This window comes from Embiotoca jacksoni, unplaced genomic scaffold (genome assembly GCF_022577435.1).
Source record: "Embiotoca jacksoni isolate LCO1_2020_lvr unplaced genomic scaffold, fEmbJac1.0.p SCAF_12, whole genome shotgun sequence".
NCBI classification, from domain to species: Eukaryota; Metazoa; Chordata; class Actinopteri; family Embiotocidae; genus Embiotoca; species Embiotoca jacksoni.
Genome location: NW_027185252.1, coordinates 18,170,025 through 18,314,203, shown reverse-complemented (window position 1 = coordinate 18,314,203; position 144,179 = coordinate 18,170,025). Strand labels below are relative to the sequence as shown.

The 144,179-nt window shown below is 40.4% G+C and overlaps 2 protein-coding genes across 2 annotated transcripts in view; one reads left to right on the top strand and one right to left on the bottom strand.

Moving 5' to 3' along the window:
* valopa (vertebrate ancient long opsin a) overlaps positions 1 to 15,612 on the top strand; it is a 20,085-nt gene extending 4,473 nt beyond the window's left edge. The window contains exons 3-5 of the mRNA XM_069145255.1: positions 3,411 to 3,528; positions 4,830 to 5,063; positions 10,725 to 15,612. Coding sequence (XP_069001356.1) covers positions 3,411 to 3,528; positions 4,830 to 5,063; positions 10,725 to 10,961 — 589 coding nt within the window. The 3' untranslated portion in view covers positions 10,962 to 15,612. The remainder of the gene's footprint in view (positions 1 to 3,410; positions 3,529 to 4,829; positions 5,064 to 10,724) is intronic.
* A 32,882-nt stretch (positions 15,613 to 48,494) lies between these two features.
* LOC138195637 (cilia- and flagella-associated protein 46) lies at positions 48,495 to 104,277 on the bottom strand. Its single transcript, XM_069145253.1, has 59 exons — positions 103,963 to 104,277; positions 103,779 to 103,879; positions 102,082 to 102,213; positions 101,607 to 101,671; positions 100,551 to 100,715; positions 99,914 to 100,037; positions 99,235 to 99,329; positions 98,212 to 98,367; positions 97,925 to 98,024; positions 97,454 to 97,552; positions 96,791 to 96,981; positions 95,956 to 96,181; positions 95,541 to 95,658; positions 93,792 to 93,921; positions 93,131 to 93,255; positions 92,781 to 92,848; positions 89,788 to 89,900; positions 88,113 to 88,325; positions 86,545 to 86,746; positions 83,628 to 83,780; positions 81,036 to 81,146; positions 80,052 to 80,233; positions 79,574 to 79,705; positions 79,276 to 79,438; positions 77,874 to 77,946; positions 77,626 to 77,761; positions 77,336 to 77,519; positions 76,743 to 76,896; positions 75,881 to 76,104; positions 75,654 to 75,776; positions 75,174 to 75,335; positions 74,670 to 74,818; positions 73,701 to 73,799; positions 73,564 to 73,624; positions 72,702 to 72,854; positions 72,242 to 72,442; positions 72,051 to 72,157; positions 71,378 to 71,560; positions 71,097 to 71,235; positions 68,967 to 69,164; positions 67,109 to 67,297; positions 66,582 to 66,692; positions 64,802 to 64,981; positions 64,391 to 64,564; positions 63,504 to 63,601; positions 63,116 to 63,186; positions 62,292 to 62,458; positions 61,910 to 62,016; positions 61,266 to 61,336; positions 60,683 to 60,847; positions 54,467 to 54,546; positions 54,017 to 54,077; positions 53,839 to 53,871; positions 53,312 to 53,414; positions 53,053 to 53,183; positions 49,790 to 49,871; positions 49,428 to 49,564; positions 49,175 to 49,273; positions 48,495 to 48,910 (listed from the first exon to the last, which is right to left on the bottom strand). Exons 1-59 carry the CDS (start codon positions 104,009 to 104,011, stop codon positions 48,798 to 48,800), a joined length of 7,731 nt encoding a protein of 2,576 aa, XP_069001354.1. The 5' UTR covers positions 104,012 to 104,277; the 3' UTR covers positions 48,495 to 48,797.
* Positions 104,278 to 144,179: the final 39,902 nt, after the last annotated feature.

The window sequence follows — 144,179 nt, the reverse complement described above, 5'->3', positions numbered from 1 at the left end:
AGATGAAGTGGGGAGAACGAATGGTTCAGACAATACAATTAAGAGATCACCTTACACAGATGACCCGATCCACCTCTGGCTGAACGCAGCATGAGTTCGAGCACAAAACATTTGGTTAACAGCAGGAATTGGAACAGAGCAGGTGTGTGAGGTCCAGACTGTTGCCACATGCAGAGCCTGATGCATTTTAAAAGCCTGATTTATGTGCATCTTTGTATGCCTGTAAACATGCAGATATTCGGCACTGGCAGGCCTCTGAATGTTAAAAAGCACAAATGCACGGTTTTGAAGGATTGTGCAGGAAAGGTTGGTGTCAGTGAATTGACAGTAGGTGTCTGTGCCCTTGGTGAGAGGTCTGGATACGGTCTACTTGCTTGCATGCTACTGACTTTTAAATCTTTCTAGTGCTGTCGTGTTGTGTTATGTTATTACGAAGACACAGGTGGAGGTTTGCAGCTCAAACCCTTGAACTTACTGGGAAAATCTGCACGTGTACAACATATGAGTAACCCTCTAATTTGTGCTTATTGTATTATCATTATCATATTTTGGTAGGTTGGCCCGCTACTCAGTTTCCCTGTTAAGTGAAGACACCACCATAAATTACATAACTTTCTTTGTCTTCAAGCAAAAAAAAGGCCTTTTTTTTTTCTTTTTTGATTTCTTTTTTGTTGTTATGTTGCTTTTATTAGATAGACGCAGAAACGTGGGATATAAAGCAGGGGAATGACATATAGTGAAGGTCCGCCTGGCCGGTAATCGTATAGCGGACTCACTGCTGACATTTCTGCCCATGTGGTATGCACCCTAACCATTCTGCTATCAGGCCACCTAAGATGCCACAATCACTCTGATTACACTGAAAAGACATTCTTCATCTGCTTATACTTGATAGACGTATCGTCCTTCATAAAACTCTCCGTTACTCCTAAACTCTGAGCTGCTCCGTCATTCCTGGGTGTCACAACAGACTGGAGATGTAAAATAGAGGCTGTTCACAGGAAGGGACAGAGTAGACTCTACTTCTTGAGGGCGCTTAAGTCCTTCACTTCAATGCGTGCAGCCAGATGTTGCATATCTTCTACCAATCTGTTGTTGCAAGTACAGTGTTATTTGCATCCGTATGTAGACACAGCAGCATTAGAGCACCAGACCCAGTGAGCTAGCATTTAAAAAGAACCGGCAGGGACTCCTGAAGCCTGTGGAGTTTCGTCTACATCACAAGAGTTAAGGTCACTGCAATTTGAACCTCAGCAAATAAACTGGAGGAACCTGGAAAAAAGACAATCAGATTAGTTGATTTTCTTCAGACCAGTCAGTCAAACCCTAAGCAGGCCAAAGCGGTTTCATTTTGGACAGCGGCGTTTATTGTGGTGTCGCACTGTGATAGTATTTAGACAGAGCAAAGGAGATTTACAGACAGAACACGTCACCTTCTTAACCTGCTTGTTTTTAATGGTTGTAAATAGAACTTTAATTGTTGTAATCCACAGACAGAAGGGAAATGACAGGGAAATAAAGGGCCAAAATGAGAGGATTAGTAGCAGTAAACAGATGTTTCTACCTTATTATTGTGAAAGCTTTGACTCACTATTAAATGTAAATCAATAATGCTTCGTTTGTGTTTTAACAGCGAGCACCTGGGCATTGTCCCATGTCCTTTACACACTGTAGAATTTTTCACGATCCGCTATCTGTCTGTCTGTCTGTCTGTCTGTCTGTCTGTCTGTCTGTCTGTCCCCCAATGGTTGTATTAAAACTGACCTCCACAAGAAAAATAAAACTCTCCGTGTTTCCATCTGTGGAGCAGCAATGTGCCCTCCTGTTTAAATGAGGAGATTCACTGTGACAGTCGGGCAGGCTGGTGAGAGAAAGTAGAGCACCAGCTGGTGGTGAAAAGCCATTCTTTTAGCTGATTTGATTTTTGGGTTTGTTTGACAGAACTCTCTGCCTAGAATTCACCTCCTAGAAAAGTGATAGTTTGTCTTGGAGATTATTTAAATGATGTACGGCTGATGTGCAGAAAGTGGCTCATTAAGTTCCTGAATCTCAAATCTCTTTGGCCTCCTTACCAATAGACGGAGAGACCGGGGAAACTGACTTCTTCAGTTGGTCCAGTGTATCAACTGAGTGAATGATTCAACATTTCATTTCAATGAATAATTAATGTCATTTTATAGACCTAAAAGCTGGTGAAGTAGAAATGCAACCGGCAACCCATAGACCAGAAACTGAACAAACTAAGCTGTGTCTTTTGGCTCTACGAGGCAAACAGATCAGCCAGTTCTGACAGCTGCTGTTGCAGCACCGACACTGCTCCGTGCACGTCAAGCTATATCATTCCTGAGTAAGTCCCAAGTTTCTTTACAACATCAAGACCTGAGTTGTACATGAGTTTTTGTGACCACTGGTCTGGCACAGTTGAAACTTGAGCAGAGAGCGCACATTAAAGTTTGCATCAAATTTTTGGGGAACAGAAAGTTCTCTGGTTCTGCAACGACTTGTTCAGACCAAAAAAGTCCTGGGATTGACACAGGAGTGTACGTTATATTCATATCCTGGCTTCAGGGGCATTGAATGTAGAGGGAAAGTCTGAATGATTCAGGGGCCCACAGCTGCACCATTGAACATTAGAGATCTTTACATATTAAGGGCCTCAAATGAGCTTCTGTCACAGGGCTGATAATTTCTAGTTGCACCCCACAACTCTCCTGATTCCAAACCAGAGTAAGACTTTTGTCTCTATAATTTTATTAGCACCATTCTGCAAATTCAACAATCTGAGTAAATGTTGTATTCTTCATGAACTCGCATTCTGCACGTGTCACGTGGCAACAAATTACCAATAAATTATTTGTGAATCAACACCACAAATGTAACCTGAGCCACATTTCCCTTGTTCAGGAAGAATTAAAATGCACGCAAACACATACACACTCACACACACACACACTGCTCTGTCTGCCAGGTAGATCCCTCGACAGTAATATAGAGCTGGTTTCATTTGAAGATGGTGGCTGTTCTTATGGAAATTACATAATTAGAATAAATTAGTGGCCTCCGGGCCTCTAATTGAGTCAGAGATTTGTCTCAGCTGTGAAATTTCCCTTTTAACTGAAGCTCAAATGAGGTGCAAAACTGTTGTCTTTCTCTCAAGTTAGATAAAAGCCTCTGAATGTCAAAATGACATTTCACAGACAGCTCATTACTGTGAAATGATAGGATTGTTAGCCATTTTGTTCTTAAAGGGACCTTCAGGTAGGTTCAAAAGGTTCGTCTGGCTTGATCTTACGATGTATCGATCCAGATCCTGCTTAACATCGATACAACTCTATTAATATCAGTTTTGTAATGCTGGACTGCTTGTTTCAAAAGTGAATGTCAAAATGTTCTTGTCGCTCTATAAACAGGTATTCAACCAACATGAGAGATCACAGCTACATCATCACTTTCTTCTCCACCTGTTTCATTTTGCCTCTCGGACTGATATTCTTCTGCTATGGGAAGCTACTACGGAAGCTTAGGAAGGTCAGTTCTTATACTAATCTACTTTTAAGACATTTTGTATTTGGTGTGCTGTCATCTTTCTGTCATGACGGGAAAAATGCTGCTTAAATGAGCTCCACTGTGTGCGATAAATGAAAGGTATGTTGTTATACTGCTTTTTTCCAAAATTTTTCAGGGATAGAAACTTTGAAGTCAGCAGCAGAGGCCAGAAGGAAAGAGTCTGACTCCAGAAGTGCACAGATGGGAGGATTATAATCAGAGTGATGCAAATCCACTAAGTCAGATCAGTTTTCTGAAAATATTACCCTGATTTCAGGGAATATTAGGAATGTCTGTTCATTGCAGCTGACCTTTAATACGAGGGAGGATCAGAAAGTTCCAAGAATGCTCCTGTTGCACGCAAACGGGAGTGCTGCACTGTAATAAACCCTGCGAGTTAATGAGAACTGAAGTACGTCGCTTGATCAACATCAGCACCTGAAAAACACACATTTTTGTGACTACTGGACTGTGCATTTGCAATGTCACTATAGATATGAGCACAGAGCTCACATCAAATTTTGGAGACCCTGGAAATAATTCAGAAAGCCTAAATCAATGAAACAATGAGCTGTGCGAGGTGTTATGAGGGGCATTTACAATTTAACAGGGGCAGAACATGACTGTGACGGAAGAAGGCCCATCAGGCAAGGAGCGCAACCAGTGAGGGTGTCTTTCACGCTCGCAGGGTTGTTCACCATGAATTTGTCCCACAGAGTCAGATTGTCAATTCAGAGTTCTACCGTGATGTTCTGAGGCGTCTGAGCGAAAACATTTGGTGCAAACAACCCGAACTGTGGCGCGATGGCACTTGGTTTCTCCAACATGACCACATACTCCCTCATGGCACATTGAAATGACAGAAGTTTCTTGCGGTGGTCACAACAACATGTGTAACTCGGGTGCTGATGTTGATCAAGCGATGTAACTTGGAATACCTTCTCACAAAGGTTATAGCTTCCTTCTGGTCCGTGCACGTTACAGTGCTGCGCTTTGTTTGTGTGCAACAGGAGGAGTCTCGTCTGTCTGCATGAATGTGACTGGACGTTACTCTTCAGCTGATAGCCAAGCAGCTGGTAAATGATTAGGAAGTATTAATAAAACAGGTGTAACTATGCAGACGACTTGCCAAATAAAATATATTCATCTAGCTTATCTAGCTGAAGTGAAGCAGTGAAACTGAACATGTTTATAATGTCTACAATTTTGCTATTGGCAACATGAATTAGTAAAATCCTAATAGATTAACTCTTGAATAATTTAAGATTTTCTGCTTCCACCAGGTATCTCATGGTCGTCTGGCCACTGCCAGGAAGCCCGAGCGGCAGGTGACCCGAATGGTGGTGGTGATGATTGTGGCCTTCATGGTGGGCTGGACGCCGTACGCGGCCTTCTCCATCCTGGTCACAGCTCATCCGACCATCGAACTGGACCCCAGGCTGGCGTCCATCCCCGCCTTCTTTTCCAAGACAGCTACTGTCTACAATCCAATCATCTACGTCTTCATGAACAAACAGGTAACTTCTCATTCTCCAGCCAGTGGATCACATCTTTTACTTTAGTCAGCAGGGTGAACACTTATTGATTCGGCGCCGTCAATCAGCTGCTGAGTTCCTTCCTGGAGACACATCACTGCTTTATGAGCGGCGGATGAAAGCTGCTGTAGAATACTGAGATGGTTTTTTTTCAGTTGTTGTTGGGTGTTAGCCTGTCTCTCAATAATGCATGGCGAATGAAGAAATGAAACGTGAAATCCTCGGAGTACAATTGTCCATGCGTGGCTTTGCTAAAAAATACATGACACATACTATGGCATTCTCAAGCAGCTTACAGTGGTGAGATGGCTGATATTTTTTCATGGCATTTACTTTGTTTAATTTTACATTAATTACATTACATCTAGTTCTTTTTCTCAGTGTATGTCAGACACACTCTTCGGGTAATCGTTATTGATTGTGCAAATATTGACTGGGCCCATCAAGGAAGAGGGATTTAGTTCACCTTTTTAACACATAGGCTACATTTTTCAGCTAAAGTCTCTGCATGTTTCCTTCTTAGTTACGTGTGATGGTATGAACCACAGTTAATTTGTTTTTGCCAGTATTTTTTCTGCAAGACGATCATTCTTTAATCGGAGTAACAGTTTTAATGTTGTGAGCTGACACTTGTCTCACACAGTGAATCCACAATTTAAATAACTGGATGTAGAGACTATTAATTGGCACTTTCTAATAGGACTCTTTATTAGTGTTTACTTAAGGTATTGGCTGGAGCTGAAAAGGTTTGGCATTGATAACACAGACTAAACATCGCTTGTAGAGCCACTCAGAAAACAGATGCACCTTATGATCTGCAGTATGTATTGCCGAACGTAACCTTCCTTTTTCTGCACTTTAATGGACATGAATTGATTTATGAGTAATGCAAATGTAAACACAGGTGACATATAGTATAAAGAAGCATGGATGTATGCTGTCCACTTTACATTATATCTCCCCTTGTAGAATTTGTTTTCACGTGAACAGCCTGCAGATAAAGTGGGATGTCAAAGACTAGTTGTTGATGGTTTAATCGGCTTTCACACACAACACACAGACAGGATTCTTTTCAATGGTGAATATAAGCTTCGCAGGAAGATTTCAATGCAAAGTTGATGTGTAAATTTTATTTTGAAAAAAACTTCATGGATAATAATTTTCTTTGTGATATCTCAGTCTTTATTGCCGTTTTATGATGCAAGTGTCTGACTGCAGTTGTTCTCAACTAAATAGTTCCTCTATGCAGAAACAGAGGTCATCAGAAAAACACTGACATGAGTACATTCAGGTCTGATCCTCGAATGATGGACTCACTACCTTTAGTTCTTCTGTATCTCTGGTGAACATGAGCAAGCTGTGTCCAATTTACTGGTCACATCTGCGTTCTTTAACTCCCACTGTCACCTCTGTACAAAACTGGACTGTGAATGACTAATTACACTTACTGTACATAATATGATACTGAGGTCTCCTAGGGGTCTTTAACAACCTTTTCATGTTAACAGCACGTTGTACTATCGTCTCTCAGTGGTTCGGATTGTACATGACAGGTTTTCTTTTTCAGTGGGATTCTTTATGGTGCCGCCAGTTCAGTGAAGATTACAACTGTCAAGGCCAGTTACGGCAAACAGGATTAAATATGAGACTCGCCAACAGTAAAATTGAAAGATATCTATTTTCAGAAAGTTATTCTTTATAAACTGTATACTTGTTTGGCACAGCACCTATCAGTCTTCTGGAGGAGCTGCCTGTACTCTGCTGTTAATCTGATCGCGTCAATTCTGAGCAATTCTCACTCTTTGAATTGGTCAGCTAGTGTCTCCACTTAAACTTTGTCTGGATATAAATAGTTGCAAGCAGGCAGATTCAGGTTTGGCCGGAGCTCTGAGTGCTTATAACAGTCGGCTGATCGTGATCTCTCTCTGGGTTACATAACAAGGTGTGTTGAAACAGTGGGAAATCATGGGATTTTCATGATGCGTGACGACTGTTACTGGTTGTTTTGAGTCAAACTGCCTCCAGTGATCTGAAAGGTCGAAAGGCCAAAGGTGGAAGAACCTTCTATGGATCGCTGCAAATAGTGTTATTTAGAAATTAATTTCACAAGAGACTTTAAAAAGGCTTTTATCTCTCAGTTTCCAAATAATCATTAGAAAAGCAAAGCAGACATCTAAAAATAAAGCAGGTAAGAATATAAAGTCTGGGCTGTCTTGACAAGATATACTTAGAATATGAATTTATGTTTTGTTCATTGTTTTTAGCAGGATGAAAAATCTTGATCCATAATTAGAAAATAAGCTGCTTTTCTTCTTAGTCTTGGTGCCACAGAGCAGCCCGGTATCATGACAAAGTTTGCAATACACCTTTCACTCCACTAAAGGAGATTGTGTAAGTGTTATATGTTGCGTCGCCTAGCAGTGAAAAATCATGTGTCAAGGTTCGGGTTGGTTGGATAAAACAAACACAGGACTTTCACCCAGGAGAAAAGGAGAAATGATAGTGTCTGTGAGAAAGCAAAAGTAAGCATGGATTTTCTTTCGGTAATTTAAGTATGTTACTTACATTAAGCAGTGTTTAACTTATGTTGCGAACGTTCAATAATTTATGCGACATACACAATGCTTTAGATTTCCTTAAACCTGACCAAGTGCTTTTTGGTGAGTGAACCTTCTCACGCTTAATGCCTGAAACACACTGCCTGTGTGGCGTGTGCGTTACCTGTTGCTGCGCGGCGTGATGTCATTTCGGCACCCATATTAACAGCTGAAAGAAGCCACTCTTTTTGCATGAGACCCGCATCTCACTTGTGTCTCACGCCTCGCGTGTGTGGTCCATCGTTTATAAAATAGAACCGAGGCCTAGTTTTTTAAGTGTGCCACACGCAGCTCCCAGCTAAAATATACAGGGAAACATTCTGTAATCACATTTATCCTGTATAATCATAGCGAAAACCCAGTGTAGGCTCCAATTATGTCATGATAACACTTCACCAGGTAAAGGGCAGGGTTTTCTTAGCTGGTCTCTGTCTCCCTCCCTCTCTGTATCACTCCTCTGTCTGAGTGTGCGTGCCTTTGTGTGTCTGTGTGTCTCGCTCTGAACGAAGGTAAACACAAACCACGTGTCTGCTTTTTGGTTCCAACTCATCACTTGTCAGACCTAAAAAATACTATAATTATGGCCATTATGAAAGAGAAACTCAATGATTCAATGGTAGGACCTACAGCCGCAGTACCACAGCTGAAACGCAGCTGGTGCAGATAAATACACACAACCAAGCCGCAGCTGAGCAGCGCATGACAGGTAACGCACACGCCATGCAGGCGGTGTGTCCCAAGCTTAGCAAGAAAAAACGCCACAGCTTTAGCCTTAAACTGCAACAACACAGATGGCTGCAAGAGGTTGGCTCCAAAAAGCCTCTGTTTCCATAGACTGCCCTCTTATGAAATATGAAGTCAATCATTTTTTCCCACAAATTATGTTGGTGTTGTTAGCTAAAGTTACCCCTTGTTATTAGTTTTCTGTTGGTACATCTGAAAATCATCCGGTCATTAATCAGAAAATAAGCCTCAAAAAGCCGTAGTTTGTTTGATTGACAGGCCTGAGGTGCAGTCAAGTTTCTGCTATCGGTGGTATCTTCCGGTTTCCAATTAGATCGAGTCAGATCCACTGCTTGCTCTCCCCCACCTTGTCCAAAGCACGTCTTGCTCCAAATGCTCTGAACCAGCAAGATAGCGACAGACAATGTCCGAACTTGAGGCTTTAAAACATCAGTTCACAAACCAATGGGTGACGTCACTTGATTGCCGCTTGGTTTCAACATTAATTTAATCCAAAACAAACCTGAAAAGCTGCACTACTCAATATTTTTTATATTAACAGTAGAAAAGATGACACATCCTCTCATGTAATAGTTTTGCTTTTACATCCCACAACTTTACTATATTCGTTGACATGCAATGACCTCATCTCAGCCACAAGCAGCTTTTTTTCACAGAAAAATTCTGATAAACCAACAACAGTCTACCTGTCCAGCAACTATTCTAGTTTGTGAGCTCTTTATATGCTACTCTATTCACATAGTGTTCTCTTTACAAACCTTAGGGATTTATTCTTAAACTGTTTTAAAGAAGCAGATGGAAGAAGCTGCTGTCGCTGTAGAGAACTAATGTGTGTCAGGCTATTCATTTTTCCATTAAGATGACATTTTATGACCTTATTCTCTGTGCAGCAGTGTTTTAAAAGCTATTGTTTTGTTGGAGAGAAGTATTATACAACTGTAAGATGTAAGGGGTTTTCCAGCATATTATAGGTCCCAGAGTGCACAGCCATAGACTGCAACACCGCAGCCTTCTGCTTTTTCATGAGATCCGAGGTAAGCGGAGGTGTTATTGCCACACTTTGAACAGCATTACTGGTTTGAAGTTAGGAGGCTTGCATGTCAGATTAGACGGGTCATTAAGGGTCAGGAATCATTCTTTCTCCCCAGGACTTCACAAAGTGAGAATTTAAACACTGAAAAAGGTCAATTAGTGCTTTTAGATTTAAAGTAATGTGGAAACCAATGATTGTGGGGCTGTTAGCGAAGACGTGTTGAAAATGGCTGTGTTCTTCCAAGAATAACCGTTGACAGGGCGTCATTGTCACTGCCATTGTGTGTGTCTGACAGACAGGGCAATACAGACACAATTTTACACTGTGGAATACAGGGGGGTGGATCTGAACCAGGAGACATTATGCCCGCCCACCTGTCGGAAACCTGACTCCATGCTTGGCCTGTCAATCAAACCAGGCATGCCCTCAAATAAACTGCTCTTTGAGGCCAAAAACCTAATTAATCACTAGTCATTATTTTCAGCAGGACACCCAGAACAATCATCAGAGGAAGTGGATTTAGCGAATGACACCATAATAAATTGTGGAATAATGTATTGGCTAGCGGCCCTCTGTGGTACATTGCACTTTAAGCCACTTATGCACTGGCTTCACTTTTCAGACCCTGAGACTGCATCCATTTTTATATACAGTCTATGGTCGTGGTCTTAAGGGTTGTGTTTTCAGTGAGTCACATTTGAATCCATTAAAGGAATACCTGAGTTTGTGTTGCTGAAAGGTAGATGAGCCGGGAGGCAATTACCGTAGTTTATCATAAAGATTAGAAACGGAGGGAAAAACTAGTCTGGCTCTGTTCAAAGTCGAAATAAATGTATACCTTTTTGCACCTTTACTAATTGTGCTGTACTTTGTTTTTCACTGATTTGTCTGTGTACAGATGAACCTAACGTAAAATTAAGAGTTGATAGTCAACACTTCATTTACAAAAGGCCGCTGATTGTGCAGCAGTGAAGCACAAGATAAAAACACAAATGCATATGAATATATCATAAAAAAACAAGAGAACAGATGATAAGTTAAAACACTGAAAATAAGTAAAAGAGGATTTTATGTAAGGTTGGATTTAGCATCCTGACTTGACTGTGGTCACCTATTCCTCACACAGTGGTATTTTCTCTTTCATTTTGCATTTCCCTACATGTTGCACTATTCCTTTAGGTAAAATGTATTATAATATCTGATTGCCCTAAAATGGAAATTCAAACCATTTTAAGCAAACTGCTTTTTATTCTCTTGCTTTCTGTCCAGTTCAGGAAGTGCCTACTCCAGCATTTTGCCGGAATGGGGTCCATCCCAGAGAGCAACATGAATCAGACATCAGATCGACCCGGAATTACTGCCGAAAGTCAAACGGGAGAAATGTCAGCCATCGCGGCCCGCATCCCCGTGGGTGGCACCATGTCGCCCAGATCCGACGACTCTCCAACTGACTGCGGCTCGTTTGTTCAGCTTCCCATCCCGGAAAACAAAGTGTGTCCAATGTAACAGTAACCCCATCCCGATAGGTGTTCTCTTTCCCTGAGAGTGCATATTGACCTTCTGTAATCTAGCTCCAATGTGTTTCAGAAACTCTTTCAATGTCAACGGAGGTTGAAAAGTTTTGTCAGTTTCTTGGGGAGATGGAGGGTTTGGTGTGAACTTTTGAAGAGTTTCAGAGTTGTTGTTTTTCAACTTTTGTTTAACATTTCACTTGCAAGAGGACAGACACAAAACATAAAAAACAAGTTTTGTGGTTCAGCATGTTTGAGTAGTTTGTTCACATTTTGATTGAAAAGCTCATCAGAGGGGACAAAAAGACCTGCGGAGACATGTACGCTCAGAGCTTTATCCGGTATATCCTGTAAATATTTGCTTGCCGGACACTCCTTTGTCCCCGAGAATGCCTTGGATGTTCTCTTGACCATCATTGCACGCCTGCTCTTGTGTCAAATTAGAGGACACTTGATTCAACTAGACAGCGTCTGCCTTCATATCCCAATGAAAAAAGGGACTGCAAAAAAACGCAAGCTTTGACATCAGTTAGTTGAGGGCCAGCCAGTTTTTTTTAAAAATACCACAATGCATCCAGCCTTTCATCTCGTCCTTTGAAGTCCCGCGATGGCGCCTGCAGAGAAAGCGTTGTTTTTCTATGCTGTTTCAGTATTTGGTTTGGCAGCGAGCTTCAGTCATCTCTTCTCGTCAAAAGGACGGAGCTGTTTTCTGAATTTGGATATTTTTTACTTTAGTGTATCCCGCGTAGATTAGATTGGGTCAAAGCTTTCATCTGTAGTGAAGATGGTCAACGGGACTTAGAGATGCCAGTCTCCTGTTGCCTCTTGCAGATGTAGGAGGACAACATATTTATGAAGATTCGGTTGGGGAACAACAAACTCACACATTAACACAACTACAAGGAGTACATATACATGCAACACACATATAGATATACACACAGTTTGCAGTTCACTGCCTGTTTTACATTAAGCTCTTTATAGGCACTGTGACGATGATACAATGCACCAATAAATATCACTAGCACAAGAGTGCCGTTGCTAATTAGTCATGTACAGAAGCAATGAGTATTCCCATCACAAGCACAGGTCAACAGCAATATCAAAGCTAAATACTGTCACATTTGAGCACTTCAGCGTTCGCTACAGAAGGTGTAGCAGTGAGTGTTAAAATGTCTTCTTGACTTCGTTCTGCATGTTTATTCACTATTACTGGGTATTTGTCAAAGTACCGTCACAGTGATTCACTACGTTAAAAAGAAAACCAAAAAAAAGTAAAACACTACGGTGTGTGTGTTTGCAGTTTACTGAGTGTGTGTCCCAGTCATGTTTGGCCAGTCTGGTAGGATTAACATCCAGCAGTTTTTTAAGCAACAGTGCTTCTGTGCCAAATTAATCGTGACGCCTTGATATAATCAGCATAACAGCGTGAGACCGTGGTGAAGAGGACGGGTGAATTAACCCTCTATCTTATAACAGTATTCCCGAGCATTAAGAACTTTCATGAGCCTCGCTGCTTGTTGTCAACTACGAAAACTTTTCGGGGTTCTTAAACCTGTTTTAATCAATATGTGTTGTAGCAGCAGTTTATAGATCGCCTCTGTGTTGTGAAAGGGTCACTCAGTCCTAAAATCACAGAACACCTTCACCTAAAACATCACACCCATGCTTTTTTTTTAGCTAGTACTTTTAGTTTCAAGCTGTACGTACCTTCAATCAACCACCTGTATGCTACAACACCCAGCAGAAAATGGTGGAAAAAGTTAGCAACCAGTTAGGACCTGGATATTTTGACGGAAAACAAAACAGACCGAAAAGAAACTGTGATAAGCTGCTGATAACGTTGTCGTCTGTGCATCTGCAGTGGACAAAATTGATTCATACAACTCCAAGTCATTTTTTTTTTAACATTAGCCTTTCATCTGCAACAAGCAGAAACGTCCTGTTTTGTGGCACGAGGCAATCCGGAGGTCAACTCAGAGAGCGACGTGATGTAAATTGAGGCTCCTGTAGAGATTCCCTTTTCCCAGAGTTGGCCTCGTTTTTATGGCGATTATAGTAGTTTTCTCAGCATTGCTTTTATTTATTAATGTTAAAATGTTCAAGCCATATCTCAGGTCTGTCAGAATTTACTGTTTGTGTCGTTGCGCTTAATTGCTAAATTATAGTCTGTTCATGTTGAATGATGTTTCTGTCTTTGTGTGTGTGCATCCCACATTAACTATACATTCAACCACTTCCAAATTTGGAAGCCTCAAGGGGATGAAAATCAATAGATCACTTGTTCATTGATTAATGAGTGCACAGCTATTCCTCTGAATAAAATATTTCAATCATCTTCAAATATGTCTCCAGAGAAGTGAAAGCCAGATACAGAAACTGACAATGAAATATGGCTTGAAGGTTTGTACACTGCAACTGGGGGGTTATATAGCAAGTGTCATGTCATAAATGTACCACATTACACTGCACAGGGATGGTTCAGATTCTTTGACTTGAAGGTGGTGTAAGGTTTTGACAACAAAGGTACGTTAATGTGTGGACATGAACTCAGGCAGGAAGCCATGTGGCTGCAGATCTCCCGGTGAGCCAAGAGCTTTATGCGAAAATGAATGTGGCAGTAGCACACAGCCAGACAACCAAAAAAATGTGAATGCTCCGAACACACCATCATTACGTCATGGTCCAGCTTTCAGAGTGGGCAATGATCCAGGCCAAAGCGTGAAGTTTACTTCAGCAAACAAAACAGCTCCAAGATACTGAGTCTGTTCGGAGAATCCAGCAGCAGCAATTTCTCTCAACAATGTTTATGTGTGTTTGGACTTGAAATGTTTGTTGATAGCTTATAGCTGGATCACACCATATCCATGTATCAATATCGCAACTGAGGCCTTTACTGTGAAGCAGGTTCAACACATCCAGGATATCTTTCCACTATCTGACTTCAGTATTACATTTAAAAAAAAATGTTTTGCCAAACAAACGTGATCACACTAAGTGTATACACACAGGTTGTTATCAGTTCGCTAAATCAACCAGAGTTTTCTAGTTCAGTTACGAGAGCGTTCACACAAAAGTGGTGGAGTTTGCAGCATCCAACCAATCACAAACAGACAAGTCTACTGACAACAGAGCAGCATATTTTACAAGGAAGAGCAAACTATAATATCAGACAAATATGGAGAAGTTAAACAGATAATCCAGGCTACAAGCAGCACAGTTGCAGCTGCCAAATGAAGGAAGGACAGCTGACAAAAAACAAAAAACAAACCACTGACTGTGTAAACATGTGAGTTAAAAGGCTTTTAATATCACTGCCTATCTCTGGCAAATCTGACTTTAATTACAAATAAATGATTGTGTTGTTTAAGTGTATTCTTCAGGCACCATACACTATTCACCAAAAGCCAAACAGTAAGAAAAAACTGCTCAGTGAGAGAAATACAACTTACACAAGGCAAATGTCCACAGAGTGAACAATAACCCTTGATGTATAGTGTAACTTTTAAATACAAAAAAATAATAATAAACGCGTTAATATAACATGTTAGATGTGAAGTGTTCACAAATGTGCAAAATAGGATTATGGATTTTAATGTGATCTGTGGTCTTATGGTGTGTATGACTATTTTTGTCTTATGCTTTCAGCTGCAACAACAGTAGTGTCAAACAGACTGGAGAGTAACTAAGAAATAAAAATGAAATTCAAAGTGGTAGGTAGGCTTACTGTCATATTTTAAGCTAAAAGTACAAAAGGCAGGACTTTTGTGCTTCGGTCAGTCACTGTTGAAGGATGATAGCTGTATACAAAAACACTATGAAATGGAATCTGTATCTCTTAAAAAAAATGAATCAGTGAAAGCCAAAGAGGTTGTCAGACTCTGAACACTCGGCTCTCCACAGAGACCCTCACTCTCTGCACACCGAGCTCCACCCGATCTTCTACGATTGATGATACCATTTTACAAGACAAGTGAACAGTCAATAAGCGCTCCTTTTGTATGTTTTGATCTGTTATCTCAGACATAACCTGCTCACCAGTTATCATGGTGATGACCATCTTTGTAGTCCTGAAAATCCAAACTTAAACCTGAAGTTTTCCCAATAACCACAAATCCTGCTTCGTAGTACGGGCCTCCGGTCAGTGATTCAAACTATCTATGCCTGTCTCAAAAATAATCCAAGCTTTCTGTTTAAGTGTTAATACTCACTGTTACCCATCAGTACCAAATAGTTATTCTTTTAATGTCTCCCAAGCCTCCCCACCACTGACACACACACACACACACACACACACACACACACTTACAGACCCATCAGCAGTAGATACAGCATCGGAGGTTTTGTATGTGGTGACTTCGCCTTGAAGACCAGACGGGATATAAATCAAATAAACCTGCCAGTGCATGCTGATGCGGTGAGGGAACACTTTGAACATATATGGATGGGTTAAAGCTCCCATTTATCACCTTGAATATTAACCCACCTGTTTGTTGTGTTGTGCTTACAAAGGCATGTTGAGACTTGTTCTGCTGTATGTTTTTCGTGTCATGAGTACTATTGTCTTGAGTTGGATTTACATGGGTTTACTGGTCATAGATGCACGCTGGTTATAAAAATGTCTGTATTAAAGTATATTTTTGAAAAAGCAACTGCACTGTGTGGATCTCTTGACCGTTTTAAACAAAAATAACAATGGAAATGGAAGCTACTTTGACTGATGGAGTGATTGAAGGCTAGTATTTACTCACTCTGCTCCATTGAACAATGAAGCTGAGGTGCAGTCCAAATATCCATCCCCACAGATGATGAATCAGATTTTCCTGTAAAATCGGCAAGTGCTTGTAGCCTCACCAGATTTCTGAGGCCTTCATGAACACTTGTCAAAAGTCATCAATCCATGCCGGGTAAGAGGAGGAAGTCCAGAAGTATCAGCTGCAAAAAAAAAAGATAAACATGAAGGAATACTTTCCAGCAAGCCCTGTGTGTAAAGTATCAAAGAGAGACTGCACAAGAACAGGGCAGTCCTCTGTTGATCATGTAGCTTTTTAAAGCCATAAATTTAATGATGCTTCTTTATGTTTTGAACTTTGTTGCTGAATTGCAAGTAAAATAAAATGAGGCAGGAGATGGAAATTTGAATGCATGAAATACTCGGAGGAAATTAATCAATAAACCAATTGTGCAGATCATACACGTGTTATAATTTTAATGAACAGTGTCATAAGTGGTGAGTGAGCTTTACCTTTAGACTTTTCTATCCGTATTCTGAGAAGACAAGACAGATCTGAAGTCATCATGGTGTGTCATCAGTATATTTTACTTTGACCAACAGTAAGTAAATTAACTGAGTCTGACAAGCAAAGGATCGCACCGAAACATACAAAAATCTTCTCACAGCCCAATGCTGTATTGGGGTTCTTACATATTACACACTGAAAAAGTCAATATTACTTTACTAATTACTCAACATAATTAGATAATATAAATGAAGCTTAGATTTCCATGGTTAAGTAAAAAAGATAACATGTAAATTACACTGTGGCATGACCAGGAGCTGTATTTTTCTTATTTTGTTGGATGTATGATGTCTTCCTGGTCCATTGTATGCATTGAACATACAAAACTAATATCAATCCTCCATCCAACTCTTCATATGACAGCAAAGTAAGTAATTACACTGTAATTGCCTTACTGATGCTCAACACTTGTAATAACGTGGTACAAAGTAGGAAGTAGCTTTTGGGTGTTAGCTTAGCACAGGGGTTTGTTTACAGGTTTGTCACAGCAAAACAAGACCACATATTTTATCATGAGTCTGAGCACACAAATCTGTCCTGTGAGCCACATTTTATCCACCGGTTTTCAGGCACAGTGCACTTCCCAATACTCTCAACACTTTGTTCTGTGTCCCATTGACTTCTTGCAAAAAAACTTTATCTTCTTCAGATATAAGACAGTTTGGCAATATTTCCCACTGACTTTGTGAATCTTTAAGTTATTGATCTCGTTCTTTCTTGGGCACCAGTAGTAATAAGAGTTGTACTTCATGTTGGAAGATAGGGTGACAATAAAGTGGAGGAAACAGTAAGTAGAGGCTATGTGGATTTTTTTAGGGGTCATCTTTGCAGATTTATTAGTTTTGTTCATGATTTTTTTTCCCATTCACACTCCACTGAGTGTAATTGTACACCCGAGACTTTGCACTGTTCATTGCAAGGTTGGAACAGATAATGGATGGAGACACAAAGAAAATGGGAACAATGTGAGCATAGTCCTTCAGTCTGTTATGTAAGTAGCTCGGCTTCTGACAAAAATACAGAGACCTAAATGACAAAGGTTCATGTGTCTCTTGTGCGAGAAAAAAATATTTTCTGTGTTCGATCTCATTCAGAATCAGAATCAGTATCAGTTTATTTGGCCAGGTATGTTTACACATACGAGGAATTTGACTCCGGTTGTAGCTTCACTCTCAGTGTGCAAAAAACAAAAACAGACAGACATAAATACACATCCATCCATCCATCCATCCATTCATCCATCCATCCATCCATCCATCATCTTCCGCTTATCTGGGGTCGGGTCGCGGTGGCAGCAGGCCAAGCAAGCTGACCCAGACTTCCCTCTCCCCCACAACATTTTCCAGGGGGGGGATCCCGAGGCGTTTCCAGGCCAGCCGGGAGATATAATCCCTCCAGTGTCTCCACCTGGGATCTCCTGCCAGTTGGGCGTGCCCAGAAAACCTCCAGAGGGAGGTGCCCAAGAGGCATCCTGATCAGATGCCCAAAACACCTCAGCTGACTCCTTTCGACGCGAAGGAGTAGCGCCTCTACTCCAAGTTCCCTCCTGATGTCCGAACTCCTTACCCAATCGCTAAGGCTGAGCCCGGCCACCCTACGGAGAAAACTCATTTTGCTCATTCTTTCAGTCACGACCCAGAGTTCGTGACCATAGGTGAGGGTCGGAACGTAGATCGCCCGGTAAACTGAGAGCTTCGCCTTCCAGCTCAGCTCTCTTTTCACCAGCATGGTCTGGTGCAGCACCTGCTGTACTGCTGCAGCCGCACAGATCCGGTGGTCGATCTCCTGCTCCATCCTCCCCTCACTCATGAACAAGACCCCGAGATACTTAAACTCCTTCGCTTGAGGAAGGCACTCTGTCCACACCTGGAGGGAGCAATCCACCGATTTCCGGCAGAGAGCCGTGGCCTCAGATTTGAAGGTGCTAAACCTCACCCCCACCACTTCACACTTGGCTACAAACTGCCCCAGTGAATGCCGGAGGTCGCGGTCCGAAGAGGCCAAGAGGACCACATCATCTGCAAACAGCAGAGATGCGATCCGGAGACCCCTGAACCCGACGTGCTCCTCCCCCCGGCTGCGCCTAGATATCCTGTCCATGAAGGTCACAAACAGGATCAGTGACAAAGGACAGCCCTGGCGGAGGCCAACACCCACTGGAAACGAGTCTGACTTATTGCCGAGAATACGAACACAGCTCCTACTGCGGTTGTACAGAGTCCGGATGGCCTAATGCAAAAAGTCCGGTACCCCGTACTCCCGCAGCACCCCCCACAAAAACCCCTGAGGGACCTGGTCGAAAGCCTTCTCCAAGTCCACAAAACACATGTAGACTGGATGGGCAAACTCCCAGGCCCCCTCCATTAGTCTTGCGAGGGTAAAGAGCTGGTCCACTGGTCCACTGTTCCACGACGAGGACGGAATCCGCACTGCTCCTCTTGAATCTGAGGTTCGACAAACGGTCGGAGTCCTTTCCAGCACTCTAGCACTCTGGCATAAGCTTTGCCCGAGAGGCTGAGTAGTGTGATACCCCGATAGTTGGAGCACACCCCCCGGTTCCCCTTTTTGAAAATGGGAACCACCACCCAGGTCTGCCAGTCCATGGGTAATGTTCCCAACCCCCATGCAACATTGAAGAGGAGTGTCAGCCAAGACAGCCCAGCAATGTCCAGCGCCTTCAGCATCTCAGGGCGGATTTCATCCACCCCCGGCTCCTTGCCACCGAGGAGCTTTTTGACTACCTCAGAGGCCTCTGCAAGGGATATGGGTGCGACCCCCCCCCCCCCCCCCAAGTCTTCAGACGCTGTCTCCTCTCCAGAAGACATGGTGGCTGGGTTTAGGAGTTCCTCAAAGTGCTCTTTCCACCGCCCGACGATGTCCCCCGTCCGATTACAAAGTCGATCATTGATCTCCGGCCTAAGGTGGTCTGGTACTAGGTACACTTATGAGCCACCTTATGCTCAAACATGGTGTTTGTTATGGCCAAACCGTGACTAGCACAGAAGTCCAGTAACAAAACACCGCTCGGGTTCAGATCGGGCAGGCCGTTCCTCCCAATCACCCCCCGCCAGGTTTCTCCATCGTTGCCCACATGAGTGTTGAAGTCCCCCAGGAGAACTATGGAGTCAGCAGGCGGCGCCCTTTCCAGGACTCCTCCCACCACCTCCAAGAAGGCCGGATAGTCTGAGCTGCCGTTTGGTGCATAAGCACGTCAGAGTCTTCCTCCCTGCAACCCGGAGGAGCATGGAGGCGACCCTCTCGTTCTCCGGGGAGAACTCCAACACGTCGGCGCTCAGCCGGGGGCTCGTGAGTATCTCCACTCCCGCCCGGCGCCTCTCACCTTTGGCAACTCCAGAAAAGGATAGAGTTCAGCCCCTCTCCAGGAGCTTGGTTCCACAGCCAGTGCTGTGCTTGGAGGTGAGCCCAACTATATCTAGCTGGTACTGCTCCACCTCCTGCACCAGCTCCGGCTCTTTCCCCGCTGGCGAGGTGACGTTCCACGTCCCTAGAGCTAGTCTATGCTGCCGGCAATCGGCTCGCCCGGGCCCTGGCTCGGCCTGCCGCCTGGTATGCATTGCATCCGACCCCGATGCTTGTCCCTGTGGGTGGTGGGTCCACAGGGTGGCTGCTCCACGATGTTTCTTTGGGCTGAGCCCGACCGGGCCCCATGGGCGAAGGCCCGGCCACCAGACACTCGCTGGCGAGCTCCCCTCCTGGGTCTGGCTCCGGGAGGGTGCCCCGGTTTCCCTGATCCGGGCGAGGTGGCTTCAGTCCGTGGGCTGCTGTTCAGCGGGATCTTTATGAGCCACTCTTTGTCTGGGCTCTCACCTGAGACCAGTTTGCCTTGGGAGACCCTACCAGGGGCTGATGCCTCAGACAACATAGCTCCCATGCTACCGGCCCGTTTATAAATAGACATATAAAACATAAATAGACATATATACTGCATAGAAATCAATATATATACATATCTACACCTAAACAATGGTGCTGATGCGGGTGGGTGTAATGCAAAAGGTCCAGTGATGTTGAACATGTTAAGTGTTTAGCACAGTGATGGCCTGTGGATAAAAACAGTTCTTGCTTCTGGCTTGTCTTGGCACACAGTGCTCTGTAGCGCCTCCCAGAGGGGAGGAGCTGAAACAGAGGGTGTCCAGGGTGGGATGGATCTGCAGAGATGCTCCCGGCCCGTTTCCTGACTCTCGATGTCTATAAGTCCTGAAAGGAGGGCAGGTCGGCACCGATGATTTTCTCTGCAGTCCTGACTGTCCGTTGTAGTCTGTTCCTGTCCTATTTGGTGGTCCAGTATCACTCTTCTCCCAAATGGATGTTTTCAAGGTCTCATCCTGCTCCCACATTGAAGAAATCAATATTTGCAACCCACATGTGATGAGGGATGTTGGACCACATGCATGTTCTTCAGCCGTGCATCACATCATGAACTGTATTAGATGACCCTGTCATGCAGCAGCTTCTGGGGAGCAGAAGACTCCGTTACCTGGTCTATTACGATGACATTATTCAGAAATGTCCTTAATGAAATGTTTCAAAGTTGAACACACGGATCAAATTGTTGCAGATTAAAGGGTGTGATATCCCGAATAGATGAGCTGGCAGTCGTTTCTCCCCTCTCCTTCATCTCCTCCTTCTTCTCTCGATTCCCCTGGTCCGCACCCAATGCAAATTCAGACGAGGGCAAACAACATGTGACCTCCGCACCTGTTTGTGTAAAGAGGGGATATTTGATCGGCATTTAATGTACTGTAGACAGCGTAGACACTGGGCTGCTAATCAAAGACTCATTCCTCTGAACTAGCAACAGTTTAATTCTGCCTGTTACACAAGAAAAGGAAGAAAAAAAATAGATGAATAAATTATTTTGGACTTCACTCTGTTCGTTCTGACTTAGTATGTTTTAATTCTAAATTTAGTCCTCTGGTGTCTAGTTTGATTTTGGTACATTTTGTGCTGACTGGCTGCTTTAGCACCTTCTAAACTGTTGATAACCCACAAGCAGGGTATTCTTTCATCCACCACCAATTCAGATATACAGTATGATTTGTCATGTTGCCAGTTTAAAGAGAAGCATAAAGAGACCAGGAGCAAATTAATTAATTAATTAATTAAAAACAAATATATATATACACACACACAATAACACAACTTGTTGACGTATAAGTCATGTGATGCAGTGTTAAGATACCAGTTTTTTTTTTTTCAATTAGTGCAGTTCTTTTCATATTACTATACTGCTGCTTTGGCCTGGGATCATTTGAAGAACAAGCAGTTAGGACACACGGTGCGTCAAACAAATGACATCACTATACTGTATAATAGACACTTCGTCCACATGTAAATATGAACACGGCCAGGTACAAAATATGAACAACATAAATATCTTCTTTATGTGATACACTCAGACACAGTTCCCTCCACTCACATACTAACTCACCTATAAGGAACTTTTTAACCTTCATATAAATCACTATAAGTACTCTCATCTAGTCAAAACACTGACAGGCGTCATCCGTCATCTATGTGAATACAGTGACAAGAAGTGGGTATATGAAGGTGAGGGCTATGGACAGCTCTCTAAGCTCATCTGTCTTCTCTGTTAAAGAGACATCACACAGACTTAGAAAAACAGCATTCGTCTGATCTGGAGCAGGTGAAGAGCTGATACACTTAAAGGTTGGTAACTTGGATCCTGAAATGTACTGGATACAGTAAAGATGACATCTACGGTCTTCCAATGAAACTTTCTCACTGAGCACAGATGATGAAATGATTCAGACATTAATTTTCTGAGACAACAAAAGAAGAATGTCAGAATTCCTGCGTTGTTTCTCTTAGATCAGACAACATTAGGTGATGTGCAGTTCTGACAGTGGCCAATCTGCAAAAAACACCACTAGTCTAAACATTTTTACTTTGATGCATGACTGTAGATGCTACAGCTACATTTAGCAGCTCTGTGATGCTGTTGTGAAGCACAGCTAGGATTTGACCATGTGATGTCCTCAGTACTCTGTAAAGGTTCAGGACTTTTGTGACGAAAGGTGACCTTCAGAGGATTTCTAGGAAACGTTACCCAAAGCCCAAATAACTGTTCCCTCCGACAAGGGCTCCCCATCTTTAATCTCTCCCTGCTTTGGGTGCACCCTTGGGCTGTGAAGGCAAAACAAAAAATCAAATACCTCATCGTTCAATCAATGGGACTCTCACTGTGCAGAAGCCACTACCAACTTTATCATTGATCACCCATCACCAGAGCTTGGCTTCAGGACCTGATGGGCAGAGTGAAGAAAACAAGGTGGGAAGACTTCTATGAGACAAGACACAAGAGAGATAAGAAAGTAAAGAGAAAACAAAACAGAACATTGAAAACCATGAATGAATGTTGAAGGGATGAGCTGATAAAACAGTTGCACATTGGGGCATGTTGACAGCCTGAGGACAAAGGAAAAATCAGAGGCAATTTTTATTGCAGTGGATTAATAGGTGCATTTAAGGACTTTGTCTGTGCCAGTATGCTCTCAGCAGGGGTCCAAAGATCTCACTGAGCACCTGATAATACCCTGATGCCTCACCTCTCTTGCATTCTTGAAAGCCAGCAGTTCACAGTTCTCGCCCTTTAAGCAGAATGACAGACGACAAATTGGACAAGCTCTTCTAGTACCGTGGCAGCACTTTGCTCTGTCTCTTCTTCTTCCTCTGTGGCTCTCAGATGCCAAAAGGGAATACTGGGTTGATTGGACCAGAATTCTTGAAAAGTTATTTTACGATAGTCAACATCAAACTCATCCCTTAACCGTTTGGTCGCCTTGTGAAAGTATGATGCTAAGTTAATGCCCTCATGGCAGGTGTGTGCCTCCCCACTAAGCTCTGCACAACAGATCTTTCACTGCCAGCGTGATGAAGCCGTATCTCGCCGATGACAGAGCGCTGCTCATGTGTCAAGGGGGACATCATTCATAAAGCAGCTGACCTGAAGGAAGCAGTAGGGAAAATGGAAGAGACTGAAATATCCATCTAACACTACAGATTCAAAGAGAACTTCACTGCGTAAGTACAGTTTCGACAATATAAGCAATTAACATAAGGACGGTGTACAAATGTATTTAATTAAGATGTTTAAATATGTTTTAGAAGCCATAGAGTGAAAGAGTGGGAGGAACAGACATCAAGGGGTTGATGGAAAAATGTTCTCATTCAATCTTTGAAAAGCACGTGTGATTTAAAGAGAGGCAAGAGGCTGAAAAGTATGGAAAATGGACATCAAGGCAGGATTATAAAGTACATATCTACCACATACCCAAGCTTGTAGCTAGTTTGTCTAAGACTAAGTCTAACAGTCATCTCTTGTTGACAAGCTTCACATTTATTTTCAGTTTTTTCAGGAGTGGTCAGTGTCTTTAAAACTAAAATGCAGCTATAGTAAATCAATGGCATCCCCAGGTGCAAACAAAGTTTTTCACGGTGGAAACAATTTTGTACATGTCAGCCTTATGAGTGATATACTGAAAAATACCCATGCTTTCATTTCCCAGGATTCCCTCTGGCATTTCTGTCCATAAGTATCGATGTAGTAGTGTTAGCATACACCAATACTTGAAGTGGGCCAATATTTCCAACATTTATGCCCTAATGAGGACAGTTACTGTACACAGTGTGTCGCTTCGTACCAACACTGCAAGTGAAATAGGTACTAATGTAAAATACCGCTGATCTCCTGCTCAGACAAATCAGCCGAGAGAAACATCACGTACAACGATGAGATCACGTTTTGCACATCTCGTGAGATTCACGTTAAGTACGGCAACATTCTGTAGTCAAAACAATTAAACAATGCAACTGTCTACAGTCAGTCCACCTCAATGGTCCAGACCCGAGGTCTCAGACCTTTTTCCTCTAAAATTCGACAACATGTGCATGTTTTTTTTCTTTATGCATTGCTGTGTTTTGCAGGCACACGGCAGGTCACAGTTTCTGTCCTCTGATCTCTGTGCATCTCACTCATACCTCTGTATGACAGGTGAAGACAGCGAGGGGAGATTAAATAAATAAATAAGTAAGTCTATGTTTGGGAAACACTGCATATTGTTAGAACCCTACGCAATCTACTCAGAACCGGGTCGCAGGCTTCTGGTAGTTTGCAAACTACGGATTAGAGACCAGGGCCAGATTGAAATATTTTAACAACTATTGGATGGATTGTCATAAACTTTTATACAGCCACTAATGTGTCTTTCAGACTGAATCCTAAACACTTTTGACACAGCCTTTTTTTGTGCAATGGCAGAATAAAGTCACATTTTTACTTTGTCCAACAATTGATAATTAATTGGCCAGATTCTTGCTTTTAATTCTCCGTTTTTTCAAAATTCCTGAAGTTTTTAATGGTCACTATTAAACTCGAACCCCATGGCTGTTTGGTTGCCTTATGAAAGTATGACGTGGCCTCTCTGTCTTCCCCACTGAGCACAGCGCAACAGATCCTTCATTGCCGGTAAAATGAAGCCGTGTCTTGCTGATGACAGAGAGCTGCTCCTGCGTAGAGGGGGAATCATTCACAGACGTCTTCCTTGGATGAAGAAGTGAACACACACCTGTATACATGGACAGTAAAATATCACATCCTCATCTCCGAATACATAAATTGGCTACACAAGAACGATATTCCCCCGTCATCCTAAAAAATTCCCATATGAATATTACTTAAATATTTAACTCCATGAAGGTATTTACTATTATATGCTTTGCTTGTTGTTTCCAATAACGCATTAAATCGACTTTTGAAATAAATCAGCAAATCAGAAATGCACAGACCAGTGCTGTGTTCCAAATGGCATACTTGTGTACTAACACTCACTATTTTGAGTCCATACTGTAAGTGTGTTCACACCGTCAAGGACAGAAACATGTAGTGCACTACAAGTACCAGGATGATGCACTCAAAACCAAGTGGAAGAAGAAGTGTGAAATGCTGGATGCTTTTCAGCCAAAGCAGACGCCATGTTGACTTTGTAGAGGAAAGGGGGCGGGGACACTGACGTAAAGAATTTTCATATTAAGGTGTCTGAGGAAGCTGCAGCTGTTTTCCTGGACACTAAACAAAAGTGTTTATTTTTTTTACTGCTGCTGCTGGACAGTTAAAGAGAGGACACAAAAACACGTTAATTTATGGGTAAAATAATCAAAGATTTTCACATGCTGCTGTTTTTTCCGGTCAGTGCACAAAGGCAGAGTGCGGTTTGAAACAACACTACCTTGTCAAAAGTCCTGCAATACACAAGAGTCCTAACATGTAAGAGCACTATTTGTTAGTGTACTGAGGGAAGTATGTCAATTGGAACACAGCAACAGTGTAGACAATGTCCATAAACCTTAACAGAAGTCCAGTGTATATAAAATGAAATTATAGAAGAACTTAGCCACATCATACAACAGAATAAAGCAGAGCAAGTATTAAAACAGTGTAATAGGCAACAGTGTAACACCCATTTAGAATTGAATGTAAATCGAGCATAAATCTCATCTGAGAGATGTCTTGAGATGTACACTGTTCGCTGCGCTCTGTGGCGTTATAGCACTGTTTGAAAACCTTGCTCCGAAAGTGGACAAAGGAAACAGCGAGTTCACTCTCTGCTCCTCTAAATCTGCATCTGTGGCTTCAGCCATTATTTTGCTGTGAACCTGTGAGTCATGAGGAGCCTGGCAGACCCGGGGCTTCATGCATATGGCACTATCCACGGGAAAACTGGGACTTCTAAATATAAACTTGACTGGACAATGTACACCTGTGACCCAGAAACTCCCACGCATACAAACATTTTGAAGACGGGGCAATCCGGCGACACAGATGGTGTAACTGCAAACTGAAGCCAGATTTTATAATGATTCACACACGGGTTTAATTGTGTGAGAATCATTATCTCATTTTATAATTATCTGCCGTTTGATAAATGTTCCGGCCAGCAGTACTAAACATACCACTGACAATTGGCCTAATTGCTCCATATGCACGTTTCTGTTTTAAAAGATAGAGACCAACTGAAATTTTAACCCTGTCCACCCTGGAGGTCCGTGTTCCTGGACCATGAGTGATCTGTTATTAAAACTTAACCCTCTTTTAGAAAGCCGCCGAGCGTGGCACATTCAGTGGAAGAGGCTGCTGAGTGCTCCTATGATTAAAATGCACGCAGCATTGTTGTGCTTCCGTCAGCATCCCTGTCTGACCCTGTGTGTTTTAACCTTCGTTCCCCCCGATCTCCTCTCCTGCCTGCAGTCTACAGTCTACCTGACCTCTGGTTCCTCCACATCCGTCTTGCTGCTGTTCCAGCAGTGCGTTTCGGACTCAGCCCCAGTGGAGCTACACTGGTCCAACAAAATGGCGACGCTCCGTACTGATGGCTTTGATGAACTTTATTGTCTCGTTCTCTCTCTCTCTCTCCACACCTCGGACACCGTGAAAACTACAAACAAACATAAACATTTTTGACATATATGGCGAGTTCTTTCTGGAGTCTCTCAGGCAAAAATGTCCGTTGCTAAACAGGCTCACATATTAGCACATTAACAATGTCACAAAGTACAATCTCTCAGAAATGCAATACATGTCAATATAAACGCAAGTCAACAACAATACACATAAATATATAAACAAATAAACAATTTACCGTGTGCACCTCTTGGACCATGTGCAGAATTAGCTTAGCTTGCGGTCCTTCACTCCTCTCTGCCTCTGCCAGCAAAACGACCCACAATGCCACGGTCATGTGTTCACGGCAACTCTGGGTGCGGCCCGTTACTTTACGGCACAAATAAAGATTTACGGTACCTTGAGCTCAACCAACTTAACTCAACAGATATCAATTGCATATTGATCAATCATGCTCATTTAACATGCTTTCAAACATCGGGAACATTTATAAACTTCTAATTAAGCTTCAGCATGTCTCTTTGACAGTTACACCCAGCAGGAGAACTCTGACCTGTCTCTACCTGCCCCTGCTGGGGATCTCTCTCTCTTTCTCTCTCTGTGTTAAACCCTCACACTCAGACTCACCACCAGCCTGGAGGACTCCTGGTCTTCACCTGCCTGCACAGCCCATCTACAACTCCTGTTTCAATAAAACACGCGTATCAGAAGGGAACGATCTGGAGTACGGGGAAGCTGACTTCGTCCACTGGTGTGATCTGAATCACCTCCAGATTAACGCCAGCAAGATGAAGGAGATGGTGATTGATTTCAGCAGGACGGTCACCCCAACTACACGGTGAACATCCAGGGATTGGACATTAACATTGTGGACACGTATAAATTCCTGGGTGTTCACCTCAACAATAAACTGGACTGGTCGGACAACACGAGTATCCTCTTCAAGAAGGGCCAGAGTCGACTCCATCTGCTGAGAAGACCGAGGTCCTTCGGAGTCTGCAGGACTCTGCTGAGGACATTCTACGACTCTGTGGCGGCGTCGGCCATCTTTTATGCAGCGGCCTGCCGGGGCTGTGCAGGCGCAGAGAGGGACAGGAGGAGAATGAACAAGCTGGTCAAAGGGGCTGGCTCTGTCCTGGACAGTCCTCTGGACTCCATAGAGGAGGTGGGTGAGAGGAGGATGTTCGCCAAGCTGACATGAATCATGGAGAACACCTCTCACCCCCGTCCATGAGACTGTAGGAGCTTTAAGCAGCTCCTTCAGAGGCCGACTGCTGCACCCTCAGTGCAGGAAAGAGCGCTACCGCAGGTCGTTTGTTCCGACGGCTGTCGGACTGTACAACTCCACCCTATAATATCGTTGCACTGTTCATCTCATTTCATTTCATAGCACTGGACATTTTTTTTCCATTCATCCCAAACTGTATGTATTTATTTTTTATTTTATTTGTTTGTTTTTTGGTGTATGTAGTCTGTGTGTGTGTGTGTGTGTGTGTGTGTGTATTTATTCTAATATAATAATTTTGTATCTATCTTATTTCTTATACGTATTTGTACTTTGTTTTTCATATTGTGTGCACTTTTGGGTTTTTCTTGTTGCTGTGACAACCGAATTTCCCCACTGTGGGATTAATAAAGTCAATCTTATCTTATTTGATCTTATTACATTGTATTCTCACTTTCTACGCCTCTGTGTCTGCTCTTGGGTCCTATCCTGCCATCTCATAACGGCTTAATTTCTGCTGCATCAACTTTTGTGGTTGAGTTTGTTTTTTTAGAACAAACTCAATAACAATAACAGTGTCACTGATTCATTCCTACAAGGCTGTTATTTACTGGATAATTTACAGTTTTGATTTGGTGGAAGTAAATATGTATTGAACTTTTGTTGGATTTTTTTTTTTTATTTTAATTTTTTATCTCAGGTGGAGTAACTGTATTTCAAAATTCCTCCTGTTCTCTGATATATAAAGTCCAAGGTTGATAGTTTTTGACTTACAGCTATGGAGCTGTTACTGATTGGCTTTGGGGATGATTTTTCAGGGGAAAACTATAAAATATAGCTTTGGGTTTAAAGGATTAACTATTTACATCTGTGATTCATAATTAGACTATAATTAAACTGTTACAAGTCTGGAGCTCATCTCTACATTCCCAAACCCTCAGAGAATCTGGGTACAGTGCAGCAACATGGAGCTGAAACACTGAGGACAATGTTAGGATGCATCACGTAGCAGATTTTGGAAAGTCTGCCATTCCCAGATAATAACTCTGAATGTCCAGATTTCTTTGCATCCTGAAAACCTAACTAATGAAATCATTATGACCTGTGTCACACGACGGAGGTCAAGAGACAAACGTCAGGTGTCAGAGATCATTTGACAAAATTTTGAAGGCAATCAATTCCTTATAAGGATAAAGGTGGAGATGGCCTGATGGCAGAAGTCGCAAACCAGTCACAGACCTTCAGCTGGGACGTCAGGCTTTGAGTCTGTGAGAGGGCAACGCAGTTTTGGTGAGTAAACGTAGTTTTGCCTTCGCGCCTGCGATAGCCATAGCTGGAGGCATTTTGGTTTTGGGTTGTCCGTCTGTAATATCTCAAGAAGGCCTTAAGAGGATTTGGTCAAACTGGGCAAAAACATTCACTTGATAGCAAGGATGAACTCATTTGATTTTGATGGGCAAAGGTCAAAAGTTAAGGTCATTGTGACCCCAATTCGACACATTCTCATGAAATCTCACGAACGGCTGGATGGAATTTCTTCAAATGTGGCACAATAGTTCACTTTGGGTCAGCGTTGAACTGTCCAGATATTGGAGGTCAAATGAGAAAGCTCACTGTGAGTTCAATATCAATATGGACTCGGTCAGATAGACCTGTGAACCACAACCTCAGCGGTTAGGGGAGGCATGCAACCGCTAGGTGATAACTCTAGTTTTCCCCTCACCACGTGTTTTTTCAGGCCAGGTAAAAGGCAAAAACATGACACCAACACAGTACACATGGGAAACATGTAGCGCAGCGACTGGCAGGTGTGTTACAAGGTTGGCGTGCATATTGGGTTGGACTGTACAGATGTTATGATTGTTGGGAGATAGAAGAAAGCCACTAATATAGAAGCAACCACAACCTAGGTGGCTCGGGTCTAATATTATTCTAACATGATTCTATGCCAGTCCTTACCTTGATCATTTTCTACAGTAGCATTTACAGACAGCCAAACCTCTCTCCTCAAAAGGTCAACACTCTTCTGTACATCTGTCTATCTGTTGAGCTGAAGAAATGCTGAACATGCAAAAGGCAAAACTGTTATAAGTCTGAAAAGATCTTAATGTAATGTTTTGAGGATGGTTTTATTTTAACCAATTTAGGGAGACACTATATTTTTTCTTGCAAAACATTAATGTATTCCTAAGTATCCAAATGGATAACAACAACCCTGTTGTGCATTCAGCTCAATACATCGATCAGCTATTGTGTATAATTTACAGCACAGTAAAGAACCATTAAACCGTACCACCACAAACAGCTTTAAATATGAATTCAACACCTCTTGGATAGGTAAAACTCAAAAATAATAATATTGCCAAAGGTATGGCAGATGTATTGCATGTTATTGCATATATTACATTATACAGAATAGGTGTTGCATTTATTCTGTCGATTATATCTGGATATGATTTCTGGATTACATACATATGCAGAGCAGTGTTGGTTAACAAGAGGAGATATGAAGGCAACTGTACATGACTCTGTTAGTAGAGTAAATCATATCAGAAATGTGACTACATATGGCCTGCCAGTCACTACTGATCGTAATTCATAACATTCATTTTATATTTCAGATTGTATAATGGGGATTTTAAAGGAGCATTGCAACCAATTAATTTTTTTTTAATTCTTGGCTCTTGCTTGTGTCAGCTGAAGTAAATCATATTATCTGGCACAGCTCCATGTCAGCCCTCTTACAGCATCTGTACAGACAGAAAAAATAGAACACAAGTTACATAATCATGGTGGCACACAGACCAAATTATTTATCAATTTATTTGACTGTAATTATGCGTCTCTCTTCCCTAACTCTTCTGTGGTGATACAATAATATTTAGTTGTTTTGATTCAATGTTTGATATTAACAGCAGAGTCATTAATCATATACATTCCCAGATTTTTGGCCACCTGGTGGCAACAACTAGGAAACACAACAAGGACATACAGTATATTAACTGAGCACTTTATTAGAAACACTGTATACTGGGTTGCGTCTCCCTTTGCTCTTCATTTCATGGATTCTGCAAGTTGAAAATACTTCTTTGAATTTCAGATAACATGATGACATCACATCATTTCTGCACAATTGTCTTGCTGCCAATTTCTTGATCTACCACATCTCCAAGGTATTTTATTGGCGAGATCCGCAGGACCGCAGCTTGAGATGACTTTTGCTTTGTGACGTCGTTCACTATTTATCATGGTGGAAGTCAGTGGAGGAATGTAATTAAGTACATTTACTTAATATACTTAAGTACAAATTTGAGGTATTTGAAATCTAATTGAGTCTTTCCATTCAATGTTACTTTATACTTCCACTCCACTACATTTCAGGGGCCAACAATGTACTTTTTACACAACTACGTCTGACATTTATAGTTGCTTTTCTGAATATAATTTTGTATCTCCAGTGAAAACTATGTATCTCCGAATTAAGTGATTTCAAAATATAGAATGAAATTTTCGGATAAACGGAAGGTTCAAATGTTCCTTCACGGATTGAATAAATTTTCCTCCTTTTTAAGCTAAATAAACAATTTAAAAACCCTTTTCGACTCACACAAAAATGTGTGATGTAAAAAACTGTAAAAATGCTGAAAACAGCAGTTTTTCTGAGCTTTTTCACGAGGTATGTGGTTCTTATATGACAGTAACGCTACAAACATATGATGATCTTATAGAATATGCTGCCTTACAGTAGATTAAAATATCCAACCGTACATATAGCAGTTCAACTCTGCTTAACCATAAACATCTCTACTAGTAAAATGAACATTAAAGCTGCAGTAATATTAACCCAAAAACATCAAATAGTAAAACACTGACATTTACTGCGTAGTGTGTACTTTTACTTTTGATACTTCAAGCACATTTTGTTGATAATACTTAGCTATTTGTAAAATTTTCCCTTTTGAATGCAGTACTTTAACTTGTAGTGGAGTATTTGTAGTTTTACTTAAGTAAAGGACCTCAATACTTCTTTCACCACTGCAGGAAGTTGCCACTATATGTGGCCTGCAAATGGTAAACAGTAGTACTCAAGACACTTCAAATCATGATTGATAAGCGGCCCAAAGTGTGCCAAGAAAACCTTCCCCACACCGTTACACCACCATCAGCAGCCTGGACTGTTGATACAAGACAATCAGGACCTGCCCTCTGCTCCAACTGAAACTGAGATTCATTGGACCAGGTGATGTTTTTCTACTCTTCAACTGCCCAATTTTGGTGAGCATGTGCCCGCTGCAGCCTCTGATTTCTGGCTGACATGAGTGGAGCTCAAAGCGATCTTCTGCTGTTGAAACCCATCTACCTTGAGGTTGGATCATATCATACTGATATGATTTTCTGCTCACCAGAGTAGCAAAGAGTGAGTTCCCGTAGTTTCTGTCAGCGCCAATCTGTCTGGTTAATCTCCTCTGCCCTCCCTCATCAACAAGGTGTTTCTGTCAGCAGAACTGCTGCACACTTCATTCTGAGTAAACTCTGGAGACTGTTGTGGTGAAAAGCTCAGGAGATAAGCAGTTTTAGAAATCTTTAAAACCAGCCCATTTGGCACCAATAACCATCCTGTGGTCATATTTGTCCACATTCTGATATTTGATGTGAACATTACATGAAGCTCCTGACCTCTATCTGCAGGATTTCAGCAGGTCAGATTACAGATTTCTGGGCAGAAATGTAGAAGTTCTCCTTCAGGGTGATGCAAATTTTACATTTATTTGAGAACATTTATTGTGAAAAATAAACAAAAAAGAAAATTGGTCAGCAAATCGTATTATTCTGATAATTAAGAAACAGGGCTGCAAAAAAAACAACACAATGAGTGATTTATCAGAGCTGCTGCTCTTTAAAAGGCCGAGTCTAATTGCTGGTGTATAAATATTCCACAACATCAGTCTTTTTTCCATAAGATGAAAAAGGATATTCTATTTCCCCCTGCACTTTTAAACCTATCATTAATTGATAAGATGTCATCATTTTGTCAAGACTTCAGCGTTAATATTTTATCTGAGGGGAAAAAAAAAAAAAAGGCAGAAAATTCTGAATCCTGATGAAATGGGGCTGCGTGAAAAGGCCCTGTGTTGTTGGTACCTTTGTGCTATTCAGATGGAGACTAAAAATAAATCTAAATGTCAGTGATAGATTTTGGATAGAATAGGTAATGAATTTAAACACTTACTAAATTGGGCTCTAAAGTAATTAGTCTTGAGAGATCGTATGAATATTCTCTCTCACCTGCTTGAAGATTTGCATCACTTTGGTAGAGTATTCTACCTGGTTAACTACATCGCTCTTTGGATGTATTTGTGGATTGTTTATTCCATTTATGACAGATTACAAAATAAAAATGAGTTTGTTATCAGTGTGATTGAAGTGGAGTTGAAATAAATAGAAAATCTCTTTATGACTTATTCTTTGCACATTATGTCTGCAGTTCACAATTATTATCTGCACACACTTGATTATCTGTGCAGGCTTCCTGTCAGCCACCAATCTTTCTTGAATCAGGCAGACAAGTTAAAATACCATTTAAGCAGCTCCTTGCTGTCATTTCAATGTGTGCACAGCTGCTCCGTCCTGGTGCCTTCGCTGTCTGTGTCTGCTCTGATTTGAAGATAGTTTCTCATTTGTGCTTCACACACCTTCAACGAAGAGCAACCAATCTGATCAAAGAGGAGCCAGAGTCTAGACTTTAATTATATTTACTTTCAAAGGCTTGTACAGTGTGACATCAAATGAAGCTGGAAATACTGAGTGTAAACTGTGCATTAGGTTCCATTGTCATTATAAAATGCTTTTATTTGTTTCATTTGTGCCTCTTTTTTTTTTTTTTTTTAATTTATGAATATCTAACATACATTAAAGACGGGGAAATAAACATGGTTACTCACAATCTATTATTGACCCTTTAAGAATCTTGGACCACTGATGTTATGATGCTCCTATTATCTATGTGCATACACTCCCTCCTAAATGCTGTTTTATATGTCAAGTAAAAACGGACACATTGAGTGTTTACAGAATTGTGCTTGATTGGAACTGAAGACAAAGGGTTCCATCTTCCAGAGTTCACGAGACATTGGAGGAGTCTTGTCTACTGCATTCAAGCAAGAGCACTGTTTTTTAGACCCGTCAAAATTTATATTTCCTATTCCAGCTGACTCCACGTGAAGCCGGAGCACACACTAACTATTTATGCTCAAAGTTCACATCTACGGCTAGTACAAAATAGCATTGCAGGATTTGTAAAGTAAATCTGAGGAGACAAGCTTACAAGGAGCTTCATACTATCTCCGGCTTCAATTCCTTGGTATTTGCTAGTGCTTCTAAAACTGTTCATATTAATTCATCCAGCTCTACCACCATGGTTGGAACTACATTTCTGAACAAACTTTTGACTTCAACATCATCGTATTTAGCAACCCCCACTGATCCACCCTTAAGTGTGGCTGAGCAAACCTTAACGCAAACAGGGTTTCCAGACTATAATCATTGCAAAGACTAAATCTGCAAGCAGCAGTCAGGTGGAGCCGGACTAAGAGAGATACAAAAAAGCACAAAAAAAACGCTGAGGGAAACTGCAGATTTGGGAATAATTGTGATTTTGTAACAACAAACAACTTTTTTAACATCACACATTTGATCAGTTGTGAATATAAACATACTGACTGGCGCAGCGTTCATGTTGGAATGTAACTTTACATCTAATTGATGTTCAGCAGGGAGGAAGAGTGTGTGAAAAAATAGTCTGGTATGATTTACTGACACCAAGTCATGTTTCAAAGGCTTTTTAACAAACCGTGTTTCCCATAGTTTTGTAGACTCCCTCATCCAGGATGTCAGAAGACCCACACAGTATATTTCATACACAGATTTCAGATCTAGAGATGCTCCACCTTGTTAATCGAGATTGTGAACTGAGATTTACTGTTTGTGGATTTGTTGCTGCTCATTTCCTCAGCACTTCCTCCTCCTCCTGTTCCTCACTGCCACCATCAAATCGAAAAGGAGAAACACACATTCACTGATCAAATGCAGTTCATTTGAGCCTAAAAGTGCTGAATTAGAGCCAAAATTTGATGAACACGAACAATTCTTTACAGAATAAAATAATCAGTCAGAAGCCGAGGAAGTCCGATAGAGGATGAGCAACAGCGTGGCTGCTTGAATCCGTGACTGACGTAGAGAGTGATCTCTGACAGACAGCCATTAGTGAGTCACACTGTTTAGAGAGCAAGAACACAACCAAGACAGATGGCAAGTGCAGGCAAGATGGCACGAGATGAGTCCAAATGGTCAGCCACTGAGCTACAATACTGCCACCGCACACTGTGTTCATTTTTCATCACCAAAGAGAGGTGTGTAATGGGTGGAAACCTTCTGGGTTACCGTGCCGTCTCCACATGACAGGCTCAAGGCCAGACTCGCCTTTCCAACACCTAATCAGTAACGTAATATAGTGCAAATACATTCTGTAATTCTTTGGCTAACGTCACTGATTGATTATTGGATCCTTTGAATGTGGATTATAGAGAGAACAATGGGTGAGGTGTGAAAGAAATGGTAGGTTTCTGATCTCAGTCTGCTTAATGTAACCAAGTCGTGTAAACCAATTAAAAAACCCAAATAGACATCCCTGTTAAACTGATAGTATCAACTGATAAGATTTGATAATTTGGCTGATTTTACTATTAATATCTTTTATGGACAGAAAACAACAGCAAAATGAAAGAAATTTGTTCAAACAAGAAATGTCAGAGCAGCAGTAAAAACCTCAATGGTTGCCACTTTTTTCTCAATTGTTCTGTGTAAAAGGGGAACAAATGAAGGAATTGGCATTTCTAAAGTACAACTGTCGAAAAAAAATCCAGCTGACAGTTTAAAAGTGAGTCGGCGAAAAACAGTAAGCGGAAGAATAAAATGTCATTGTTTTTAACGTCAAATACTTGTGTATATAATGCTACATCTTGCACCTAAATTAAGGAAGCATACATTTTTTTGGGGCACTTTGGGGCAGAAACAACAAACTAATCATCACACAAGTTTAACCGTTAACTGGCTGTGTAATCACAGATATTTTGCTGAAAGTAGCTCCCTGCCTGTGGCTGAAATCAAACTAGATGAGAGCAGTGAGACTGCAAAAAACAAAACAATGAGCTGTTTGTGTCACTATGAATGACCCGTTTGACATCACACATCGTTGTTTCAGCCATTGTTTATAAAAAATAATGGTAATGGCGCTTCAAAAAAACAATAGACAATCTAAAAGTGTACACGTTTTTATTGAGGCCTTTTTCACTGATAAAATTGCAAGGAGTTCTTTTAGACAACATAACGTATTTAACAAATTTAACGTAACATATTTAATGTAACATATTTAACGTGACATATTTAACGTACTTATGTGATGTACAAAACGTTACAAAAGTAAAACCACTTGTTTTAACCCAAACCAAGATCTTTTCCAAACCCATACCATGTGTTTTTTGTTGTCTAAACCTGAGACACCATGTTCATATCTCTGAGACGTTAGTGGGCTGCGACAAAATCGATGCCCTGGAATGAGAACAGCCAAATTTCCAAACAGTCTTTTTTCATTACATCGGATGTGGTTTCAGAAAACGTGTGTTCATGTGGAAAAACAGAAAGCTTGGGACCGGTACGGTTGGTTCATTATTTAATCAGATTTCAGGGGTTGTGCATTTTTTTCTCCATATCATATTCTCATGAAGTAATGTCACATGTTGAGGAGAACAGAACAATGCAGGCTGGGAACATACGTCCAAATGCAATTAGACTGATTTCATTTTATCCCCTCGGTGCTCACGTGAACGTGATTTTTCCGCAGCCAGGAAGGGCATCAGGTGATTCATTTGACCTTCAATTATGAGGAACAAAGGAGGACACAACACTGTGTCACTCCTCTTTTCCTTTTCTACCTCTCATCCTCCAACTCCTTTCCTACTCAAACTGATTCAGAGAAACCACCAAATATAATATTCTAATTTGATTTGCCACAGTTCGGCTCTCTGGCAGGAGACATCGTGAGCAGAAATCATGACCTCATTATCGTGTGCAACATTTTGGAAGTGATTGCATCCCCAAATGGCCTACCTTTCCTTGGCGGGACCCCATAAACACCCGAGTAAAAAAATGTCAATGTAAACAAACAGGTAACATCGCAGCTTGCTCTCAGATGGAATGAGCTTCTTGCTCAGAGTTCTGTGTCAAATTGAGGGTGCTGGCTGCTCGGGGGGGTTGTCGCGGTTTGGTTTAACTCTCTCCATCTATTGGGTTCACTCTCCATTTCAAGGTGTGCAGTTCTCAAGTGTCGGACTGCATATAGTGCTACGACTAAATAAGCAACCTTTGTCCTTGAATTCATAATGCGGGAGGCTGTCTGAATACATTTTTACAAATATTGAATGTTACTGTACTGTACACACACACACACACACACACACACACACACACACACACACACACACACACACACACACACACACACACACTAGGCTCTCTTTCCATGCTGGTGGAGGTGTGAATGGTGGCATATTTGACCTGATTTCTCAGGTGAATTTTTTTGGTCCGCCTCCATCGGTTTTATAAGTTTGTGGCTCTCAACAAACAAAGGAGTGTGTCTTAAACAAGATGAGTTATTTCTGCGAGGGAGCACAAACATATCTATCTAAATATGCTATAATGTATGTAATGTATATACACTATGAGGACCATATTAATGGTGTGGAAACCCCCCCCCCCCTCAATCCTCCCTTGAGTAATGAAAATTTTGTGTGGACATAATAAATATAATTATGAGGGTAGTTGTCGTCTGGAGGAAGGTTTGATAATTGGGTTAATAACTTAATGACAGGAAGGCCAAACATTGGAACCGGACAGTGGGAGTGAATGGAAAATATACTTTTCTTTTCTTTCCTTTGCTCTCAAAGTGCTTTTGAACAACATGTATTTCAGTTCAGTAGGGAGGCTTCAGAGATAAAACAGTCAGACAAACATGGCGATATACTGTACTCAGCTGGTAAAGTACATATATCACTTTTTGTTTCTGTTGTAATGCCTTCACTGAGCAATAAATCTGCATGCCGGAGTATTTTATCCCCTCGCGTGATGCCGTGAAAGACCAATATCATAACATAAAAAGAAGCCTTCGGTCGACCGTGATGAAACACATGAACTTCCAGACACCTCACCTCTGAGAGCCTGATGTGATGCATTGCTGTCTTGAACACTTCCAAGGATTGTCTCCTGCATGATTTTCCACAGCTGCTCGGAGCGTTCCCAAGACCTCAGCACACGATCCATAGATCCATCTTTCTGGCCCCGGTTGCTGCGCCGCTGTCCCTCAGCTGAAGCTGCCTTCTGCTGCCATTCGATACTCTGTTCGCCGCGGAGACAAGAGGTGCTGAGACGAGAGGGAATCAGGGTTACATCATGACCTTTAAAACAACATATTTCTTCCTTGACTCTATTGTGCTGTGCTGGTGTGCATTTAGCACACTAGATTTATGTAATAGGATTACAGTCAAATGAGTTTAAAAATCAAGAAAATCCTTGTTTTATATGTACTGCATACCGTACACACATGGATTATAATAGGTTTTGGGATATTACAGTCAAATAGACACATTGAAGTCTTTGAATGTGCACAAGTCAAAGTTAAACTCTAGTTAAATGCTGTTTGAACTACAGCCAACATGTTGTCATTTGTTGTACTAAATACCAATCCTGTCTCCTTATTTAGTAAGAATTAAACTGTTATACTGTGACCATATCTGCAATATTATATTACCTTTGGGAATATCTTCACAACCCACATGCTGTGTTTGTGTTTTGGTATGACTGAATAAACACAAGCACAGTGATCCAGGTAATACATCTGTGGCAGAGCTGGGAGCCTGGCTAATAAAGCCTCAGTCTATAGCGTAGAGTGGATGTATTCGAGGGAAACGTACTGAGTGGTCCCTTTAATTAGGACATATGATGTTTTATACAGTAAAGAGTCAACAGCTACTTTATTTTTGAACCTATAGTTGAGTTAAAACAGTGACTAATCATCCCATTAGACAGTATGTAGTACATGGTATTCTGTGTTTGTGACTGAGAGCTCTTTCACTGTCCATACTGACTTTTCAGAAGAATTCAGGCAACCCTGAACCCAGTTTTAACTGTCTATTCATAACTTCCTGTCTCTGGTCTGGGTCAGGTAGTCCTGCCGGCAAGAATGATCGCTTTTCTGTACTCCACGTGCTCAGCACGTCCATTCAGCCCTGCGACTTCCCGCTGCTGGCTCGTTGAAGCGCAGGTACTTGTCAAAGTGGAACAACTCCTGATTGAGGGAAGAAGGCGAGTGGTGAGGCGAATAAGTCAGAAAGATTGAGAGAAATAAACAGCTGCAAATCAAAATTTTGACCATTTTGCATTAACCGTCACCCAAAGGAGCAACAGGCATCTTTGCGTCCCTCCTCAGTACCTCCTTAGTTTGTTCAGACAGCCCGCTTAAACCTGCAGGGCCCCCAAAGCCCTGAAAGATTATAGTTCTTTTTTTTATCTTGTGTAAGAAGAGGATTTTGTGTTCCCGAGTCAGTATCCCGTGTGCACAATGTAATAACTGGTGTGTACAACATAATATGATTAAAAAAAAAAAAAAAAAAAAAATCCATTTTCCTGTGCTCTGCAGAGTGTACAAAGCTGATTTCTAACTATTCCTGCACCTTCCCTCCTACCTTGTACAGTTCAGTAAACCTACATTTGGAATTAGTCCTTTGATCAGTCCCTCCATTTCATAGAGTGAAATGCTTGATTTTGCAAACATTCTCAAACACTGTGATGTAATTTGAGGAGTTCTAAGGTATTTACAAAAAATTTAGTCAACAAAGAAATATTACAATAATCATGCTGCAGTTTGCCTTAATCTGTTTTCATTGTTGAGATTGCAAGATCACAATTTCCTGAAGGGACTGTTTGATTAGAATATAAATAAATACGGAATCTGGAAATTGACTTACCACAGTGTTACGAACTCACCACAGTGTTATGAACTCACCACAGTGTTATGAACTCACCACAGTTTTATGAACTCACCACAGTGTTATGAACTCACCACAGTTTTATGAACTCACCACAGTGTTATGAACTCACCACCGTGTTTTTAACTCACCACCGTGTTATGAACTCACCACCGTGTTTTGAACTCACCACAGTGTTATTAACTTAAAATCCCATATTGGTCTCACAAATGTCAACTCCATTCAAATTATGATGTCCTAAAACACCTACGTGCAATGCTGATTTAAGTGTGTGTCATACACACTTCGAACTTCATTGACCTGATTAAATGCTCCTGAAAGCCTCATTGTATCCATGGCAATTCTGTGACTTAAAAAAACAGTCCAAGGGGTGCCAACATGTTTTATTGGCATAACTTTGGAAATAAGAAATAAAACCTGCTGATGTCATGTGGTAAATGGTAAAAGTGAACCAGAGGTGTAAAGTTTGACAACATGACACTAGGATGATGTGGTTGTGTTCTGCCTGACACGGAACCTGTTCACAGCTAATGAGACTTTGCAGCCGTCCAACAACAATGCTACCTCAGAGCAGTTACAGACCAATACACAAAAAAATGGAAACCCCTCATTACAGCCACTTTCCGTACGTCCTGTGTGGAAGCTGCAGTTCTCACAGCCAGTGTAAGAATGCATGGGCAGTCAGAGTTTTCCCCTGAGTCACCGTGCCCTTGCAGAGAGGTGGGGGTGGTGAGGGTGGTAGGAGTCTAAAGCCCCAGAGGGGTGCCACAAGCAGCTCCTTGCCTAAGGGCCACTCCTCCATCCGCACAGTGTCAACCACGATCTATCAGCGTTTCTCCACGGCCATGACTGACATGCTGCTGGGTAATCAGTGAGACTGACCCAGCCCGTCAGTCAGCACTGCCTGTGGGAGGGGGGGGGGGTCTCATCACCAGGCTGATGCTGCGAGATCCTCCTGTCTCGACACATAGATGCGTGTATTCTTTTTCTCGATAGCTGGTGTGATCGATAGCAGAGGTTGATACAAAAAATGTGCATAAAACTGCTGGAACATTTCTGTGAAAGTGAGGCCCGAGAGTAGGTACAATATAGATATCTCTCTCCATCTACCAATCTTTCCAATTATGATGCCATTTCACAGAAACCTCCTGGCTCACTCCGATGGATGTTCCGCTAAACCTCTAAGGAGCCAACAAATTTTGTGAAAATAAAAAAGTCACAAAGCCTTTAGATTCTTTCATAGAAAACATACATGTAGTTCAGTCTGAAAAGGTGTATTTACTGTGACTATGTTAACAGTGCAAGTCCAAATTTGAACAAACAAGCCCAACAAGCAGGGCGCTTAATGAAACGGGCACGCTTATCTAGGACATGAGCTATAGAAATGCCATTTATCATACAAGCCTTATTTATAAGCTTAAACAATAAGTTGCTATTTCTTGATCTACAGTACGCTTCACATTGTGTGGAAACCTTGTGTCACATAGATTGAAACAGATCGGTCTATCTCCTCTTAGTTCCACCAGGCTCAGTTTTTGTACCCCTTTTCCCTTAAATAAGCTACATCTGGGTAATATTATTTATGATTTACAAAGGTTTTAACTGAAACAAATTTTGTTCATACCATTTTACTTTACTTTTGCTTACTGAAGCACAAAATTACAAAGATACTGTGGATGATTCTTTAACATAGACTCCTGTAATAATGGATACTGCCTTCTAGACTTTTAGCTCACCCATGTTGTTTTAGCATTTTTTAAATGGGGTTAATAGTTGTCCAGAAAAAAAAAGTAATCTTTTTAAAATGCCTCTAATTTATAAAATATATAGGCTATTTATTTTTCTTTTTGAGATGTACTTATTTAAAAAAAAAAAAGAAAGAAAAGTTGAACAAATTTGAGCAGAAAAACAGCTGTTGTTTGTAACACTGCTGACTTCAGTGTCTAAACTTGAGCTCCTTTCACTGCTTTGGAAAGATGCCGTGCACAACAAAACTAAAAATCCCAAACCCTAAATGTCAGGCCCTGGCTGTCAGAGCCTCCCCTACATGCCACAGTGGGGGGCGTGGCCTTTCCTCTGAAGTATGACTTTTGGCTGAGGTCTCCTCCCTGTGTGGCGTCCCCTTCTTACTGTGTTCTACAAGTTCTTCAGTTCCTTCTGGCAATCAGTCTTCATGAATCAGAATTCTATTGTCATTTTCCAGATCGAACAGTTGAGTGTGCACCCTGCAGCTGAGCATCTGTAGAGCATTACAGAACAGTACAAAAACCACTCTGCTGAATGGAAAAAGACACATGGTGTCGAACATCAGCAATAATACACCTGCAGCTATTAGAATTCACACGCTTACACCAGCAATCATGAGATCAGATGGATAAAACGAAGGGGGAAACAGAGCAGACAACCACAGCCAATAGGGAACAGTTAAGAAAATGAGAAAGCAATCATCGCATCGGGCATAGAAACCCAGTCGGCTGCCACTAAATGAAATGCTTCTACTTGACTAAGCAGCTATTTTACTCTACTAATGAGAGGCCAGGAGATTCTATTTGGATCAGCCTTCTCAATCAGAATCCTAATTTCCTAAACAGACACAGTGATAAGACAGCGGAGTGGTGAAAACACAAGGTAGGCAATCTAAAGGTCGCTGATGGATGCAATCAGATGATGCATAATTGTGTGTAATATGACTGCATTAGAAGATAGCCAAGGGGCTAAAATAGTAGAGCATCTGTACTGATGAAACAGTTAATGTACAGGTCAACAGGAAGAATTAAGATAAGCTGTGTTACAGGGTCCATATATATACTATGACTCTAGTCCTAATGCTAAGGGTTAAGAAACCTATAGTCCCTTATGCAGTATATATAAAATGGTAAATACAATATTTGAAGAAATCTCTGTTGTGTTCATTTCTAGCAGGACCTGTTCCCATTTTGTTTTACATGCTATACTTCCTATATTATTTGATTAGGACTCAGACTGCCAGTGCTTTTATATGAGCTCCTGCTTAATGAGTGGCAGGGAACTTATCCAAGTCATTTCTTATACGGAGCACCCCTGACACTAATGGCCCTGCTTTGAGGACCAATGTGTGTTAGCTGCTTCTGATATACCTTCAATCCAATCAAGTTGTAGAAACATCTCAAGGATGATCAGTGGAAACAGGATGCACCTGAGCTCAATTTTGAGTGTCACAGCAAAGGCTGTGAATACTTACGTATGTACATGTGATTTTTTTTCATTTTTTATTTTTAATAGATTTGCAAAAAAATTCAAAAAAACTTTTTTCACATCATCATTATGGGATATTGTGTGTAGAATTTTGAGGAAAAAAATTAATTTAATCTATTTTGGAATAAGGCTGTAACATAAAATGTGGAAAAAGTGAAGCGCTGTGAATACTTTCCGGATGCACTGTATATAAAAGTGGATGTAAGACACGGCAATACCACCGAGGGCCACTAGGGGTTGGCTCCAAAAAGCCTCTGGCTCTATTGACTCCCATTCAACTTCTCCCATGTAATACAAAATCAGTAATTTTTTTCACAAGTCATTATTGTGCCATTAGCTAAAGTCACTCCGTCTTATTAGTTTTCTGGTGGTCCATGGGAACATAATCCCATCAAAAATTTGATGATAGGCCTCCAAAAGTGGCATTTTTGGGGAGTTGTCTGTTTGATTGACAGGTCTGTGGTGCAGGCAGGCTTCTGCTATAGGTGGGCAGGGCATAGTGTTCTCGGGTTCCCAATAAGGTCTGGTCAAATCCACTATTCGCCCCCCAGTTCATCCAAATATGGTCCCTTTTGCCATTATTGTTGGTTGCTGCTTGCTCAAAACACTGAAAATAGGCTATTATAACAACATCCTCTGCTTATATATTGCTCCTTTACCTGCAAAATATGAAATGAATAAAATTATTTCTCTTTACTATTTACCACAAAGAGTTTGCACTGCATTACATGAAACGTGCAATCCTGGTAACTTCAGTGTTCTCCAAATACTGTGTGAATATGCAATGTTGTGCTGAGTGAAAGTATGACATTTCTCTGCTTATCTTGCAATTTTGAATTTCACCTCAGCAATTCTACTGATTCAAGGTGAATAAGATAAACCTAGAAAATGTCATTTACATGGCAGTGCTGTCAGCCTGCCTACTTTTCTTCCATCTGCAAACGTCAGTGCTATTGTGTTGCAGTAATATTATTACTTTAAATGGTGGAAACCAGTTTGAATTACAGACTCAAGTTATAAAGTAGACAGAAACATGCATGTTCTGCATGTACACCCTGCAAATAATCTATGAAGTAATTATCTCCTCGTACAGTGTTTCCCAGTAATGAAATGTGGCTTTGTCTCCGTGTCACTGTCATCTCAACACAGTTTTTGAGGTGTGATATGATGACACTTTTTCCTCTCCGCTCCCTTCCTCCTCCTCTTCCTCCTCCTCACACGTAAAACTCTCAGTATGGCTGTAGTACAGTAATGGCCTTATAATGTAATCTTAAACATGGAGCAGTAGAGCTTCTTCAGCCACATCAGAACACAGACTTACTGTGCACAGCATCTCTCAACACATTCAATTATAAAATCAATAAAAGCTTGTGTGCTCAGGAAGTGGGCTACAACACACGCTGTGCTGATGTGATTATACCATCTAATTGCATTTTTTTTTTAGCAAGGATAATATGATTATGTCTATGCAGACCAAATGTGAAAAGCTTAAATCTTGCCATGATATATAGAGGGAAGTTTTGGTAATAAAATGGTGCCTGATTACTGGCTGTGTTTTCCCTCCCAGTTTGAAGTGAAGAGGCGATCGATCTGCTGTTGCTGCTGTTCTTAGATGGGTTTTCGATATCAGTATCCTGCATGTCACTAAACTTTTTACAGATCAACCAGGATGAACCTGAAACTTTTAGTTATATGTTCTAGGGATCAGAGAGAGAAACTGACCACAATATTAAATTCTCTAGGGCTTATCCTGAGCCAGCAGGTAAGAAACCTCAGTGTTATTTTTGTCTCAGAATTCAACTTCAGGGTACATGTGGGGTATGTCACCAAATCTGCTTTTTATTATCGCAAAAATATGTGCATCTATTTTTCTCTCTGGGCGACCCAGAGACTAATACATGTTTTTATATGAAAGGTTAAGATCAAAAATTATGAATCAGTTGGTTACAACTGATTCAAATCTCTGATTCGTGGGCGTTGACAAGGACCTGAAGCAAGGTACATGTTACACAACAAGTCCTTACACTGGCTTCCTGTCAGCTTCTGTTTTGATTTTAAAATTCTGTCACTAAAGCACTTCATGGTTTTGCGCCAATTGACTTTTCTGACATTCCTTACTCAATGAACAGCCCTCTGGGTCCTCTGGTCTTTTATTTGTTCTAGAAGGCAGGACAAAAACCTTTGTGATCATTTTGATGGTGGCTTTTTAGATCTTAGATTGTTTAATGGTGATTATTTTGTTTATTTAATTACTTTTTTTTTTTATCGTAGTGAGGCTTTAAATTGTTTTCTTCTCATGCTAATCCATTTTATTAATTTCATCTAGTTTTCTTATATCTTTTTATTTATTATTATTTTTTTTTCATATAAACCTAAATTTACTTGGTTTATTGTTTTTATTAAAACCATTTTCATTTATTGTGTGCATTGGTCTAAATAGTTTTACTGGAATTACAAATATGTAGCATATACAATAGTTCCAGTGCCACTCATTAGAGAGGAAGGTGAAGGCTGCAGTTTAGAATCATTAAACATTAATCATTATGATTCCTGCATAAAAGTAATAATTGTTAATACGTTGTACAAACACATTAAAACTGTAGTTTTTCTTAAATGTGTGTGTGTGTGTGTGTGTGTGTGTGCGTGTAAATGAGTTACAATCTATTTCAATCAGTGCATTTGCTTTAAAAATGTTTTGAAAGCACTAGCTAGAAAAAAAAATGTGTGCGTTTGGTTAAATTAAACACAACAAATACTTCCAATGTGACCCACTAAGGTTGTTTCTTATATTCCATCTGTATTTGTTGTATTACGTGAACCAAAATGGCAGAATTTACTGGTGATTACAAACTTTAAGAGTATTTCAGTATTTAGCTAATACAATAACAGTAATAGATGATCTTATACACAGCCAAGGATCTGTAATATGCTTTGAAATTAGTTGTAATAGCAGGTCTGGTTATTTCATGTAGAATTAACTTTTCCAAATAAAGCCATTCACAATCTCTATTGGGCCACTGCACCATTAAACTTGTTGAATATAATCTACAATTTGATTTATATATCAACCACAGAAAACCATTTCCTTGTAGGACAACAACGCAGTTATTGATAGGGATATTCGATGGAAGCTGGAGGTTAGACTGGGGCATGGCTGTAAGCACGCCTGCAAAACCAGACAGAAACACCACCATGACTTTAATGATGTCTCTATGCAAAACAACAATTCCCGAAACTTTGCCAAGGAAAGGTATAAATCAGAACATTGTCTGGACAGCCATGGTCATCAGGCAGACCGCTCAGGTCTTGAATAAAGAAGCAGCAGCTCCTTGGATACTTCACAGGGCTACATCAATCAACCTTGCTTGTCAGAATGGCTGTTTGTTAAAGTTTTGCAGCTCAACATTATTTACTGTACTTAGCATGGAGCCAGTTCATAAAGGGGGGTGACTGTGGGGGAAGTCTATCTATATACAGTAAAGTGAGTGCATGTATTCCTGTGTGTTCACTTGCAACTGACTCAGAGCTCTACTGAACTGAGAAATGTTCAGGAAAATGTTTCAGGAAATGATTCCTGAGTTAGAAACAAATTGTTTGCAAACGACACAACACTATTGGACAGAGTCAGACTAGTTGTTTTCTTGTGGTTCCAGTCTTAGCTAAGCCCTTTGCTAACCTAACTGTGACGCAGTGCTAAGGCATCCCATTACATCACCAGCAGTATTCAAACAGATTTCCAATGAACAGATGTTTTTGTCTAGTTTTGTGTACTGAAGCCTCCTCATGGAAGCATCCTTTCAATCTCCTCTTGTGTGCAGAACTAAGACATGTTGGTGAACGCACACATGAGTGATTTCCAAGTTATGCAAGGACAGATGAAAAGGGAGAAATGAACTGCACCTGAAGACATTCTGAAGTGACAACAATCAATACTCACCCACCATTGGTCTCAAATTGGCAGAGCACTGGTGGCTTTCTCCAGACTGACCTCTGTGTGAATTGAATGAAAACGAGATCTATTTCCACCTTGGAAGAAATTCATCATGCGTCGTTCTTCACTGAAATTCATTGCGGGGAAATTCAGGTCTTACCTGCAAAATGAAATGTTGCACGCAGGAATGGACTTGATTTGTATTCTTTTTCCTTCATTCATGATGTCCTGCACTATTCACCTGAATGTTGAAAGGAGCCAGATGCGTTCGCCTCCTCTTGCTTGTAGGTCTTTTTAAAGGTCGTGTACCAAGCCCTTGCTTTACCATCAGAATCATCGGCATCATCTTAAGTCCCATTTCATTAATGTGAAAACTCAAAGGGACTATTTAGAGATCAGTCCTTCGAGGGCTGAGAAAGTGACTCAACAGTGCAAAACACTCCAGGGAACATCTCTACATGAAGGATTGTAAAAGATCAAGTGATTTGTGCTTGAGTAATAACACCTATGAATGTAACCTTCCTGCACCCACCTTCACGTTAAAGCATTCTTAATCATCATCATCATTCATTATAGCCAATTACACTTGTGCTTAAAGGACCAGTGTGCTCCTCTTGGACCCCTCCCGCTCGCTCATGTAAGGAATGATGCCAAGCCAGTACGTCAATGGGAGCCAAGGTGGAAGATGTGTTGTGAGCCTTCTGTCCAGAAAACACGAGGTTCTTTGGTAACACATAAAATGTAATGGTATTGTATATAGATGGTGAACATTGCACTATCCTGTTTTTTTGTTTTTTTTCTTTGTAGTTCAGTATTAAACAAAAGTCTCTGGGTACATTTCACACTCAAAGTGTTGTGAATGCTTCATGCATCATCACCTAGAATCTAAGCTAGCTCAGAGTTTTACAGGTACTGACGTTCCAACAGAGAGTCACTGGAGACATTAAAAGCATGGTGGTGTGGATGTTAATTAAACTTTTGTTTTCCTAATCTTAGAAAAACTAAAACATGGTTCCAAATTAGCACAGTGAACTATTTTTAAATTCAAAGAGACACTCACTCATGCTACTCAGAGAACCGGGGTTATGTAAATAACCTAAAGTTTTCTGCTCTAGTCTCGTCAAAGTGTTAATTTGGTTAAATACAAACTCCCATTAATAAAACACTGGCAATGACGGTGACCGATGTGGACAGTACATTAAAAAAACTCAGGCAGTGATCCGACAGGTAAAGACTTGTCAGCCCAATGTTCAGCCGTGATATTTTAATAATACAAAGCATATATAGTGCGGATCTCTATAAGCTACCATGTCCCCAAGAAATGAGAGATCGAGCTCTATTTTATCAAGTGGGGCATGTTGCATATTATGTGCCATGTTGACTGTGTATGGCAAAATCAATATTAAACCCATCAAGTATAAAATCTGTCTTCTAATAAACTTAAAAAGTGGAGAATGTAAGTAAAGAGTGAGGAATCATCTTTAATGAAATGTTTAGACCCCTCACATTTCAGAAACTTCAATGTTTTGCATACAGCATTGTATGTCGGTAATCATCTTCAGCTGTGAAATGTAACTGAGAATATTGAGGGGAGACACTCGATTATGTAACAATTACATTAGGAAGTCCATAAAGAACGCAGTTGAAAGCTGATGGTGTGAGAGCTGTTTTGTGGGGATTGTCGTCTGTCTTTGAGTCCGTGAGGAGCCCTTGATCTGCAGAGAAAGCAGTAATTACATGAGAGCTATACTGAATTGTACCCTCTACATACAGCCAGTTCTAAATTCAGCTCAGTTGGATTCATAATTCCATTGAGTGTGCTTGACTTTTTTTTTTTTTTTCTCTTTGCAAAGAACCCAGGCCTCATGCACAAATACATATGGTTGTCTCTGATTATGCAAACTGAAAGCATCTACAATAAATAAAAGTGCAAATATGTGGCTAAATGAGGTTGCCAGCTGAATATATGTATATAGTACCCTGAGATCCTGTGACCTCGTGAAGTGGCATCTTTGAACCGTCCCCTTTTCTTAGGTTATGTATTGTCTGGCCACAGGGCTGTTTGACCTTTAGTATATCTGCAACACATGGAGAGACACACAGATTGTTTTATAACTTCTAATAGAGCCCAGGCACAAAGTAAATACCTAAACATGCTAAATTACAATGTTCGTATTGATAGTAAGTGGTTAGAAAAGGCACGACTGCTTCAAATGTAAGTCCAAAACTTACTGTTAAGGACAGTGGCTACATTGTGCGTGTTCTGTTGAAGGCTGCTGTTCCACTGGTTGAGGACAACACAGCCGACACCACACATACTCAACAGCAGAGCAGTCTCCAAGGGTCTCTCCAGGGCAAACTGTCCCGCACTGGACACATGAGAAATGGAAATCTTATTAAAGACAACAAGAGGGGAAGCCCTGCCTACAAACTGCCACCGACAAAAAAAGCTGAAAAACAAGACAAAAACACAAACCAGTCAAAGTGAGTCCAGTTAGACATATCAGGAAAGAAGAAGGGAAACAGAAATGGAGTAGACGGAAAGATAAGTACAAATTTAGTTAGAGCTTCATTCAATAAAGCTGCTTCGTTACCTCTTATGCGTGTGAAAGTTTGACTGGCGGAGCTCACTGGCTTTGTTCTGAGCCCGGTCAAAGAGCAGAGCCATGCGGCACCCTGAGGACAGCAAACATCGTTATTATGTGGCAACAGGACAATGAATATTCTTCCAAATGGGACCCGCTAAAGGATAAGCTGGTATAGTTAATCGTACGATATGGCATTTTCCCCTTTGTTTTGTTTCGCTTTTGTCTGCACTTTAAAGCATTAAAGATGAACTGTGTTATATTTAAAATGTTTAGAAATAAGAGTTGTTTAATATGTCTATGGGGATATGAGGTTAAATAAAGACATTTACTGTGAATAACAGCGACTTCTGGTTTTATTCATCTCCCACCATTTCTTGGAATCTCAGGCAAAATAAAGACACTCTACACTTACAGGAATTAAAAATATATATATACATAAGTATGTTTCTCTATTTATGAACTCAAACATGACATTTCATCCATTGCCCTGCTCAGATGAAGCTCTCGGTGTACTTTACTCAAGTAGAAAAAACAAAAACAAGAACACTGGCAGGTCCGTCATAGCACCTGCCCCTTTTCACCCAAAGGTGTCTTTATCTATTTTCTGGATATAGCTTGTGTGTGTGTGTATTTATACATTTGTCTTTATTTGTTTTCAATAAATCTTTCTTTTTATTCTATTGTATTTTTATTGTGTGTGTATTTGTAATTTGTTCTTTTTGTGTACTTATCTTTCCTGCCTGTATTCTTAAACTGCTGTGACGACTAAATTTCCCCACCGTGGGATTAATAAATTCTTATCTTATCTGATCTGAGGTCGTGCCACGGAGCCAGAGAGGCTTTTAGGAGGAGTCTGAAGCACTGAAACACTGATACTCTGACAAACGTATGATCACAGGCAGCTGGGCTTGACCAGTGTGTGACGATCTGGTGCTTGTGTCTGCCACAGGGTGTGTGTCAGAGAGGTCATCCACTACCCACTGAATCGTCTATGGCAGCAAGGTTAGGCAGTGCCTTTTGGCGGACTTCCTGTACATTGACAATCACGCCTGTGTGTGAAGGAAGACACCGCTTTCATGTCATTGCTACAGAGGAGTTTGAGGTTTTAAACGTCAGTCCACTCCGAGTCTCGATTGTGCAGGTCTTGTCAAAGCAATGTAAAGGTCACTGTGCTCTGTTCCTTTAAGAATCACATGAAGACATAATGTTTTTTACTCAAACAAGACAAATTTGCTGTGGTAAAGTAACACAATTCCCGGGTAAGGTACGCGTACAGATGGTGCCGCCTGGACCGTGTGTGACGCCTCTTTTTTCCGAGAAACACAAATCTGCCATCACCTAATCAAAGCATGATGGCCAATTAAGTAGGAACAATCCGGTGCTTTGTGAAGTAACAGCTGGAATTCAGACCATGGTGTCAGTCACACTATAGTTAGTAGCACTAACACCAGGCTAGCGGGTGGCACATATGTCTGGCCTGGAGCAACGTGCAGGGTCAACCTGACACTCTGCCAATCACACTGGAAAAAAAAAAAAAAGGCCAAAAAGTAGTTCACAATACCTTTGTTTGTTGGTGAGGGAGAGGAAAGGGGCCGTGAAGATGAAGCTGTGGTTGTTTTTTGAAATTTCTTTTGAAGGTGTGAACAGCTCAAAGGCGATTTGGGGGCAGGTTATCATTTATTTAAAGAATATTGAAAGAGGAAAGAAGACTTCTATAATAACTGAGAGGGGGAAGAAAAGTTTGGAGTCTTCTTGTCCTCTGACTGTAAATAAATCACAGGAGTTCTTTTAAGAAAAAAAGATCTAAAGATCCGCTTATGTTTTTATCAAAGTTGATTACAAGAAAACCGAGTAATTATTGAGTTATTTTTTTTCAAGTCATTAATCAATTGAAACAATGAGGATTTTAGGTTGAAATGATTCAGCAAAGATGTCTTAAAATACTTTGATTTATGACAACGGATGTGTTCTATTGTATGTCTTTAAACATGAATCCAAATACATCTCATCAAAAATATATGAAAACAAATCCCCAAAAAGAGAAACAGAAAAATGTAGTGCCTGCAACCCACCATTAAGTCACCCATTGGTTTGTGAAGTGCCATTCTAAAGCTTATTGTCTGGCATCTTTTTTTGGAGGCAGAAGTGACTGTATTTGGATGAGTTGAGGGGGAACAAGTGGTCGATCTGACTGAGACCCTGAGGTCATAATGCCCGCCCACCTATACCAGCAACCTGAGTGCACCCAAGGCATGTCAATCAAGCCCCCTAACATAGAGATGCTCTCTTTGAGGCCTAATATGTAAGTAATGATGGATTTATTTTCTGAAGAACCACCAGAACACTGATCAGAAGGAGTGAATTTAGCAAAAGAAACCATAATTACTTGTGGAAAAAAATTATTGACTTTGTATTACATGAGAGCAGCTGGTTGGCACTTTTTGAATAGGTTTCTTGAAGCCAGCCCCTAGTGGCTCACAGCGGTGTTGCAGTTTAAGGCACTTCCACATTGGCTTTACTTTTCAGAACTGGAGACTCCATTCATTTTTATACAGTCTATGATTACACTACATTTCTACAACAAGGTCACATTATCAAGACAAAGTGTAAACAACTTTTGTTGAATTTATTTTTGCCGGAACCAAACATTCCTGCAATGTTAATTAATGTTCAACAGCTTTTCCAATGAGTATGATCCACTACAAAAATTTAAAATCATTAATCCTCATAAAACTTCCTGTTACAGTATTTTTACAGGCACTTAGTGAAGTTAGAAAATGTTGTAGCAAGTATTCGATGGTAAAAGCTCATTGATTTCACTCTGCAGCAGAGGGATATTTCTATTTATACCCACTTGGGGAATGAAAGATTGATGTGTTTGAAGAGATTAAGCCTACTGCTCCATTTACTGCTTACATAATCCCCAAACAGCTCTGCTGCAAATTTCAATCATTCATTTATTACTGTGTTTTGCCACCTATTTTTCATCCTAATTTTGCATTTAAAACGCTTTAGGAAACCCAAGGTGTTGTGTGATTTTATAAAATCTACATAACTGAAGACATCAGGTGCTGTAGATATTTGATGATATACAGCAATTTGTTTGTGTTTTGTTTATTTGTTTTTTAATGTCCATACCCAGTAGTGTATTTATATTAAGATGTTGAGAGTAATGCGAATGCTTAATGCTCTTAACTAACATTTCTACAATCATTCGCAGGTCATAGTACAACCAAGGAGGAAATATGTTGTGTATGAGTGCACAGTACCAGACAGTTCAAGGGCTGCTAGTTTGGCAGGTGAAATGACTGCCATGAAGCTCTCCATCCCCAGGTAAATAAAGGCACTGCATCTGCACAGCACCTGCGTCATCTCAGACAGACTTGACAAATATGAAGATCTGTTAGCAAAGTAGAGGTGACCGGGTGTGTTGTGACAAACACAATGAGTTGTCGGAATGCTCGGTGCTCAAGACAAAAAAAGGCATGCTGCATTACACAGATTTTTTTTCTACTTATGAACTCCAACCTGGGGGTTTGTTTGCTGCCCATGAAGCCCTCCCACAAATGGGTGAAATGCTGCTTGTGGGTTTCCAAAATCTCCTTCATCCTCATGCTCAGACTGGTCCCTCCTGTGCCACAGAGACAACATACAAATACACACTCTTGTATCTCGACTCACAAAAGGCCACAAAAGAGGGACTTTTATTAAAAATTCATTCTGTATGTCGCCAGACATTGAAGAAAATGACATAATAGAGCGAGCTGCCGTACAGGAGCAATGCTCGGGTGTAATGTAGTAAAAAGAGACCATTAATCACTGCAGAACTTAGCTCCTTAAGCCTTTAAAGTCCCACCACTCCTCTGGCAGTTCACAGCACCCACACACAATGTGAAATGAAAGCAGCTGAAACTATGTGTTCCGTCATTGAAGATAAGCAAGCTTTTAAATCTGCCATAATCTGGTACATTCCCAGCCCCATATGTAAAAAAATGCACCAATATATAAGTGGATTAAGTATGTAGTGCAAGGTCCAAACTAAAATCAGTTCTTACCAAACTGGCCTTCATTATAAGGGTCTACGATATCTTCAGAGGCAAGTTAAGGACTATGATATATGAAAATGGGTGCAACACAGCTGTAGGACTTAAGTGAAATATCCAATCTAACCTACACAGTCAGACATAATATTTGACAAAAGTCATTCTGAAACGGCATCCTAATAAAAGATACATTTGAAGTTCCGCGTGTCCACTGGGAAAGTGTTGGAAAGCAGCACGTGATTGGCAGGTGTCTGGATAGACAATATTAAACAAAGAAAATGGAAGTCAATAAGTGATATATAGCAAATACACACATGCAAATATTGTCTCTAGCACATCAAAATCTACAAATTGCAGTTAGAAGAGAGAATATGCAAGTGGATTTTAAGACTGAGAAGACAGCAAAAGAAATCGAAGCAAAACGATTGTTTGGTGGAAAAAAATAGAAGTGGTGCATGACAGATGATAAATGCTCAGAAGCTAGAAATAGGATCTTTAGGAAAACATATTATGTAATTGATTGAAAAACCACACTTAAAAGACAGACGGGAAGAACTTAAATCATTGGCAGTGCTGACAGCAGGTAAAAGTAATATTGCTGTCTGTATCTGGCAGGCCCAGATTAATTTACTGAACTCACCGCTTTGATGGCTTTGCTTTGATCTCCCTTCCCCTTAGTTCCTTTGCCACCTTTGGTCTTATTTTTGTTGCCACCTTCAACTGCCACAAACAGGAAGCAGAATTAATACATACACTTGTCTGCAGGGTAGATTACACAGCTTTTGGACGGGTGGGTAAAAGAAGACAAACTTTCTTGGTGTCTGCAAAGTCAATGACATTTATTGGTGACTGAAGGACTAAAAGTTTCCTCCTGGCTGCAACACCCATTGTCTTAAAGTGAAAGAATCCACCATTATTTAAGAGTTGATTATCCATTTAATTACCACATTAATTTGAGTCAAAGTGGGTTCAACCCTTAATAGCAGAGACATTAAAGCAGTAATCTTCAAGTTAAATTACTTTTCTCTTTTGTACTTCATGGCAGACCAACAGCAGGGTTGTAGTAAAGGACTCCATTTGTTGCTTTATCAGTCAAGTGCTAAAATTTCTCTCTTATGGCATCGATTAAACCCCTAAAAACTCATCGATATTCCTCAAAATGATGTATTTTCTCCAAGAAAAAAAAAAATCCCTGAATGCTTTAAAATGGCTTAGAAGTAGCTTTATATATTTTCCTTCATTCATGCGGATGTAGATATTCAGATAGTCCCTGCCTCTATCCCAACCCTCCGCTTCACCCCATGCCTGCAGCTTGATGATATGTAAAGCCCACCCTACACGTTGACGTGATTGGTTCCTTAGGTTTGTGACATATGAAACCCTGGCTGGATGTGTTTTTGAGACACTGCAGTTCCTACTTAGTCATGGCACTGACTGCTTAGTTCACTCACGATATGTCTTCTAGTACACCAAAAACACCACATGGACATGTCAACAAGGTTAAGAACTTGAGGTTCACCCATCAGTAGAACATAAACTTTCACTTGTCTAATACTTTATTTAAAAATACTGGACTCAACAAGTGACTGAATTTCTTGCTTTTAGAATTCAGTGTCCATTAAGTAAGAGATATTCGTCATCTTCTCATCTCTACCCACTTTAAATTTCCAACTGTTCATAAAGCAACACACCTGAAAATCAGACAAATAAAAATACCAGTGTTTTTCTGAGCATATCCCTCCTGATACATTTGTTGTAATGACCCAATAAACTTGTCAACAATTCCCTCAACTGGTGCCAACACGTCACAGTGCAATATGTTCTGAGGCACGACAAGAACAAGAATTTTCCCGATCCTTCAAATGGGAGTTAAAGAGTCCACATGACAAACTTGTCAAAATTATTTCGATATTATTGATCAAAAAGGCCTTCATCATTTTTTGCAATTCAAGTGTCCTCATATATTAACATTTTTAACGATACACTTTCCATTTATGCCAGAGTGCATTTCTTAAGGATCACACAGCATCAGTGTGTTCCACTTTCGTCTTTGAAAATATTTTCTTGCCTCGAAAAAGATAAGATGCACCACTTTGTTGTGGCTCTCTGCTAATTCTACCAATCAAAACTCTCCAGCATTAAAAAATTCCTGCTAATAATGAAAACTATTAGTCCCTGTAGTTTTCCTTGGAAGGGAGCTGTGTAGTTCAAATCACATATTATGTTGTATCACTCAAAACTCTCAGGCAGTAAAATTCAGGCAGCAAGAACAGACATTCATACAAAGGGGAGCATTTCCCACCTGAAGGCCAGCTTTTTATAGTTTGTGCTAATTTGTCTTGTGTATACATCACGCAAAGCACTGCTCAGAATAACAAATAGTCCTTTCAGATGTGGTTTCAGGCACTATATCTTCTTGACACAATGCTAAACTGTAGATGTCAAAATTATGGTAATGATGGTCTGGACGAAATAAAATCTGTCAATCGGTCTGATCATCACCCATGCATTTGATGCAGACATCAAAAGATGTATTTAGAAAAGTGCGTTTTTATATTTTCCTGTCTATGGCATATATAAGTGTTTAATGACACACACAAATACACACACACACACACACACACACACACACACACACACACACACACACACACACACACACACACACACAGCAGTAACCTTTGAACATTGACTCAAGTGATGCAAATGATTCAACCTTTAAAAAGGTACAGATGTCTGCAGGATCAGACTGGGTGCTCTTTCAACCCCGTTTCTTTTATTTCCAAAATATTCATGTGTATTATTCCTCCAAGGATTAAACATCATTACCAAAACAAACACTCACAGTACACCTTCAAAATACTGGAGAAGGGCACAATGTGAAGGATGTTAATTTAAAACAGAAACTGCTCCACATCTAACCTCACTGTAACTCCACTTCATGTCTCCGACCACTTCTTTATCTCTTACTCTCTCCCACTCTCTCAAACCGACAACCCTCCCACATCAACAGACTCTGTACCTGTCCGTCGCAACATTCGCTCCCTCTCTCCCTCCTCATTGGCCTCCTCTGTTTTATCAGCCCTCCCTTCAACTGACTCTTTCTCACTCATGCATCCTAACTCAGCAACAGACAATCTCCTTTCTACTCTGTCTTCCTCTCTTGATTCTCTCTGTCCTCTTACGTCAAGGCTGGTCCACAAGTCCTCCCCAGCCTCACCCCCCTGTCTCCCAATCAAGTTCTCGCCGTGGTAACCTCCGCCCGTCCAACCACCTTGTCCCCTTGACCCCATCCCATCTCACATTCTCGAGTCTATTGCTCCTGACCTTCTTCCTTTTTTTCACCCATCTCATTAATACTTCCCTGTCAACTTGCTGTTTCCCTAACTCTCTGAAGGAGGCAAGAGTGAACCCTCTCCTGAAGAAACCCACCCTCAACCCATCTGAAGTAAATAACTACAGACCTGTCCCTTTCTTTCCAAAACTCTGGAGTGAGCTATCTTCAATCAACTCTCCTTCTATCTCCACCATAATAACCTTCTTGACCACCAGTCTGGTTTCAAGGCAGGACACTCAACAGAGACTGCCCAACTTGCTGTCTCTGAGCAGCTTCACACTGCCAGAGCAGCCTCTCTCTCCTCTGTCCTGATCCTTTTAGACCTTTCTGCTGCATTTGACACAGTGAACCACCAGATCCTTCTTTCCTCCCTTCAGGACCTTGGTGTCTCAGGCTCTGCTCTCTCCCTTTTCTCATCCTTCCTCAATGACCGCACTTACCGGGTAACTTGGAGAGGATCTGTGTCTGAACCTTGTCCTCTCACTACTGGTGTCCCTCAAGGCTCCATCCTGGGTCCCCTCCTCTTCTCTCTGTACACCAACTCTCTTGGCTCTGTCATTCACTCACTTGGCTTTTCCTACCATAGCTATGCTGATGACACCCAACTGATCCTCTCTTTTCCCCAATCTGAAACACAGGTAGCGGCACAAATCTCTGCCTGTCTGACTGACATCTCTCAGTGGATGTCCTCACACCACCTGAAAATGAACCTCGACAAGACTGAACTGCTCTTCCTTCCGGGGAAAGACTCTCCCACCCACGACCTGACTACTACCTTTGACAACTCTGTGTTATCTCCGACCCTGACTGCTAAGAACCTCGGTGACACTTGACAGTCAACTCTCCCTTACTGCCAACATCACTGCAACAACACGTTCCTGTAGATACATGCTGCACAACATCAGGAGAATACGTCCTCTTCTCACTCAGAAGGTGGTGCAGGTTCTGGTCCAGGTTCTGGTCCAGGCTCTGGTCATCTCACGTTTGGACTACTGTAACTCCCTCCTGGCAGGTCTACCTGTTAGTGCCATTCGTCCTCTGCAGCTCATTCAGAATGCAACAGCTCGACTGGTCTTTAACCTCCTAAATTCACTCCCACTACTCCGCTCCTCCGCTCCCTTCACTGGTTACCAGTAGCTGCCCGCATCCGTTTCAAAACATTGGTACTTGCGTACCGTGCTGCGAACAGATCGGGTCCAGTCTACATCCAGGACATGGTCAAACCCTACATCCCAGCCCGCTCACTCCGCTCTGCATCTACCAATCGGCTTGTTGCTCCCTCACTGAGCTAAACACTCTACAAAATCACAGCTGTTTGCTGTCCTGGCACCTAAATGGTGGAATGAGCTCTCCAACGACATTAGGACAGCAGAAAGTCTATACATCTTCCGCCGCAAACTAAAAACACAACTCTTCCGACTTTACCTTGAATAGTAGCACTTAAAATGGCACTTATTTATAGCACTTTGAAGTTTGGCTATCTTGATTGTTGTTGTTCTGAATTTGTACCCTCATGGTTGAAATGTACTTATTGTAAGTCGCTTTGGATAAAAGCGTCAGCCAAATGAAATGTAATGTAATAATGTAATGTAAATCAGGGCCATTCTTCTCTGTCTTTACTCTTTGAAAAAATAAAAAAAAATGAAATACTACTATAACTACTATATATTACAGTTGATTGCTTTGCAGCTTTAATAAAGATTTATGCGTGACCCATACTTTATTTTAGACTTTTTTTAAGAGTTTAAAGAACTCTTATCTTCAAAACGTTGTAGACTTCCTAGACATTAAGAGACTGTGGACATTTAAGCAAAACAATCATAAATGCTACACTCCCAGTTTGGTAGGACAGAATTAGACAGCCTCTGTACACCACTAGACTGTGGTGACTGTGTTGTGCCAGTTTTGGTTAACGTTTTTCCTTTGTACTGCTTCTAAACCCGACACTCTTTGTACCATTAAATTATCTCAGAATAATATGCAGAGTGAAAAAAATATATATTTAAGAGAGTTATGAACTACAAGGTGATGTTTTTTCTTTCATTAGGGACAAAAGAAATAATAATATCAGACATTGTTTGCTGCAGCTCCAGCAAAGTCGCCATTTCAAAGTACTTTCTTTTCCCGCCAATGTGCAAACATTAAATCAGACTTTGAGCATGCCAACAGTGTTAATTAAAAAGGAGATGATGTGGTGCCTTTCTGTCATACTCAGTTTGTGTGTTTAAGGCTGACAGCTTTAACAAATGCTTCCAGCCTGATTGGCTAAGTCAACCGTTACCCTTGGAGACCACCTAACCCTGGGCAATCAAATCTGCAGACCTGATTCTAAATTGTTCGAGCAGGCACATCAAAATGGCCACAGTTAATGGACAACCACTTTAGCAAAGCAGGCCGTGGTGTTCACGGATGTCTGCATGAAGTTCTGCATGCCGGCAGGATATGAAGTGACCTTTCTCTCCTGAACAAATTCCATTTCTATGGATGACTACCTCCTGACATCAAGATGCTTTCGCAAATATAAGCTATTATTTACTCAAATATGATGAGGAATTATGTGAGGCAAACATCCAGTCCTAAATTACATTGTTTGATGGATAAGGCATCTATATCACACAGACTTTATTCCTCCCATCCAACAGTATCTGTGTGGTAAAAAGACAGTTGTACTTTGATGTTTCTTAACTGACCTCTCATGCAATAAACAGCTACGACCCACTTCTGAAGAAACTGGTAAAAAGTGCATTTATTGCTACTTAATCAGAATTGGCAGTGCTGCAGTAATATCAACTAAATACGAATGAGCAAACTGAGAAAGACAAACCAGGTTTTCTTACATTAAATATAATTTAGGAAAGAAATTATTGATTGTAGGCTCTATTTAAAAATCTTTGCTCAATTAAAAAAGTATTAGTACTGTACAAATTTAAACAGGGTGTCTAATTAGAGGAGTAATAACAGCCTGAATGAATGTGAGGCAGGATTTCTCCTAATGGCTTTGGACCTGCCTGAAAAACTGCCAGCCATTGAAGTCATTTGCACATATTATAATGGGGTCCCAATTAAAGCTGTGTTATATAAAGTGCTGCATTAGTCATACCTTTTGTTTGCAGGAACAAGAAGCTCATACAATATTTGCATGTTATATTTCAATGTTTACTTGCATGCATGTGGACTAACCTTTGTGTTTGTGTGTTCATGCATCTCTGTGTGGTCGCTATGAACTCATGTCAGGCCAAATGTTTAACAGACAATTTAAACATTTTTAATGTTCCTGCACACACTCACGACCAACCAATGCCTCATTTGCAACTTCATAGTCACATCCAAAGGTTGTAAAAATATATTTAGCTAAAGAGTAAAATGTTTTTTTTTCTGATAATTTAGTGGACAGTATGACAATACTAATCTTTTACATCAGCTGCCTACCTGTCCTAAAGTGGCAGCTTCCTAGGAAAGGTTAGGGACATCTAGGCAGTGTTTACACATGTTTTAAAAGTATATGTGTGTGTTTGGTACCTTTCTGTGGTTCCTCTCTGTTCAGGCGACTGTAAAAAAGCTGCAGGGAAAAGTCTCGGGACACAGAACTCAGACCTTCCTGTTGCAGGACAGACAAGGACTCCAGCGGCAACTCCAGCAACTTCCTGTCTGCCAGTACCACCACGTAATCCCCCGGTTTGGCTGCTAATTTAACAATACATACATCATAGATATACAATGATTTCAACATGTATTATTATTTCAACATGTATTAAGGACCTATTGTGTTGATCCACTTTAAGTCCACAATTTCTGGTCTCGTGTGACTGGACTGTTAATTCTTTCGAATCCAGTTTAGTGGCACTACACTCCCCACTGTGTATTAGTGTTGAGTTATCATGTTATGTGTTGACATCTACATTAATCCCCATCAAAGCAACAGCACTGGCCTGAGGGGAGATGAGCCGCAGGCTGTTTGAAAAGAAACTTACGGCTGGGCTGCCAGTTCATATAACATACAGGAATCACAGCAGACGCCTGGGATCAATTGTAATGATAACCACAATGCCCTCAGGGTGTCAGAAACACAGGCAAACCCACAACTTACATTCTATACCTTTACCTGAGCTCTCCTTCTCCTCTTTATCTTTGGTTTTGGCCGTTTCAGGGTCCGGTAGGGATGCAGCCTGTGGCCTGATGGTTGGAGATAAGGACATGTGAGGATCAGTAGGACTACACTATCTCGTGTCTGACATGAAGAGACACAGTGGAAGAAGTTAGAAAAAACACAGCTTGCTTTATGTATGCATACAAAAGACCATACCTGACCGAGCAAGAGTAACAGGCACACAATTCTGTTGGACACACACTTGCATGGACTGTTCTCACAGTGAACATTAATATTTGCCACTGCTATAATTAATAATGGCTTTGAACCTTTAGGTCTGCCAATGAAGACACACAATCAGGATCCTGGCACTGCAACAAGTCAACATGTCTGCTGTGAGAAAGATCTATTGTGTATACACACTATAGAACATAAACAAGGGCAGCAGCAGACTCAAAGAGATGTGAACTGTATAGAATCCAAACCACACACTGCACTATCATGCAAAAGCTCCTTTGATTAGAAACTGCAGCCTTCTAAACATTAAAAATCTTGACTTCAAAGTGCCAACGTTTCCTTCCTTGGGCTATGAAAACTAAATGGAATTTGTCAAGCCTTTGTAGTGGACAGAAAGGAGAATCTGATGACATATAGTTCACCTCAAGCAAGAGAAGTCAAACTGTGTGAGAAGTGGATTCAAATAGTCTTCCATATCTTCAACAATTTCTCTGAAGCGAGGTGCAAACTTTTCCTCTTCAGCACTTTTCTGTTGAGGAGAACGAGACAGAGGGCAAGATTCAGATTCAGGAGCTGTTATCAAGTATTCATTGTTTCAGTATTTATTGTTTCAGGCACACATTTATGTTAGATACACATCACTTGGATGTAAAAACCTGCTGTCTCAAGTCTCCCCAGTTAGTGAGAAAAGACTTGAGGTAATAAATTACAGTGTATTGAGTGTTTTTATGAGGCTTGCAGCAGGTAGTGTTAATAGAGTGAAAGAAGAGCAGAGACCCCAACAGGACAGACATGGAGAGAAACCTGATGCTCCTCTGAGGTATCCAGCCTGCTCTCAACAGTGTGCCAGGAGTCTTCCTTGAGGAGGGCATGTCTGGTCTCCTGGCAAAAGGCCCGTATCTGCTCCCTCAGTGCCAGCAGAGCCTGCGGGTAGACTTCAACCTTGGCCGCCTCAGAGCATGTCAGGGTACCTGAAAAAAACAGAACTGATACACAATCAGACATGCAGACTCAGACATAAACCACCTTTGTAATTGGTCCCAGTGAGCACCTCCATCCCCTCCTCCTCCTTCTGTGATATCTCTCTTTCTTTTCATCTGTCTTATCTTCCTCACTGTGTTTTCTATTTGATGAATTTGTCCTCATTCTCAGGCAGCGGGTCTAGATGCCAGCGTATTCCACAACTTATTGTGTCAGGCTAGTCCCAGAAAAGGTCATGTGAACAGGTAATACTGTACTCTAATACCATGTGATGACTTATGAAAGCTGGTGCTCTGTGTCAGGCCAGTAGCAAAGGGGTCATGTGATTTTTTTCTTTCTCACATTTCTTAATTTCTTTCGTCTCTACTTGTCTTCGTTAAATCTGAACTTTTCATTTGACTTGCAGATACTTGTTACACAGGAATAATTCATCTAGCTCCATTTAAATGATGACAACAATGATATGTACATGTGATGAAGACCATATTGCCTGGGGCTATGGAACAAATTAGACGCTGTAGAAAAATACATAAATGAATTAAATGTTTTGTTTGAAATGGCCTGCATTCCTCATATAGGTAAGACGTCTGGCTGCTCTGTGTTATCAACAGTTGTATGAACAATGTACTAAATGTCATTTACTGAACCTTGTGAAGTCTTTCCTTTTTGATTTTCTGGAGCTTTGGTTGTCTCATACAAGGCCCCGTAAAGTTCTGACCTAAAAACAAACAAACAAACAAACAACACTCAAAGAAATATAAGGAGAATTTTGACAGTCTATCTGCTTCCAGCAACATTGATGCCTTCAGGCTCACTTCACAGGGACTGATACAGTAGTTTCAAACATCAGCCCTGTGGCGGCAGGTCTATCACACAGCAGGCGCCTCCGGCTCCACATATGACTGCAGCACCAAACCTAATGTGACTTGTGTGACCTGCACTCCTCTACCCTGATACCGTGAGAGCCAGATAAAGGTCAGAATTTATACCTCGGCTCAAGAAAGAGACAGAGGAAAAGGACAAAATGTATATTACCCATCTACAGAGTGCTGAAGCAGCAAGATCTTCAGGTTGGGTGGAAGTTCTGCAAGAATGCTGAGGTGGTTGGGAGCGATGTTCAGATAGCTGAAGGTCTGCAAATTAGGAAGTCATTTGAAGATCACAAACTTAGCATCACATTAGTCAAACTGCTTTCTTTTTTCTTTTTCTGAAACTAAAAACACTAGAAAAAGCATAAAAGGGAAGATCATGATCCTAATTCTTAGATTTCAGAACATGAAAAGGCTTCTTACACAAGAAAGGCCACACAAAAAGTACAATATGTAAAGAGGAACAAGAGAGGAATATACTATTGGGCTTAAATTTGAAAGGAGGTTGAAAAAGAATCAGATAAAATGTTATCAGACAAAATAAACATTTTTGTTTTGTTTTTTTTACTTTTTTCATGTTGATAATACAGATCTTTTCCTTTCTTTCAGGTGCTTCTAAACACATTTTAGTTAATTACAAGAGTCACTCAACTTACTTGAGTTAAGATGAATACTATAAACACCATTATATAGAATTAAATAATCCAATATATAACTACAGCTCATTATTAATTATTGGTAATATCGTCATATTGCCTTTAAGATGACAGCTTTCATGTAACTTCTTGAGGTGTTGTGTTCTCAAGGCTGTAGATTCTACAGAGAAGTCCCACACACCAACAACTGGACATCTTAGTTTGATTAAAAAAAACAACAACTTTCAGCTTAAATATGTTTGCAGCTCCAGTAACTCTGTGTGATTTTAGAATTCTACAGTACATTTGGAGCAAAGGCCAAAACAGCACCAATACCACGCCACCATCAAGGGAATTTAGCAGGCCGGGTATGACAGAATCCATAAATCATTAGTGGGGGTGTTTGGTGACCCGGTACCTTGGAGAGGCTGTTGAGGGAGTATTCCACTTCCTTCAGCAAGCTGCTGGTCCTCTCCTCCTGGGAGAGGAGCAGATTCCGGCGGATGCTGAGCAGAGCCGAGAGCTGGGACTCGCCGGTGTCAGCACAGGCAGAACTTAGGACCTCAGCCATCGTAGCAACAGTGCAGCAGCTCTGGGAATAAAGCAGAATATGGATGACGGAGCTGTCGGTAATGGCAGCAATTATAACAGATGATGATATCTTGAAGAATACCATGAGTAAGCAAAGATGATTTGTGGGCACAGATGCAAGGGAATGTGTTGTGCATATGATTTTTATGCATTCTACAGACACCGCATACTCGAGATAATGACTGCACACTCAGGCGGTGGTGTAAAAATGCTGATGTGACCAGATCCAGGTCTGTACCTGAAACAGGGCGAGATATTGACCTGCCACTGCGGGGTCAGACTGGCCATGACACTCCAACATGCTTAGAGAAGCATCAGCCAGGAGGGAGGAGGTCAGGTTATGCTGGAGACACAGGCTGACAGCTTCAGCCAGGGCTTTATTGGCCTGTTCCAACAGCTGTTGGGCTTTATGCCTTCTCTGTAGCACAATAAAGAAACACACACGTGAACATTCAGGCACACAAATACTACTACATTTCAGTCAGGACACGGTGAGAGATTTAACCATTTATTAAATCTGCACGAGTGATGCTCTAAAACAGTCTGAGCAAGCACGACACAGACCATTCCTGAAATGCACAACTTTTGAATGAATGGAGAAAGTAAACAGAGAAACATTTGTTGGTGGGGGAAGCGATGTGGAGAGCACGGAGCAGACTGTATAAATGAACGGTGCACAGGTGTAAAGTGCACTCATTGGGAGGGGCGGACTGAAGGCTTCCTATGATTGGACGGGAAAGGGGTACGTTACAGACTCCGTGCCTGCCTGAACTATCACGCAGCGCCATGTTATAAAATGGAATGCAAGTAAGTCCACAAGATCAATCAATTGCAAACATACATGTACATGTTTTATGTTTCACGTGGGAGTTAAAACACATCTGACTTTTCTGTGTAAACCCATCCGATGATTAGAAATTACAACACAATCAATAAACTGTACATCGCCGTTCGGTTTTCATCATAAGTCAACTCATGACATGGTTGTAAATATATTTGACCAAAACTCCCCAAAGGACAACTTCACATTTCTCTCAAATCCATTTTAAAACATTAATAACTCACAGAGTGGAGTGTGATTAATGCTCTGATGCTCGTACGTGCGGTGAAGAAGTAAAACTGTTGAGGCCTCCTTCAGTATTTGCTTCAATTGAAGTGCAGGATTCCGTCTGCCCGCTATCATCACGCTATCAACACTGGAAATGCGTTTGGAAAGGATTTCTTCACAGCCAGTGTGAACAGGAAGAACAATTACAGCAACTAATAACCCTTGAAATGTGCAAATGTGGGTCCACACTCTTCCCCTCTCTCTCTACATACATATTTACGGACCTGACCATTGTGCAGTGAAATCAATGTCAAAACTATTTTTTCTGCTGCTTTGTTCGGTTCTGCTTTTTTTGATGAATATTTTGAAGTCTGAATGGGGACCGATGTCTAACTTTTCCAGCCCCTCCCACAGCATAAAGACTTCACTGTCATCAGTGTGCAGTTCAGCCATGTGTTAATTAAAGCCATGTCTTCTTAAAGGCTTTATTTGTACATTTGTACAAATTATATTTTGAAATAGTTTAACGGGCAAAGCACTGTTTAGGAGTTACAACGTTTTTTGCTGGGTGAGAAAAAGTCATTTTTTCCTTTTAAGTTCCCCAATGATAAAAGCACGAGAGATTGTCATACTGATAAAACTTAAATAACATCCAGATATTAGGAGTCTTACATTTTATACCATAATAGTTCATCATCATGCAGACACCATTGTCAAAGTTCAATCTTACAACACTACTTAACATTCCAAAATGTTGCCCCATAAATGATGCATCGCGTCCTTTTTATTCTGCACCAAGTTTGATGTTGACAGGAGATCTCTCTCTGTGCTCACTTTCAATATGAAAACTATGTGGAACGCCCAGAGATTTCCCTCTGAGGGGTTTTAGATGTGAGGAGAACCTCAGCACAAAGGCCTCGGATTAGACACGAGTCAGGAGCGAGGTGGTCACTTGTCAGGAGGTATGTACCTGCAGCTCAGCACTCTTGGCAGAGGTCATCCGCAGATCTCTTCTGCTCAATTCACTCTCAAAACTCTCCTCCTCAGTAGAAACAGCTTTAAAAGTAGACCAGGCTTCCTTCTGCACAGAGGTGTTTCAAAGTCACAGAAAAGGGATTAGTATAAAATCTCCTCACGATCACGAACCACGAAGAACTCATCTTATCCGTCTGAAATTATGTAAACGAACATCCATCTCTCTCATCGCTATAAGCTTGTAACCCTGTGATGCAACTTTTTACAGGTCATTTGCTCATTGGTGCATCTACTGTATACGTTTATAGGAGTCTGTTATCAAAAAGGCCTCTAAGTTCCCCACGATGTCGTCTAAAGATGAAGTAAGACTGATTTCAATGACATCAGAGATTTCTTTGTGGGATGCTGTACATTGTAGTTACAAGGTTCTCAGTAAAACAACCTGGGTTCCAGAGCTCACAGGGTCGCACATATGCATGAGCATAATTTGTCAATTTAAATGTGAATATTTGTGTTGTCTACCTGCCCACGTCTGTACCAGAGAGCACGCAGATAAATGGGATCTTCCTGCACAGCCAGTAGTCTCAGGTACTTTCCCATTAGGCTCAGACAGTGAGCTTTGGTCTCCATGTTGTCCAGGGAGTGAGAGCTGACTGCAGCCAGCTGGCCCAGGACCATCTGCCCCAAAGTTCTGCCCACAAGCAGCCATTCCTGGGCAGGACACGATAAAAATTATGGTCAAATGAGGAGATGGATCACAAGCAAAACAATTCCTTGTGCTACCATCTGACAAACAACTATTTGGATAAACAAACTTTTTCTAAATTAGATTGGATGGTATTCATTGATGCTCAAGAGTTGGCTGAAGAGCAACTCACTTTGGAATCAAAACACCAACCCAGCTTTAATATAAGTTGGCGGGTCTCATCTTTTCTTTTTCACTGGGAAAAGCTGTTATAAAAGCTGTTCAGAAGCAGCATAATTGGTGTCTGTGGAGAAAACACGAAGTACTCGACTTTTATATTTGATCAAAACATAAACTGATCCCTGCACTTTGAAGACAGAGGGATAAATAGAATGAGGCAGACAGAAATACAGTAAGAGAGAATGAGAGAGAGGGATTGGGGATTGGTATACACTTGGAAAATAACTGTTTTATAACACGTCTATATTGTTATACTTTTCATAAAGACCAATAGAAGAGCTGCTGCGGGACCACTCATGATCATAGCTCAGATAGCCCTTGCCAAATTATCAATATTAAATGAGCAATTTTATGATCTGTGTGATGCAATTGCTAACATCTTATTGGGCTTTCCAAACATTTGTAGACGTATAAAAATCAAGTCAAGTGACTGAGGTTTTGAGTCTAATGGTTTGGTTTGATGCTTGTTTCATGAATCTGTTTGATTTTGTTTCAAAATTGTATTCACAAGAAGTCTGTGTTGTAGAAGGTGCCATATAAGTTGATACATAAAAGTCATTACTCTGTTATTCTGCTCTCTGTTTTCTTGAGGAGCATCTCAGAGTGCAACAGAGTAAGTGCATGTGAGTCCATGAACCTTGGCAACTTTTCAAACATCTGGACACAAATAAAAATAACGGCCTCTCCTAAGCCTCTCACTTTACTGAGAAATCCTACATAAATATTCCAAACGAGATAAACCACTGTCAGCTTGTTGGTGAGCCACAGAAGACGGGTTCTCAACACTGGTCACAGATATGAGCTAGAAAGCACAAATTTGACCTGTGGTACTTTACATGTTAGCATCCTCCAGTGGTAACGATGTGTACTGCAACTGAATGTTTTTAACACATAAAGAGAATTGATGTAAACCACAATTATTTTTGTAGAATATTTTTGTTGTAGCGGGTTGTGGGATGTTTTATTTATTTGTTTTTATCTTACTAAACAGGGGAAATGTAAGTAATGGTAAGCAGGATGCCCTCCTGTCCTGTTGTTCAGACTCATGTTGCAGGTGTATACTTTGATTTTTAAAATACATGTTGGATTTACCAAACACACTACCGCTACCACAACATTAATAAACTGCATGTCGAATGAAAATCCCTTAAAGTGTTTGGGCACAATAGGTGTCAGGTATATTTATAAGTGGTATAAATGCATACTCCATTTATGACATTTTTTCACAATAAAAATATGAAATAATTCTGACCTTATCCTTTAAAAGAAGATGCAACACACTTTTAATAAAAAGCTTATCAGTTAATATTGTGTGTTGCAAGAAAACAAAATGTGTGCCATAAATAATCTTTCACATTATTACATCATTACTATACCAGGCATGTTTGACTGTATCTAAATCCATGTACGATTTTGCATTCGGTCCTGGCTTGAAGTGTTTCTCCACTTTCTAACCTGCTCTGTGGAGTTGGGTTCAGGTGTGCAGCGAGTAAACTCTTCCAGCGCTATCTCAGCGGACGTCTTGCTCTCCCATGCCAGAGCTCGGCGTGTCTCCTCAGCACAGTGCTCCTCCAGCGTGGCCACACAGAACTCTGCCAGGGCAAGGCGCAGGCGCAGCAGCCTCCGCATGCCTGCCAGGGACAAGCCACGACTCTGGCAAAGGACCAAAGCACCAGCGCAAGAAAGAACATTTAGAAAAGACACACAAAATACAATGTTTGCAAGCTGCAGATCATATAGAAAACTGTGACACACACTCACCTGAAATACACACATCAGTATGTATGGGGCATTGGGATACACTTAAGGAGCTCAATGAAGTTTAAATGATAAAGAAACTCCACACCAGTCCATTTATATTCCCACTTAAATGAGCTGCCAACCCGCACCCAGAAGCACCTTCTCTTTGTGATAATGAAACATCTGACTGTCATTAAAACGGTAATTGGAAACAATTATTCTTAAGTGGAGCGTTTGGTTGCAGGACCGGGCTGTGATGATGACTTCACAAACAAAGATATATTTGATCAGATATTATGAGACGTGGCAAATCGGAAAGTTGGGCAGTGATCTGAATGAGAGTGAAAGTTAACCAGAGTGAAAGATGAATAAATGACTTCAGTGATTACAGCTGTGGTATTTTGTTTCCAGTGCAGGTTGGATGTCAGACCTTGTACTGTACTGGGCAGCAGCACCATCTGCTGAGAGCACAGTGCTATAATATGAACTCCAGCCCCCCCAACGGCTGAGCCAAACATCCGCAGAAGATTCAATCAAAAACTCGATTGAACAAGGATTTTCAGCAGGTGTGAGAGTTGTTCAATCAATCTTTCTTTCATGATTCTATCAGTATGTAAATCAAAGCTGCGGCCGGCGTGATGCCGGCTCATGTCTGCCACTGAATCTCTTAGATAACCTCATCTGTGTGAGAGTGACTGATGAGATGATGATTTTAACACCCATCTGTTGTTGACATGTAACAGTAATGGACACTTTATCTGTTTGTGCCAGAACATCGTTAAACTGTGGTATGAGATAAAAACAGAGACACACAGATACCCAGACACACACACACACACACACACACACGTACATTTGTGTACACAGACAAATAATTACATAAGAATTTGTACCCAGGATATGACAGTGACACAAAAGCAGCAACTTAAAAGTGATTTTGTCAGTTACAGTGCCATGGGTTTGCAATAATTAATGAAAATTCAACCAATCTCTGTAAAGTTTGTGTTAGCTTGCACGTTTGCAAAATGAATGCCATTTCTCCACAGTAAAGGTCCTCAATAGAAGCACTGCTGAAGGCTCAAAGTAGGATTTTACAAACAAAACCTGCTTTATCAGCTAAAATATATCCATTTAGAGTCACCAAGGCTCCTCAACCTCTCTTTTCTCATCATCAAAACAAACCACACGGATAGAAATGGCAAAACCAGAAGGGACTGGGTTTATGGGAAATGTGGTCTTATCATGAGAATTAGGTACGTATGAGTTAAATTATTTGTTTTTACACCCTTAGAGTTGTAAGAGGTTGCAATTTGTTTTTGCGCACACAGTATGTGTTGAACTAATACTATTTGAAAAGCATCTAAACATTTAAGCATTTAAACTTACTTTTACAGAAGACATAGCCTGTGTATTCTATATGGCAGTCACTTTAATGACTGTAATTTCATAAGCCTGTGGTTCTTTAAGTTCCAAATATATAAAAAAAAAAAGATGTGAGCTAAAATATAAAAAGTCTGCTCAGAGATTTCTCTAAATAGAATCAAAAATGTTGCCATCTGCACGAATCTTTAACCAGCCAACAATCTTAGAGTGCTTGGCTATCACACTCTGAGATTGTAACAGCCAAGCAAATATAGTTCCACAGCTGCTTTGTTTTCAGCCAAATTTTCTGCTGATCAGTGTTCTCCAAAGTTAGCAGACTGTCTGTGATTGGTTGGATGTTTAGATAACAGAAGACAAAGTTTCTGAGAACACGTGTGAGAGGAAATGACTCCAAAATAATTGGAGGAGACATCCCCACAAAGAAAAATGGATTTTAAAGAAACATGCATGCAATTTACTTACCTCCTCCTGTGGGGGCAGCAGGCTCTGAGCATTTAGCACTACATGCTCCTGTGCTGTGACAGCTAGCTGCATTTGGGAGAGACCATCAAGAAGGAAGCGCTGTTTCTGCTCTCTGTCAGTAACATGTGTGGCTAAGACTCTGCAGAGGAATAATAGTGGAGGATAAGAGTTGATCAGGACAGAGAACACAAGAGAGTGTGTGTCTGAATCTGGTGTTGCTATCATAAGAGTTCATTCTCAAGTTTAACTATGTGCTGATTTAAAAAAATTAATTGTCAAACCTCAGACCATGTGCGCACTCTTCATGGGCCTCCGCCGCCTGCTCTCTACAGTTGAGTTTACCGAAACCACTGGCACATTGTCTGAGTGTATCACAGGCAGCCATTAGCCTCTGGACAGCCTCAGTGCTGAGTTTCTCTGCAGGTTCACCACCACTCAAGGCGTGTACACATTCCACAGCACCTCTGAAACAGCAAGACACAATGCTTTAGATAAAGATGACATAAATTATATAATGAGTTCAGTCAGTCCTTATCAGTGTTTGGATAAACTTATGTCATAAAATTTGACATTTAACGGATGGTTGCAATGCATCACACAATGTGCAGCATGTACAGTAACTAGAACAGATGTTACGTCTACATTAAAGTAGGCTTCATTAGTTGAAGTTTTAATCCTATTATTAGTGAAAGATATGAGTATAAGTCAGTTGTCGTGACACACTGTGACATAGGCTACTGTAAGTGATCCAATGTAAGATGTTTAGTTTTACAGCTATGCAAAAAATAATAGGTGAAGTAGTTTCACGTAAGTTTAGGAAAAGCATGACAAATTATTTGATGCTGCCTCTAAATTAAAACTCGTACTCAAACCCGACAAAGGACAAATATAAAAGTCATCTTAAGCCCAAAAACCTAAACATTCAGCCTGTTTTGTAAGAAAAGTTTGGGTTACCTCTTCTCTAATGAGGTGATCATGAATGTCAGCTCTGGGACTCGGTTTAGCTGCTGCTCCAGAACCAGCTTCAAAGCCCCACAGCCTTGTTTTATAATCTGATCAACCTGGGAAAAAAAGGCATGATGGGAAATGTATTCATTACAAAGACAAGATAACTCCACTGTAGAGGGTTCGTAGAAGAAATATACCTCAGTTTGTGAATCTCGGCCTCTCTGGCCAACTACAGCTGTGACCCTGGTGAGGGTGAGTTGGTACCAGAACTCCTCGTCCCCACTCAGGGCTTGGGCTTTGTCCAGCAGGATCAGAGCCTGAGTGTGGTTCTGCTCTTCACAAGCCAGAGTGGCCAGAATGAGCAAACTTCTTGATGTTGCATTCTGATCTCCAAGCTCCTGAAAACACATAATTCAATATTGCTGTAAATACTTCTAATATAAAAGTGGTCCTAATCTGGTCGTCAGTATCAACAACAAATTGCAGGGTTTAATCTTCTTTGACACAGCTATACAAAATGTTTGTTACCATTGCGTAATGTATAAAACAGGACCCAGGGATAGTGCAACCTTTTTAAATTCGAACTGATTTGTGAGATTCAGTTTTACAGACACTTTCTGACACTTGTCAGTTCAGTTCTTTTTCTCTTGAACTCACCGTAGCCACCAGGTGGGCCTCTGCCAGGAGCTGCCGGGCTGACTGATAGAGCCCCATGCCGAGGCAAACCTCAGCTTTGTCCAGCCAAATGTTCTGAGCGCACACATCCACACTCTGTCGCAGAGACACAGATTTCCCATTTATCTCTGCTCTCTGAAAAATGATCAACACACATGACAAATCTTCAAATTTCACGAATGGACTCGAACAGATTAAAAAAAAAAAAAGAAAAAAAAAAGTGTTAACTGCTTGAATACACACAAGAGATACTTTATAGACATATGCTGTCCAAAAGAAAAAATGCACACACTTACACATACACCTACATCTGTAAAAAAAAAAAAAAACGTCATTATGTGCCCTCCTAGGATCATATACTGTTATAAGGTTTACGTTTATGGGCTTTATAGATTTAAGTATGAAATTCACACCGTGAGCAGGCCGGATTTATGGAGCAGGACAGAAGGAAAGAAAGGTATAACCATTAATAATTATAAATTATAAATTACAATTATCATAAAATCATCATCATCATCATCTCACATGATGGACTTAAGAGTTAGCACTCATCCCAGGTTTATGGGACAAGTAATTTGACTGTCACATGCCTCATATATTCATCTCCCGTAACTCAGTGCTACAATATTAAAGTACTAATTACAGCATACAGTAAATTTCATCCACCAATATAAGTAATTTATGGGCGCTTGCCAATCATCCGATGAGGGGTAACAAAATTACAGTAATTACAAAACATATAGTTTTACTTTCTTTAATTTGTAAACCCTTAGAGATGTATAGCGTTACTAGCAAAATAAAAAAACAAAACATAGATGGATCTATTTTGTGAGAAGTAGCTGACCTGGTAAAAAGCTTTGCGAAGGCTTCTCCTCTCCTGTGAAAGAGCTGCAGCTCTGTGGCACCTGCAGTCATGAATATGATATCGTAGATTATTAAAAGATGTACGAATGTTAAATCTTTACAGCTGAGTTCACATACCCCATTTGCTCTTGTTCTTGGATTCGACTTAGAGTCACAAGCTTCTCCTGATATGGTGAGTGTGCCTCCAATCCCAGCTGAATGCATGTCATCACAATTCTAATTGGGTGAGAAAAGAGCAGCAAAATCCAATTAGTGAGGAACCTCATGGCTCAACAAGATGATGCCCAGCAGTGTCTCAGGTTTCTGTGCATCCTCAGGTTTTGTCTGGTTAAATAAATCAGCTGTTTGACAAGCTGACTTTAGTCCAAATGTTCTTTTTCAGTGGCCCATAATATAAATAGTGACGTGTAGTGTTGGATGAAGCCTGGCTTATAAAAAACAGACCGTGTGTATGTCAGCATTGTTGATATTCCAATAAAATATTGAAATAGAAATCCTCTGCTATGTCAAAACATTACCTCCATTATCCACTATGCAAGTGGCCTATCTACATTTTGGAGGAAGATCCAGGTGTGTTATGCCCGTAGTGGCTCATGGCACCTCGAGGCTCTGGCCTCACACAGAGATGAGGCTACAGAGGTCTGGTAAACTCACTTCTTTCTAACTCCATAACACCACATTTATTTTTCTATATTCATGACCTGACCAACACTGACTCCTGAGACATCACTTGAGGCAAGTTTTCAGACTTCACACAGCTCCTCCTGCAGCCACAAGCTTTACACACATTTATTTTCACATATGTGATAGTATTCAGTCTATTAGACAGATGAAACTGATGGCATTGCCCTTTAGTTTTTTTTACATCTCAGTGTTGATTTCAGGTGCACCGTGCAGCTCCTTGTAGAAAGAACACTCCTAAATATCCATGTGAACTACCTGCCCATCACCAAACAGCACACAGACACAATGAGACACTATTTAGTTAATAAAGTGTCGCATTTAGCATCTCATCACATTTTCACAGCTTCCTCTGGAGCCACTAAAGGCTTTACACAACATTTTTCTCATATGCAGTATTTTTACCTGAGTCTGTAGAGGTCAGAGAGGCTCCTGCTGTCCAAAAGGTCATGAGCAATGGTCTCAGCAAGATGCATTATGGGCAGGGTCAAGTGGTGGAGTGAGAGCGAGGAAAGTTCTTTCACCAGCAGGCTGAGATAAAACAGGCTTTGTGTCTAAAGCCAAACAAACAAGAAAAAAATAAAAGAATATAATACAGACACCCTCACAAAAGAGTATATTTCAATACTTTACAGTGTTTCAATTTTGTCTCATCACATACTTTTTCCATAAATTGATTTTAAATGTAAAACACTGGGGTTTCATATTCTCCTTCTTAGTCATGACCGCAAAAATATGTTTTTCTCAAAGTAATGCTGATACCAAGTTACTACTTCTGGTTCTAACTGAGGCTGTGACTCTATGAAGTCAACAGATGCAATCCCTGCTATATTAAAAACTGAAAGCAGATGCCACTGATGTTACATTGTTATGACACTTGAGAGAATGGAGAGAGGTGGGTAGTCGTGCCTGCTTTGCAATGCTGTGTGCACTGATACAGTGGGGGTTGCTGTTGGTTCTGAATATGTGCCTCGCCTGGTCAGGGCAGGCGTAGCAAGCCCAGTCCCTCGGGGTGGAAGGAAGCGTCTGATCCAAGACAACGGGTTTCAGTCTTTCTTCTGCAAGGGTAGGCTGACCAAACAAGACAGTTTTTAATAGAAATGTGCCGTCAGCATGCAAAAGTTCATAAAATACCTGTTAAGAATATTCCCACTGCTCCAAATGTATGTAAATAATATGCACAATTTCAGTGTTGTGTCACGTAGTGTCAAGTAGATGGATTGTTTTTCAAAATCAGTGAAATGTTTAACTCATGATGAGCATAACTGATAATTAAACAGTTCTTTTTCTATCGTACAGCAGTTTGTGTGGACAGTGAGGGACACAAATTCACAAGCAAGTTAAGTAACAGTATTATACTTCAAAAGTTCAGACCTAATGCTGACTTACAGCTTTCACTTTTTTGCCTTGTCCCTTGTTTTTGCCTTTCTTGGATTCAGCAGAAGGAGGAGGCTGCAGCAGCTGGTTCTTCGTCATCTCACTGGAAATCTCACAAGCTACCGCCATAGAAACCTGTAGTGAAATATGATACACATGCATGCATATTGCACACTCCACCATCATTTTGCATTTGAAGCTGCTCCCAAAGTGGAGTAGAAATGGTGAAGATGCAGTACCTGCCACAGGTGGACTACAAAAGTATAGGCTCTGAGCAGGTGGAGCTGGTGCTCAGGTGACGTCTTGTTTGCCACGACAGCGAGCAGAGTGTGTGCTTGTATCAAGAGGTCGAGGCAACGCACCTCCTTTAGACTGGACAAATGCTGTTTGAATAAAAAGCCTTGGACTCCAACCACGGGCTCACATTTCTCTGAGCTCAAATCTCTCTTTATGGATTCATCTTCTAAAAGGAAAAATCTGCATTAAAAATTCATTGCGACAAAGATTTTAACAGGAAAGAATAATACAATACAATAATCTGTACTGGAAAAAGAAATTGACGTTACTTTTAATACTTGCAAACAAGACAGCGGTTTCGTTGAAGTGCTCAGTTTTTCACTCATAGTTAATGGGCTCATATAAGGGGACTAAACAGACTTCTTATAGCAGTGAATAGTGCAGTTGTATTCTCAGTGGGTATCCACTTGGGATGTTGAGAAATCTGCACCCATGTACGGTCAGTTTATTTTCCCAAGAACGATATTTGCTTGATTTATTGTTTACAAAGGGTTACACATGAAACAAAAGTACAAATACTGAATTCTAATACTGATGCAACTTTCAAAAAGCTGCTTTCTGGACCAAACAGATAAGATGTTAGTTTAACTGACACAGTATAAAACATCGGGTATTTCCTAAAATGAAAGTATAAAGGCACATGCAAACTGAACTCATGTGGCAAAGTACTCCTGAGATATCTGCATCTCATTCCCACATTCATACCTCGAAGGGAATTCTCCAAGTCTGTTACCTTTCCCTGCATATTTTATGATCCACAGTCGAGTCATGATACAAAGAACAAGATGAGTCAGTGAGTCCTACCTGCTCCTTCTGCCTGACCAGGTTCAGAGTGTAGAAGGATGTCGATGGCCCACTGAACCTGGTGCTGGGCATGTGCTTTGGGGAAGTTGTGATCATACAGCCACTCTCCCAATTTAAGCAGAATGCCGACCTTCTGCCACTGAGTCTCTGTGCTCTGTTAACAGATACAAAATACGACATTCAATCAACAATTTTACCTTTGCTTCATACTTGACAGAAAAGATTACATCCTGTGGTTCCACTAAGGGTCCAGTTACTCCTCTGGATGGTCTGACAGATGTTAGTCTATATCTTACCCTGGAATTAACCTTGTATCAACTGAGAGGAGGGTTAACGCGTGTTACTACACCCTCATGTCACTCTATCGTCTGTTCCAGGACTTGGATACACAGTTGTAATGACATACTGGCTCCACATGATGGTGCTAGAGCCTTTGCTAGAAATACTGCCTTTCCTCAGGGCAAAAGGAAAATGAAACAATAAACTTAACGATTACAACGTTCTAATGAAAAAAAAAATTCAAAATCATCAATCTGTATGAATTTAAGGGTGTATTAGCTTTTGCTAAAACAGTGGCAGACCAGAAGTATTACCATGAGAGAGGTGACGGCTTTCTGATAGAAGGTTAGCTGTTGGGTGATGGTGCCAGCACAGAGTGCCATACGGTGCCACATCGATGAACAGCACTGCTCTCCTTCATCTTGTAAGTTCTCCATGTCCAGCTCGATGCTTTCTCCCAGGCGAGCTTTCACCAGTAACCGATATTTGAGCAGAGGGCTGGTAAGCAAAAGTAAAACAAAATGCCTGTTTGGATGTGTATCGTTTCAGTCCTTCTCATCTCCTTCTGCCAGTCCTTACTGAGTTATTTTGTTATTTTACTCACAGCCGGTGTTTGGTGAAAGGCATGTCTCTCATAGCTTTATCCAGCATCTGCAGAGCACCTTTAAAGTCAGCTTTGTCAACGTGGATGTGGAGCAACAAACTGTAAATTTCTACTCTCAGGGTTAGGTCCTCCTCACCTGCTCAAAGAAGCACAGACACAGAAACACATATTTAGTTTGAATATCGAAGCTCTTCTGCAGCAGAAAATATTTCAAAGTTGAACCATTTCAGGGTCTTCTTAGCACTTACTTGTTGCTCCATGTTTAGAACTCCCAGGAGGCAGTGCTGTCAAGGTCAGCAATCCTATCGCTTTACCCTGTTTCTGTAATAGGAGAGGAAAATGATTAATACTCAAACTCTGACATGAGAGTGTTGGTAGAAGTGCGAGATAGTTGGTCAGATAGAAAGCTTAAGATACAAGATAAATATCAGAACGTGCCCTTTGAATTACCATCCCTATGATATGTAAATCACCTTCCACACCCATCGGCTAAAAACATTACTGGGTTCACACACGCAAGACATCGTTTATGATGTTCTCACACGGGAATACCGTTCAGAAAAAAATAACATAAACTCTGTTGTAAGACAAGGCCCCACTGTATGGTACAGAATTTTTTAATGACTTATCACATTTGTAGCACTACTTTAGAACAGTTTAGAGTAAGAAAGAACACCGCAGATAAACATCATTCGGAATTCTTAACATAAGCGGCCTTTAATTATAGATTTTAAGTTTTCGAGCAGCTGAAGGACTGTTTATCCCCCTGGCTGGTTTACTGTCCACAGGCAGAGCTGGGGAGATGTTCTCGCATAATTAAGCACACCCACAAGTTCTCCCCTGTAGCACATCAATGAAGATTTTTCATCAATTTTTGCCATTAATTAAAGATAACTATGCGATTTGAAGAACTCTGACGCCTATTTTACTCGGTTGGATAGCAGCCAAAAAAAAGGAAGGTCGGTTCTGGCTGTCATTCAATTCTTGTTTTGCTCACCTGGTGTTTTTTTTGTTGTTCATACTTTTTGGGCCGAACTTTTGTCCTGTCAGCACTTGACATAACTGAAAATGAGAAGTTTTAGGAAAGACTTGTCTGAGGCTGGGGGTGGAAAGGGGCTGCAGACTCTGTGTTTCTGTGGTTGTCATTGTCACTGCTGTTTTATTTGCTTCAACTTAAGTGTTAAGCTGCACCAATTATAATGCCAAGTTGTTAAATAACACAGAAATCCAGGGTGGTACTTGTGTGTGTGATAAACAAATTGAGTCTAAAAGAGTGGAGACTAAGTTCCTGATAAGTTAACTGAGAATGGTTTTAGATATTTAAATTAGATATATATGCATTAAAATATTTAATTTCAACGATAACACTTTATTTTATTTTACAGTTGTCTAACTATTTTTCTTTTTTTCTTTTATGATTTATGTTCAGGGTCATTTTGTAAGTGTGGTTGTGTATTTTTTGCCACATCACTATTTCACAATAACTTCACCAGGATATAACCAGTCCCACTGAGACTTGTGCACAAGTTATGAAAATCTTGTGAGGAACTGAGTGTGTATAAGAAAAATCTACCCCAGCTCTGAAAACTGTGAGAATTTATATGGATGAAAGTGTGAGAATAAATGTGGCTATAAAGTGGCGACTCATACATTTTCATGTTTGGTGGTATGAATCAGGGCATTAAGGATCTTCTCCAGGTGCTCTTGGAGCTGCCATCTTTCCGCAGGGCTCTGTGTCAGAGGTAGACAAGCATTCCAGTAATGCCTGGCAGTCGTGATACACAATGCTGGAGCGCAAGCCTTCTCGGCAAAGCTACGTACAAGAGAAGGAAGCAGTCTGGTGTAAGGTAAGAGAATTAAAAACCTCAGAGAGAGATTACGACAGAGAAAAACAAATTTGTTGCAGCCCAAGGCATTAATCAATACATCAGTTTATTGTAAACAGTACCTGACACTGGACAGAAGCACCCTCAAAGCCTCTCTGTAAGCATCTAGATCTCCGCTGGACTCATGCACTAAGCTCAGACCTCTCAAACAGGCTGCACTGCTTAGCATCTCCCTCACTTCTGCGGGGCCATACCTACAGAAATGAGGAAATGTATTAGCCATCAATCAAAGTCAATTCAATCAACCAACCAAACTGTAAAACTCACAGACAAGAGCAGCTTTCTTAAAACTTTGCAACTTCAAGCAAAAATGCAAAGCAATGCTTGTTCATTCAAGTCAACTGCAATACTCTTGAGTATGCACAAGATGTCACCTCACACAGCTCAGAACTTCTCAACCACTATGAATACCTGTCGTGCTTTACATGACAAAGCACTCACATTCCCATTATTTAGAATCAGAAAAAAGAAACACATGTACCCAGGTGTTTCTTAGACACTCATTGTTTTACTGTATTCTAATCAGCCAGCTACACTTACAAAACAGAGGACGTGGTGTTGAGACTCTTTGTTGCTGCTTCTTCCAGCTGCAGAGCGCTCTTGGTACAGTTCAAAACCAAGCTGTGGTCCTTGACATGGTGGCAGAAGGCAGCCAGCTGGCACCACACCTGCAGCTCCACCACAGCATCGGACCAGCTGCATTCAGCCGCCATGCTCAACAGCTTTAGGTGAGGAGAGAAAAGAGGAAAGGGAAGAGGTGGAGAGGGAATAGGACAGGAGGAGAGGAGGGGTGGTGGGAAATAAAAGGGAGGAGGGAGAGCAAGAAAAGATGTGAGAAAGGGTGGGTGAGACAGGGGAGGGAATGAAATCGAAGCAGGGAAGTAATGCAAGCACAAAATTGGAGAAAAGGGGTGAAAGACAAAGAAGGTGATGGAACAGAGAGGTTATGAAAATCAAAGGACATAAATGAGGAATTGGATTGGCAAGGAGAGAGACAGAGGCAGAAAGGAGTAAAATTGCAGGCGTGGAGGGGATGGAGGAAACGTGCGAGTAAACATGTAAAGGATAGAGTAAGATGTAGAAGGATGAGGCCACGGAATGAGAGGAGTTGAAAGGAAAAAAATAAGGAAAGAAGAGGAGAAGCAGGGGGCAAGGCATGATGGGAAAAGGGGGAGGAGCAGATACGACGCAAAAGAAAAGAGAATAAGCAAATAATGTCAGAGAGGAAGGCGTGAATAAGCATGAGCAAAAGGAGGGAAGTGAAAAGAGAGGACAAACGGAAGAAGGAGGGTTTACATTATACATCGGGGTGGAAAAAGGGCCAAATAAAAACAAAATACACAGCCAATCTTTCTCTTATAACCATAATCTGACCAAAGCACAACGATCAAGGCAACTACACAGTATTTTTGAATGTACTGAAACATGATGAGATGTAGACAGGCTACGGGGGTTATCCCGGCATCTGTTGTTGCCATCTGGGCAACAGCTACTGTCAGAAAACACGATGAGTAAAGTACGTACGGTGGAGAGACTGGGAACAGAGAACTCCATATGCCTCGGGTTCCTATTGCACTGGAGCATCTCCACTCCGACCAGCACGCGCGTCATCTCAGCCACTTCCTCGTTCCCGCACTGCAAAATGGGGACGAAAAAAAGAAAAGAAAGCACACCGAGCACTTCAGTGCAGTCCTCAGCTGAAGATACACCAGTCCCTGAAGTTTCATTATATAAAGGGCATGTACATGTTTTACCGCTTATAAATTATACGTGGTGATTGTCACACTTAATGTCCCAAATACCGCAGATATGGCCTTGTTGATAATGTATGATTCCCCACTGTGTGGAAAATGAGTCGATTCATGATTCATTGATTGCAATTAGAGATGAAGTCCATTTATATTAGCACCGCATTTCTTAATTTGCATTGCAGGAAACACACCTCATTTAACCGTGACTCAACGCCCATCAGGCTGAAGGGACTAATGTAGGGCAGGAAATTATTGGCTAGCAAATGGCTGTAGGATTACGGTGACTAATCAAAACCACCCGTTTACTGTCAAGTGCCCCACATTTTTGTCCTATTGGTACAATCAGGAAATGTGACATCCGGAGATGATCACAAACCAGCCGAGGCAATGCTGCAAATTTGCATATGGCGGAAGTAACACCTACAACGTGCATTCATAAAAATGTCTGCCATCATAAACCTACAGTATCATAAGCACATTATAGAGGAGCTGTGATTATGCCATAATACAGGATACATTATGAATGTGACACGATTATGTTATGACACTGAGCCATACACTTGTCTCAGCTAGAATCCTGCTCTCCCCCTCCCTCCCCTCACATTTTGCATATTTTGTTGTGTAATAAAAAGCTTTCCAATTAGCGGCGTTTATCTAAATATAGATATAAACTGAGCATGACGGCCCCTTCAAGTGAAAACCAAAGTAATTGTACAGGAAGTTATGAAAATAGCTTTACTCTACTTCTTAGTCATTGTTGTTACATCAGAACAAAATGCAGTACTTGAGGGTTTGTTGAGTTTGGAAGAGTTTGTCTGCAGTGATACAATGATCACAGCTTCCAAAGCATTCACCTAACTTTTAATAATCTCGTTTCTCTTCACTCAACTCTTGATGGTTTGTAAGAACATTAAAGTTTTTACAGGCACCGTGTTCAGAGTTCACCTGAGAGTCTTCTCCTCACATTATCTTGTGAGTCTAGTCTTGTTACCAATGAGGAGACGTGAAGTTGAAATAAATGAAGTTCAAGAATGAACTTTCCATCTCAGGAGGAACTTCTTTCTGTGGTGTCAGCTCATTCGCTGTAGAATATGTACATGTAGCGGTATAAAATGGGAATACAGGAAGCAGTTGTAGAAATGTGTGAATTCAAGTTGGGAAAATCAAACTTGCAAGCCAGTGGCTCATTTCTCACGCAGACAACTTGACTAAGGAGTTATTTTTATTACAGTATTTTCCTTTTAGACATTAGTTTCAAATGTTGTTGCCTGTATAATGAGGTTTAACCACAAAAAACACCCTGCATTTAATGTTTGGAAAATGGATCCACAGTTTTGGTATTTGTGTCACTGAGTCTTTTGTTAATTATTTGTTAATTAGGTGGTGGCGTGTTGGGAGAGCGGACCAGACAAGTTTGCATGTTTAAAGAAGGTGGAGTCACACCAGTCTCTGCATTTCTATCTAACAAAACGTACTGTATGTGTGAGCAGATCTTTAATGGAGAGAAATTGGACTCACCAATGTGTTTCACATGATCTACAAATGATAAGATTCACAAACGTGTACAACTATTTGTGTGTAATTGTTTTAAAGAGTGTGTTCCAATTCACATACAAACACAAATGCACACATCACATCCTGAATAACTATTAATATAATATGTACAGACTTCAACTTTATAGATCTGATAACTTTTACTTTTGAAAATCAAATCTTCCTGCGTATAAAAATGCTTAACCTATTTGTGGCATTCTTTTGTATTTGTTTACAGATTGTTTGTTAAATGTGTGCGCGTGGATCGGCTGACACACACCGACCGGGTTACATTTGCATGAGGAATTTTGAGACTCTTTTCACGCTCTGCAGTTCCACACATCTGCTTATACATGCTGTGTTTAAGAGCTGGTGGAAAACTGGGACAACTGGGCCTTATGTGAATTCATGCGTGATTTCAAAATGGAAAAGATGATTTTCTAAAATGACAAAATAGCTCTACAACTCGGATGAAAGTGCAGCGTTAAAGAAGTTATATGAAAAACTGTTGACATATCTGATCTTAAAATCTTTATAACGATGGAGATCTTGAGGATTTAAAGTTACATTCAATTAAAAAAAAACACAACACAACGTAAATTACCAATCATCTGTCACATCCTACCCATTCTTAACTCTATAAATCCTCTAAAATAAGAAGATGTTTCATCAGTTTTAAGGGTCAAACTTGATCTAGCAAGCCAGTATTTTGAAACTAACAAGTAGTTACTAAGAACTTCAGTCATTCGTGGATTACAACAGAATATTTGATCAATAATTAGGCCCTAATGTGGATTAACAGACTACAAAAGCATATTTTCATGAATGGTACCTCATCTTTGAACACGTCCAACTTTGTGCCAATTTGCTGTTGCAAAAGCCTTTTGATTTGCACCCATGTGACCAACACGTGTTTCCTTGCTGCGATGGGGACGGCCTCTCCTGGGTTGTGGCCATTGGATATGTAAAGGGCGTGCTCACACAGCTAGGAGGAAGAATAGAAAACAATTATGAACTTAAGACTCGATCAGCTACAGCTCGGTACAGTCTCAGCAGTGTAAGAAGCTCAATAAGTAGAACATACGAGGGGCGATCAATAAGTTCCAAGACGGTTCCTGTCCAGATGGAGTGCAGCACAGTGATGCGCATGGAGCAGAAGGAAGCAGTAATCTTAGTGCACAAGTATTCCAAGTTATGTTGCCCGATCAAAATCAGCATCTCAAACATACTCCTTTTCGAGCCATAATATCTAATTAGTTATATAACTACTTTCAGAAGACGAATACAAATTAAAAACTTGTTTGGATCAAAATGTATGACAATTTCTATACATTCTGAAAAACAAATCCATAAGAGTTTAAGACATCCTTCACTTTGTCAGGCTGGTGGGGGGTCGAGGGCAAGACAGCTGTAGACTCCACAGACAGAATTCAGGATGACTTTGTTGAAGTCAGACACTGTATCTGACCTCCTGCTATACTGTAGACTATTAATAAAAAATGTATACCAAAGGATCATTTTTGATATTTCCTTCAAAAAGGAAACAGACAGGTTGAAATTCAGTTAATAATTCACTGATAATGTGCCTTTCATCTGAAGTTAGAGCCGATATTCAAGGTGGATCCTTTGAACAGAAAAGGAGAAAGGAAACAGGGTTTAATTGGCAGCAAAGAGAACAGAGAGATCAGACTTCAATAGCACAAAGAAGCCGAGTCATGCGAGCTACATGTGAGTGTGTATGCATGTGTGTACATGCATTGTTGGAAGAGTCAAAGGAAGCCCTGGAAAAACTAAGAAAAGTGTCCCCCAGGAGTGCTGTGATGCTTCAACGAGTCATGATATACTATTGAGGAAGAGCCGATGCTTCCTGAAAGGCCTTATATGTCTTAAATACAATTTGGTTATTTTTCTCCTTTAAATGATAGCGGCAGTAGAATTCGACAGGATATGTGGGGAAAGAGAGGAGGGAAAGGACTTGCAGCGGTCCAGTCAGCTGAGAGTCAGCTCAGGGTATCTGGTATGAACCCTAACCCTTCACCTCTTGGGTCATCGTGACATCAATTGACAATAAAAATGAGTTCTGACAAGTTAAAAGCAAACTGTGGTGGTTTTAAAAAAAAAAGTGAGGTTTGGAAATTGTAAATTTTGATTTGAAAATCTAAAACTTAAAAAAAAAAAAAAGTTGAGAATGGTTTCATATTTGATGTTCACCTTGTAATATCTGCACAAAAGATTAAAATTTGAGTTTCTGAACACGTCTTGCAAAGATTCGGCAAACTGCATTCAGAGATTATACACACTCCTCTCAATTCTTTACAGAGATTCCAATCAGTTCTTAAGCTTTCAGTGTTGGGATTTCAGACATTATTTTCACAGTGGAACGATCAGGAACTGTAAAAAGGAAGCTCAAAACACCTCAATCAGTCTGAGAGGGAACGGACAGAGGACCAATCAGGTGTGCTCCCACAAAATACGTCCAAAAACTTGATAGATTTACAACAAAACATGTCCTGATTATTTGTAATGCATCAAAGACGTAGGTCCTGCTTGTTGGAGTTGTCAAGATTACGTGTTACATCATAATTGGATGTTTCTAAACTCAAAGGAACATTTTCTAACTTCTCTAATCAACCCAGGAGACACACTGATGACCTCATGATTATTTCATGAATATTTCTAATCTTGTCCAGAAAGTATTGAGCAAAATCTGTTTTAATCATTATTTCCCCTTAAGACAGTTTTTCTTTACATAAGTCTCCAGTTATATACTTTTTTTTCTTTATGTGAGTATCTTTATGAACTAAATTGCTTTGGAAATTAATAGATGTAAGAAGTTTGAACATAAATGGATAGGAAAACGGGGGCATTTTTAAGTAAATGTGTACTGATGTGTTGAGGTTTAATGCACATTATTTGTGACATAGAATGTTTCCAAAAATGTATTGAATCAGATATTAATATATTCTGTATCTACAATTACACAGATCTTCCTGAATGCCTGCTGCAGTGCACGCAACTCGTGTGTGGCCGAACTGGTTTGAAAAGTGTCAAATAAATCTTTCCGATATAGGATTTAACTTTGGAAATCCAGTGTTTCTCCTTCGATTGGGACCTCCTGCACCTCCGGAGAGAAACGCATGTCGAGGACAAAACCTACTATATGGTTGGATCCTGCGTGAAACTGGAGGGCTTCTATTTTGAAAAGTGGTGTCGTTCGGTTTCCTACTGTGTTACTTTGAACTCAGTGACAGATACTATTGTATTTATGGTGTTTACCTAACTTATGAGCACCCGTATCTTTCCAGCTAAGTGCGAGAGGCTCTCATTTGTTTTGCAGGCGCATCGCAGGTCAGCGTTTCTGTTCTCTGATCTCTGTGTGTCTCACTGTGGGCGGAGCTAAACCTCCGCTGCACTGACACGGTGCGAAGCAGGCACAGGCGAAGGGAACGAGATTGTCCGCTCGTTAATCGATGGCGTTGAGGTCATCGTTTTCTCGGACAGGTAAATAAAAGTAATAAAGTAAGTCTACGTGTAGGAAACACCGCATATTGTCCGAACCTTAAGCGATCTACTCAGAACCGGGTCGCGGGCTACTGGTAGTTTGCAAACTACGGTTTGGAGACCCCTGTGCTATAATAATGTTTAACATTGTTTGGTAGGGACACTTATTAAGCACATTTATCAAAACATTTAGACACCCAAAGGTTCCCATTCCACAAACTCACTCCCACATACACACAGTGACGTACCCCTAATGCCTTGCGGACATCCTGCAGCGCAGCAGCGCTTAGGGAAGCTCCATGGACACTGGCAGGCTTCTCCGTTCCTTTCTCAGCTCTGGTTTTGCTCTTGTCTCCTGCCACAGCCGGCTCTATGCTGTCTGGTCCAGACAGAGGCTGGATCAACCCTCGGGCCACAGTGTCACACAGAAGCACAAACAGAGTTCGGTTCCTGACAGATACAACACAGAGAATGTTCCAAACTGATGTTATTTGGGATAATAAGAACTGATAGTTGGGCTTGAAGGCCAAACATCTTTGTCGTAGCGCTTCCTGAAGTTACAAACCGTTACCACAGATTTGGATGTTTCCTTGGCTACGTTGTCATATGACGCCACTGCATCCCTAAATTCACACAATTATTGCTGTGCCCAAGGACACGTCGGTCTGTTTTCATGAGCGTTCAGTGCTTCTCTCTAAAGCAAAAAATAAGAGCAGGGTTTAAACTGTTTCTTATTCTCACAGTCAACTTTAACTGTGGCCAAAATTATTTAATGAGAACAAGAGCACATACTGCTCTTATCAGCTGGAAAATGATGAAATCATGATTTTAAAGTTTCACTTGATTTGAAGGACTTTGTACACACATCAGTCCACTAAGAAAAGATCAAATGACAGCAAGGCTGATGAAACTCTTTCAAAAAACACTGAATAATTTAAAATATGTGCAGTCATCAGTCTAAAAACAGCTGTTTCATGTTTCTCAAATGCTGAGATTTTGTGAATAATATACTTATGAATGATGAAAGTTCACATCAACAGCAACTGCACAAAATGTGTCTTTAGTTCATTGTTGGAGGATCAGCTTGGTTCTTTTTTTTTTTAACAGTGGATCAGTGTGTCCAGTCTCTTATAATACATGTAGAGTGGACTTTAGGGATTTGGCCAAAACAGCTGATTCTGATAAATACATAGTTCCAGCCGTGACAGGAGACAATGTTTGAAATAATGATGTTTCTGCTAAGAAACTACAAATTCTAAAACAAAGATGTTTCACGCAGATCTTCAACCCAACATACCAAACGATCTATACAATCAGCAGAGTTTGAATATTCAAAAACAACTGAATGTAAAATCTGATCACGGTTTTCCCTTCTTTTCCTGAGTTACACCATGAAATACTGGCCAGTAATGGGTTTTGGAAACCTTTTGGATATAAATGTCATCACTTAATCATTTGATCTCATTACATATTTTTGTGAAATTTCATCGTAATTAGTGTGATAATTATTGACTCATGGCCACAAACATGTCTTGTGACGTCACAGTGAAATTTGACCACCAAAATATATAGAGTTAATTATTGAGTTCAAGTGACCGTCTGCGTCAAATTTGAAGACATTTTCTGAAAGCGTTCCTGAGCTATGATGTTGACGACCTTAAAACATAATGCCTCCAGCCACAGCTGTTGCCAGCACAGAGGCATAAACAACTTTTCCAAGAACTCCAGGCCAAACACCCAAACTCTTCTCTCTAAAAAGTATAGTGTATACTGTAATAGAACAGAGCAGTAAGAGTGTATTAGTGACCCGGCTTACCCAATGTACTCCATGTTTTGGAGCATCTCCACCAGACTCTGGAAAGTGGGAAGAAGCCGTTGGTATTCCTCAGCAGCAAGCGAGTAGCTATTATAGTTCCACAGGTAAATGGCTGCATTTGCTACCACCCACGGCTCCATGATCTCTGCTCCGAGCTCCCCTGCCCGCAACAAGTTGGTGGTGGCGTAGGCAGACAAAGCCTGGATCCAACCTCTGGGTGAGAGATACAGAGATACAGGAGAGAGTGGGAAAAATGATAGAGAAGTAATGTTTGTGTGTGAGAGAGAAAGGTAGGATGGTGACTAAATGGTTCTGTTTCTGGTGAATAATTGAACTAAAGGAGTTAAAAAAAAAAAAAAAAGTTTGTTATTTAACCTACATTAAGTTTAATTTGATGAATAAACATGGGACTCTTTTCGACCAGGTTTATATGCATGATGAAGAAATAGGAGTGGAACCTATGACAATGTCAAATACATTACATTGTGAGGTACTTGGATGCACAGTAATAACTCTCAGCTCTCATGTTACAATATGCCAGAAGATAAAGGTAAAGCATTTTAGTGCAGTGGTTCCACTGCTGCATGTCATGTATCAGGGCATGTCAATAAAGACAATAAACTGTTAAGACCCTTGATTGTTCTAATACAACCATGGCTGCAGTCTAGGGAGAAAGAAGATATAAAGCCCTATTTGGAAAAGCATACATGATATTTTGGTACAGATTCTACATGGCCCGGCTCTGCCGAGCTATTGCTAACAGATTCAGTCTTTGCTGTGATTGTATTCTGGAAACCGTGCTTGCTTGATGGTTTGCTCTTCCACTGAAGGGTGGACCAATCAGCAACTAGTCGGCGTGGCTGATGACACTGAGGCCAAGGGTTTGTTTTTAAAAGTAGTTCCAGCAATGGTGGTGGTGGTGCAGAGGCGCACAACATACATGAAGATGCAACGACTACAAACAATCCCCAATGATGCATGATGACCGTATCCACTCATGCTGTGAATTTGGGTGTGGTAATACCAGGCTAGACTCCTCCTGGGTGCAGTGTTCATTTTTCAATCTCACAATAAATAAACAAGATAACAACCCTGACTCTGAGCCTACTGTATGAGGCATGAGGAGGTGGGGAAACAGCACAGTCCAGTCGAATGTGATCCTCTGTGGCGTACATCCACAACATCGAGGTCTTTAAACACATCACAGCTAATGTCTGAAGCCTTGTTGTGTTCTATGTAATTGGTGTGGAAATGGTTTCAGATGTTGTGTGTAGTTCTGCTTTGAGAGATAAGGAAACAAAACCTTGTTTGGTTAAAAGGTTTGCAGTTCGAGAGATTGTGTGATTCCTGCCCCTGCTTATCTTTTCTGAAGAGTTATGCAAATGTATCCACTTTAATTCACCCCATTAGTGCCTGTCACTGAGGTACATACACACACAGTTCTATTTAACTGTACAACAATACCAGGCTATGAACAGCTGTTGTCATATTAATATTATAAATAAAAGAGAAACCGGGAATATTCAGTTGTTCTGATCATGTACAACGTAAAAGCATTTCGTAGCAAATGTATTACATATTATATGCAAATCATAAAGAGAAACATACAGCGCACAAATACAAAACATTTTAGTTTTACGATGCCAGCATGTGTGTGTGCAGATTGTGTTTTCACCTGTAAATAACCCAGTGGGGATCCTCGTCAGACACGGAAATACTTCTGTCCTGTGGAGGGACAGCGGGGCTGTTCAGCCGAACCCCCTCTGTTAGCAGCTTTTGAATGGTGGCCTGAGCAAGACAGAATAACACACAGTCACTCCTAAAACCTCAAACAATAATATTATGAAGTTGTTTCGACTTGACAACTTTATAATAAAAGGAGAAGAGAAGACCTCCCGCTCTGGGAACGACAGCTTCTCCAGAGGCGCTGAAGCCCAGCAATACAGATCAAAGAAAGACGAAAAGGTTGGCGAGCATTTTTACTTCAGTGGCGGACAACTCAGGTAAGACAAGAGGAACATATTCACATTGAGAGGACTGTACTGCTTAAAATAATGAATTATAGCCCAAATTATCCCCAAAAATATCTCCCTGTGTCGCAGAACAAAGAGAGAGATACAGGAGGAGGGGTTTCATCGTGTGTCAGTTTTGGTGAGGTCATGTCGCTGCTTCGGATAGTTTTCTTTATTATCTTCAAAGGACTGTCAAATTAACATCTCTATAGACTTAATAAAGACTTAGAGCTGCAGGCTTGATGGGAAGTGAGATTACACAGTAACACAAGCATAACAATACTTGTTAAAACTCCCAAAATGCATGCCGATTAAAAACAAAAAAAATTAAAAATAAAATAATTCTCCTATGACCCAACTTCTCCTAAAAGTGTTTTGGAACATAAATGCCTCACAACAAAAACATCTGAATCCTGAATTAGCTTTAAATAAAAACCTAGTTGTTGTGAAGTGGAGCTTCTAGTGAGGACCAAGACACGTCTCGTTTGAACGGAACACTTTTCTGTCTGAACTGCAGTATTACAAACTGGAACAGTGAACAGAACGCGCTCTTGCACCCGACATCAGTTGTTCCTCGTATATTTATCCTGCCCATCTTCCAGTTCTGCCTCGTGTTGTCCTCTCCAATCAGGATGACATCTCCCACCTTCAGCACAGTGGGTGTCTCACGCTTGTGAGCTGATTTCAAGTCCATCAGGTAGTCCTTTCTCCAGCGGTTCCAAAAGCTGGTTAAGAGTTTCTGCCGGTACCTCCATCTCCGGCCCGTGTCCTCTCTGCTCACGTTAGTTGCCTGAGACGGTGGCAGCATAGTCTTTGGCGGTAGAGAAGTTAGTCTTTTCCCAACCAAGAAATGAGAGAGTGTGAGTGGTTGTGGCTCTGATGCATCCTCGTGTACATAGGAAAGCGGCCTGGAGTTCAACACAGCCTCTATCTCTGTGAGCATGGTTGTCAGCTTCTCAAAGTTCAGTGGGGCCTTCCCCAGGACCCTCTTTAAGCAGGTTTTCACAGATCTCACAAGTGTTTGCCAGAAGCCGCCCCACCAAGCAGCTCGCTCTGCAATAAACTTCGAGGTGATCTCCTTGTCAGTGAAAAACTCTGAGCTCTGATCCTCTGAATGACTTCCATAGTTCCTTTAGATCCTGGTCTGCTCTTTTGAACATTTTGGCATTGTCTGAATAAACATTACAGTCCTCCTTGCCTCTTTAAGGCCAACAGAAAGTTTTCTGTAGTCTGATCAGAAACCAACTCTAAATGCACTGCTCTGGTGACAGCGCAAGTGAAAAGCGCAATGTATGCCTTCTTAGACTGACCACTAGCCTTAACATATAATGGCCCTGCAAAATCCACCCCAATAACTTCAAAGGGAGGGGACTCGGTCACTCTGTCTCTGGGTAATGGAGCCGTGGACTGCTGTGCTAGTTTCACCTTCAGTCTCCTGCAGATGTAACAATGTGATACCATCTTCTTGACTAGCTGTCTCCCTTTTAGAATTCAATACCTCTCTCTCATTTGTACTAGAGTGTATCTGACTCCAGAATGCATCACTCTCTCATGACAGTACTGAACAAGTAACTCAGAGTATCTGTGTTTTCGAGGTAGCACCCATGGGTGTTGCTGTCTAAAACTGAAATCAGAGTACTGTAGCCTGCCCCCTACACTAATAAGGCTATTCTCATCTGAGAATGGTTTCAAGTCTTTGAGTTTTGAATCTCTCTTGATGTCCTGTCCAGATTTCAGCTGGACGATTTCTTGGCTGAAGCTCTGCTCTTGGGTCATCTTCACCCAATACACTTGTGCTGCAGTGAGCCCCTCTGAAGTTAGCTCTCCCTGAATCCTTTGACTACAATGGGCATTAGCTATGAATTGTTTCACCCATGCAGTTATTCTTAATGCAGTTTTTAACCTACTGTACTTCTCCAAGTCCAATAGTGGCTCAGATTGTTCAGTGCTGGTCAGCTGTACTACAGTCTGAAACTTAGACCTAAGCTCAGTGTTCACCTCATCTGCAACACAGTCCTCATACAGTAAGGAAAGTAAAGGTGTATTAATGATGACCGCATTTCACTTAGGGGTGATCCAGCATATTAGTGCACATTAGTTCACTGTCATGTCTTACTGGGACACTAAATGGTACTCAGCAATTAGTAATACACATGTGCTTTCCCTACAATGACTAGTCCAAATGGCTGCAGTAAAAAAAAAGCCTATTAAAAAAGGAGGAGGCTTTGTTGTCTGCAATTAGAATTTGCCACGACACTGTTCTCTCGCTCTTCTTCCATCGAGCACCGTGAACCCTTCCAGAGCCTTTGTGGCCGCAGCTGCCTGCTGCCTGCTACCTGCTGCTGCCTGCTACCTGCTGCCTGCTACGTGCTGCCTGTTACCTGCTACGTGCTGCCTGTTACCTGCTGCCTGCTACGTGCTGCCTGTTACCTGCTACCTGTGCTGCCAAGACCAGCAGCCAGCTCTGCGATTAGATCACATCACAAACCAAATTCCTTTTGTTGTTGTTGTTTGATCCTTTTTGCCAGTAAACACGGATCAAAACTAATAATGTTCATACAGTGGGCGTGATGCCAAACTTGTTATGGTTTATTACATAATGGCTGAAAAGTGTGCCTGTGTGTGTATTAGGTGTCATGAGTTAGTAAGAACATACCTCAGCACTGATGAAGTGGATTTCAGCGAGAAGGCGCAGTAAGTTTCTCACACAGGTTTGACTGCATTCTGGAGAGAATGGACCAAATCTTAGCGACAGCAATCCTCCCTTTCTTGTATTTAGTAGTGTTACAAATACAACTATTACTAGCTAACCACTGCTTCTGGTTCACCTGTATTTCTTACTTAAAAGCACATTATACCTCATGTAAATCGGATCTGCTGTCATATTTTGAATCTGATTTACACATAAACAATTAAAAGGAAGATTGTTTTATGATCATAGCAGCTAATCGTTTTAGGAGCAATCGGTGATTTTACTGTAAGTCGTTGCATCATTCATCATCTCACTGTCAGTCTCTGAAGTCTTCCATCTTCCATCATCGTAAAGCAAACAGAATCGACAAGCAGCTCGGCACACATCCCAAACTTCCTGTTTCCTGGCTATCTTCACTAGATTTGCCCACAACTTCATTCTGAAACAGCAGAGAAATACAGATAAGTCCTTTATAAAAGGTTGAGGTTCGGGGCTCAGCCACACACTGCATATCATCTCAAATTGTTTGTTCGCAGGGTCATGAATAACAAAAATGTGCCTTGGCTTAATGGTCTCCTGACCATTAAGCCTGCCATTTCTGAAGTTCATTTCTGAAGTTCACACTTTTTTAACTGTAATGATGGGGGCAGATGTGAGGAAATCAACAATGCGTTGTGAATAAGAAGATGTAATGGAGGGGTGCAGACTCTTACAGTCACATAACAACTTTAACTGCAGAGAAGGCCAATAGATCAAACATTCATTAGTATCTAATGTTCAGTAAAAGCAAGAAGTTCTAAATTCAACAAGCCATAAAAGTCCGACTATATGGGCAATTTTCCAACTGGGTTTCTGGGAAGCCTGACAACTAAACAGAATGACTGAGAAAAGTTTACACAGGTGAGAAGACATAAAACACTTTACATTTAGAAATGTATAGTCACAATAAATACATGTAAGTGAACAAACACACACATCTCTGTGCTGTCTGTGTCATTTCCTTGTCTGGCCAGGTATCCATCCACCTTCTGTACAGATGAGGAGTGATGCTGAGCCTTAGCAGCGAGCTCAGCCACTGGTCCAGGTCCAAGACTGCCTACGGGAACTAGACAATTGTTGAAGTACTGTATTATTAGTCAAACTTTATTAATACTGGAAAAGCATTTATATAAATAATGAATCAATACAAATTTCTGGATTTCTGGCTATAACACAAAAACAAAAGGTTTAGTCATTCTAATGTTTAACTTTTTCTAGGCCTCAATGATTTTCTGCATGAGAATGTTATCAATTTGAGGAAGTTAATCAATTGTCCTGAGTAACACAAATCAAAAACACAAGCAGCAGCAATCCTTTCAACCAGGGGTGTTACAGACTACAATGTAGTCAGAATAATTAGATTTGCATTTTTATTGAAACCCCTCTGCAGCAACAGGGGTATTTGAGAATTTATTTTTTAACGATAGAGGTCTTTGACTGTGAGTGGAGTGGAAAAATGCTCCAGTGTCTTTGCGCTGATCCTGGAAGTTTGAAAACGCAGTCTCATGTACGCACCTCGCACTAATGAACATCTGAGGAGCAATAGAAAATTGTGACAATATTATATGCTGCTATTAATTAATTCTTCTAATCTCAAGGGTTACTTCGAGTGCTGGCTTTGAAGCTCAGAACACAATGATTAAGTGTATTCTAGGGGATGCTTGAGGGTCAGGGACAAAAATAAGAAGTACCTCAAGGGACCACCGCTTTTAACCCAGGCCTGCAGTGGAAACGCTTTGACTAGCTGTCAGAGGCGAGTTCTTCCCCGGGTCATTAGGACCGCTGAATGTTCATTTGATGCAATGGACCAAGGAGCCTGGAAGGAGTCTGAGATCAAAGGCTGTCCCCGAGCTCAGACCCTTCGTCTCCATGATCCAATGAACACAGTCGATGGGGCTTCAGTGTTAGAGACTCTGGGACACACCAAAGAAGTCTTTCTTTCCAGATCCAGAGGGACACATTTACATACAACACAGCGCGCACCAATCTGGGTCTGCAAAGTGCATGTGAGTGGCTCCTAAGGCAGCACCATACCATACACCAGGCCCACGGGACTGCCCTCCAGGTGCATTCTACTAGCACAGATCAGTCTGGAGGGGGGAGAAACTGATAAGTAAATGACTTATCAAAATATTTGAATGGCTAACTTGAAGCTATTTTATAGTTAGACGCTTAAATCAATGAAAGCGCAATGAATACAAAACCACTAGTCTGTCCACACATTGTTTGATTTTATAATGTTGCCAGATTCTTATATTTTCTTGTTCCTCCCTGAAATGGACTGTTCCGTATATGCATAAATGCAAGGTACACTACACATAGGAGTTAAACCTTAAAAGCGAAAAAATGTCCCCTTGCAGGATAAATAAAGTAAGCATCCATCCATCTATCTATCTATCTATCTATCTATCTATCTATCTATCTATCTATCTATCTATCTATCTATCTATCTATCTATCTATCTATCTATCTATCTATCTATCTATCTATCTATCTATCTATAGGAAAGTAAACTGGCCATTTATTGAGGTTTAAAGACAATGATGATTCTTGTTGTAGAGGCTCAATTGGTCTCGATGTGTGTTTCAAGCTTCTCATTTCAATAAGATAAGACCTTCAGAATCAGACATAGGATGAACAAATGTAAGTGTGTCTTGAGTGAAAGTGAGGAAGATAAATCTGTACTTGTTGGGGTGTCGTCTGCATCCAGCACCATCTGAAAATAATCAGGGGCCAAAAGGAGACCGACAGTCATCAGAAGGGGGCGAGTGTCTGTCTTTTCTTGGGGCTGCATGTCCTTGACCTGAGAAAGACAGAGAAGGGTTGGAGAAGGGTTGGATGACAGAATGAACTTACACACCAGCCATACACACCAGAGTACAATTTAGAGCTAACCTGCAAACCATTTGCTTTTACTCGCGTCTCATTGAAGCTGCACACTGCATTTAAGCTATCGGTTATTTGACTTCAACACCCAAAAATCCTGCAATAATTCAGTTCTTGCGGCTATTGATGAGCCAAGTGTGTGTTGCCGTCTGCAGCTTGAATGAGCTGTTTCATTGGATCATGTTCGACAATCTGACACAGATGGGTAGAAGACCTGCTGCATGAGCACGGCGACTTTATCCTCAGGCCGGGATGATGTTTGGTGGAGGTTCCGTCTGAGCTGCAGCAGGCAGAACGCTGACGACAGACGTTCTCGTTGTCTCCCATTATCCAGCAGCATGGCTTTCTGAAGGTGAGTGAACGAAGGCTCAAGGCGCCCTTCCTCCTCTTCAATCACTGCCAGCTCTGAGTGGACTTGACAGCGAATCTCCAGCAACATACTGTAAAAGTGACACACAAACGCATCCAGTCTGAGCTAATATATTGTGGAAGTGCATACATCTGTAGGCCTGCAAGGTTAAAAACCAAAGATGTTAATAATGTTATAAGTATATCATCTTGAAAAACAGCTAAATGTTTCTGTTAGTAACAGGGAAAAATACAGGAGAAGAAATGTTTCTCACAATAAATCATCATAAGTCTTTATCCAAATAATGTAAAACACATGCTGTACATGTATTGCACTTTTTAAAGAGTGTTTTCATTAAAGCTTACAAGTAATCACAGCAAAACGCACAGCGGGATCTAAAAATCTGGGACCAAATTGAAAATATGTCATAAGATTATTAACATTTTACGCACAAAAAATATTTGAGCTATAATAAAACATGATAATATGATGAGATTCTGTAAACAGTATTTAAAAGTAGTGCTCTCTTGGACTTTAATGTTTAGTCAGGCCACAGCCTGTCATGTTGTTTCTATAAACTGAGCTACACAGCCAAACATATGTTCAGTGAAAAGTACGTACAAGAGTAAAGACAAAGTGAAAAGCCCAAAGACATGAACACGGAGCCATGCATCATGGTGAATTTGAAGAGGCTGAAAACCTTTGCATGTCTTCCAGTACTTGGGCGACCTTGAGCAGAGGTGTCTTGATGCGTTTCCTGAGGTTGTGCTGCAAAAGGGGAAGGCAGACGCTCCACTGCGTAGCACACACTGCCTGCACAGCCTGAGGGCCCCCCTCCCTCACCGCAGTCTGCAGCCACTGATCCAGCCTGCCTATCTCCTTCAGCCGGGCCTGTGGGATATCAACCACAGATTGAGAATCTCTCTTGCAGCAGTTCCATCACTTGGCAACTGTACTTGGATTAAACTGGGCTGAATATGTTTAGGTGCCAAGTTTTTTTTTTATGTGACAATTTCCACGGTACGGTATAAAATAAGATTACATGATCCTACATCCGCCAACATTTTTTTTTGTGTGTGTTACAGAGGAACAACTCCAGAAAATGTATCAGAGTGATCAAATGATAATTCAAATTCTTCACGGAAACTCTGACTGATGTAATTCTTCTAAATGAACATGCAGTTCCTGAAGGGAGCGACACCTATTCAGGTTTAAAAGGATTTCTGGATCGACTGCCAATAAATACAGAATCTATATTTAAATATTTGCCAATAGTTCATCAAACTTCTGCTTGGGTCCAGCGCCTGCATTATAACATGCGACGGAAACACACGGCTGATAAGTCACACGTATGATCGAGCACCTCCACACTGGCTTTGGAATAGTCATTCATCTTCGCCTCTTTCTTCAGGATGTTGATTTCACAGTTGACACATTCCATTATTATGCGTTGGCCAATGCTCTAAATAGACAAATACACATGTGATATGAAAAGTCAGTGTTCAGCAGTACACATAAGTCAGGATGACAAATCTACAAATTACTTTTATAAAATGTCTTATGCCAGAAGATATTGCAAATAATTCATTCAAGAGCAAAAAGAGTAAAAAAGTGAAAGGACTACAAACCCCTTTATGAAATAAATTCTACATTGCTGCATTTCTACTTTCAACAATCTTTTGGCTCCTGATCATGACCTCAGCTAATTAATCTCATTGTCAAGTGTCTACTTAAGGGGGGATGTCAAATTCCATGTATAAATTTCCGTGTTTCTATAATGCGTACAGTTACTGCAACTACTGACGGAGGTTTTAAGAGAATGTCGGACACTCACAGCCTCTCCTGACGACTTTAGCTCTTTCAAACAGTCGGCAGCTACTTTCTGATGCTTCACTTGCAAGGCCAGCAGAGCCAACTCCAAGAGGAAGGCAACTCTGCAAATCCCAGATAAAACATAATTTATACAATTCACAACCCTCCAGTACAGTAATCTGCGCCATGTACTCGCCCTTGGGATATCCATATGTGGGGGTTTACAGTAGCGGGAGGTTTACGAGGAGGACAGGGAGCAACAAGGGTAATCTGGCAGGAGATGTGATCAGAACGCTTTGGGACACAGACCTGTCAGACGGCTGGATGGGTGTTGGGTTCTGCGGAAGGTTGCAATCCCCAGGCGGAGCTGGTGTTTTGGTGAAATCCACCAGGAGACAGAAAATCTCCTCGAGCTCAGCAGAATCCTCTTTTGTCAGATTCTCCTCATTTATTTCGTCCAACCTGCTACAAACATCAGGAAAACCCATGTTTGGACAGCCACACAAGCATCCAAGACTGTGCATTCACTTCCATTCGCCTTTTAATACACTTATACCAAATAGTGCATAAACCTCGGGCTAAATAACCGACAGTATTTGGTGCAGATGATGGCTGGGTCAGACTGAGTCATGCTGTCGACTTTTAGCTGAAATAAAATGCCATGAGGAGCTCCGACATGTTGAGTACATGCCTTCAGAAAAAGATTGAAGGTTGGGTTTGTCCTATAATATGCCACACCAGAGGACATAGTGTACTATCAAATGTATGCAGGCAGCCACACAAACCTTCTTACTATGGGATGCCACAGGCTCAGTTGAGAATCAATGGATCACTGGCCCATTAACCTAGGTTTAATGTTCGAAGAGCTCCCATGTTGGCTGAAGGTGTAAAAGATTTAGGATAAAAACAATAAAAATATCCCACTGTAAGTCCTACAGTTTAAGAAAATACTCTGACAGGCTAAAAAAAACCAAAACCAGACAAGTACATTTCACAAAAATTGGTACAAATCATGACCTTTGTCTAACCAATATTTATGACTCAGCTTGCTTCTATTGTTAGCAAAAACAGTAAACGTGTAATCAACCACAAAAGCACACTTTCAGACACTGCCTCGCCACCACAACTGTTAATAAACCAAACATTATTAAAGCAGATCAAGGGCTTTTTTTTGTGGACATCAACAGCTATAGCACAAGTTGTTTATCTTAGCTGCAGATAGATAGAAAGGCTTTCATCATTACAGCACAAAAACAGTGCTGTCAACAAAATAAATCCTCAGGTAACGTCAAAGAAGAAAAATGACAAACATAACAGAGGAACTTTACTTACTTTTTAAACTCCTGTATTCTGTAAATGACTGTTAAAGTAGTGCACTCCCTGCTTGTTTGAAGTAGGACATCACACTCTGACAGCTTGTGTTGTACCTACAGGGAGAAAAGTTGAAAGTTGCACTTCATCATCGTTATAGGTTTCACTAAAATACATACTGTATTTCAAGTTTAACTCAATTAATGGTATGAAAACTCGTCTACAGATAGCCAGTGTCCAGATTAGACAAGGATTAGGATCAATTTCAAAAAGAAGGTTAGGAATGGGTTAAACCGAGAGCAAGGGGGCAGGAATCTGTTGACGTGCTGTAATCTGTCAGACCAAGTGAGAATTTGAACACTGACTTTTTTTGTCACCTTATCTTGAAGTATCACTTTTGAGCTTCTTACATAAACTCAAGTCAGTCATAAAAATATACTGACAATGTCCCATGAAAATGGTGTATTTCCATATTCCAGTATTTCATGACTTTTAGATATTTAGAGATATTGACGAATTGAATGGTCTTTTGTGGGTTCTGACAATTCTGAAAATCCTAAAAACCCATTAACTGTTTAAAAATATGAGCAACAAAGGCTAATAAAAGGCAGATTTTCTTACTGACATTTTGGAGATACGTGTTTTTTATTGGCTATGTAAACTACAAAAATAACTGCCATACATGCAATATGCTGTTTACCTGTAGTGTAAAGAGACTTGGATAAAGATGTGGAGTATTCAACTTGATAAATTCTTCTGTAACTTTGGCAAAACTTGCTGCATCCTCAACTTCCCCAGAGTCCACAAGACATTTAACCAGGTGCCTGAACAGAAACAGAGAGCAAACATAAGGACATTGTTATTTTTAGTCTCCACAGTACTACATTGTCAAGTTCCCAGTTCATTACTGTATGTACATTTAGCTACTGTTCATCCAATGTAATCTATATGCCGATAAAATCAAATATAATTCCTTCATTAAGCTGGTTTACTCTTGATTATGCCAGACATACAGAGCCCTTTGCTTTTAATACCTTGGCCAGCTAAATCACTGACATTTACAATGTACATGAATGGTATATTGTGTCTACGAACAAATATAAAACCAACATGTGAGCCCGGAGTGTAAAGGGAGAACATCATTAAACAGCTTACATTAGGACCGATTCTCCGCTCTATAGAAGAGAAAAAGGCAACCAATTAAATGGGGAGCCTGAGAGCTGTGATCATAATTGAGCTGCTGGTTAATTAGCTGTACATGTAATCACCCATGAATAAAACATGGAAATGTACAGAGTCAGCGCTGGTAAGTAAGAGAGCATTGCAGGGTCACTTGCATCATGAGCTCCGCCCTCCAAGTGTGGTCTTGGTCTGCCACCTCCTCCAGACTTTGCACCACCTGCTTGAGGGAGGGGACCAGGTGGAGGCAGCGCCCTGGCTGCAGGAATGGCTGCACTATCTGGAAGTACAGCACCGAGGCATTGAACACCATAAAGTGGTATCTGTAAGACAAAAAAAAACAAAAACAACTTGCAATCAAAGTAAACTCAGGGCACTGAATTATTTATATGATACACATGAAAGCCATTTCATCTCTTCTCAATTCAAACCAATTGTCAACTCTGTGTGCAGAACTCTTGTGAATTGCAAATGTGTGCGGATTAACCATAGTCCAATGAGCCACAGGAGACTGGCCAGTACAAGCTTTTCGACGTAAGATAATTGAAATGTATGAATTCAAGGCACTGTTTTAGAGAAATCTGTGTGAACAGGCTGTTTGAGTGCTGCTAATGTATTCATCAGAGAGTGTGCTGTGCTGTAGTCTGGGCTGGATGTATTAGATATGTATTCCCTTTGGGGTTAACTGGGATTGCTTATTCAGCCATTTTATTGACAGGTTATGAGTTCATTAGCAGAGAGATTCAGTGCCGATTGCTTGCAAAGGCTAACCAGTATCTCCCAACACATCTTTCAGAGGATCAAGGGCAGTTATATTTTATGATTTGTATCATTACATCTATATTTATCCACTTCGAGTCAGCTGTTGAGATTGAGAAGAATACATGCTGAGTATTATCCACCTTTGAATAAGGAGTGAGGGTGAAGCAATACGAATCATTTTATTTCAACGATGTTATTTGCAACTCAAACCTTTAATTCTTAGAATATTTTCTGTGCAGCAGACTGAAACTAACCTCTCAGCTAAAAGAAGAAAAAAAACACTCCCTGCTGAGAATATTTGACTTTCATTGCATGTTTTACAGGGGCACCTTCGAACTATAGGGGCAACTGACAAAAAATATCTGAGGCAATTGACACGACACAGCATAAATTGGTAAACTTTCTCAACACCGTAACAACAAAGCCGAGCACACTTCTGGGAGGTTGCATACCTTGGTTTCTGCTTTGAAATTTCAATTGCTTTCAGAAAATATATCGTAGCCTCTTCAAAGTCTTCCTAAATTAGAAAAATAATACAGAAACGAAAATGAGAACTTATCATATCATACAAACAAACAAAGAGCAGACAAATAGATTTTGCAATAGAGGCCACAGCACCAAAATGTGAAAAGACAAAGGCCAATATTTCTGAACAAGTCTGAATTAAAATGGCGAAACCGCAAGTGCTTGTTTCCACAGCTGGGTCATCTGCCCCATTTTTTGTGAAAATAAGTACAGTATATCTCCACAGTAATTGTGTGTGTATCCCTTGCAGCCACAGAAAAACAAACACACACACACACGCACACACACACACACACACACACACACACACACACACACACACACACACACACACACACACACACACACACACACACACACAAAACACCCTTGAGGGTGAATTGTCAAATTTGCTGCCCTCACCACACTCCCAGTGGCCGGCAGAGACTTCAGCTGGCCCTGGCAGAGGTAGGCTCGACACAGAAATTGATTAACCGGCGGATTCCCTTCAAAGTACATCTTTAGACACGCTGTGCTTATCTCCAAAGAACCCATCTGAAAACAGAGAGAAAGAGATGCACAAAGGCCAAACAAAATAAATATTTCGACCTCAACTGCAATTATATTGCATAAGCAGCATTTTTCCAAGTTTGATGCATTATTAAAACTATTCAGAAATGGCTTATTGTAGGTAAGATGCTCATTTATTTTACGCATGACAAAACATTGTCTTAATTGCAGGTGTTTGCCCTCAGAGTTACCCAGTAAGTGCTCTGTAAACTGTCTCCTGTTAATAATCAAATGAATTCACACAGGATAGTTTTCATTGAATGAATCGCATTGTTAATAGTGCAACTGAAATTTTACCAGCATACTGTGAGCTTTTAATAGTGCTATGAAGAAGTGTTTCATCTTTTTTCATGCCGGAAGATCATAAAATCAGTGAAACGACTAATGAACAATGGATCAGTGCGTTCTGCTGAGGTTGAGACTTATTCAGTATTCACTTAGGCCCAAGACTAAAAGGCATTTTTATTAAAAAAAAAAAAAAAACAACCTCTGTACGATATAAAGAAGAGAGAGAGAGAGAAAAAGAAAAAAAATCACATTATGGAGTATCCTTGTGTTTAATTATTCAAATATGTTTGTCTTGCTTCAGGACAGTTCAGTCTACATTAGTAAAAATGCATTACTATCCCCTAGTAGGGCAATAGTTAGATTAGGCAAACGAAAGTTACTGATACAAAAACAATGACATAATAAAATCTATATTAAGACTCTTCTAGCAGAGGGGCACTGCAGAGGTTTTTATTACCATGATTTTCTATATCAGTAACTGTAGATACCATCAGCAAAAAAGCCAGTGTTAACAAGCAACCTCAAAAGGATCCAAGTCCTGCTTTATTTAGTCAAACTCAATGATCTTTCTCTGAATTCCAATGATATCAGTAATAATTTGGGATTTTCCACAGAAGAAAATGCTTACATATCATCTCAGTAGCAGGTATTTACTTGTATACATGAGATCCACATTTTTTTTTTTTTAGTCAGATGCACATCTTTTATTCTTGGAGGCTGCTGAAAGCATCATCCCAGCAGTCATGAACAACATAAAAACACTCCTCACAGCACTTGGAAAGGAAGGTGCTCAGAGCACGTGTTTTCTCACAAACATTTTTCATACAGAGGATTTCAGCATCACAGTCTGATTCTCACCGTAGCCCAATGCATACATCGTGGCTGTCCTAAGAGCTATGTGGAGCTATCTGGTAAACAGAACATACTTTTCACTATATATGATTCTGTATGGTGACTGATATCATTTATAGTGTATAATAAATACATAGTAATCAAAATTACTCACCACTGAACATCAGTAGAATTGGCCACATATTTCACGTGTTACGATGCAGACAGTGGAAAATCTCATCGAATTGAATGTACATATTTATCCATTCAGTTTTCAGTTTATTAAATCAGTGTCATGTTCAGCCTCGTGTTCTTCGCCACACACTTTGACCCCGGTGTGTCTAAAACTGCTCCTGTTGACTAAATGGTGATCGAATAAATGCCATTTAAACGGGAACCGCAACAGTAAGTCAATCCCCGTCCAGACTCACCTGCAGAGCGGCTTCCGCACAAACGACGTACAACTCCGAGACAACACGTGGGCCTGTTGTCGTGCTGATCAAACGGTAGGCTGTCTGCAGCGCTTCGGAGTCTGCACGTAGGAAATGAGCCCTGGTAAACAAAGCATACTTTTCCACGACTCTTTATTTGTGGAGCTAATTTCATGACACATACCTCGGTGCTCCTTTGCCTTGAATAGATAGTGACGAATTTCCACGTCCATTTCTGGGAAAATGAACCGGCCAACAGGCTATTTCTTTGTCACGTAATGGAGCTCCGCCGGCCAGCGTCAAACTAATGGCACTTTCATGCTATTCGCGCGACCCCATTAAAACGCCACAGGTGTGTAACTGACGAGGGTACAACTTTTAAACCTTCAGAGAAACAACACGACCCTTCGATAATTTGGTGTTTTGATATTACCCCACTTAATGATTACTTTCTGTAATAAACAACGAACCGAATATCAACGCAAATGCTGTCTAACCCCGAACTATCCAGCCGCTGTGGTTTGCAGTTTGGGAGCGTTACTAAGCAACCGGAGACTGGGCTTGGACTACGGTACACGAATGGGCCAAAAAGGTTTAATTTTGCTTTTAAACTTTCGCATAGTTTGCTTGATGAACTAGCTTCATTACGATATACTGACTATTAGTTAGAGATAAACCATTTACTGTAGCCTCCATATACAAAATAAAATAGGCTCCACTGACATAAGTGTTGATGTTGGATCAACATGTTTATGTTTTTATTTTAAAATGATATGAAAATCGAAAAAGATCAATATAGAAAATATAACATGACAACAATCTCTTTCTCTTATAGACACACAAAGACCCCCCCCCCCCCCGCCCCCCACCCCCCCACCCCCACCCACACACACACACACACACACACAAACATACACACAGAGCCACAAAAAGCACCTCCTCGTGCTTGTGGTCCCGACGCTTCTTAACTTCAAAGTGCATCTTTAGAAATCAGGCCACTCAGTGTGTAAATAAAATGTATTTGGTCAAACCAAATACTGCTGTCGATGTTACATGGGTCTAAGTGGTGAAGCAAGGCAAACTGCTGTGGCTCGCCCTATAACGGACTTGGGATTCCTAGTTTGAGGTTTAATTGCCAGAATCATGTATTACCTGTCAATATTTCAAACAGCACAGATAGCTCCTCGGTGGCCCCCAAGCAAATTTGTTAAGCAGTTCATCGTGGGATCCGTCTAAAAATACACACAAAGAGAATATTCACCCTTTGGAATGGCTTAAAGTGTGAAATATATAATTATTTTCTGAATGAGATTTTTCCTCTGTCACTTGACCTACTTAATGGTTTGAGTTGGTGCTTTTATTTGTTGTTTAAAATTTCACAACAATCATGCCATTGCATATACATTTGAATTTTACTGTTTGCTTAATGGCTAAGTTGCAGAGAGAGAAACAACTCTATGCTGAATTTCTGGACATTCCAATAACATCTCGACGCTTGTATCACATGCAGTTAGATCTTTGTATTAATGCACTACATTCACATATTAGTGACACAACCATAGGAATGATCTAATTTCAACATATTGAGCCCAAATATACACCCACTATACTTTCTTAAAATTGAGATATGTTTGTTTTGTGTTAGTTATGTATTGAATTCCTGGCAGAAGACGATGTGGCTGGCTTCACAAAGGCATCAGCCAGGCAATCTGGCCAACACAGATGGTCCTATATGATGATGAATAAGCTCATAAAATGCTAAATGTGTTTGTTTAGACTGTCACCCAGGATGTAACTAGAATACACCTGTCCTGCTGTACACATAGCTTTCGAAGATTTACTGCGGTATAATCATATGAATTTGAATTTAAACAACATATTATATTGCTATAATCTCATAACATTCAACCAATACTGTCAAATTGAAAAATCCGTTCATAAAAGTCTAGCGACTAGAACCAAGGCTTCAATATTTAATATCAAGGCAAGCAGTGGAAATGTATGCCCAAGGAGGTTTTGAAAATAAAAGTAATGATTGTTAAAAGACAGGATGTGTGCCAATATTCCAGAAAAAAACAACCTGGGCATTTTCACTGTGTAAACAATATTTGACTTTACATCACTGGAGTGGCTCCAGGAATGGTTCGTATTCACAAAGAAAGACTTTACTGTCTTGGATTCCATAAATAACAAGCCTGGACTCTTTTCAGAATTTAATTTCAGGAGCTGAAGAGTAAGTTTTAGTTCAATCCAATGAATAAATAGTAAGCACCAGTTAGGGCTCAAAAGCAGACTTTAGCTCCATTCAGCTTGTGTTTACACCCCATCATAAAGGCCATTTTGCTGAAATGCGGCATGTTTAGTTCATGGTCTCTTGTAAATTGTGAAAGGAAATTGAAATGCCATTAAGTGATGATCCATGAGCAGTGTCTGTGAGTTATCTTTGGACCAGTGCACAGACACTAGCCCTATTTAATGAGGATATAACCACACGACACAATCTTGTCAGCAGCACTGATGCACACCAAGGTGGAGAACAAAGATAAACAATGCATCACCAGCAGTGAAATTACATTAATAATCACCAGTTTTTCCCAGACAGGAATAGAAGCAAAAACCCAAAAGGCTGGAGGCTCCCGTGTTTCACATCAGGAGGCTCATTGTAAACATGCATTCAGATAAAGAAGATGAGTAGGAAGCAATTTGTTAGCTGTTTTTAATTTATTTTTATTACACAAGCTTGGGAGGTATAATATGTAAAAAACAAAACACAATTAAAAATAAATAAAAAGAGCATGCTGTTAAGACTGATCTTTAACAATCCAGATTTAACAGCTTTGTCCACAGAAAAAAAACTATTCAGCCCAATGTTTTGAAAGAACACATTTGACCTGACAAACTTTTGAAAATGTTGCATAATGGAGCTTCTATCACTCTCTGGACCAGGGGTTGGCAATTCATTTTCCCAAGGGGCCTCATGAGAAACTGGGACTGTTGTGGAGGGCCGGACCAATAGGCTGAACTCAATTCTGCTCAATATTCAACATTCTTTTTATCTCTATAAAAAACAGTAAATTGTATGTTTTTTATTAGCTGCTACTGGTAGTAGTAGATGTTACAATTAGGCTATTAAAATGGGGTGCAAGCATTGTAAAAACATCAACATTATATCACTATTCAATCAACATTCACTAAAAAGATTTTGAAAATGAGCATATTTTTGCAGTATTTCAAAGAACAGCATGAAATTAACTTTAAACAAAAATATAATAAGTGCGATTGATATTTTGTTTGTAGTGTAATTACCTCATTTGCTGTTTTTCAGTTATTTGTTTTTGTTCAGTGAGGGAAGGGTTAGGTATTTTCGGTTATTTGTTTGAATCCCAAAAACACTCAGATCTCAGAAAACAAAGTGCAAATAAAATTAGATCCTTTAAGTTCCTCGGATTTTGTTCCTACCGCCCATTGACAGGTCTCATTTTTGCCTCAATTTCAAACAATACACTTGACAATCAACATACTTTTAAAACATATACAGTAACTTAAAAAAATTCAACACACACACACACACACACACACACACACACACACACACACACACACACACACACACACACACACACACACACACACACACACAGTTATGTTTTACTTTGCTATGTTCCTCAATGCAAATTACTCACAATTCTCGGACACAACTTGGTTAACAAGCACTCGATATCTCTTGGGAATCTCAAAATGTCTTACTTTGCTCCAAACCTTGTCTGCCTCATGCACCTGTCTCAGCGGGCCCATCCTCAGACCTTAAGTATTCAGACATGCGGCAGCCCTGCGAGGCTACAGTGATCAACACACATTAGGAAAATGCACGGATGAAGAATGTTGGCAAGCTTACATTTTTATTGCGGCCAATGTTTACGGTCAGAAGGGTTTGTTTGTTGCCATGGATACCAGTAGCTCCAAAATGTCAATGCCAAGTTCCCATCAAAATGTAGTTCCAATTTTAAGAGAATTTTTTATAAAATCTCTGAATTTATTTTTGAATAGAATGGATGTTTCCAACCACAAGTGTTTTTACCTGTATGTTCATTTGGAACGCTAAAGTCACCTCCCCAGTCCACATATATCTGATATTTTCACCTCTTCAGTGGTGTGAGTGATGTCTAACTCACATGCTTCCTATTCCTAGTCATATTTTTTTTTCTTACTTGGATGAAATCCAACAAAAACGTGTTTAACTCTGCATAATTATGCCAATATTGTCATTAATTGTCATTTAAAAAAAATTCCCCTCAGGGATTAATAAAGTAACTACCTAACCTAACCTAACCTAACCTAATTATACTCTATAACCTAATCTCATCTGTTTTCTGTCTTTTTTACGTCTGTCAAAAGAACAATTTGGATTCAACACCTGTTTAGAGTCATTCATGCAAAGTTTCACCATTTTCTGTTATTTCTGTTCTGTTAGTTGGAGGTTTTTCTCCTTTAAAGATAAGTTTTTCCCTCCTAGCTTATGTGGGAATTGTTGAATTATTGAGTTTATCTGTATAGTGTTGTAAAGTTCTGCTGTAAGAACTTTAATGCGTTAAGTGCCATGAAATAACTTGTGTTGTGATTTGACACCATACAGTATAATTGAATTTAATTATTTCTCTGGTTCGATTATATAAGTATGATATTACCATTCTTAATAATTATGCCTACAAAGATTAGATTGGTTAATGATGGTTTTCCAACCAGATAAACAGCCATCAATAAAAGCCATAGCCGACCTACTTGAATCACTGAAAAAAAAAAAAAAAAAAATCTGAGGTTGTGGCAGCCAATCAGGGGTCACCAGGCTACTGTAGATGCAAACATACAAATTGTATGAAAACCAAGTCATGTACTTCCAACCTCACAGCAGTCTTTAAGCCTGGAATTTCATGAACATGTTCAATTTCATAATATTGTACTTGTTCACAGAATTATCTATCTTGACTGCACTGACAGCACGTTATCCCACAGATGTCAGCTGAAGTGTTGAACAAACAAAAAGCTTGACCTGTTTTCACCAGATAATAGAGTTAAGATCATCTTGCACAACTGAGGGAGTAGGCATTCACCAGATTTGATGGCAGTCTCTTCAATAGTTCACCAATAAATAATCTGACACAGATAGCTAATCTGTTAGACTGACAAACTGATTGAAAGACCAACCAAACATGTAATCCTGAGAGTCCCGCCTCCCTTGTGACTAAAAATACATCTGGTGAACGAACAATATCATTTATCTTCGGTGCACTGATTAAATTGTGATTAAGCAGTTATACGGTTTGTACAACTGATTAATCACTTCTCAATAGACCCGCGACCTCCATCAGATACATTCGGGTTTTTTAATCAGTCTGTTGAGCAATTGCCGAAAAATTGAACACTGAAACTGTCTAGTGATGATTTAGGAGTTTTAGGAAAGACCTTGTCAGAGAGGACCATTTTATTTTAGCAATGGCTACAAGAGAATCACAACATAAACAATAAGAATAGTACAATATTTAGGTTTCTGGTGAAATGTGGAGCACAGTAATCTTCACAAAAAGCATGTACCTCATGTATCAGATGTGTATCACAGACATTCAATATGCCATTGAATGCAGCATACATGTAAAATATGAGGCAGAGTAAAGCCCTGCTTCTGTTGAAATTGATATAAATGACTAATCTCTATGGAGTGTGACCAAATCAGCAAATACATGCTGAGAAGGATTGGGCATCGTGTCAGTTATCGCTAAGTATGCATCCAGGGTGCCATCAAATCCAATCCCTACGCTGTTGATGTTTAAACAAATCAGCGACATCCGTCATCTCCAATGAGAGCGTGAGCAGTGAGTCAATATGCTCATTAGCTGTTTGAACACATGCTTGTGTAGATAAGGAACTGTGTGTCTGTCAGTCCAGTTCTGACAGGCCAGATTATTTTCGAATGTCGAAGTGTTTAAAAGGAGCAGATTGGGGAACCGAGTGATCCTTAAAGTGCGCGTGCCTGTTGTGCACAAAGTAGGACACTTGAGGAGTACAGTACAGATAAACTTCTGGGTGCAACATTAACCTTTTCAGTGTAAAAAAACCAAAAACCATTAAACTGGGAACATCCCGAGGGAATCAAACGTCCAAGCAAAAAACCTGTTCATGATTTATCTTTCACATGACTCAGAATTACTTTGGTAGGCTGGTAGTCTGCGCCAAAAACTCATGAGGTGTGACAAATGTGTGCAAATGCTGCCACAGAATGATTCACACCACTAATTACCCCTGTCTAATAGAAAACCTCATTGCTAGAGGCAAAGGAACATTAATATACACTGATGTATGAGAGAAAAGAGACATCATAAGACCATTATAGTTTGCCACATTTTTGTTTGGACTCTCAGTTGATTTCACATTAATAACCAATTGATTTACTGTAGTGCCTAAAATGATTTAAAATGGGCCCTTGGGAAGGGCTTAGAATTTAGCCTGGGGCTTATTATCCAATCAATGATTGCCCTTACTACATGTCGTTAAAAAAAAAGAAAAAAGCTTTGTTTCATAAGTAATTACACTCAGCACAACATGGGCTTTCTCAGCAAATACACTGAAGTTTGGATGCATTCATTTATATCACACCTACGTCTGTTTAAAATTCAATGAAGACCGAGTTCTATCTTACATGTAGGTGGGCTCGCTGATTATTTGCAGACATCTTGCTGAAGACTTGGAACATTAACATTTGTATATTTTAGTTATGCTAGCAGCATATAGTGCAAGCAATGACAATATTGAGCTGTTGGTTGGTTGGTGAGTCAGTCCACCTCGTCACTCAAGGTTTAAATAGACACCTATTGCCATAAAATGTTGGTACATCATCACATGACGATAAAACCTCCTGACAGTGATCATCTTAAGACTTTACCTCTAGCGCCATCACCAGGTTGAATTTTGGGGCTTTTAGTGAAATGTCTTGATAACTGTTGGTGGATGCCTACTCACTTTCCCTCTTGTGAGGTACCATTTCTGATCTTGAATAAGATGCGTCACCAACAACTTTGACGAATTGCCATTAAATATGTGACCAATGACCTTCCCATCATCCTCAGAGAAAATGTGTGCTTAGTACTAATCTCAAATATGCACACAGATACCTAATTGCTCATTGCCATTTATTGCTGCAATGTTGCAATGTACTTCCTAATGCATGTGTCTATTTAGACAGGAGGTCTATCCACAATTGGAATAATCAAGATTTAGTGAACATTTGACTGATTTTCAAGCTGTTTTGTTTGTTACAAAATGCCAGATATGTATCAATGATAGTGTAATTGGTTCAATAAAAAAAATGGTCTTCATACCAAAATAAACTCTTTTGCAAACAGTCACAGTAATTTTTTATGTAATACATTATTTAAGATATGCTTACCCGGCATAGTTTATTTCTAACTATGTACTTTTCAAAATGCTCTGCAAAATGGCCTCTAAATACATTATTTACTTGGCTGGATTCACAATCTTGTTTTTAAGTAAGTTTTTAGTTAAATATTTTCCACTTCAAGTCACAGTATTTTCATCTGTAATATCAGCAGTATTGTATCAGCAGAGTTGTAACAGTTGCACATTCAGGTAACAAAAAACAACTGTACAACTAAAAATAAAAGCACCAGGCAAATTAACTAGTACTTTATTAAAAGTGTGAAGCATATTGTCTTCATCTGATAGTCACCTCCCATAGCATGTGTTAGATTTAAGGAGACTGTTCACAGAAAATATAATTTAATATTCATTATGTTTTCATTGTTGTATAATCATATGAAACTAAGAATTGTTATTCTAAGCTTAAAATTACCTCTTCATATTCAATTCAATTTGATTTATATAGCACCAAATCACAACAGACGTTATTTCAAGGCACTTAACACATCAAATTCCTTACAGCAGAACTTTGCAATATTATACAGAGAAACCCAACAATTCAACAATTCCCACGTAAGCTTGGAGGGGAAAAAAACCCCTCCTCTTTAAGGGAGAAAAACCTCCAGCGGAGGGAAGGAAAAACTCCCTCTTAACAGGAAGAAACCTCCGACAGAACCAGGCTAAGGGGTGGGCGGCCATCTGCCTCGACCAGTTGGGGTGATGGGAGAGCAGAGAGCGAAAAGGACAGCATAGAGATAGAAGAGAAGAACTGTTGGTAGAGACGACAAGCGCAGGGCAGAGACATGCAGCTCCTTGACGAGACATCTGCAAAAGAAAGAAGAGAAACTACGCGAGCGAGGGAACTGAATGGAGACAAAAGACACTAGGAAAAAATTATGGGAGAGAAAAAGATGGTGAGGTATGAGTCAGTTAAAGAGTAGGAGGAAAGAAAAGAAGCTCGGCGTGTAACGAGGTCCCCCAGCAGCCTCGGCCTATAACAGCATAACTAAGGGTTGGTTCAGGTCTACCTGAGCCAGCCCTAACTATAGGCTTTATCAAAAAGGAACGTTTTGAGTCTAATCTTAAAGCTAGAGAGGGTTTCTGCCCCTCGAACACAAACTGGGAGCTGGTTCCGCAGGAGAGGAGCCTGAAAACTGATATCTACACAGGGTGCAGTTCCTTTTCCACAGAGTGCGCCATTTTGCACCGCCATGTTTCTACAGCAACGCAGAGGGAACAAACCTAACACTGGTTTCGAGAGGACCTTTCACATTTTCCACAGCCACACTAGATTCTCCTCTTTGCTTAACAGGAGTGGGTGAAATGAGGAATATTCAGTTGCTTGCAATCTGTAACCTCACCTTTAGATGCCACTCAGTCCCACACACTGAACCTTTAAGAAAAGTCGTCATTACTTTGACGTATCAAATTCAAAAAGTTCAAAAAGATAATATCTCACTTGTGAAATGTCATTCCCTGTTGCTCCGTTTGGGCATTTCTCTCATCCAATAAGACCATTAGTGATCGGCATTTTCTGCTTTTTCAACCGGCCATAACTCCGCTGTAATATGGCGGCAGCAGCATGCTTACAAGCAAAAATAATATGGTAATGATGCAAACATTGTACTTATCTCTGCATGTTAGCATTGCCACTGTAAGTCTGTTAGCATTGTGACATTAGTTAATTCTTCTTAAAATGTAGGTGTCTGGTGGGAGAGACTCCTGCAAACAGTTCTAATTCAGTGTAAACATTGGCAAAAGTTGCTCATCACTTTAATGAGCATATCATAGATAACCCACATCATTCGGATAAAATACGGATAGGATTTTTGCCAATTTTATACAAAATTCACAACAAATTTGATATCTCATGACTGTGTGCTATATTCTATTAATAAAGGCCTATTTTAGAAGTATTGCTCTCTATTGCAGTACACTCTGTTATCAAAGGGTGTTTCTTTAAAATACAGGGAAAGAAATCCCTCATTTTAATCATAGATGAATGGCTCTAGTGCTCTGTCTGAGACATTTTATACTTCTATATGCATTCAAAATAGTAACGTGTAATGGGAACTTGAGTGTATGCAGAGAAACAAGCAGTCTGCATGCTGTAATTCTTGTGTATACAAGTTTCACATGTGCAAAATGTTTAATTATTGATGTCAATTTGAGCATTGATCAATATTTTATTGGCTCCTGCTGTTCTAACATCTTAAGGATATAGTGGTGTTGTGGTTTAGAGATGTTTAAAGTTCTCATCTGGAGGCAAGATAATGCAAAAGAGTTTGCTGCCTACATTGGCTTTGATTCATTATGTATGAGAGGTGAAATGGGCACGCGTGTACCGAGATGCAAACACATCTTTTTATAAGATCTGATATGTAAATGCCCATTATTAAAAATACACCCACTCAAGCTTTTTGTGGTGGGAGGAGGGTGTGGTTGGAGTTTTGAGGACATTAACCAATATTATTAATAAAAAGACAACAGCACCTTAGGAATTTCACCTAAAGAATAAATTTTGCTTCCACACAGTATCAAGAACTCCGAAGCCACTCGGGTTCGTTATACTGATGAGCAGGAGACGTGTTTCCATTCCAAATGAATATTCTTTATTGTGACAAAATATTCAACACAGCTTGAAAATATCATTTTACACTAACTACTAATAAAACAGCCTTAACCAATACAATTATTTAAAGACATGTTCAGGTGTGTGGCTTACCAGTGGAGAGGTGGACCGTTAAAGGTGAGATCCCAAAAAAGGGGGAGCCCTTTGGGGATACCCAATTTACTTAAAGAAAATGACCGCGGTGGGCCTAAACCTCACTTGTCAGAGTACACACACAGTTAAAACGGCTCTCGCTAAAAGGAGTTTTCTCTAATAAATCAACAGCCAGATGCTGACATGAAGCAGCACGAAGCAGGGCCGCAGGGCTGTCGAGAGCAAGCAAAGCCCAGCGGCAGAGCAGAGTCAGGCATTGTAGACAATGCAGCGCAGGGCGAGGCGAAGCCCAGGAGGCAAAGCAGTAGCGTTCTTAAGAGTGAGCAGGGTTAGCCGTAGCCACTTTCTGGCAAAGTCCCCCGTGATACAGGATGAACATTAATTAAATAATAATAACTACCACCAAAGTACATAAAACTAACAATAAAATCGCATAGCAATTAGGCAACGTTTATCCACTCCAGAAGGGGAGAGATTACAAAATGTAACACAATAATATAATAAAACCAGGAGTATTCGAGACCTACCAACAGTGAAGGAAGAGGGGAGGCCAAAAGACCATCTACAAAATCGCAGAAAGCCAATATAACAAAAGCAAAGCACGACTGACAGAGAAACAACACGAGAGCACTTGTGCATACCTGCAATAGCCGCGGAAGTCAGGCGGACCGGAAGTGGGACATACGTTTGACGTCAAGGGAGATCTGAGGGAATCCACACCGGCATTTATATGATGGCCGCCCACAGTGATTGGCTAGTGATAGCCTTCTGATTAAGGGATAAAACAAAGGTCCAGAGCCGGTCCAATCTAGCAGCAACCTAACCACAAGCTGCTAAATTTACCAGTGATTTAGAATCTGACAGTTCCAATATGAAAGAGTATAGCAAGTTGTTGATAACAGTTTGTACTTAAAGCTATGTAAAATGAGCACTGAGTAACCCCCCAGCATAGCTAAACAGAACATTAGTTTTGAGCAGCTAACTAACACTCTTGCAGGTTAACAGATTATTTCCACATTCAGTGGGAGTTTGACACTGGTTGGTTAGGTTGCTTGTTCGTACCATTTTTGTCTGCTGCCTGCTTGTATAAACCTTCCCAGCAGGATGGCTGTTGATTTGTGCTGTTTGCAGGTAGACTGGTTGATATGCCTGATATGTGGCAGCAACTGTGTTCGGAGGCATTTTGTTTCTGGGTTGTCCATCAATTTGTATGTATGTACTGTACATCTGTCCCAAGCTTGTGAATGTGAATCTCAAAATCCACTTCAGGGAATTTATTCAAATTTAGCACAAACATTCACTTGGTCCAAAGGACGAACTGATCAGATTTTGGATGTCAAAGTTCAAGGTAACTGAGACTATATGTCTGTCTCATTCTTCTGAATCTGATGTCATAATTCAGAAACAGAAAGGGAGATTGTGACTATATTTCACTTTTAGTTGGACGATGTGCAAAGCATCCACGTTTTAGAATTCAAAGCTTCATGCTTCATGCTTCATGGATGCTTCCAACATCCATATTGGAAGCATTGTCTATACCTTCATGGTGACAAATTTGTGCTCTATTAGAATCAGAGTTATTGGCCAGGCATGTAAGAAATACATAAGGATTCCTTCAAAGTGCATTAGTCTGGACAAAAATTGATGTAAACCAGAACTTGACTGGTTGGTGGAGGAATACGACCAAAAGCTGATTATTCCACCATATTTTTGGTTTGGCTTTGCTCTAATCTGACATTCGCTAACATTTTCATTGCTTGAGCTCGAGCTCGAGCCTGATAGCTAAAAAAAAAAAAAAAGACCAGTGCCACCTGAATAATGCATCAAATTATGTTTCATGTCAGAATTATCACCTGGCTCATTGACTTCGCTGCCATCTGCCCAGGACATTTGAAATGTGTATTTCCAAATGTAGAAATATGAATGATGATGACAGCAGTGATACATGAACGTATATCTGTTACACTTCTCCACTTTTGGTGTCATTGTTTTTATACGACTCAAACCACCGTGCTTTAAACTGGATAAACAGATGTTTTGATGTCACCTCCACATATTCATCCATGTTATTATGTTGGTTTTCGGAGAACTGCGGATCCCTCTTGCATATGTATATTTTTCACTGTTGGAAATGTCAAACACATTCCCTGGTCTTTTCTAAGTAGGGCAGGGAATGTTCTTTAAATTCTAAGCAATCAGAAAAATATGGTTTTATACCCAGTGTCGTGAAAATGACTTTCCCATGTTCCATAACGTTCTGCTTCGACTTTATTAAGTGTGACAAAGTGACAAAATCTGACACAACCCTTTTAAAAAGAGATGAAAATAATACATTATGAATATTTCAGGAGGAATCTGTCATTCACAGAATAGCACACCTGGCTAATGAGAGTCTGTATTTCATCACGCTGTTATATATTAAGTGCCGCATCCATTTGTGAATGTGCTCCTGTGTATGGCTGTGTCTCTCCTCTCAAGTGGCTAACGTGTCTCTCCAGCCAGGTGCCGGTCCTGCCAGGATGTGGAGGAGGAGCAGCCTGCGTCTGGAAGAGTTGGATCAAAAGCAAAAGGACCCTCAGTGATATTTAATACTTCTGCAACATCGGCGAGCTGAGGTACCATGGTAACGAGCCAGAACCTCCTTCCTACCTTGTTCCCATTTTATCTACCTTTCCTCTATTTACCTACTCGCACACTTTAAAACAGTAAAAAAACAAAAAAAAAACAACCTCATAAACACCGTAGCAGCAAGCAGCTGGTTTTACAGTACACACATTTGCTCGGGAATTGTTGACATGCTATACTGATGATAAAGTTCACATCACGGTCACATTATGAAAGCAATTTCTGAGGGAGCAGCGCTCTCCCTCCCCCTGTCCCCCTTTCCTTTCTTCATCGTTTTTCTTTGATGATAAGCTAAAGTAACATGTGCGTGGAGAAATTCTACGCTGTCACAATATGATTGAAAACAGAAAAAAAAAATTATATATCAAAAAAAGCTATATATATATAAGAAAACTTCATTTGGGTAAAACACAAATTATATTCACATGTTTAGAATGGGATTTCGGGGAGTATTTTTAAATGCATTATGCTTTTTAATGCAGACTGCTGCTCTGTCTTTTCTCTGTTGCTCCTTGGCTGTTTGCCCAACAGACTGGCTCTAGCCTCAGGACATGTGCCAAAATAAGGCATCCCACTGGCCCTCTCTACATGGCTTATTCAAAATAGAGCAACTCAAAATTTAATAACAGGAAAATCGAAGTAAATCCTACTAAACTTCAGCTTTTTATTCTTGAAAGGAAGAGTACACAGTGTCTTTCTGCAACACTAAATTAGCTAACAGCTTCATCAGTTCTCCATAATGACTTTTGAAATCGTTTCCAGGCGGAGGAGGCTCTGGCAAAACTATGTGGAGTAATTGAGCTCAACCTTTGCAGAAGCTCTTGGCCAGATGATGTTGCGCTGCATTTGCCAATCAAAAACATGCAACACACAGTACTGGTTGATTGATGATGGAATTTCTGAGTATTACAAACGGATATCCAGTGTTTTGACATTATATCACAAAGCTGTCTTACACCAAATACACGTGACCTGTACAACCCAGTATCACACCATAGCATGTAACATGTTGGTGTCGTTTGCTTCGCAAAGGGATAAAAAGTAAGGTGCCCTTAAATTACAACACCAAAATCCAGCTTAGGGTTAGGGATAACTGCTTGGTTAGGGTTAGGAAAAGTGGTTTGGGTTCAAATAAGTCATTTTACTAAGTAATGTTATATTTCACATACCTTACTTTATGTAAGTTGAATTCTTTATGTTATGCAAGTAACTTATATACGTTACTCAAAATAAATCCTTTCTCACGGACTCGAACCACTGCCTCCCTTTGGTTTTATCGATCTAACCACCCTTAACCTTCCTCCCTACTCAGCCTTTATCAATCTTTGTCACATGACCTCCATCACATGACCTCCTTCTTCAACTGTGGTCATATGTGCTTGGACTTGTTATGCCTAGGCAACACAAAAAAAGGAGACAGTGACACTGTGTCTTCTAGTGGACTTACGGATGTGTTCGATGCTTTGGCGATATACTGACCTGCGCCAGTCCCTTGATCTATGTCACCTAACGCTATATCAGGTAACAAGTTTGACTGCTGGAGTGTCAATTACACATTAGGACAATTAAAAAGGCAACAAGGATTGACTCTCACACAGTGAAGAAACACAGCCTAGTTGTGAACAGGGCTTTTTCTTTCTTTTTTAAAATGATAAAGCTGCTGGCCTTGGAAGTAATGGGTTTGTGCTAGTGCGGATAAACACCCGGTTTCGTACAGTTATGATTTGTATTATTAGTCTTGGAGAAGGGGAAAAAACACTTCTTTCTGACAACAACCCAAGACCCAATGCGCACCACTTCAACCCAAGTGGTCTGAGATGAATCCTGCTGTGTGACTGGACAACCGCAGCTCATGGGAGGGGTTTATCAAATAGTCAGTTGTACTTTGTCTTTACACCAAGGGCTCAGAAAGAGAAGAGCCAAGTGGGAAGAAGAGAGGCCTCTCTGTCATCACATCGCCTGTAGGACAGTCTCAGCTTTTTCACGGTTCACATGGCTTTTCTCTCACCAGACTGAATGTCGCAGATTAAGGCATTTCACTCTCATCTCACAGTCCCACTGGAGGGAAACACTTTATGTAAAGGCACAGATGGGCTGCTATGCTTCCTGAAAATGTATCCCCTGTGAGCCAAGACATGGAGTTCAACCTTATGCAGGCTATCCCCATCCCTGCGTCTCACTCCTACGTCCATGTCCTCCATAATTCTGTCACTCACTTGACTCTTTTGACGGGCCTACAGGATGTGAGTGTTCTGAGCCATGCAATGCCCTATAAACAAAACTCTCTTATATCCTCAATCCTCCTCCTATGACCCACTGACCTTGCCAGCCAAGTGCCGACTGCCAGTCTCATCCTGGCCAATTCTGTGTCTGAAGGTCACGCTGTCGCCCTGTTACTTCTTGCTTAGGTCATGGTCGCTCTGGCCAAGCTGTCACGGTCCTGTCACGTCGCCAGAGACCCCAGTCATTTCCAGGGCTTCCACCAGTTTCTTTTCAGGCTTTAGCGCATGTAGGCGACATATAGAAAGTGACACAGATTAAAGAAACATACAATAAGGCAGACTCATGATGAATGTTGGCTGGAGTGAAAACTTGTTCTGCAGTTCATGTAATAAAATAAATTATGCTGAACCACAATATTGTTTAAAAAATGCTTGATAAACTTGTAAAGCATTTATCTTTTTGCTGAGAACCAATTCAGACTGATTCATCTTCTATTTTTTTTCAATTTGGGTCAGATCCATTGCAGAGTGTGAAACATATACCCAGAGCCCACAGATCCTGGGGGCTCAGATCCCAGCCTGATGCGTATGATGTTGTGGAAAGATATTGCAGACACCTCCTGTGAACAGACAGCCTCGCTGCTTCTTACAGCAGATGCAGAGACATCAAACTGAAAACACTGCTGGCTAAAGCCTATTAAACTTACATTGTGTACTTTTGTTTTTGTTTTTTGCATTGTGCTAGGTGCCGTCACAAATGTTCTTCGCTTTCAACTACTGAGAAAGGGCTGTTTTTTGTGCTCAAACGCTGAGATGACTAAAATTACAGTTATTCAACCAATGTGCAGTTTTAAAGTGAACCAGTTTTGAAATGGCTCTGTAGATATATATCCTTGCATTGCACTTCATAGACATTCAGCTGAACAGTGTCTCGAGCACACTTCATTGTACTCGAGACACACTGTTCAATTGTCTTTGAATTCCTGATGTAGAAGCTCCATTACCAGAAATAATGCAGCTGTTCAAGTGGACAGCCGACATCTAGCGTTTACATTCACACGTGAGAGTTTAGACATTTCGTTGAACAGCTAATCACTGAAATAACAATGTGCACTTTTATGCCCTCTGCAGTGGTGATGGCTCCACACAGATGGCAGAGTTGTTGTTGATGATGTGACAAAGCTGAGGGTTTATTTCAATCTGAATGATACAGAGTAGTTTGACACCACAATGACGTTCAGTCACGATTTAGGATGCAGGAATCTTTGCACCAGCAAACAAAGCTAAATGATTCTTCAGCTTATAACTGAGTCAGATCTGAAAAGATGAGATCTGGTGTTGTTGTAAGAGATTTTCATTATCGTGCTACAGCTAATGTTTTGACGTACAGTAAAGCACGTCTTCACAACAGACAGACATGAAATAAATATTACTCAAATATTACAATTATATAACCAATCAGATTTAGAAATAAAAAAATCACAGAGGGAAAAAATTAGGCCGTCGGGAAGATCAACATTTTCATTATCGAATAAGTTAAGAAGACACATTCTACATAACTAAAATTATATATGTTAGCTCAACATCAACAAGAAATACATTTCCATGGCCTCTGCCATTTCTGTAAACGTCACAACTCATGGCTTATAGAAAATTTCGAGTTACGCTGTCATGAGTACCACGAGGGGGCCGTTCATATGGACTACCCTCATGAAAATGATAAATACGACCCCATTTGGAAGCACCATATGCATCGCCATTTACCTGTAAATACCCAGCCTTAAACCAGTCTGACCCACTCATCTCTTTGCAGTCAGACTTTACAAGGTATTCCTTCCATGTCTAGTTTTCATCACAGCCATCTGTTCAATAGGTTATTCAATGTCAGCTCAGAGGAATCCCACTGACCACACTCACATCCATTCAGATGTTCAGCTTCATTCACAACCTCACCACAACAACTACAGACCTCATTCAAATCTCCCTAATTCAAATCAAATTATGTGACACCAGAACTTTGCTTAACCTGAAAGGGTTTGATGGCTGTCCAAAGTTTCACAATATAATCCAACAATGACAGGATTTTGAGGTGGCAAACCATTTCCATCTGTTTGCACAGTGTGATCCAAACAGTCAACGTTTCTGCCAGAATATGGCAAAAATATGTAGCTTCAATGTTGTGCTACATCTCCCAATGGATGGAGTTCTACTTCACAATAAACAAATACGTTACTACTCATTTACAGGTTGATTACATTCCGAATAAAATCCTGAATTTTATGAAGCAATATCACCTGCATTTCACGTCACAGCATTCTGCAACCACACAGCAGCCATACAGTGGAAGTTGTGCGATGAATACACACTTTTATTTCAAATTTTTGTTATTTTGTATGAACCTGTTTCTAGAAAAGATAATGTCATAAATGATGTAAACAGTCCTTGAACCAAACTGACTGACATGCCCTTCAACCAAACCTCCTTTTTCATGGCAGCTGCCATAACACACTGGCAGAATGAGTGTTGCTCCCAAAGTACTACATTTCTTTGAGTCATTCATTATATAGATGCATCAGCTCTTATGCCAAAGTCATCTGTGAAAGACGAATAGCGAGAGCTAAAACAGTAGCGAAGTGTATTTCTGTAAACATATGGGTAGAAAATGTTTGCCATGCAACCCCGAGCAAATTCAAATTCCTCTCTCTCATCCTCTCCGCTGCATCCGCCCACCCTCTCCGTCCTCCTACCACATGCATCCCAAAATGATCAGTGAATCTCAGCTCTGGCCCGTTACACTCACATCCACTCAGAGCATTCTCTCGCTGCCTATCGCTTTCTAACACGTACATAAAAACACACACACATTGTGCCACTCAGTAATGTAGTGGCTATATTCTCCTATACAAGTGAGAAAGCTGCAGGCTCAATGATATTCATATACAGGAATGTTTTCTGTATACACTTTTTTTAAACATGAGATTCAGCCATTAAAGCTGCTCCTTACAAAAAAACAGAGCAGAGTTGTTGCATTTTATCGAAATAAAAACACAACGTATCAATCTGAGAACATGACTTGTTATTTTTCCTTGAATGGTGGTCATATTCTCTCCCACAGTCTGACAACAGCTTCAGCAGAGTAAGATTTCAGCTGTAAGAATCAACTTTCTTTTTCAATTTTATTTAGGCAACATTTCTATTTTTAATCTCATTTCAACATCCTTCAGTTGAGACTTTTCATAATGGCTCCACAATACTCTACACTCTGTATTCTGTCAATCAGCCAAAGCACGCAAGCACAAAAAAAAAAACAGTCTCTCAAAAACATATTGCATCAAACCATGTCATTGTTTTAATTGAAACATCTTTCTTTGGCGGGATGGCATGTAATTTCAAGCTAGGTTTGATGCTGTGGCGTTTTTACCGTCTTGTTCTGTGGAAGGTGTTCATTTGAAAACAGCTCAGACCAACTGGACTGTAAAGCAAAAACATGTCACATGAGGTAATAGTCAGCACTCGCTGCCACTTTTAACAGATAAAAGTTGTCGTTTTAAGGTCTCAAAAACACATTTCTTTACAAGATATTTTTGGAGATTTGTGAATTTGTGTTTTGCACTTCTTATCTCCTCCAGTATTCCTGGATATTACATCCATTTTAGACAATTTTACACATCATGATTTATATCCAGTGCTAAAGTTTAAGACCAATGCAAACAGTTAGAGACTCCATGTTCTCCCGAATATTGAATTTACTGGAAATATGCTTTTTTGTTGTATTGCAAAGAGAAGACTCACCTTTCTATATTGTAAATATGAAGCCACTTGACAGTACATGCATGAACTAATCTCTGATAAAAATTTCTTAAACTAGACTGACATCACTGAATTACCGTTGTCACGAGCTTAATCAGTAGCTTTTAGCTGTGCAGTTTTATACTGATGTTTTATGAGTATATTACTTCATCACTAAAAGACCGTGACAGCTACAAAAAACATCATGTCTGATAACGGAGATGTGAATACCAGGCTGCTGAATTATTTACCTTTGTAGCTTTGTACCAAACTGATGGTGACAGCTTGAACTTGCAACATCCTGAATGTACGCCAGAATGGAAAACAGCCAAATCTGTGTTGAATTTCAGACTGAGTGAAGTGTCACTAAACGGTTTAGTTTAAGAAAAAAAGTGAACAAACTACATGGTCCATGACAACAAATCTTTGAAGTGAACAACATGGTCAGACTTTTCAAGCCAAGTCCTTCATGGTTTCCACCTACAGTATTTTGAAAAAGTATTCAATCACCGTCTGATTTTTTTCAACTTAGTTTAACTTAGCCTAGCTTTGCACACGGGCCGGAACAGGAGGAAATAGCGAGCCTCACTGTATCCCAAGATTACAAAATCAGCCTACCATGCAGCTCATCAATCAACATGTTACATTTTGTAAGTTTAAACCCTAAAAATGAGAAACTCATAATCAGCATGGGATTTGTTGTGTACTATTGTTTACCTGGTACAGAGACTTCCTGGAGTCTTACTGTCAACATTGACTTTTTCTTAAATCTGATGATATTTTATTTTTGTCATAACCACAATTTTCCATGCACAAATAACGCTGGAAGTTCTCATAAAAAAGATGGGCAAAAGTGCCAAACACTGCAGGCTCCTAAATGACAACTTGAGGCTGGCTTTAAAAGTGAGTCAATCTCCATTGACCTCCATGTTGTAATGCACAACTTTACAGCAGCAATAAACATGTTTACAGCCTGGTACAAAAAACTGTTTTGGCCTCTGTAGCTAATTTCCCCATTCATAACAACTGTGGGGTGATGTTTTTTTTTTTTTTTTTTTATGAATTAAGTAGCTGCCTTGAGTGACAGGTGGGTGCTGTAAATTTGGTAAGCTGACTGCAGGTTTTCTGCAACCAGGCTTCTTTTGGCTCCACCCATCTGCCACCTCTATGCCCATATTTGGATGAACCAGGAGTAGGCTAAGGCTAAGGCTAAGGCTGAGTCAGGTGCCACCCAGACCTGAGCTTCAAACCTGTAATCCAGGAGACCTATGGTTGACATCACAGAAGCTATATGTCTATTGTTTTTATATACAGTCTATGGTTGCAACATGATCAAGGAATTTTCAGAATTATTTATCACATACAATATCTCCACTTACTAATTATAATTTTACAAGAATCAAACCTGTGTGACAAGTTGGCACGTTTTTGTTTTCTTTTTTGCAGAGACAGCGCCGTCAAATATATTTAAACAAAGTGTGCCCACACAGTGTTTAAGAAGCAAAAGTGACCGTTCCACTCGTGTTAATTTCTAACTATGTTTTCCTTTCCAACTTGAATTTTAATAGTTGCTTGTTTGCCCACAAAAAACATATGTTAAAGACAAAACTCCAGGTTAGGCATGCTCATGAACCATTTGAGAGCAGGTGTTGTTTACAGAGTGTGTGACCTGTTTGGGCTGTACACAGAACTCGGCCATTGTCTGGATCTGACCATGATTACGAGGCATATGCTTTTTCCAAAAACCTGCTGAACTGTGTCGGTTTGGCTCTGCAGTGTGTGTAGGACCTTGACACAGCGAGTGGGTGGCTGTATTTGCGCTGACAGAACTCGGTGTGTGGGTGACGGGGGAGAGAGTGATTATTTTTGAGTGTCCGCTGGCGTTTTGTCTCCCTCCACTTCTTTCCCTTTCTCGGGCTCTGCTGTGGATTCCTCCGGTGACAGAGACTACAGTACTGCTTGCCAAATAGCCTGGACTGCCTGTGCAATGCTGGAGGCAATTTGCGCTCATGGGCATGCTTTTGTGTTACACATATATAAATGCACACAGTTACTCTAAGACTAGCAAAAATATTTGTTTGCATTTTTATTAAACATTAGACCTGTCATATAATAGCTATGATGAATATATTTCCATTATATGTTGATATATGAACTGATAAGTGTTAACTAGGTGACAATAGCAAATCCTGATATGAATCCGTAGCATATGTTAAAACCTTTAAATATTCCAATTTTAACTTTCTAAAAGCTGCCTCGCTGGCTTTTCTATTTGACAATAAAAAAAAATTTAAGTGCCATGTGGAGAAGTGATTTTAAAAGTTGGCTTGAAAACGTCCAGTTCTACTGCTTTCAACAGCTTTAGTCCTTTAAAACCCACGTACTTCAACCCATCAAAGCGTCTTAGAGGAGCAAAGTTGGAAATCCAGTCAGAGAGCAGCAAAACACAGTGGAAGGTAAAATATCAGCCGGAACAGAGACTTCATGCTTTGTTAACTCAGACTTTTGGTGGAGGTGTAAGCTGTTTGTTTTCCTCTCTGAAATGCAAACTACGAGTTGTTAAGCAGCTTTATCCCGTTTCACATTTCACCTCAGCATTTGAAATTCCTCTCAAGCGTCTGTTCGTCTCACGTCTTATTTAGGCTGTGGACAGTCATGGAACTTATTGCTTTCCTACCAAGTCATTTTTGTTTCAGTGGATTGGTTTCCAACAGTTTAATGTTATCCTAATGCTTTCCTACAGAGGTTGAGAGAGACAGTGAGAGAGGGATAAACTGTCTGTATTTTGTTGTGCTTGTGAATGTCCATCTGAGTGATGCGTATGGCTATTGTAAACAACATTCTGATTGTAACAAGGAAAATAAATAACTGTTTTGGTGATTGATAGCCACTGTCCAATGCTACTGCTCTACTAGTGTTATAAATTGGGGATTGAAAAGATAAAATGTCTGAGAATACTCTCAGAACAAATCATATGTAGACAAGCTGGGCGATTTCACTGTGACACACAAATATTGAATACACCCGTCAGTCCACTAAAGGACATTGTGTCAGTGTTACATTTTACCTCGTCTTGGTGTTAGAAGGACACGCATGCATGACCAGTCCAAACCCATTCCCAGGGTGTTAAGTACTGCTGTTTTGTCAAAATCGTAGTCGGCACAGAGACACACACACAAGATGCCCTTTGGCGTCTGTGCTGTGACAAACTGGGTCGAAGAAAGAGGTCATATGACGAAGTACAGAGAGTGATAAAATACACACAGTGATGACATCAGGGGATGGTTGGATGGAAAAACACAAGGCTTTCACACAGGAGACTGGTGTTGGAGTCCGTGAAAAAGCAAAAACCAAAGTAACACAAGGAAGTTACTTACATGATGTAAAGTATTTAACTTATGTCAAGTACATTAAGTAACTTACAATGCAAATGTCCATCTTGCCTGGATATAATTTTCTCCGGGAGTTTCAATCTTTTACTATACCCATGTACTATTTACTATGCAAAAACAACTAGTTGTCAAAATGTATATGACATTTTGTCCATTGTAACTCCCAAATCATAGCGCTAGTACAGCAGTGACATTAGACAGTTATCATCAATCACCAAAACACTGGAGTCTTTTCTTTATTTGTTTAAAAATGTTGTTTACAACTCCCATACACATCACTCAGATAGAGATACACAAGTACAACAAAATACTGACAAATCTCAAGTCTCTCAAAATGGCAACATTTTACATAAAATTACTCAACTCAAACCATGATCATGAACTTTATTCAAGTCGTTTTTGTGCCTAAACCAAACCCAATTGCGACCGTGTCACATTTAATTCCATTGAAAATATTTTCTCAAACCTAACCCTGTTGTTTTTGGGTGTTTAACCCTAAGACACTTAATTTCTTACGCACAGGCAAAGCAAAATGTGACACTGACACATTATTCTGCTGTATACTAATGAGTCTAATACTGTAATACACACTTTGGCAAGACACTGGGTTGTATATTATACATAATGTATCAGTTTAACATGAAGTTCAATCTGCTCAATGTATGCTCAATTTGTATATTACAGTGGTTCAAATTACTATGTGTAATGTGGCAACTATCAGTCATTGTGATCAACCAAAATAAAACTATACACCAACTTTGCAGGTCTTCACAACTTTAGAGATCATTTAAGTGTCTTTCAGCTCACAGCTTTAGTGTTTTGGTTCTTTCTCACTGCTCCAACTAGCCTCATATCCAGCTCCAACTTTACACTACCCACCTGAACAACTGATTTCTCATATTTCATGACCCACTTTAAAAAAAGATGCAACAAGGAGACACAATATAATTGGCTGCACAAAAGTGGGTCGCCCATTGAGCTTTGAGGAGCCAGTTTTTTGTGCTTTTGGAGTAGCAGCGTCTGTTCGACGTGAACTTTCCAGTTGTTCTCCCGCTCCCTCTTTGGCTTTGATTAGGCCATGTTTTGAAAGGAGAAAGTGTTAAGTGGTGGTTTTTGACGTTGAAGAAACATCAAGGTTAGAAATCTCTCAGGGAATGGACTTCCAGCGAGAGGCATGTTACTTGAAAGATGTGTTCAATTTGGCCTCCACAAGAACCAGGACATACCAACAGATAAATTAAACACTGCAATGCTCTGAGGGCAGGGACCATTACATCTCTGCATTTAGTTTCCCATATTAATTGTCAGCTATCTAATATAAAAGAAAACATTACACCAAAAGACTAAAGTTGTCATGTAATTTGTAGAATGGAAAAATTCAATGCATGTAATCTGCAGCACTTTCAACATTGTGATTATTAAAAGAGAACCAAATCTATTGTTTCTCATATTGTAGAGAAACACAGGAAGTCAGATGGTTGGTTGTTGTCAGCTGCTCCCCCCTCCACCCATTAATCAAGTCCAGGCAACCGTTAAGTAGCAGATTGTTCTGCGGGTTGCCAGTTTTTCTGCTATCATGGACGTTCATAATCCGAGAAGTAATCAGTCATGGTGTTTCTGTCAGACGTGCTCACAATATTAATGTTGCTTCATTCAGTAATTCAAAGTGGATTTATCAGATTTTACACAAAGGTCACAACACATAAGTGGCAAAAGTACGTTTTGTGTACTGTAGTTACTGAACTTTTCGAAAGAGGCGTGGCATAACTGAAATTGGTACTCTGCTTTACCCCAAATCTTTTTAGTAAAGCTCCACATAGTTCTCAGTAGAGCTGCCTCCAAATCGTCAACTAACCATTAATTGGCATGACACATTGGTATTTAGTCGCAGGAGGAAAAACAAACCATCAAACTGCACCTTGTCACAGACATTATAAATAACTTACAGAAACATTTGCTCCTGGCAGAGCCTTTTCCTTTAGGAAGGTGGTCCTGTGAGAAATCTGGTATGTCATATTTCGAGTGGAACCTTGTTGTGGGAATTGAGTGACTTTCATGTGTAAGAAGTAACCAAACCGCAATCAACAATGATGTTACCTGTTGGTTTGTCGTTCTAATACCTTGAGTTTGGCATTTCAGCTTTCGCCATCTCACTGTTGGAGCCAGAAGTGACCGTATTTGGAACATCTGACTTTTGGAAAAAATATATTGACTTCATATTTCATAAAATAAGTTGAATGGGAGTCTATGGCGCCAGAGCCTTTTTGGATCCAACCCCTAGTGGGCCTCGGTGGTGTAAAGTAATGGCCCTTCCGCCATGGCCTCATTTGTCAGTCCCAGTAGCTCCAGACACTTTTATAAAGTTATTAAAAGTAACATTAGCATCACATAGCCACAGCCACTGTGAAGTACATGCAGATAGTAGTGATTCATTTACTGTAATCAGCCACACAATGTCCAGATAAGCTCAAGTTTCAGTATAGCACTTAATCAAAATGTTGTGCAGTGTGTTCACTTCCCCAGAAAGGGAAATAAAGGCCCAGTCCATGCAAGAACATTACAATGGTGTCTCTGTCTCTGCAGAATTATTGCGGACAGTAAAGACTGGTTGGCAGATCCAGACCAGACTAAAGACATCCCCATGGTCAGGAGCTGCAGGTATGGGAAAGTAACACACTATGTGCAATAGGTTTTGTGATATGGGCTTTCTGAATTTAAGTGCACCTTCAACCTTCTTTTCCTGTCTATGTTCCTCTCTCTCAACCCCCCCCCCCCATCCACACACACACACACACACACACACACACACACACACACACACACACACACACACACACAGTGGAGGGTGCATTTTCTTTTGTGTCCTGGCTGTCAGTAATCTTTTATATTGCCTTGACACAGATGCTGTAAAGCTAAGATACAATGTTCTGTGTTGAAATAAAGTAACTAAATGTTCTGTCTCCTTGCTGGATGTTCGGGACACATTCAGAATCCTTGTCCCTTTTGGCATTGATGTTAACAGGCGGCTCGCTTTGTGCATTCGGTTGGAAAAGTTATATTTTAAAAGCTCATTATTTCAGTTTTGTATATCTCTGTAATGTAGTACCATTTTATTCTTAGTTCAGTTATTTCATTATTTATTGTAGCATTTCAGTAAAGACTTGTCGACATTTGGCTTGAACTCACGACTAGTTTGTTGACGAGGAGAATCTTTGGTCGGGAGCTTGATTTTGTTTTAAAGATCTTCCCGTTTATGTCAACAGCTTTCTGTTTGTCTAAATAATCCATGTTTAATTGATGCCTACAACCCAAACATTTGTTAACCATCAGTCAGAAAAGAAGAACAAATTCTGCACCTTCTTTGTACACACACCCAAACTTTATTCACTTATTTTCAGATTTCTCGTATTTCTTGACCCACTTAAAAAAAAAAAAAAAAGATGCAAATGGCAGACATTATATAATTGGCTGCACAAAAGTAGGTCGCCCACTGAGTTTAGAAGAGTCAATTTATGGTGTTTTTTTGGACGAATAGAGTCTCTTCAACGTGAACTTTTCTAGACGTTCTCCCGCTCCTGCCCTGGCTTTGATTAGGCCATATTTTTGAAAGGAGAAAGTGTTCGGTGGTGTTCGTGGAAGAGACATCAAGCGCAGAAATCTCTCTGGGAATGGACTCCCAGCAAGAGGGATGCATGTTACATGGAAAATGTTGTGAGGAAATGGTGTTTCTGTCTTCAGTGTGGGGTTGCCCAATAATGTCAATAATATGCTGACATATCTGTCTGGGAAAAAAAAAAATTATGCAATACTGCAGTAGTCTGAACTAAATTTGTCCTCCCTCCCACTGGAAGGATTTGTCTAATAACTGCTGCACCAGATGAGGTTGAGAGACATTTTACACGTGTCATCTCCCCATGATACTCCCTTCTCCTTCCAATGATTGATTTTCTGCATTCACTGGTCATGTCTGTAGTTATACACACTGCTGTCCTTTATGTGTTTGAAACTACAGCAACCAAATCCGACTCTGGTAATTTTCTTTTTTTGTGGCGTTACAGATAAAAATAAAAATAAAAACCCGCTGCCATGTCCTGCGGCAGAGTTTGTACTGAGAGATTAAACAGTGAGCTTCTCTGGCACTTGACAGGGCTTTGTAGTCTCCCACACATTTCTGGATAATATGGCAGACTTACTAATCTGACATGGTGTACACCCCTGTCACCTGATCACTGGCAGAATCCTGATATTAAAAAGACAGCATCCCAATGTGAGGAAGACAGACGGTGAAAGAGAGAGACAATGCATTGAGGAGGGTGAAAAACTGGAGTGAATCCCCAGACAGATTGTGCATGCATGATAGATGAGCAATGCAAGGCAATACATTTTACACTTGGTGCAGCCTTAGAAAGACCTAAAGTCAACTATTGCATTGAAGTGATAAACCATATCTTGAACTGCCGTTAGAAAACCCCCGTCATATATATTCGATATACTCTGTTTTTCATGATAGACTCTGCAGTGTACAAAGATAAGATCCTGCTTTTAAGTTGCAGGTTTGAGAGGATTCATTATGACATCAATAGATAGGAGCAGTGTATATGAAGTCTTGTGGATTTCATTTGTTCCAAGAGGCTCTGAAAAACTTCAGTTCCCTCGAACAGAAAACCATATATCCCATTACGTCCTGCTTTCTCTCAGAGGTCCGCAGTGCCCCTGAAATTTCACTGTACAGGAATGTTTGGGTTTTTTTCTGAGCTGAGCTATGCGTTTGTGTTACCCTCAATACATGTTACATTTTCTTTGATTCATACTCCATATTTCTAATCATACTTTCTTGTAAGAAAGCTCTGTTGATAGTTCTATCATCGCTCAGCGAGGAGTCGACCTGAATGTAGACTTGGTTTGAGGTTCTGGGAAAATGTTCCCTTCCCTGCAGTCAGTTGTGATCAACAGACTGGGATTTGTTTTAGTGTTTGTGCTTTAAAATCAAAACATTCAGATCTTACTTCAAGTTATATTAAGGAACTTTTAATCAAAGTTTGACAGTAATCAGTGCTGAGTTCAGTTTTATTGCCCGTTTTGAAACATTTGTTAGAGAAGTGATCAGAAATACTTCAATGAGGTAATGAAAATAGTTACACTAGTTATTACATTTTATCAGATAATCTGTCACTGTTACATTTCAAAAGTAACATTCCCAACACTTGTTGTATCAGACTCTATGGTTGTATTTGTGGTTGTTTCTGTGTTTTCCTATGCCTGTGTCTCTAAATAAGGCTCTGCTGCAGACCTACCAACACTACAGTTTTCCTGGGTTTCTCCCATATTTTAAGGCTATCTCCCAGCACCCTTCTGTTTTCTTGTTCCTCTCATGTGATTTGCACGGCCCTCAAACTTTGTTTGGAATAATCATCGTAAAGAAATGCACAAGTTTTGTATGTTTGTCTGACGTCACCAAAGTTCCCAGCTCATTGTTGAAATACAGTCTATACACACAGACTTAAACTAATCTATCACTGCAACCTGGCAACCAACTGTAGAGTTTCTGTTTCTATCCGCTTGTCACCAGCATAGTGGTCATGTCTTCTACAGAGTCTGTAGGTTTGATTCTAACACAGCAACACATACAACAAGCTCAGAAGCAAACGCTTTGAGACACGCTTATTAAGATCACGGAATGATAAAGGTTTTATGATGAATTGATAATGCTATTGTATCATATCATAAATTCAGTCAGGCTACTTATTAACTATCACCATGCCTGCCAAAAAATAACTCTTGAATCCTTTATGCTGGCAGGTATGCTATGGCTATAGCTATTTGTAATGCTGTCACTTAGATGTGACAATGCTGCTGCTTTGGATTCCCCTTCATTGCACAGGATTTTAGAGAGATATTTTGACTATAATACACAACTGGCAAAGCATGTGTCAGTTTGCAACCCCTGCATGTGGCTCACACCCATTAAAAACATAGGTGTCATTGCCCTTGTAGGGAGGCTGTGACTCAGTCGGTAGAGTGGGTTGCGCACTAATCGGAAGGTTGGTGGTTCAATCCTCAGCTCCTCCTGTCCACATGCCTCAGTGTCCTTGAGCAAGACACTGAACCCTAAGTTGCTCCCGATGGTGTACCATCGGTGTGTGAATGTGCTCCTGATGGCAGCACCTAGCATGGTGATCTGTCTCATTAGTGTGTGAATGGGAAAACCATGTTAAAGTGCTTTGAGACCGAACGGTGATAAAGCGCTATACAAGTACAGACCATTTCCCATTTACCATGTAATCACAGCAGCTGCAGCATTAATCATTGCCACAATCACCACTGCCATAATTAAAATAACTGGAACACAGTAATCACAGCCACAACCAGAGCCGCAGCTCTGAAGCGATAGCCTCACCTGTCATAAACACAGCCGCAGCAGCAGCCAGTTATAACTCACTGCAGACAACTAACTAGTCTCTGCATGCTGTAATGATGCAGCCTGGGTTTAATAGCATAGAGAGCCACAGCAAGTGGTAGGCTCATAACTGCTGCAGCTCCCTCTGGAATAAGGGATCAAAAGGAATACAAAAAATATTATCCCGTAACTCACATTAGCCAGACAAAATGTGCAAATGACCTTACATCATAGGGTTTTGGTGATCCTTAATCATGTTGATAATCCCCTCACTGAAACACTGAATGCATGCTGTGATGACCAGTTAAGAGGTGAACAGTATATTTGGATACAATACATTCCTATATTAAGCTGTTTTGTAAACCTACCATTTTATGCTCTGCTTTTACAGATTAAGACATTATGTGTGGAGGACAGGCTGTTATTTAAATGAGCTTAAAGTGCATAATAGCAAGCCCATGTACTGCCTCATCCCCCTTTAAAATTCATATGTTTGCAGAGCTTTTTGACTATTGCATGCTCTCTGGTTCTTTAGGGCTGTCTGTGAAGCTGTGCGTATAGAATACAGAGGGTTTCTTTATCTAAGAAGACCCTGTTGACACCATGCGATATGGCATGTATGGAAATGCAGCCAGGGAGCTGGATCAGGCCTTTAATGCCTGATACACAGCGGCTGGCCTTAAATCTCTGATGTATAATGAACTTCTTTTTACCCCAGCAATAAAGTTGGGAAGTTTTAAGGGTCTTATTTGTTTTTGTCCTGTGCAGAGTTTGCCATATACTGAGAACTTTTAGATTTAGATCTTAACCTCGTCTAAGACACATTGGAGTTAGTTTCAACATTAAAATGGGACACATTTTCAAATATTCTGGACTAAAAATAATAGCAATAGCTAAGTGGTCAAATCAAATCATCATTCCAAAATATTTCAGTATGTCAGTAAATGTCTCTGATTCATTTTTAGTCCAGTAATACGTTCAGTCTGTCATTAGTTTGGGGTAATATTGACTCAGTCAGCTCACTTTAAATATTCATTCATGCTGGGAATCACTGGATCGCCATTGACGTTTGCACACATATATCTTCCACTTCAAAATAACTGAAAAAGCTTTTGTGATTTTCATCCAGCGACATTTTCAGGTCAAAATTTTAATTTTGGCCAGTTTTTTGAATGCTTGCAAACTTAATGACCTTCACATCGTTTGTAGGCCTCTTTGAACTCGTTCTTACACACGGCACAAAGCATCACCAAGCACATTTCATACTGACGCAGGTGTCGTTTGCCCGTCCGGCACCCACTATGTTTAAATAACAAATGTACTTGCACTCTTATGTGTTGGTCTTAAAATGATGTGCGGTCAGCTGCATCTTGAGGCAGATTAAAAATAAAAAGATTACAATGTGAAAGAATATTATTGTGTACATAAATGTGCCCATTCTGCATATAAGCAGATCTGTTCTTATCCAGCACAGCAAAAAAAAAATCCCCTCCCTCTGATTAGTTTTCTGGTGGTCCAGCTGATATTCATTTCATAAATAATTACATATTAGGCCTCAAAAAGTGATATGTTTGGGTGCTTTTCAAGTTTGATTGACATGCTTGGTGTGCAGTCCGGTTTCTGCTGTAGGTGGGCGAGCCCAGTGTCCTCTGGTTTTCAGTCTAATCGAGTCAGATTCACCGACTGCTCTTCCCCAGCCCGCACAAATATGGTCACTTCGGGATCACCACTCTTAACCACTTGAATTGGCTCCCTGCTAGTTCTCTCTGGTCCCCAATCATTTGTCACAAACTTGGATGTGTGCTCTCTGCTCAAGTTTCAGGTGCGTAAAACATCAGTAATGCACCAAACCCCTGCGCACAAAAGCACGTGTGACATGGGTGCTGATTTTGATCAAGTGCCAACATTTCGAACACTTACTCATTAGGGTTGTAACTTCCTTCTGCTTCGTGCATGTCAAAGTGCCATGCATCAGCAGGAGCAGTCTCGGAAACTTACTGATCTACACCGTATTAGAATAATAAATGAGCTATTTGTAAGGTTATAGACTCATGAAAACTCATACTCCTGGAAGGTCTTTCATGCCAAGAACTTCCTTTAGGGACAAAAGGATGTAACTCAATACTGGCAGATGGAAGAAAGTAGATGACAACTGAGGGGTATACTACAGACAGCGCATATTTTGCTTCATAGTAGCCATTGCATGATAACTGTATAAGCATAGTGCATTTAATTCAATTTATGTGTAACCTTCCTATAAAGCATTATTTTATTACATATCTTTTTTTTTTAATGCTCTCAAAATAGAGAAGTACCATTCTAGCTACACTGCATGAATCAGGGATGAGCTGCGTCATCAAGAAGAAGAGGAGATGTGAGGCAATCATTCAGAGTTTAAAGTGATTTAGTAAGAATCACAGCCTTAATCCCTTCCTTTTGTATCATAGGGAACTGAACTGCAAAGTCAATGTCTGACACACTTTTAGAAAAACAAGATGTTTGTCTCTCAAAGTTGAAACAGAGTTGAAATGTTGTTATTACTTTAAAGAGAAATGTCTTCAATTTTCTTTCTTTCTGTTTGTTTGTTTCTCGTGACATTCAAATTCAGATTTTATTCGATGCAAATCCATCGATTTAACACTTCAATTTAGCCTAGATTAAACGTAATCACATAACACGGTAACTTAAACAACCGCTGAGTTAAATTTATCATCTTTCTCATTGGACCTGATGTAAAAAAAAAAACGGAAAGATGGTGGATTCATTAAGTAAACTGTCACATAAAGCAGTCACATTTATCTTTGCGTAGCATTTTCAAGAGTCGTTGTTGGAAGGTCAACATGCATTATTTTAATTAAGAATGTCCAGCTCAGCAAGCTGCAGTTTCTACGGGTTCTGCTGCTGTGCCGCTATTGTTTGCTAGTAGCCAAGGTCTATTAATTTCAGTGGTCATGAATCAATGTAATAGACTCATAATTGGTAATGGGTATAATGTAGGATTCTCATTCGCAGATAAAATACTATAAATTCTTTGATAGTGTGAGGACCTGGTGCAAAGTGTATTCTGTAATTACCTCGGAAGCCTCAAAGATATGCTCAACAAAGACTTTCTTTCCTAAACGCCTGGGTTATTAATCATACTTCACAGAAGTATAGACAATCGCTTTTCTGGAAATGTGTCTGTGGAAGTTTCTCATCCCTTCGTGTCTTTGAGTGTCCACAAACACACACACACACACACACACACACACACACACACACACACACACACACACACACACACACACACACTTGTGTACACGCACTGGCTGCATATTTCTGAGCCGGCATGCTACCTTATTAAAGCCAAAAGGCTCTACTGTGAGACTTTAATTGTTCACATTTGCTTTGAGCATATTTATATCTCTCACAAACTATTTTAGGTAACTTTGAACCTTTTTAGACACTTTGAAACATAACTTCAAATACTGTGTGCAAAAACACACTTCTTCTCAATGTCTTCTGGTGTACTTTGCAGAAGGAAATCATGCTGCGAGTGCTAGGGTTATTAGCTATTTATTTGCAGTGTGCTAGTCAAACCTCAATGAGTTATTATTCATATAATACGGATGTCATTCATGGATGTAGAAGTACATACAGTATTACTGGATTATTTACTTCATTTGGTTCATGTTTAAGCCACATATATGAATTTATTTACGCGTGAATACTTATCTACAATACTACATGTACTTGTATACAGTACTATATGTGTGTTTCTTGGCTTCTCCTTTGTCTCATGATGCCTCTGTGTTGACAGCACAGTGACAGACAGTATGATGGATTCTCCCTCATGGTCACACTTTATGCTAAGCCGTGTCCTAATTACAAAAAAAAATGTGGAGCAGGAAGTCCCCTAATGCAGACAAAACAGACTGTGGAGAGGCGTGTAAATAATTCTAGTTCAGCTGCAACAACATCCATCATCATCCATCAATCAATGCCAAACTACTCGTCCATTATGCCCAGATCCTTTAATTCCTTTTGTGTCGATGTTATGTTCTCTAATTTCCTCAACGTTTTAGTCATCTATTTATTTTCTGCAGTGGATTATGTCCTTCATCAATCTCAGAGTCTGTTCCAACAACTTGGACAGCTCACCTATCCATCACAGCTTGGATTCATAACAATTCAGTTTCACCTCAATTCACACGTGAACAACTTGTTTGAGACTTTAGAACTCTTTTTCACAGAGGCTACACCAGACAGTCGTGGCATAAATGTTTAGTAAGATTCATAAAGTAAGCAAACTTTCTCAGACATCTGCATTATTCTGCAATGTTTACCTCAAGTTAAACAGTATTAGGGGATATTAGTCACCTTCAGCTACCAGGCTGACAAATCAAAGAGTGTACTGAAGTGAACCACGGTGCATATTTTAGTTTACTGTATGAGTTTAAAAGTATTTTTACAAATAAGAGGATCAATGTCACATTTATTTTCTCAAAGGTTGCATAGTTTAACTTGAATCAATTTATAATTAGTCAGTAAACGGCTTCCAACACACTTTAAAATTTAGCTGTTAGCACATACAGAGATTTTACACGTTTATTAATGTCTTTGATGATTGATGTGTTTGTTATGTCAGTTGTTCTTTGGTTATTCTTGACAGTTTTGTCAACTATGAATCCTTTAAAACCCTCATAACGGGTGCATGAACAGAAAATGAATGTTGCCTTCAGCTGCAATACCACTGAGTGCCACTAGAGGTTGGCTACCAAAAGTCTCCAACACCATAGACTACCTTTCAACTTTTTAATGAAATACAAAATAAATATTTTTTTTTCCACAAGTTATGTTTGTGTTGTTAGCTAAAGTCAGTTATTAACATGGAAAAGATTTGTATTTGTTTTTAAAAGTGTGATCGTGGTGTAAATCATGTGGTAAACCAACATTACCTCATTGGATAAATTATTTATACATCAAAATGAAATATATGTAGAGGAACCTGCCTTGTAGCCTTTAAATCCTCCAGACAAAAAAAACCATCTCTCAACATTCACTTCAGTATACGATGACACTGAGAGTGAGGAAAATACAGGTGACATGTTGGAGCAAGACACAGTTAATCCTTAATTTATGAGGCAAATTACATTCTTACCCCAAGATACGGAGAGGAAAAGTGGCAAATATAGTAGTATTCTGCACAGGTGTGAGACCTGCTGGCCAGCCTCTGCATGGCCTTTGGCTGAATAATGCAACACACAGGAGCACATTACCACATAATGCAATCCAAAACAATAAATTGTATGAGTTGCAAAACTTTCCGTATATTGTGTTTTCTTTTTTATTTGTTTGTTTTTAAAGAAACGTGCTGTGAATTTTTTGGAGGTTGCAGTTCGTGCTTGTTTATTGTATGAGATTGCATCATATTGTGTTGTGGCATGACGCAGACGCACACACCAACATGGAAACACTAGTTAACTGCCAGAGCAGTTATCCTGACCTCTTCTGGCCTTTCCATGCTCAGTTTCCACAACACTGTCAACAATGTCAATGTGATACATTACAAGTGTGTTTGGCTGAACCTTTAGCTGACTGCTGGTTGAACATGTCTCCTGGTGCCCTCTTACTGTTTATTTCAGCAGCTGCAAATCTCATAGAAATCTTCCCGACTGCTGGATGTGCCAGAAACCCATCAAGAAGTCGTCTTTCTCCCGGGAGATTATTAACGCACCAAACTTTTCTGTGCCAACTAGGAGTGAAAGAATTACAATATTTGCAGAGCATTCAATTCAGCTGCAACTTTTCAGTTACTAATAATAGAGTTCTTTATACTTAAGCCCTGAACAGACATGTTAGGTTGAAATATGGATTTCCTTAGCTGTGAAATATTCAACTTCTGTACAGGTGCACCATAAGGGGACTTTTGCTTTTATATTTGTATTGCTGTTGGCAGCTTATTATTAACTTGCACGGGGCAATGTGTAGTTGATTTGCAAACTGTCTAGACAATATATGCAACTGTGAGCCGGTGGTCCTGCAATCTCTGTTTCCTCTTTTCTGTCAAAACTTTTTGGCCTAAAAACCTGACTGAAAATATTCAGAGGGATCTCAGTGCGTGAGAAAATGGAGAGAAGAGACAGATGGGGAGAACATAAATATACATATAAAGAGGTGCCAGGCAGTTCCACTCTGTCACACAGATGCTACGGGGGGTGCCAAAATTTGCTCAAATGCAAATGCTGCCCAAACAAAAGAGCAGGTACGGCAAACTGGAACTGCCCCGTGGAGCTGGCGCCGGCTTCATCCTGCTGAGATTTGCTCCTCGTTGATGGTGTTTATATTTGAACTCCAGTGTCTTCAAGATCAGAGGTGAGCAATGTTGTACGAAAGGCATCTCCATATCCTCTTCATCAATTTCCCCGTAGACGTCGACACGCAGAGTTATCAGAATGTTACCATAGAAACAAAACATAAATGTACACGGACCGGCAGCAAAATGCTGATTTTCCTCTGTATATTATTGTGTTTAATTGGTCTATTTGTCAAACAACACAAGCACAGTGGCAGTGCACTTACCAATATTGTCCCTGTAAACGATTTATCTGCGAGCAGGATATGAGGTCGTTGAAGATAATATATAGGGTGTGTAAACTGTGGAGTATCAGCATGTTGATGTGCATGTTCACACATTCAACATGTCAGTGACAAAATGAACAAATAAAGAATGTTTTTTTCTTACTCAGAATTTTTCACAATTCTGCAGCTTATGAAATGTATTGAACAAGATAATATGTCAACACCAGACGATACAAGCTCAGTATAAAGAGCCATTACTCTTAAATTCTGCTCTACAACACTTCTCCTACGATCTTATTTCCGTGCCTGAAAAAAAAGGCATTTGTTTTTACCCTTAAATTAAAGGCTTTTTTTGTACTTAGCAGCTTCCGTTGCAGTTAATCTTCTCTGCTGCTGTCGCAGCTCAACTTCTTCACATCTCACGATGAATGAAAAGAAACTAGCTGTCAAGGTCGAGAAATATCCCGAGCTGTACGATCCACAATAATGTTAGTATAAGTGCAATGGTAACCTTTCCATCATTTTGTTTTTTCTGTGTTGTTTGGTCTCCATGCTTTGCGGCACGACGCTTGTTTTGGCCTCTGAAGATGCACATATGTTTCAAGATGTTGTAGGTGTTGCTGGTGAACAGACTGCAGGAAACAACACAGCAGTGTTTTAATTTGATGCAGAGAAGGTGGTTACTGAACTGCAAGCTTAGAAAGACAAACATGAAAAAATGAAACAAACCATTGCCCGAGCTGAAAATCACATCCATCCATTTTCAATGCATTCTTAACCAGTGTGAACACCAGAAAAAAACAACATAATCCTCAAGAGGAATTGCATCAGATGGGATTACATTTACTCCATTTTGTCAGCAGTGACACAATTTATTATCCATGGGGACGAGTCGCTAACTCTAACACTACTTGTGAATCCTTGTGATTTTGTTTTGGTGCTTTAGGTGAAGCAATTCTACTCTACAATATTTTGGAGGAGAGAAAACCACACTGAAGGTGTGAGTACTCTAGGTGGGATGGTCTCCAGTGGACTTGGATGACTCACCGAAGCGCATTTAAATTCAATAATTCAGGCATCATCCCATTGTAGGTGTAATATTTGCTCTCATCTTTTTCTTTTTTCTTTTTAACTTTCGGTTTCCAGTGTGTGCCAGGTTAAATATTCGTGGCTTTGTCAAACTACAGTTTTATCACGACTTGATTTAAATATGGTTTGAAGATAACATTCAGACTATAAAATTAACAAACCAGCAGACTGACAGATGACCCTCGAGGCTATTGTGACAGGAAATTAGATAAAAGGAATGTCACTTTTGAAAGATGAAAGCGAGTTTGTTTTTTTACCCCCTCTACACAAATGTGTCTATTAGTAGCAAATCCTTACATTTGATTTACTTGCACAGTCTGAATATGCCTGGATTCTCTTTCTGCCCAAAAAGCAATGCCAAGCTTTTCCTGAGTGTGTGTGGGCATACGTCTGTGAGTAAAACAAAGGCAGAGAGATCGACAGAGGGAAAAAGACAAAGATAGAGAGCGGGGTTGAATGAGCGAGGGATAAAATTGAGAAAATATTTACAGAGAGGAGTGAGAGATAAAGGATGTCACGGGAAGGGAGAAGGGGAAGGAAACAGGAGAATGTGTTGTGAGATCCAATTATACATGGCCTGCTCCAACCTCCTTCACCAGCACTTGAAAATGGTTGTGCCTTTGAGTAACTTTTTATAAGAATGATCTCGCTCTTATTTACCTATTTAGTAGACTTGCTGCACATAGTTATAATGGCCCAAGATCCCCTCTAGCTATGCAAAACAAATGACATGCATAGGGTAACATTACTTAGCCGCAAATCAACACCATTTTTTAGCTCCGTAATTACGCTCTCTGCTAATGACACACCGTTGCAACATGCATTTCTTTTTTGATTTATTCATTAATGTAGCAAGGATGTTTGTGACACATCATTCTATTGGGATATTCCAGTCCTCATGGTGCCGGTGTCAGGCAACACTGCACGCAAAAAACAATTTCATACCAGAGCACCAGAAAAATGAAAGGATGGAAACCTCAGGTGGAATGACAAAGCAGTCTCGTTCCTTCTGACATCTGTTCCTGTGAAAGGAAAGCAAGGACGCCACTAACAGTTTACCCCAGATACCCCAGTCCCCCCTGGCAACCGCATCTGTCTAATGAGGGTGCGCAGTATCGCTCCTCTGAAGCCAGACATATTGCCACTCTGATAGCATAAGATTTCTTTAAGAAGGCCCAACGTAATGAGAATGAAAAAGCTTGAATGGTAAAATATAAGAAGCTTCATGGACACGATATCCAATAACAGGATTCCCCCCAAATGTATCAGGATGCATCATCTTTTTTTTCAGAAAACATTTTGACTGCATGTTCCTAGACAAAAAAATGTTTGTCTAGTTTCCATGGTGCAAACCAAACAGTGGGCATATAATGATTGGTCTTTGTTAAAGTTTAATGTGGTGCTTTATATGAGCTGCCAGTTACGGGCTCCAAACTGACAGTAACTCTAGTAGGTATGACTGACGGCTAAATGAAGCAAATTGTAGTCTTGTTTCATTATAAAGAATCAGTGTTGGAACACCTTGAAAAGGCTACATGGTGTTAATTAAACACTTTTTCCACACTGCATATTGGTTGATTATAGACTATAACGGGGTCTCCGACTGTTTTTCCTGAGCGCTGAAAGTGTCCACACAGCTGAGCTCCACCCAAACCAGCTAAATAAGATTATTTTATGTGAACATTAACTGATTTATGTTCAACAGACACATTTCACAACAGCTTAAATTCAACAGCATGTGCATGCTTTTTTCTGTATGCTTTTAATTTGAAAAGTCGCGCCATTCAGCCAACTAGCAGTGTGACTTTGATGTCTCACTCACTCTCTCATTCAGTGACAGACACTGGCTTTATAGCTCTTGCGGTCCAGCCAAAGTTATTGTATTTATTTTATTTAGGTAATTTATGAGCACCTGTTTCTTTTCAGCTCAGTGTGAGAGTCTCTGCTGTGTTTAGCAGGCACGTTGCCAGTCTAAACGTGTTCTGTGATCTCCGTGTTTCACTGTGGACGGAGCTTAACCCTTCCTGTCCCCCTGCGTTAAACTGACACGGTGCAGAGCAAACACAGGTGAAGGAGATGCTGAAACTGATCACCAAATATACTTGGACCGTTGTCAGAATACCTGTGCGGTCTGCCCAAGTAAGTCTATGTATGGGAACACTGGATATTGTTTGCACTCTGTGAGCTATTCAGAAACAGGTAGCTCACGAGCATGTTGAAGATCCCTGGCCTAAAAAGCATATGATTGCATGGAGGCCCAAAGTGTTCACTATACAAATAACTATTTGTAAGCCAGCATGTAAATACAATGTGTGAAATTAAAAGAAGATTGAGATTTTCAAAATTCAAAACACTTTATTTCATCATGGCATTTTCCGCTAAGCCCCTTTTTTTCATGCCACTTTTGATATCGTAATGAGCCTTTTTGTGGTGTTGTTACCGCCCTGTCACCTTTCAGAAAGTCAGACACCCTCTGCCAGCAGCAACGAATACCAGAACTAGCCAGTTAGCCACAACAACAACAATGCCAGAGTAATTCTGAATCATCTATCCACCTGCTGCTGTAAATATCCACACACATACACATAAACTAAAAGCAATGAAGGCTGTGTCTGTGTACTGTGCTTATTTACAGCAGTGTAGTCTGGCACTGTCATTGCTCCAGTTAACAGGAGCTAACTGTCTAAATTTGGCAGCAGTTGTTGAGACCGCTTGCTGAAACGTCAGGGGACATGTGATTGGCTGAGTGATTAGGAGGGCAATGATAGTTGACATTGCTGTCATGAAACGTGGTATATGTATGCCAACATGAAACAGGAGTAGATCTTTAATAATATTTTAATATAAAAATGTCTATGATTAAATACAAATTCAGTGATTATTAAAAATAATGATCTTCATTTTCACAGGATGAGATGTGTTTTAATTATATCAATTATTTGAACTGATGGGTCATTCATATATTTTGCTTATTATTTTATTTATTGAATAGTTTCATTATTTCATAATGTCTTTTTTTTTATTTATTGATTTTATTTTGAATCCTTTGGGATTCCATATGGCTGTATACCCATGCTGCTCACATTATTATTATCAATTTATTTTCATTTAATTCAATTCAATTCAATGTAATTTAATTTAATATTCCTTGGGACAGGATATATTTTAGCTGCTTAATCATTATAATAATATGATATAAATATTATAAAATAATTGTAATATCTTTTAATGGTAGAGAAATTGTTGCAGTATAGATATAGAGCTTCACCTTTCGAAGTCCAAGGTAGAATCTATGGTTGAAGACTCTGTGGCGGTGCCATAAATTGTGAAAGAGCGATTTCTGAGGCTTTCCACTGAAATCCGTCTCCCAGTTGAAGGGAGCAAGGTCACCTTGTAACTGATTGAAGCCTCTTTTATTAGAAATAGATGAATTGTAGTTGTTGAAATGTTGCATAATGCATAGGCCATTCTAATATCCCAGCAACAAAAAACATACAATAGCTACTGTGGTCAAATGTTAAATGACTGGACAAGATAAAGGCACGACTCTGCGATGTCTGAGTGCCAGCTGAGCACCTCCTGCTGCCAAACACTTACCATGCTCGAAAAATGTGAATATCTTCATCAGATCGGCATACAGCGACATGTAACTCACTCTATATGACAAATGCATCAATCACATGACCTTTATTAGAGGTCAGGAACATGAAAGCTTTGGTTTTGAGGGTGCACCTCTGGTCTTTTCTGATGGCCCGGGTCTAAGTGCTGCCACTCAGCACACATAAATCATGCATACAACATGCACATGGCCACATAACCCTGGATGAAACGGTTTTGTTGGAAGTGGCAGCAGCAGCAGATGAATGAGGGGTGAGGTGGAAGCGGTGAAATACCCTGGCAGGATTCAAATGTGACAGGGAGATATATAAGGGGGAGATTCATCACAAGCGCGCCTGTCAGTGAGAGGAGAAAAGTGGTGAGCTGCATGGCTTTCGAGTTCTCACCTGTCCCCTGCTCTTCACATACATAAAGGATTACAAGGGGAGGGTCCCAATTGTGGCAATACAAGGATATTCCCAAGATATTAGGTGTGTAATACACTGCAAGGACAGCAAGACAGGGCAGGTTAGGTTAGGTTAGGTTAGGTAGTTACTTTATTAATCCCCGAGGGGA

Excerpts from the sequence above, each read along its gene's own strand:
- LOC138195637 (XM_069145253.1), bottom strand. The coding sequence starts at position 104,011 with ATGGACGTGGAAATTCGTCACTATCTATTCAAGGCAAAGGAGCACCGA. Across the intron at positions 89,901-92,780 it reads TCCACTTCATCAGTGCTGAG|GCCACCATTCAAAAGCTGCT; the intron begins GTATGTTCTTAC and ends TGTCTTGCTCAG. Across the intron at positions 64,982-66,581 it reads CCAAGAGTGCTGAGCTGCAG|AGAAGGCATAAAGCCCAACA; the intron begins GTACATACCTCC and ends ATTGTGCTACAG.